A 144,179-nucleotide genomic window follows, 5' to 3' on the forward strand; every position below is an offset into this window, starting at 1 on the left:
TTCATAATCCCTACCTCTATGCCTCTGAATTAAGATTCACACATTTAGTTACTACCCAAGGTTGACATTTATTCTGTCTTCTTTAATGTATCTAGTTTATCTTATCTAGCTTTTGTTCTTTTTTTTTTGGTGAGGAAGATTGGCCCTGAGCTAACATCTGTTGTCAGTCTTCCTCTTTTTGTTGAGGAAGATTGGCTCTGAGCTAACATCTGTGCCCATCTTCCTCTATTTTGTATGTGGGACGCCGTCACAGCATGGCTTGATGAGCGGTGTGTCTGTCTGCGCCAGGGATTCAAACCTGTGAAGCTTGGGCCGCCAAACCGGAGCACGTGAACTTAACCACTATGCCACCGGGCCGACCCCTCATCTAGCTTTTGATTTTTCAAATCTGTTATTCCTAAAAAAAAGTTTGATATGTATGGATTGTTATATTTAGTTAATGGTTACTTTAGCCAACTGATCTTGTCCCCCTATGGTAAGGGTAATAGCATATAAAAATGAATTATCAGCTATGCTGTGCTTGTGTTGTCTTGCTTGTCTTTTTTTTTTTTTCCCCGATTGGGGTATAAATGGCCAGTAAGGCTTTTTGGCTTCAGTTGCTCGCCCTACTCTCCTTCTTTTATGAGAGAAAGGATGAACAGTGACTGGGAAGGAAGATGTAGTTTTTCCTATGGACTAAAATGAAAATAAATAATTCCTAAGTAATTTGCCTGTTAAGATTAAGCTCTCCAAGGGAATGGCTGTCTCCAGTACCTAAATGATTGATTTCCTTGATTGGTTCACACTATATTGGAGACAGGAGTGATTCCTTTTTAGTTCAAAGATGATAACGTCTCAGTGAAAAATATCTTTATTTTCTTTTAGCTTTTCTGTTAACAGAACTATTTTCAGTTGGATTTTCTTGTGCTCTCTCTGTTGAGATGTCTAAAGAATATTTAAAATTACCTTTTCTTCTCTAATTCCATATTTTTCCTATTATTTTTTCCCCAAATAGGAAATATTGTGCAGAGTTCAGACTTTGTTGTTGTTGTGCATCACTGAGTAAAATAAACTCGAATTTCAAATACTTACATGCTTAAATTGTCCGGTATTATTTAACTGTTTGGGGATATGGTTTGTTATGGCAACGTGAAATTTTGTACTTGAGGTACTCAAAGTACTTTTGTGACAAATATTTAACTTCTTTCGAAGTAACTTCCTAAGATCAGGAATTAATGTAAAAAATAAACACAAACGGAGAAGGGGAAAAGTGAACCAAGGCGAAATTTTTTACTCTTAACTGCAAATATTTTGTTTAATAAGCAATCAGAATTGACAGGACAGGAACATCTCATAGAAGGGAAGTTGAAGAGCTATCTCTTCCCAGATTGTTTTTTATTCTTTTTCTCTTATTACCATCTCTCTTCACCTTCTTTCTTGCCACTAAGCTCTTGCTCTGACTAGCTGGTAATATAAAACAGTGTTTTATTCAGATAATTGATTATTCTTTGACATATATGTTAATCTTATCCCTCAGGCTAATATTGAAGTTATCTAGTTTATATGTTATCTGTTATAAATCTTAAGCAGTCTCAAAAAAAGTGACACTTGTATTTAACAGGCATAGCTTGAGAACTACTATTCTGTACAGGAAAATGTAGGTTTAATAGAGGTGAACTGGCTTTCTTACTATAGAACCTTTTAATATGCTACTATGCATTGTAAATTGCCCAAGAGTGAAATTCTAACATGCTGCTTTCCTTTTCCTTTTTCTTTTCTTTTCTTTTCTTTCCCTTTCTCTTCCCCTTCCTTTCCCCCTTTCTTTTCTTTTGTAGTATATTAAATAGCAACTCTCTAAACAGTGTTCCATGGAGCACAATTTGGGAAATGTTGAAAATGAAAAAAGAGGCATATAATAATATTTTCCCCTACTCTGAATCAGTAGGAAATAATTGAGTTCCTCCTTTTTTATTGGAAAGATTTTAGATGTGGGAAGATTCCCATTATTATAAGGAAATGTTTGTAGTTCAGTCTTCTGATATGTGGTGATTTTTTTTTTTTGAAGACTACCTATTGTTTTATATACTATTAGCTTTTTTTACCCATATATAAGCAGCTGTATTACTGATTCAAGAGTCCGTCTCCTTCCTTCTGTGCTGTTTTATACATTTTCTTCCTGAAGAAACTTTTTGAATATTCTTCTCTTAATTATATATCGATCTCTCAATCAACCTTAGTTGTATGTTGATTTTCAATAAAAAAGGAAGTGTTTGTCATCCCAACATTATCATTATTGGCTATTCAGTTAAAAAGAATTGAAGAGAGATTATTTAGAGGAAAGCTTCAAAATAATTTAAGAGGAAAGAATATCAATTCCATTCTTCCTTTACAACAACTTTTGACTTCTTCCCTCATTGCTTCTCTGTTTCCTGTTTTTTTTTTTATCTTGAGGTAAAAATCATGTAACATAAAATTAATCATTTTGAAGTGTACAGTTGTGACATTTAGTACCTTCACAATGTTTTGCAACCACCCCCTCTATCAAGTTCCAAAACATTTTTATCACCCCAACAGAAAACCCTGTATCTATTGGCTGCCTCCCACTTCTTTTGTTATTCTTATTTCCTTACAAATAGCAGAGCCTCGATGGATTTGACAGTGTTTAGATTATCCGCACCAATCCAATTTTTGATATTTTAATAATAACATTTATTGTACATTTATTTACATACATATATAACTTGTATAAGCAGTTTACATGTGTTGTCTTATTAAATTTCTACAGTAAACTTATTCCCATTTCCTAGATGGTTTAAAAGAAGTTAGCTTTCCCAAGTGCTACAGCTGGTAAGTAGTGAAGATGAGGATTGAGTCCAGGTCTGTCAGATTCCAAAGCTGATTTCCTTAATAAAATATAATCCTGTATATCATAGGGCAAAAACTGGAAACTCTGGAGCTAATCTAGCTTATTTCTGTCCTTTATTTGGCGTAATGCAATGTTGGTCTATACACAGTGTAGGAAATCATCAAGGAAGGTCTTTTTTGATATTATACCAGAAAATTTCTTTAGGATTTGAGTCTCCAGATTGAAAAGACCTATATAGTGCCAAACACAATAAATGAAAACAGGCCACTGCTAGGCAGATTATTATGAAATTTCTTTAAGAACACCAGAAATAATGAGAATATCTCAAAAGCTTTCAGATCATTGTAGAAGTATTAGAGATATATGAATGGCATCCAACTTCTCAGCAGTAGAATTAAAGATAGAAAATGGAGGAACAGCGCTTCAAAAGTTCTGCTTTCAGCCTAGAATTCTATATCCAGGCCAACCATCAATCAAGTACAAAAGTAGAAAAAAAAGACACTCAAGGATTCAAAAAAATGTATGTCCGTGCAATATTTCTTAGGAGATTGCTAGAAGATGTGCCCCAGCAAAACAAGAGAATAAACCATGAAAGAAAAGGGCTTCAATAAACAGAGTATCCAACTTAGAATCAAGAAGGGAAAGTCCCAGAATGACAACTGTGACACAAGCTGAAGAACAACCAGTTCTGATTGGAGCAATAGGCCAGAAGGCTTCAGGGAAAAAAAAAATTGAACTGATAGGTGGATATTGAAATATTTGGGGGGAAAATGCAATAGATCCTTAGAAAACTAGGTGATTTAGAAACAGGAAGCAGTTATTAACATGGGTTGGTTGGTTTAACTCCAAATTGTGATATTTCCCTTTAAGAGGGATTAAGAGAAGTGAAAACAAGGGGGTACTACTGGTTTTGTAAGTCTCCTCTAGCATGGCAGAAAATATGTAGGTAATTGATAAATCTACAAGAAGTAGTATTGTGTATGTTATGTAGAAATGCTGAATTAAAACTAGGAAAAAGAATCCGAGTAGTTGAGGGGTGGTTGCTTGGCGGGGGTTGTGGGGTGGTGAGCAGAAATAAGGGTTTGAGGATGAATAAAGCTGGAGATGAGCAATTTTTTTTTATTGTGGTAAAATGTACATAAGATAAATTTTACTTTATTAACCATTTTTAAGTGTACATTTCATTGGCATTAAGTGCATTCACATTGTTGTGTAACCATCACCACTCTCCATCTCTAAAACTTTTATCATTCCATACCCATTAAACAGTAACTCCCCATTCCCCGTACTCCCAGCCTTGGCAACCACTATTCTATTTTCTGTCTCTATGTATTCTGCCTATTCTAGGTACTTTATATAAATGGAATCATACAATATTTGTCTTTTTGTGACTGATATAATGTCTTTGGAGTTCATCCATGTTGTGGCATGTGTCAGAATTTCCTTCCATTGTATGCATATATCATTCTGTTTATCTGTTCATCCGTTGATGCACACTGGGATTGCTTCCACCTGCTGACTATTGTAAATAATGGTAGTATGAACATGGGTGTACAGTATCTGAGTCCTTGCTTTATTAGTTTGCATGTACATTCAGAAGTGGAATTTCTGGATCAAATAGTAATACTGTGTTTAATTTTTTGAGGAACTACCATACTGTTTTCTACACTGGCTATACCATTTTACATTCCCATAAGCAATGCACATGTGTTTCAGTTTCTCTACATTCCTGCCAACATGTTATTTTCTGGGCTTTTTTTTTTTTTTTTTTTTTTGGTAATAGCCATCCAAATGAGTGTGAAGTGGGTCATTGTGGTTTTGATTTGCATTTCCCTAATGTTAAGTGATGCTGATCATCTTTTCATGTGTTTGTTGACCATTTGTATATCTTCTTTGGAGAAATGTTTAATTCAGTCTTTTGCCCATTTATGAATTGGATGGTTTGTTTTTTTTGTTGTTGTTTTAGGAGTTCTTGATATATCCTGGATATTAATCCCTTATCAGATATGTGATTTGCAAATATTTTCTTCTATTCTGTGGGTTGCCTTTTTAGTTTGTTAATACTGTCCTTTGATGCAGAAAAGTTTTAAATTTTGATGTAGTTCAATTTATCTGTTTTTTGTTGCCTCTACCTTTGGTGTCACATCCAAGAAATCATCTCTAAATTCAATGTCATGAAGCTTTTCCCCTATGTTTTCTTTTAACAGTTTTATAGTTTAAGGTCTTTGATCCATTTTGAGTCAATTTTTTCATATGGTATATGATAAGGGTCCAACTTAATGCTTTTGCATGTGGATATCCATTTTTCCTAGCACCGTTTGTTGAAAAGACTATTTTGGGGCCGGCCCGGTGGTGTAGTGGTTAAGTTTGCACACTCCGCTTTGGCTGCCCGGAATTTGTGGGTTCGAATCCCAGGCGCAGACCTATACACCGCTTATCAAGCCATGCTGTGATGGCGTCCCATAAACAAAATAGAGGAAGATTGGCACAGATGTTAGCTCAGGGCCAATCTTCCTCACCAAAAAAAAAAAAAAAAAAAGACTATCTTTACCCCATTGAATGATTCTGGCACACTTGTCAAAACTTATTTGACAATGTATACAAGGGTTTATATCTGGGCTCTCTGTTCTATTCCATTGGTATGTGTCTGTCTTTATGCCAGTACCACACTTTGTAGCTTTGTAGTAAATTTTGAAATCAGGAATTTTGAGTCCTACACCTTTATTCTTCATTTCAAGATTGTTTTGGTCATTCGGGGTCCTCTGAGAGACCATATGAATTTTAGGGTGGAATTTTTTATTTCTGCAAAAAAGTCATTGGGATTTTGATAGGAATTGCATTAATCTGTTGATTGCATTGGGTGATATTGAAATCTTAACAATATCAAGTCTTCCAGTTCGTGAAGGTGGGGTGTCTTTCCATTTAGGTCTTCTTTAATTTCTTTGAACAGTGTTTTGTAGTTTTCTGTGTGCAGTTTTCTGTATTTCACCTCCTTGGTTAAGTTAATTCCCAGATATTTTATTCTTTTTGATACTATTATAAATAGAATTTTCTTTTTTTTTTTTGGATTGTTTGTTCTTAGTGTATAGAAATGCAACTGATTTTTGCATGTTAATTTTGTATGCTGCTACTTGGCTCAATATGTTTATTAGTACTAACAATTATTTTGTGGAATTTTTAGGCTTTTCTGCATGTAAGATTGTCATCTGCAAACAGATAATTTTACTTTTTCCTTTCCAATTTGGATGCCTTTTTTTCTTTCCTCTTGCCTAATTGCTCTGGCTTGAGCATTCGATACTATGTTGAATAGAAGTGGCAAAAGAAGGCCTCCTCTCTTGCTCTTGACCTTAGAGGAAAAACTTTGCCTTTTACCATTGCCTATCCTATTAGGTCTGGAGTTTTTTTTTTTTTTTTTTAAAGACTTTATTTTTTAGAGCCATTTTAGGTTTACAGCTATATTGAGCAGAAGGTACAGAGATTTCCCGTATACCCCCTGCTCCCACACATACACAGCCTCCCTCATCAGTGTCCTCCACCAGAGTGGTATATTGGTTATAATTGATGAACCGACATTGACACATCATTATCATCCAAAGTCCATAGTTGACAGAGTTCACTCTTGGTGTGGTACATTCTGTGGGTTTGGACAAATTTATTGTGACATGTATCTACCGTTATACAATCATGCATCACATAATGATGGGGTTACATTCTGAGAAATGCGTCGTTAGGCGATTTCGCCATTGTGCGAACATCATAGAGTGTACTTACACAAACTTAGATGGTATATATAGCCTACTACACACCTAGGCTATATGGTACTAATCTTACGGGACCACTGTTGTATATGCAGTCCGTCGTTGAATGTAACATTGTTATGGAGCTCATGACTATAGTATCATACAGAGTAGTTTCACCACTCTAAAAGTGGTCTGTGCTCTACCTATTCATCCCTCCCTCTCTCCAGCCTTTGGCAACCACTGATGTTTTTACTGTCTCCATAGTTGTGACTTTTCCAGAATGTTATATAGGTGGAGTCATGTATGTAGCATACAAAAACTCTGCTCCTATACGTTATGGCAGTATGTGAAAAGCCCGTAGCATGCAAAATGGTTCAGTCACTTTGGAAGACAGTGGTTTTTTATAAAACTAAACATACTCTATCTATACAATCAAGCAGTCGCACTTCTTTGGACATTTACCCGAAAGAGTTGAAAACTAATGTTCACACAAACACCTGTATATGGATGGCATACTTCTTAAATGTCTGGCTCTCAAAAAAGGAAAAGGGAAAAAATTGAAGGAAAAAAATAGGCTCTGAATCTTTAAATCCCCTGGAAGCTGTTTCAGTCATGGGGATTGTAACAATGGCGACCTGCTTTAGTGTCTGCACATCTGTAATCAGAAGCAGCGGTCAGCGATCAGAGCACAGATCTCTGATATTTGGAGGACAAGGTACCACAAGCTGATACAGGCTGCTCTGGGAATAAGTGCATCACTGCCTGCTGGGGGAGTGAGGGGTGGGTAGCCACTACCACATTAAGAGTTGAAATTGACTGAAATTAACTTTGATTTATTGTGCAAGCCTTCCTCTGGATGCTGCAAGCTTTTGAATAGACTCCAGAGTTCCAAAATAGTTACATCAGACAGATTATGCCAGTACAGTTTTTGTCTAGGTAGGGAGATGGACTCCTGGTGCTGCCTACTCTGCCATCTTCCCTTGACTAAGGTTTTGTTGCAAACTTTTTATATCTTTTGAAATATATATGTTTAATGTATTATTTTGACAAATAATTTTTTTTTCTTTTTTGGTGAGGAAGATTAGCCCTGAGCTAACATCCATTGCCAATCCTCCTCCTTTTGCTGAGGAAGACTGGCCCTGGCCTAACATCTTTGCCCGTCTTCCTCTACTTTATATGTGGGACGCCTGCCACAGCATGGCTTCATAAGCGGTGTATTGGTCCGCACCCAGGATCCCAACCCATGAACCCTGGGCCGCTGAAGCGGAGTGCACGAACTTAACCACTGCGCCACTGGGCTGGCCTGCACTTTGCACTTTGGCAGCTTATTTAGAACTATTTCATAGGAATTCTTTGAGGAAAGTAAAGACTTTTTAAAAATAAAGACTTCATGTTCACAGCTGTCTTTAATCAATTCATATTTTTATATACTGAAATTATTTGAAGTAATGTATAATTGTATTAGAAAGATTTGTATTCTAGGTTTTTTAAGTTTTGAAAGTATTAACTCTCTGCTCTTGTCTAAGTTTTTAGTCTCTACTTTCCAAGTATCTACAGTTAAATTTTCCCATTTCCTTTTGGAAAGTACTGTTTTCTTGCTTTTTTCTGCCTTTCCATTGTATCAAACTTATAAGGCAATGAGCCAGTTGTGGGCATGAAATCCTTGGGAGGAGAGAGGAGGAAGTGGGAGGGGCAGCCATGGTGAATGTTTCCCTAAGTAATATTCAAGTTCTTTGAGAGAATTTACCTTCCCCCCTTTTTAAAATGCTGTGATATTTTCTTTTAAATAGATTGTTTATTCTCTTGCCAGTTTAACTGTTGCCCAAAGTGCTAGATAAGAAATCATGAAGTTCAAATATTAAAGGGAGCACACAAAAAAGTATGATTTCACCAACCCTCACTCAAAAAAAAAAAAAAAAGCTATAGGAAAATACTGTAAAAGAAAGTCAGGATTCTTCATTGCACATGACAGAAAGTAACTCTAATTAACTTAATCAGAAAAGAATGTTTTGAAAAATATTAGATAACTTATAGCTTATAACTAGAGGACCAGGCTTGGAAGACTTGCAGAAGCTAAGGGAAGCAAGGCTTGGTTAAGAGGTTGCAATAAGACCAGTGTGTTTAGTACACTGCTTCCTCGACACTTGATGTCCCAAGTACTGCTGCCATGACTAGATATTGGTGACTATGCTCATAAACTTTCAGCTCCTTTAGAGATCTCTCTGAATAATCTGACTTTTCTGCACCCTGCTCTCACTACCTTGGAATCAGTGTCTAGAGTAGGAGGACCTAATTGGTCTTAGGCATGCACAGTGGTGAGAGAAAGATGGGGAAGGAAGTATTTGCTTCTCACGTCTTGAAATTCTCTCCAAATTGGAACGGTTTTGGATGCTTAGCAGCCTAGAGATGACAAATATCCACTACAAGTTTCTACTTTAACTTCCTATCCTTAGATCCTCTTCCCAAAGATATCTATAATAAAAAGTTTCATATAGTCTTTAAAAAATTGTTTCATCTTATACCCACTTTTTAAGAAAAACAAATGGGAACATACTGCATACTCTTCTGCATCTTGCTTTTTTTCATTTAACATGCTTAGGCATTTTCCATATTGACATGGAGATAAAACTGATTCTTTTATTGGCTGTTTTTTATTTCATTTTATGATCATACCATAATAAACAGTCCTCTCTGATACACATTTAAGTTGTTTCCAGTTTATTGCTATTGAAAACTGCTCTAATAAACATTTGCATGCATGTATCTTGGTGTCCCTTTGCAAGTATGTCCTTAAGGTAAATTCTTAGCAATGGAGTTGCTGGGACCAGTGGTCCATGGTTTAAACTTTTACCCTCAAAAATGATACCATTTTATATTCTCACCAACACGTGTGAGAGTGTCTTCCCCCCCTCACAACCTTGGCAAACTGAATATTATCAAACTTAAACTTTTTGCGGTTTGTTGTAATTTGATTTTTGCATTTCCTTAATTACGAGGTTAAGCAACTTTGTGATATTTATTGGCCTTACATATTTTTTCTTTAATTTGTATGTGTGTGTTGACCCTATCTTCAACTTGTTTTTCTTTTAGGTTTTTTTCCTTCAACTTATTTTTCTTTTAGTTTTCTTTTTTTTAAGTGATTTTTATGAATTCTTTGAAATGTGAGGAAACTAGCAATACTCTTTCTTCAGACAATTTTATGATTCCCTGCCTCTCTTGCCATTTGAATTTTATGACTACAAGATTCAGATGAAGCAGTGATAAAGAGTTTGGTGGATTATCTCTGTTTTGAATTATTGATTGCTAACTCTCTGCTTTACTAGTATGTATAATCACAGAATATTATCAAAGATTTTTTTGTTGATGGCTGTTGGTTAAGAAATATTCTTTAAGAGAGAGCCTTGCTTAAATAGCAAATAGAAAATGCTTTTAATCCAGAGAAATGTCATGTACCCACCACTCTTGAATTATTGAATCAGAGCAACATGCTCTTGGGCAGAGAAGATGAAAGTAAAAAGGGAATTTAGGAGTTTCTGCTTTTTTTCTGCCTCTAGCATTATACAGCTGTCTAACTTGTGGAATTCTACCTTATTTATTGTTCTCTTTCATCTAAACATTTCCCCCACTCCAAGCCTTTTCTTTTTTTTACCGTTTTTATGCTCCTTTATGTATATGCTACTCTTTTGTATTCATCTGTGATCATTTCCCCTTTTTTTCCTGATTGTTATATATATACCTTTTAAATCTGAACTTTGTGGGTAAATTCTCTGCAGGTTATGTTGATTGGTCTTCTTAGATAATTCCTGTTTTTCCTCTTTTGTCTTTTTTAAACTAGATCATTTGTAAATGTTTATACAGATTTTTCATTTTTAAAGGCTCTGTATAGTCTTTCCTTTTAGATTTTGAGTTATGAATTCATAGCCTGTTATTTAAATGAAGCTTTTGAAATCTGTTTTACTGATCTGTATCATATCTAACTATGCCAGTATTTCCTTCCTTGTCTGACGTGAACTCTAAAATTATATGAACACTTTCTCCCTGTTTCCTGGCATTTCCACTCAAACTTGTTCCTCATTCTTGGTTAGAAATACGTCCAGAGTTGTAGTTTCCTTCTTTATTTTATTAATATACTGATAAAAGAAAATTAATCAGACATGTTAAGAATTTGTTAGAAAACTGCATCTAGTTGAAAATATTTTTTCAGTAGATATTTTGACAGTTTTGAAGTCCCCAGTTTTTACTGTATCTTTCCTCTGTTTTAATTTTATGCTCTATTCCAAGAATATACTCATTTCTACCACCTTACTAAGAGGCATGTATATTGTGTTCCAGTGGGTTTTTTAATAAATATATATCTTTTAGACTTGTGCTATCCAATATGGTAGCCACTAGCCACATGTGGCTATTTAGGTTTAAATTTAAATTAATTAATTGAAATAAATTTACTCATTTTCATTTGTACTAGTCACATTTCAAGTGCTCAATAGCTACATGTGGCTAATGGCTACTGTGTTGGATAGCACAAGATATAGAACATTTTCATCATTTTGGAAAGTTCTGTTGGACAGTGCTATTCCAGACAGTGCTGTTTTGCTTTTCATTCTAAAAAGTTCTAATTCCTGAAGATGATGTACACCTTCTATTGCTATCTCTGGTATTAATCAAAATAAATTTGAAATTTTTTGAGGTGAGTTGCATTTTTATAAATTGGTAGTTATAATCATATTACTCTTAAAGATCAACTTTACTGAGGTATAATTTATATGCAATAAAATGTACCCATTTTAAGTGTATAGTTCAGTGAGTTTTGACATATGTATACACTCATATAAACATCACTGCAATCAAGATTTAGAACATTTCTATTACAGTAAAAAATTTCCTCTTGCCCCTTTGCAATCAGTCTCTAACTCTGGTTCCAGGAAATCTTTAAATCTGCTTTCTCTCACTGTAGATAAGTTACTAGAATTTCATATAAATGCAGTCATATAGTATGTACTCTTTTGTGTCTGGCTTCTTTCTCTTACAATATTTTTGAAATTCATCCTGGTTGTTGCTTGTATCAGTGATTTATTTCTTTTTATTGCTGAATAGTACTCCATTTATGGATATGATATAATTTATTTATTCATTCACTTGTGATGGACATTTGGGTTATTTTCAGTTTGGGTCTGTTATGAATAAAACTGCTGTGAGCACTCATGTGCAGGACTTTTGTGGATATATATTTTCATTTCTATTGGTTAAATACCTAAGAGTAGAATTGCTGGGTCATATAATATGGATCAATGGAACAGGCTAGAGATTCCAGAAAAACTCACATATACATTTTTTGACAAAGGTGCCAAGATAATTCACTGGGGAAAAGGACACTCTTATTAATAAACGATGCTGGAACAACTGGATGTCAGTATGGAAATGAAATGAACCTTAACTTATGCTTCACATAATAGACAAGAATTAACTTAAAATGGATTATAGATAGAAACATAAAAGTAAAATGTATAGCTATAAAACTTGTAGATAAAAACACAGAAGGAAATCTCAGTCATCTTTGGCTTAGTCAAAGATTTCTTAGACAGTACATACAAAATTAACCATATAAGAAAAAATTGACAAGTTGGACTTCATCAACATTGAAAACTTATGTTCTTTGAAAGACACTATTAATAAAATGAAAACGCAGCCATAGTCTGGGGGAAATATTTGCAACGTGTATATCAGGCAAAGGACTTGAATCCACAGTATGAAGATGCTCTTACAAATTCATAAGATGACAACCCCAAAAACAAAAAGGACAGAAGATGTGAACAGAAACTTTTTAAAAGAAAATATGTAAATGTTAGTAAGAATATGAAAAGATATTCAAAATCAGTTATCAGGGAAAATGAAAATTAAAACACGATGAGATACTGTTTCATATTTACTAAGATGGCTAAAACTTAAAGGGCTAATCAGTTGGCAAGGATGTAGATCAACTGGAACTCTCATCCATGTTGGTAAAAGCACAAAACAATACAACAACTTTGGAGAAATGTTTGGCAGTTTCTTATATTATTTTTAATAGCCTTCTAAATTTTTTCATTGGGTTATAGGTCACTTCCTCCACTGTTTAGTTCTTTTCCCTCTAGTTTTATACCTCTTTAGAGAGAGTAGATCTTCCTGAGTACTCGGGATGACTATCTTTGAGCAGAATTAAAATAAAGCTCTTATTTTTGCTTTTCCATTTGACTTAAAGTAATGTAGGAGAAAGCAGTACTGTGCAGGGAAGAGTTGAAAGTACATTTTCAACAAGATACTTACTTTCCTTGTACTGGATATATAACTGATTTTAATTCTGACAACCTGAAGATGACTAGGACAAAATAGTTAAGGACTAGAATGTTTGGAGCTTGCCTGTGTTAAGGCAGAGATGATTTATGTGTTAAAAAGAAAAACAACCTAATTTTATGTAGTAGCAGTAGCAACTGTAGGTATATTAGGGTTCTAAGAGCAAATGTTGATTTAACGTGAATACAGCAGAGGAAATAAATATGGTTACCAAATAGTGAGTTAGCTATAGAAAAATGTTGCAAATAAATAATTTTGCTTTTTTCTTTTCAAATGCTAATTTTAAACCTATTTTTAGATTAATAGGAGCTGTCCAGTGTTCTTAGGCTGTTTTCTGAATGGGATACCTTAAAAGAAAGTTTGCTACTGTATTTCTGTCAAGCTGCTAGGAACATTTGTTATTATGATTGTGATTGTCAGTTTTGTTACCACTATATCTACAATAGTGCTTGTCACAGCCTGTGCCCAATAAATATTTGTTATATGAATTTTTATCAATTCCTCAAGCACTTGAAGATGGTATAGTGCTCCAATGAAATAAACTTAAATATCAATACTTGCTGGCGCCAAGCAGAGATAATGCCAGTTCACCTTTAAGAAACAGAATACTGGGGCCAGCCCGGTGGTGTAGTGGTTAAGTGCGCGTGCTCCACGTTGGCGACCCGGAGTTCATGGCTTTGGATCCTGGGTGCAGACCGATGCACGGCTTGTCAAGCCATGCTGTGGTGGTGTCCCATATAAAGTAGAAGAAGACGGGCACAGATGTTAGTCCAGGGCCAATCTTCCTCAGCAAAAAGAGGAGGATTGGCATTGGATGTTAGCTTAGGGCTAATCTTCCTCCCACACACATGCAAAAACACAATGCCTCTCTGGCCTAACAGTAAGACTTGAATTTAATCTGGTGGAATATCTTTAGTTTGCCTATGCCTTTCAGTGGAAAGAAGGATTGGTTAGCTGTTGAAACATGGAAAAAGCATAGCCAAGGCAAGGGAAGCCTTAGTGAATGAACTTTAGATATTTTTGGCAAGATCATTCCTATTCTGGAGATGGAAACATCAGAATGTCTTAGTCTCTTAAAAATTACTTCATTTAACTAATTTCTCTTGTTTGATTCCACATTTACTTGGCAGCATTCTGATTTCACGTCTCATAGTTCTGCTTATGGTGAGATATTGAACTGGTCATTAAAATAATAATTTAGTTCTTGTGGCAGTTGGATTTTTTAAATAAATTAATATATTTCCATTATGGTCATTATGATATTTATACCTCAGTCATATGATATGAGTTCTTTTAAGAGTCAGTATAAAGCTCAGCTTGCAACCCAGACTCTTTCCCTTCTACTGGAATGCATTTAGTAGCATAGTATTAATGTACAGAGCAGCTGGATTGAGTTTTGCATTTGATTTATGTAATCTTCCTTCTTGAGCATTGAATATTGCATAGTATATTGATTTGCCTGTAGAGTGCTCCAACTTGTATAGCAAGTCTATGTAAACATATTTATATATACTATATTTCATAAAGAAATTTTATGAAGAAGGTCAATTTTGAAGTGCTTTATAATCACTAACTTTCTTAATTGGAGTTTTTATTCCATTTATATTTAATATAATTATTGTTATGTTTTGTTTAAGTCTACCATCTTTCTATTTGTGTTTAGTTGTTCGTTATTCATTCAGTCATTCTCATTCACTCATTCCTCTTTTCCTGTTCTCTTTGGGGTTAATAGAATATTTTAGGTATTCCATTTTAATTCTTCTCTTAACTTTTTAGCTGTACCTCAAATATATATATATATATATATATATATATATATATATATATATATATATATTTGGAGATTGCTCTAGGCGTTAGAAAATGCATTCTTAGCTTACTGCAGTCTTCTTAGAGTTAACATTTTGAGCATTAAAATATAAGAACCTTATAACAGTAAAATTCTATTTCCCTCCATTTCTTTTGTATGATTTTTATCATGTATTTTATATCTACATATGTAATAAACCCCAGAATGCAACATTATTTTATTTGCTTTAAACAGTCGATTGTCTTTCAGAGAAATCAAGAGAAGAAAAAGATATCCTTTTATATTTACTCCTATATTTACCACTTCTGATGCTCTTCATTTCTTTCTCTAGACCCAAGTTTTCTTCTGGAATTAGCTCCCTTCAGCCTGAGGGCAGATCTGCTGACAATGAATTCTCTCAGCTTTTGTTGATCATTTTTGAAGGGCATTTTGCTGGATGTAGAATTCTAGGTTGACTTTTTTTTTTTTTTCCTTTCAGCACTTTAAAGATGTCATTTCATTAGATCTGGTAGTCTCCTATGTATAATGTGACTTTTTCTCTGTTTTTGTTTTTTTCCCTGTTATCTTTGGTTTTCAGTGGTTTTGACTATGGTATGCATAGTGTGGTTCTCTTTATATTCTTTATGTTCTCGGTTGGGGTTTATTGAGCTTCTGGTATCTATAAGTTGATGTTTTACACCATGGTTGTGAAATTTCCAGCTGTGATTTCTTAAAAAAATTTTTTTCTGCTCCATTCTCTTTCAACTGTCCTGTGACTACAATAACGTTATGATAAACTGCTTTGTATTCTTCCACAAGTTACTGATGAGCTGTTCATTTTTTTTATTTCTTTCTTCTGTTCTTCAGATTAGATAATTACTAATTTGTTGCCAAGTTCATTATCTTTATGTTTCAGTTAATATTTATGCATAACAAACCACCCCTAAACATAAATATGACATAGAACATTTATTTTTTTATACTCACAGATTCAGTGAATCAGGTATTCAGATAAGGCATGGTGGAGATGGCTTGTCTCTGCTCCACAATATCTGTGGCCTTAGTTGGGAAGACTCAGTAACTGGAGATGAGTTGGCAAGTTGGGGGCTGAATCATCTGAAAGTGTTTTCACTCACATGTCTGGTAAATGCTGGCTCTTTGGAGCTTGAGTTGGGCTATTGGGCAGAAACCCTATACTTGGCCTTTCCAAGTGGTCTCTCCACAGAGGCTAGTTTGAGTTTCCTCATAGCATGGCAACTTGGTGCCAAGAGTAAAGATCCTGAATCCAAGGTGGAAGTACATGGCATTTTTACATTTGAGCCTTAGAAATCACTTAATGTCACTTCTGCCATACTCTGTTGGTTGAGGTAATCACAAAAGTGTACCCAAGTTCAAGGAGGAGGGACCGCAGACTCCACCAACTTGATGGGTGAGGTGTTAAGGTTGTGTTGTATGAAAAGCATGTGAGGTGGGAGATACAGTCATTTTTGGAAAATATAATCTGTCTTATCTTTCTTCTGCAGTCTCCAATCTTCTGTTAAGACCATGCAGTAGATTTTTCTTTTCAGATACTTTTGAGGCCTAGAATTTCTGTCTTTTATAGTTTCTATATCTTTTCTGAGACTTCATCTTTTTGCTTACTGTAATCATTTTCCTTTACATTCTTGTATGTATTTATAATGGCTGCTTTAAAGTCCATGTCTGCTAATTACAACATCCGATTCACCTTGGAGTCGGTTTCTACTGACTGCTTTTTTTTCTTGGTCATGGGTCATGTTTTTCTGCTTTGCATGTCTAGTAAATTTTAGTTGTGTGTTGAATGTTGTGGAAGATAAGTTGTAGGGAGTCTGGATTGTTATTTAAGTGTGCTGAGTTTCATTTTGGCAGGCATTTAAATTAACAGTTAATTTTCTTGTATTGTCAGGCTTGGTTTTTCTTTGTCAAGGCAGGTCTATTTTAGTCTTGTCTTTTGTCTTAGATGTGGCCTTTCTGGGGTCTCAGCTGAATACTTGGGGTGCTCAATGAGGTCTCTCTATTCTGGCTGGGTTAGAACTCCTTCTCCCAGTACTGTGCTACCTCTGGGATCATCTCCATTATGCTTTCAGATCCTGCACATATGCAGCCCAGCTCTTGGCCAAGGACCTGAGGTGAATTTCCATACAGACTTCTAAGGCCCTCTTTCTATTCATCCCCTTTTCTCTGCTGCCCTGTTCCACAAATCCCAGCTACCTTAGCACCCCAGAACTCCAATCTCTGCCTGTTTACCTCAGTGAAACCTTTGTTCCATTTGTTCCATTCTGCTGTGTCAGAAAAGAGCCTCTAAGCTGAAAGCAAGGCATTCGTGGGGGTTGTTACCTCATGTTTCTCTTTTCTTAAGGATCATAAGCCTGTGCTGCCTTTTTGTTCAGTGCCTAAAAATGGTTGCCTCATACATTTTGTCTAGTTTTATAGTTGTTTACAACAAGAGGAAAATTCCTATACCAAATACTCTATAGTGGTCAAAAGTGTATAAATGCTACTATCAGCAGATTTTTAAGAGATGGCCCCTTTTTATGGAATACCAATATAAAAAAAGAGTTTTAGAATAGAATTACTTAAGACCTATTAGAAACAGTACTTTAATCTGGTTACAATAACTTTGCTACTATATAACAGTCTATAATGTTCAGATTTTACTTTTTATTGAGTTTTACTCTTAATTTATATTGATTTTCTCTAGAAATGACAAATAGAGTGAAAATTTTTAGATTATTCTTCTCTCTCACTACTAGCAGACATTGCTATCAGTCATGATATTCTTTCCCAGGCTCCAACCTAGATGTTGTCTTAATAGCCTTAATATTGCACCCCAACAAGCCACCATCAATTTGACACCTATTTGCCATTTCTAGTGTATTTCCATTTTACTAGCTAAATCAGTATTATTTTGTGAGATATTTAATTTTATGAAAAGTTACCCCAATAGATAATTTTCTTTTCTAGAATTGAAGTGATTAAAAAAAAAATGCATGTTATAAGGAATCAAATGAAGCTATTTAGTAAGTCCTTAGTACTTCTCGAATGGAACATAGAAAAATAAAAGATTGAGAAGCAGAAATTCTAAGCAGTTGTACTTATAATAAATAATACTTGCGGGGGCCGGCCCAGTGGCACAAGTGGTTAAGTGCGCGCGCTCCGCTGCGGCGGCCTGGGGTTCACCAGTTCAGATCCCAGGCATGCACCGACGCACTGCTTGTCAGGCCATGCTGTGGTGGCATCCCATATAAAGTGGAGGAAGATGAGCATGGATGTTGGCCCAGGGCCAATCTTCCTCAGCAAAAAGAGGACGGTTGGCAGATGTTAGCTCAGGGCCAATCTTCCTTACACACACACACAAAAAATACTTGAAATTTAAAAGAGAATAAAAAGTTGACTTTGAATATACGTTAAAAACATGTAGCTAAAGTAACATAAAAGTGTCTTGATCAAATTAAAGAATAGGCTTTCTATGACTGGAGCCTCTAGGAGAGATTTAAAGAGATAACACATTACCAGCATTTTAACAAATTGTTTCTGTTCTGTTGGGTAATCATCATTTCCTACTGAGGTCAGATTTTTGATTTTGTGATAGTGTGTGCCAATTATTTTTTAAAAATGTCATCAGGACAGGCTCAGTATGAATGAAGATATAATTAAGAAAAATCTCATGAGTCATTATAAACAGAAGTTGCATGATTCTCATTAAATCTAATTATTTCTCAAAGAAGACTGTTGGTACATAAAAAAAAACTCTGGTTCTTATTTTTTTCTAATTCAAAAATAGTAGATGAAAACATGAATTTTATGTAAAATCGAAAAATATTGTTCAAAAGAAGTCGGACTTCTGTTTTAAGCTCATCAAGCCCACTTTTTATAGATAAAATAGTGTGATATAGCTTGAATTCTATACGTTTTTGGAAACGACAGTAGGGCAGAAAACTTGTTTTTTCTTTTGAAAGTAGTATAAGCTTATGTTTTAACAACACAATTGCAGAAGTGTTGAAAGTGAATAGTAAAAACCTCCATCTCTTGTTGAACACTCGTGATAACTGCTATGACCACTTTGGTATGTATCCTGTCAATCCTTTAGACTCCAGTTTAGGATGTATGCAGGATTGCCACGTGTGAATAGTGTCCCCTGGAGATGGGCACTGGGATGTGTGTATTCCTGTTAATATAGTGTTGGTTTATATATTTGGATTCAAAACTTAAAATTACCAGACTCAAAATGAACTTAAAATGAACTATTAATCCTCCAAAATACTTTTTTTGCTCACATTTACATTATAGGCTTTCTGTGAGAAAATAGTATCTTGCAGATCATTTCTTGCTTATTCTTTTTCTGTCAAAAGAAACCCATGGAGGAAGATATGGCAGGTAGCAATGAGTTGTTGTTTTCTAAATTTTATAATCACTGTCCTTCAAATCATTTGTCCTTGTTTTGGTTATTCTAATTACCCTTAACATTTATCTAAATTTCCAACCAAATTAAAATACAAACTAAGGAAAGGCTAAAAGTATAAAACTTCTAGAAGAAAACATAGAGAATATCTTTATGAACTCTAGGAGTATGGAAAGATTTCTCAAGAGAGGATGCAAAGTTCTAAACAAAAGAAAAATTTGATATATTGGATTTTATCAAAAATTTAAATTGTTGATTGTCAAAAGGAAATGAAAAGGCAAGTCACAGACAAGGAGCAGATATTTACAATACATATATCTGACAAAGGACTTGTACCCAGAATATGTAAAAGACTTCCTATAAATCAATAATAAAAGACAAATAATCCAATTTAAAAAAATGAGCCAATGGCTTGAACAGACATTTCACAACAGAAGGTATAAAAATGTCTAATAAGCAAATGAAAATATGCCTATCATCATTAGTCATCAGGAAAATGAAAATTAAAACCACAATAAGATACCATTTCATCTCCATTAGAAGGGCTAACATTCAAAAAACTGACAGCAGCAAATGTTGATGAGGCTGTGGAGCAATTGGAACTCTTTTAAAATGATAGTAGGATGGTGAAATGGTACAACTGCTTTGGAAAACTGTTCAGTAGTTTCTTATAAAGTTAAATATACACCTACCCTATCTACCCTATGATGCAGCACTTCTACCCCTAGCTATTATTTACTCAAGGGAAATGAAAGCATATGTCCCCAAAAAAACTTGCACAAGGATGTTTATGCACTTTATTCATAATATCCCCGAGCTATAAACATCCCAAATATCCATAAAAGGAGAATGGATAAAGAGATGGTGTTAAATATTTGTGCAGTGGAATAATACTCAGAATAAAAAGAAGAAACCATTGATACATGTAACAACGTAGATAAATCTGAAAAACATTAGATTAAGTGAAAGAAATCAGTTACAAAAGAATACATATTATATGATATATTTATATGAAATTCAAGAACAAGACCAAACTAATCTATGGTAATAGTAGTAGCTACCTGGGAGCTTGGTGGGGTTTGACTACAAATGGGCATGAGGGAATTTTCTGGGGTGGTCGAAGCGTTCTGTATCTTGATTGAGATACTTATAAAACTCATAGAATTGTACACATAAGATCTGTGTATTTCACTGTGTGTAGATTTAACCCCAGTTTAAAGAAAAATCCAAAAGTACAAATTGAAAAAGGTACAGGGATGTGGAAGGTAAAGAAGGGTAAAAGAGACAGAAGTGAAAGGGTGTGTAACATAACCACGTTTCCCTGTAGTATATTCGTAGTTCAGTAGAAGTCTTGTTAGCAGAATCAATGCTTCCGTTGGGTGAAGTAATGGGTTAAAACAAAGAATCATAAAAAGTGACACATACCTTAAATATTTACTTTAAAAAAAAGGAATGTGTACACATGAAATATTAGAATCAAGTAGTTCTATAGGGTTTATTAACAACCACCCCCACAACAAAAAAAAAGGAGTTACTTTATTTCCCTCTGCCCTTTGGCAGGAGTTCTTAATCTTTTTTTATGCCATGTACCTTTTTGGCAGTCTGATGAAGTTTATGAATCCCTTCTTAGAGCAATTTTAAATCCATAAAATAAAATTCATAGGATTATAAATATACCTATTAGTTTTGATTATAACAGTTATGAAAATACTAAAAAACCAAATATCTGATATAATAATATAGTTATTAATATTAAATAACAAACTTTTGACAGGTCTAATGACTATGATAATTGTAAACAATATTTCCATATCTGCAACAACTGTAGTTTGACATAAAAATATGTCATTTCAATTAGTGACAAAGTTACAAGTACTGCTGTATTACTGTGTAACATAATTTTTCACATCCAAGTTTATGGACTCTTTTTCTTTTTTCCTCACCCCAATCACACATATTTTTATACTTCCTACCCATTCTCCCTCCTTTCAGTAGTTCTATTAATTTTGGTGATATTAATATTGGATTTTTAAGTGATTATGACTAGATAAATGCCATTAGGAGTTAAGCAGTGTAGTATATGATGACTGATTTTTCCTGCATATTTTGTTTTCCTTGGAGCTACAATTGTCTCTCTCTCTCTTTCTCTCTCTTTTTTAACTTATTTAGTTTCTGTTCTTAACTTTAATTAATCCCTAAACTTGAACTTTAATTAATCCCTAAACTTGCCCCCAGTTGTATAAATCTCTTGACATGTTTGAGCACATTTGGTATTACATGAATTTTATCTTCTCCAGGAGCCTTCTGGTCTGCCCTAATCTGGATTAGTTCTTCTCTAGGCTTGCTGTATGGCTGTCTACTTGAGATGTCCCTTCGCCATCATTCTGGGGATTCTCTTTTCCCTTCTCTTGAGTTGGATTCTTCAGTTCCAGGAACTTGTCATTTTCTTTCATCGTTTTCCACCCTTGTTTGGTGGAGCACATCTTCTAGTAACTTCCTGAGAGAGAATAGATGGGAAGCAAAATTATTTGAGACTTTATTTAAAATGCCTTTATTATACACTCACACTTGATTTATAGTCTCTCTTGGTATGGAATTCTAGGCTGGGAATAATTTTCCTTCCAAGTCAGAAGGTTTTGCCCGACAGATTTCTAACTGCTAATGTTGCCATTAAAAAGGGCAATGTCATTCTGATTCTAGATTCTTTTTATGAAAACTGTTTCCTCTCAGGCAGCTTCCTAGGGTCTTATGTTTGTCTTCTTCATTCTTCAGAAATTTCACTGAGATATATATGCCTTTAACTTGTGTCTATTTTCATCATTTTTGCTGGACACTGATTGTGCTCTTTCAGTTTAGAAACTGTGCTCTTTCAGTTTAGAAACTCACATCCTTCAGTTTTGGATATTTTTCTTGAGTTATATCTTGGATTTCTTCTCCTGCATTTTCTGTTCTTTTTCTGAAACTCCTACTTATATGTTGAACCTCTTAGATTCTAGTTTTTACAGATCTTCTCTTCTGTTTTTCATTTGTCTTTTTATTCTATTTATTCTGTTTCCTTGCCCTATACTTTTCTAACCCTTCTATTACCTACCTCATAGGATTAAACAAATTTATATACATAAAGTACTTAAAATAGTGCCTGGCATGTAGTAAGTGCTTGTGTTAGCTGTAATTGATGTTGTTGTCTAGTTTCTTAACTAATTGTTTTGAAGGAGAGAGATTTGGTCTTGATTCTTTGATTTATTAGCTGTATGACATTGGGCAATTCCTGTAATTTCTTTGATACCTACTTCCCTCCTTTGTAAAATGTGATTAAGCTCTACCTCTCAGATGTGTATATATATGTGAAAATGCTTAATAAACTTTATACAGAGTTAGTAGTTACTACTTGCATCTTTTAAATATCAAAAGTTTTTAGTGTGAAAGAAAATGATGGCTGAATTTTCAGGGTTATTTTTAAGATTAAGTACACATGACTGTTTCTCACAAATCTCTATGAGCTAGGTGAACTTGAGCTAAATGCTAATGCTACCTTTTAAAGAAGTTCTTTCTTAATACTCAATCTCGCTATGTTAGGCCAAAGAGAGAAGATTATGAAAATATTCATTCTATGAAAAGCTCTGGCTTTACTTCAGATTGTATAAATCTGTGTAATGTAATAATTATTTAAGAATGACCTGATTACTAGTTTAAACCCATGGAAGGAATATTTATTGGAGTTTATTTATTTATTTTTCTTAAATGGTATTTGAGATTAGGAAAAATAGAATCTGTCTTTTGGTTTTTCTCAATAGTATTAATGTAATTTCAAATGTTAGCTCATTTTTGTTAATGGTGGCTTTTTGTTTGTTTGTTTTGTTTTAAGGTTTTTGGATTCAAAGCATAAAAACCATTACAAGATATACAATCTGTAAGTATGTTTTCTTATTTGTATGCTTGCAAATATCTTCTAAAATAACTATTGAGTGAAAGTTATTTCCTTGTTAGAATGAGGTAGAGCTAAAGATATATTTTAACAGAATTGTATTCCTAAAACAATTAGTTCAAGAAGTCTGGTTGAGAGCATTGTTAGGACATTTAGAAAGTGTAATGATGAGGTAAAACAATATTGGCACAGATTCATGTTGCTTGATCTGCTTAAATGACTTGGCATCTAGCCCATCTTTGAGCCCATAACCATATGGTAACTTGAAGTGTAATTTATAGCAGAGCTTTTGTTAAAGCATTAATGACATCTTCCATGGAGATATGCTGCAGAGTGAATATAATTTTGTTTATTCTGTGTCTCTAGATCAGTTGGTTGAAACAGCTATTAGGGTGTTCTCTAACTATGTATAACATAAATAAGTTACCTAAAATTGTTGAATTGGGTGGTTTCTCTTGTCTGGGGTGGGGCATGGTTGTAAGGATTGCCCACTTGATACAGCCAGCTGACCTTATCTTTAACCTTTTGTTTTTTCTTTTGACTTTGTGAGTAGAGATGTGAAAAGGAAAAAAAGAACCAAAGAAAAAATGGGAAGAAAATATTTTACCATTTTTGTCATTGAAGACTAGTTTTCCTTCCCAAAATATTGACCATTTTCTAATTTTTAAAAAATGGCATATAAAATGTGTTATTTTTCTACCTGGACTTTATGTTTCCTGTTAATATCTATAAATTATGCAGTAGGAAAATTTTTGATCTAAAGTTATGTGTACTAATTCACTGTTATAATTTCTGTAGAGTTTATTTATCAAATATAAGAACAAGATTTTTTTTTTTGCCCTCAGTGGGCATTTAAATCTTCACTAAAAAGTATGAAAGATTAAAGGTTCTCTGTGCTTTGTTGGCTTGTGGGATGTTGCTTTTTTATCTTTAATTTAGTGATCTTTCTATTCTGATAAGACCTCAGAATGAAGTAGACACCAATATTGTTTCTCTTAGTGGGTTTTCACTAATTTCCTCAGATTCACAAATGAACAAACATTTATTGAGTGCTCGCCACATGTTAGACATTATAAAACGTATTGGCAGTACAGAGGTGAATAAGATGCAGTTCCAGTCCTCAGGTAACTTACAATCTAACATGAAAGGTAGATCAAGTATTATAGAAAATAGCTGTGTAGAAAACAGTAGAAATAGTAACTGTACCGCATAGGGAAGGTTTCATAAAGAAAGACACGTTTGAGTTGAGGTGAAAAGAATCAACAGAGGTTAACCTGGAGGCCTAGGAGGAGGGGAAATGGCATCGCAGGCAGAAAGAATGTCACGTAAGAAGCTTGTTGGTGTTTAGAATAATAGTGTTTAGAATATGGCAGATAAGCCATTATGGTCAGATTATGGTGTGTGGTGTGTGGAGGCTTTGGTGGTAATGGGTAAAAAAATAAAAGAAAGTAAAAGGTGCTATAGTTGTTTAAAACAAGTTTAGGTGGGCCCCAGCTTACAAATGACCTATGCATATATCTTCCTCTTTTCCTGATTAACCTCTCTTACAACACCTCTTATTGCTGATGCCATAGTGTTTCTGTAGAGGAAAATAAAAACCACAAAGCTTTGTACTTTTCGAACAACTGGATTCAGAAGTTAGTAAAAACAACAACAGGATAAGAACTGCCAAAGCTGGAATCCATTAAATGAGTCACTCAGGCTTAGACTCTCAGGTTTGGGCATTTGGAGAGTCTCGAAAGGAGGTTAGAAAGATACTAAAGACAAATTCTGTCTTTTTCCAAATTTTATATGAGTTTAATAATATATCCAAAGAAAGGAAAGGAAATTCTTTTCATTCTTGTGTGCAGTGGCTTCCTGCTTCCAGAATGTAGAATTTAGGCTTGTACTATCAGTATTGTGGATCACTTACATTATTATGGTTAAAGTTGGCTTTGGGAGTTAGCCTGGGAACTTGACTGCCTGTTTGTTTTTGTATTTCCAAACACTGGACTCCCGAGTTAATAACTATCTCGTTATTAGTTGAGAGGAGTTTTGGTGCGTATATTTTAACTCCCCTTCCCCACTCCATTTAATGGAATCATAGACTTTCAGAACTGGAAAGTACCTGAAAGAGATCATTTAGTCCAACCTTCTCATTTTACAGATGGGGAATCTGAGGCCTAGAGAAGTTAAGTGAGTTGAACAAGGTCACACAGGTACATACGGTAGCAGACCATCCACTGTTTATGCCAATATTCCCCTTCTGGTTTTGTTTGTTTGTTTGTTTGTTTGTTTTAACCTCCCCAAATTTTACTTACTTCAGAAGTTTCTAGAACTACCAAGTTGTAGCATGTTTTGATTTCTGATGTCACTTTTCAATCTTCTTCACCTTCTTTCTACCCCTGCTTATGTTTCTGGCTCTGGGTAAGTGAGTCTGACCAGCAGCAGATGTTTCTATTTTATTTCTTTTATTTTTAGGTTATTAATTACATGTGATGTATGTCTTTGCAAACATATATAAATTGAAAAATCTTAAAATATTTGCACTAGACATACTGTATTTAATAATATATTAAACTTTTTCTGGCATTTATGACATACGTGGATGAAGAAGAGTTCTTAATGTGGACTTTCTAATAATTGACTGTATCTATTTATATATGTGTTTTATCAGGCATCCAATAAGTTATTTAAAGAAAGGGCAAAATTAGCCTTATATCATTAACCAAATTCAAGTATACTGATACTCAGTAAATTAGTCAAGTTTTGTTTTGTGCAAGTATGTGTATTTTATTTTTGTATGTTCCTGTGTGTAATCTGTACTATGGTGGGGGTAAGGGAAGGAGGGGTGTTATAGGGAATAAAGGCGTAATAATAGTTCTTGCCTTTGAGGAACTTAAATGTTCACTGGATGTTAATTTTTAAAGAGTTTACTGTATTTCATTTTATCTTCTATTTGACATACAACTCTCCATCATTTTGTGGTAAACCTTTAGCTATTGTGAATTTTTATCTATTAAGTTTTCTTTTGTAAGATAGGGATAGCTTCATTGAAGAGAGTAAAGAAGAGACCTACATGTCTAGCTGATTCTATGGCAAGTCTCACTTCTCTGGAAGCTTTTCCTATTAATCTTACCCTTTCTTCACTTTCTGTCTACTGCTTCATAAAAACTCTCTCTTCCAATGTCTCTTCATAGCCAATATGAGGTAACGATAAAAAAATAGTATCTGTTAAGTTGAGTTTTACTTCTAAGGAGGTATAAATGGTTAGATCTACCTAACACTTGTTTTAGATCAATTTTGGTTTCTTGAGAGACTTGTTTTATCACTAAAATACTGTAAAAAAATTTACAGGAAACTGTGTGTGCGTGCACACATGCACACACTCAGATATCAGAGAAGGTTTTAAGAAGAGAGTCTTCATTCCTACCCTATCAACTCCTCCCCAGATCCTCCATCACTACTAGTCTCAGTGTATGTTCTCACATACTCCCTATATGTAACTGTAGAGATTTTTATAACTTTTTCATGTTTTTCATTATTACTGTTGGTTCTATCTTCTGTGGCAAATATTGTTCTTGTAGGAAGGCTGACTGTGACTAAATTTGTTATTGCTTTTGGTTTTAAAACTGTTTTCTATTTTTTATTGTAAGTGGAAGTATGGAGCAGTAGTGGAAAAAGTTTGACTTGTAGTCAGAGGTACTGGGCTTGAGTCCTAGTTCTTTCATTTACGTATTGTGGTTTGGGCCAAGTTTTTTAACACTCTCTTAAATCTTAACTTTCTCATATACAAAAGGGAGATATAGTAACTATTATCATATGGTTGTGAGGATGAATCAAAAAAACATGGAAACTTCTTTGTAAGGTGTGCACATCTGGTAGACATTTCGTAGCTCATTATTTCCACTTTCCCTTCATTTCTTCCTCTTAACAGTAGTATTTGAGAATCAGTTTATGAAGGTAGTCTTAAGGAGTGTTTGTCAAACCAAACATTTTGAGCTCCTGAGAAAGCGTGGGAATTTTAGAGAACTGAAGCTGCATGAAACTCAAAATGTTTATTTTTTGTTGTGCTGTGTCATGAGACCAGCTTCTTAGAATTGTTTCCTACCCTATACCTCCCCCTCACCTCCTAAGCCCTATCTATACATGATTCTTTATAAAATATTCCATTATGGATTCGTCACTGTTGACCATGTCTCTTTTTTAATCTGTACCACAGAACGTGTAAAATGTACTATTTTCTTGGTCAGTCCTCTTGTTCCTACCTGTCATGTTTTTTTATATGAGTAAGTATGAAATTATTTAGCAAGGTTGCATGTACGTCCATAGGTCATTACTAAATAAATTTTCTTTCTAGCAAAACACGGTATACTAAATTATAATATACTAAAGCTTAGAAAAGCTTTGTTTTGAGTGATAATATGCGAGTTGATTTATTTCAGGTTTGACCAATTAGAAACTAGTGGATTGCAGTTTGTTTATAATTAGTTCAACTTTCATGTGGATTTGGGTTTGAAAACTGTTTAAGGTAGAGGAACTATACAGATAATTTCAGGATTTCTAGATGTAAAATACAAGTTCACAGTCGATTATTTGAAACTCTTGGGGTCAGTTGTGTTTCAGTATTCAGAATTTTTCAGTGTTCAGAAAGGTAACACGGAAGCATATAGTTTGCATTACATAACACCCCAGTGAGGTTTGGAACAGTACCTAAAATGAAATGTTTGACTCTTCACTCTAAGGACTACATACAATCTCATAAACTCAGATCAGGTTCTGCTGCAATTGAGTTTGCCATAAATTTAAGAGATAATTTTAGATGTTTCAAACTTTTGGGATTTTGGAATTATGGATTAAGGGATAGTGGACCTTTACTTGTTTTAAAATGCTAAGTTTTTAATTTAAATAATGTTTTAAAAATCTGGGTTGTTTAGTGGTTGGAGTTACCGGGATGCTGCTGACCACAAACTAATGTATAGGATCCCTTTTTGAGCCTATTAATGTTTATAAATATGGCCTGTTAATCATGAGTAAGCCAGTGCATGATAATAAACATGTCACTACTATTGGGAAATTTTAGCATGCTCTAAGTAATGCTAAGTCAACATTTTACTATTCTGTATTAATGTTACTTACTACTCTTTCGTTACTCTTCAACTTTAATTAAAACTTGTAATCTGAGAGAGTATCAAAAAAGGTGACCTTTGACTTATCTAAAGAGAGAAAGGTCTGGTTTAAAAAATTTATGTGTTGTCTTAGTAGATTAGCATCATTCAGTTTCTTTCTTTACTTTTCCTCTGCCCTTATTAATGTTACTATTTTTAACATACATCTTTTTAAATAATAGTTTTGAGAACTGTGTATGCTTAATTGTGAGGTAAAGATAATATTGAAACTAGTCAGTTGTTTATACATACTTGTGAAATCAAAAATAAATTCCATTACCATGCAAAATTTCCATAAAGGAAATTTGAAGGTATATATGCAGCTGAATTTGCAATGTTGTATATTAGTGGCATCACAAGTTTTGTAAGCAAATGTATAAGCTCTAATTGCATACGCTTAACATTTTTAAGCCTCAATTTCCTTAATTGTAAAGTGGAGATAATAATAGTACCTACTCCATAGGATTATTAGGATTAAAAGCAATAGTTAATATAAAACACTTAGCATAGTGCCTGGTACATTATAAAGGTTCAGAAAATGTTTGTTAGTATTATACTTTTTTTCTCAAGTGCAAAAGATAACTTGATTTCACATTTAAACTTTTCTTTTAGATGTGCTGAAAGACATTATGATACCGCCAAATTTAACTGCAGAGGTAGGTATAAATATACTGTATTATGTTATATAACTGAAAACCAGTAGACTAAATCTCAGTGTTACAGCAATAATGAATATCTTAAGTGAGGTAAATATTTATATTAAAGATAATTTAGAAAATTTGAAAAATAAATTTAATTTTGCTGTTGTGTTTTAGAAAACAAGGATCATGTAAACCTGCCAGTAGTATTAGGAAGATTAAGTTGCAGAATAGGCTAAGAATTAGGAGAAATTCCTAAACTAACAATAGAATAAGGAGGACGTTATATCTACTATTTGAGGCATTTGGTGTAATAGTAAGAGATTGCAGGGAGAAAGCATAACAACTTAACTCTATCGAGGAGCGTGACCTAAAAGGTGAAAAAGGGTATAACAAATGTGGATACAAGGAGCCTAATAGATGAGAGCAGGGAACTGCTTTAAATGCATTCTTTTCCAGGTATAGTAAATTCTGTCTCAGAGCCCACAAAACTTTCATTTGTGTTTGTGGAACCCCTTGAGCAATGAGAGAACTGGAGAGTTGTAGGGAGCTTGGCAGATGCTGCCATTATAGAGAAAAAGAGCAAGTGAGTGCCACGAGCTCCAGATTGATGTATGTGCCGTTGATCCCTCCTGAAAATCTAGAAGCGGGTTTCAAACAGTTGGTTTGAGAATTCAGAAGCACTAATAGCTGAGAGCTACTGTAGATTCACTAAGAATGTTTCTTTTTTGGTGAATTTAGGCTTCTGCTTACTAGGCAAAGCATGTTTTAGTTGAGGTTTGTCTAGCTTTAAGTAGATGTTTAACAGGTTTTCCTGGATGTTTTTTCGTGCCACTGGGGAAATGAAGATGGGGTATAGTACAGTCGGGTATATGACTAAGTGAAAGCTGTCCGTATGACTCCCTGTAATGATAGTCATTGTCTACCAGAAGAGCTTTCCTGTCATAAGTAGTTTTTTTCAGTTTCTTTTGTAAATGGCTTTAAAGTCACCTTTGCAAGACCATTTTTAAATAACACACTTAGCATTTTTATTATATGAAGTGTTAAATGCAGTCCTTTCCATTGTTGATTTATTAGTAATCTATACTTTCTTTGGAATATATGTTTTGTTATGATGCAATATTATAAGTATTATTACTCCTTTTGTTAGAAGATGCATTGAGATCCATGACAAGAGGCCCGTGTGACATTTCATTTTGAGTTCACCTCCTTCATAAAGTGGGGAAAATAATACTTGGCCTCCCTGTCTAATGGATGAGTTTGAGAATTAACGAGACTATTTTCTATTCAAAAATTAGAAAATTATCAGAAAATAAATTATCTTTCTCTGGAATTCAGTTTTTCTTTTTAAATACCTGTTAATATATGCAACATTCCTAAAGTTAACCTACTTTTAATAAACAATTCAGGAGAGATTTTTTTCTTATTCTGAGGTTATCTTTTTACCACAGTTGCACAGTATCCTTTTGAAGATCATAATCCACCACAGCTAGAACTTATCAAACCCTTTTGTGAAGATCTTGACCAATGGCTAAGTGAAGATGACAATCATGTTGCAGCAATTCACTGTAAAGCTGGAAAGGGACGAACTGGTGTAATGATTTGTGCATATTTGTTACATCGGGGCAAATTTTTAAAGGCACAAGAGGCCCTAGATTTCTATGGGGAAGTAAGGACCAGAGATAAAAAGGTAAGTTATATTTGATATTATTTATTGGAAAACAGATTTTTTAAAAAGATAGTTGGTAACCCTTATTTCTTTCTTCTAAACATTTAAATCAGTTACTACCTTAACTTTCATATGAGCACATGACTGATTCACTCAATTTTTATGTTCATGCTAGCATTTTCATATCATGCTAGCAAATCTTACTTATTAATTGTATTGCATATTTGGTCTCATAAAATCCTTACAAAACATTTTAAAAAAACAACACTATGATCAAAAGTAAGCTTATTATTTCTGAGGCTTGCTTGAGAATAAAGTGTCTTTGGATAATAACGTGGATGCCATGACCTAGTAAAGTGTGATCTTTACTTGTCTAATACATAAAGATTATTCTTTGATATGAATATTCTTACATGTAGTTATAATTAAGAGTAGTCGGAGGTTCTTCCCTTATTCAGAAAACTAAGGACAATGTTGAAAATCAGTGACAAATTTAATTTGTGTAGTACATTCGAAAACAAAAAGTGGATGTTTGGGAGAACTTTTACGTGATTTTTAAAGGATTCATTTCTTTGGATGGTAAGTATGACAAAACATGTTTATATTTCTTTTTAATTTTTTTTATTTTTTATTTTTTTGTGTGAGGAAGATCGGCCCTGAGCTAATGTCTTCCAATCCTCCTCTTTTTTGCTGAGGAAGACTGGCCCTGGGCTAACATCCATGCCCAACTTCCTCCACTTTATATGGGACCCCACCACAGCATGGCTTGACAAGCGGTGCGTCAGTGCGAGCCCGGGATCTGAACCTGTGAACCCCGGGCCACCGCAGCGGAGCATGCACACTGTATTAATTATAAAGAGATTCTGTGCATTTTTCTGTCTCCAAGAAGTAAAAACCTCATTTAGAGAGCTCTACTGAGGGAGACATCACAACTTTATGTGAAAAATTTATTCTAGTTTTAATAATTTTTACAATCAGGCAGGTTCTCTTCCAGTTTAAGCTAATTTCTTTTTAATTTAACTTCAAAACAGAAACGTAACTGATCACATCCATCATTTTGAACTAGGTAGTTGCAGTGATTCCTGGTTCCTTTACTCCTTCCTTATTTCTTGTTTTATTTGTCTTTTTACTTTTGAGTTATATCTAAGGATGCCAAAGTACTGTTCATTGGTGATAGTTCACAAAATGGAATCTTATATTATTGCGTGATTTTGGTGAATGTTGATTATGATAGATTGCCTTACATTTCTGTATACTGTTTGCACCCTGGGATGATTCACTGGAGTGATTCCAGAGTGGAGGACATGAGATGTTTACTTTGGTTCATCCTTTCATCATCTAGAGGGAAACAATTGCTTTTACTTATTAAAAATATAGAAAGTAAATTTTTTTAAGTGAATAAATGCAGGACAGCACAGGGTAAAGAGACTGAGTGGAGAAATAGGTCAAATTAAAATACAGTCACAGAAACAGTGGTAGAAATTTAAAACAGGGGTTGATGAGCAGCAGACATTTTGTAGTGGAGAAGAAATCAGGTAAAAAGCATTTAAAATAAAAATGAAAAGTTGTATAATGTGGAGCCAGAACACTAGATTTAAGCTAGGGGCTCTTAAATTGTTTATGATATATACCTTTTTTTTTTTTCTTTTCCTGAAGACGATCAGCCCTGAGCTAACATCCCTGCCAATCCTCCTCTTTTTGCTGAGGAAGACTGGCCGTGGGCTAACATCCGTGCCCATCTTCCTCCACTTTATGTGGGACGCCGCCACAGCATGGCCTGTCAAGCAGTGCACTGGTGCACGCCCGGGATCCGAACCCAAGCCGCCAGCAGCGGAGCGTGCGCACTTAACCACTACACCATGGGGCCGGCCCCTGATGATATATACCTTTTAAAAATATGATGAAAGCTATAAATATTCTCCCACAAAAAATGTGCATGGTATAGATGAACATAAAATTTTGCTTATAGTTTTTAATTGCACTGAAAATTATTTTTTTTAACATAGAGGGTAAAGGAAACCTTCATAAGAATTATGTCTGATTTTTTTTCATGCAAAAATCAGTGGCCACTACTTGAGAGTGATGAATAAATCTAAGTGGTACAAATTAACCAAAATTAAGCTTTCGTTCTGTTCAATAGTAAATTGAGGCTGCTGTTATTTAGCTTTTAAATGACGCGTTGTAACTATGCCATTGCCTTTGACTTGGCAACTTTTATGTCATCTTTGATATCCAGTCAATTTTGACTTTGTTTTTGGTGGAAACAAGTGCTAAAAACCCTATCTCACAAAAGAATGAAAGTGAATGGAATCTGTAGATTGTTTTGCCAGATGAAAGTAGGCTTGTGTCAAGAAATAAGAATTCTCTAAAACTCTTCAGATAAATTCATGTTGCATCATTTTCTTTGCCTTCTAGTTAGTGAGATCGTTGTTGGCGACATCCTGACATAATGCTATTGTTAACGAAGGAAAGGATTATGACTCCACATTTTAGTTTAAAGGTTGAAGAGTTAAACTGTATAAATGAGTTTGCATTTTATCCATTTAACAGCCATTAAAATTCTGGCTGTAGAATTTGTCTTCTGAAAGCCAGTGAACTTATATGTAGCAAAGAATTTCATAGTTGCTCCTACTTCTTGACAAAACCTCTTGAGAAGCCCTTGATTGAAAGTCTTGGCTTTCATGAATTTGGCAACTTTCACAACAGTAGATTTTTCATGACAAATCCTCTTGCACAGGCTATGATTCAAGGCTTGGCACTCATGAAGCAGTAGAATACTTGCACAACAATAGATAAGATTTCTCTCAGGATTGATGGTAGAGTCTTGCACCCCACTGCATACTGATGAACAAACCAGTGAGTCACAATGACATGTAGAGCTTCTGTCTTTACCAAAGCAGCAAAACCAGATGTTTTGCCAGGCATTAAGGTGTACTATCTGTCTACAGAATACTGAGATTTCTTCAGGAGAAGTTTCTTTTGGCAAAGAAACCTCACCATTTTGAAAATGTTAATGTCCCCAGAAGTTTCCAAAAAGGACTCCAAAATAGGAATTATTCTTTGGTTGTGTCACCATGCATGTATTTGATGAAAACTAGTAGCTGGCTAAACTGAGAAGTCATATGCTGAAGGGAAGTGGTATTTCCAGTCCTTTCATGATCTGCTTCATAGTTTTAGAAAAAAATGTCAGTTTTTTTGGAATGGATAAAATTGTTTGATAGACTGTTTAACAGTCTTACTTTTCTGTTGCAAAGTACAAATATGTTTGACCATTTCTAAAATATTTGCCTTCACCATGTTCAACTGTGTGACTTTTTTGTTTGTTTGGCATTAGAGCCATCAGCTTCGTAGGGTGCTTTAATTAAGGGTTTTCAGGTGGGAGCAAGTAAAGGTTTTTATAATGGTCTAGCTTTTCTAACTAAGGTTCGCTCTCACATGTTCTCTTTTTCCCCTCTCATTCCCCCTTCTTATGCACACTCACCCACACATGTATGCATGCATACTCTGTCTGTTGTAGATGCTTTTCAGAATAGTTGGCTACGTGCTTCTGATAGTGAGAACTAGCCATACAAGAAGCACTTGGGATATTACATCCCATCGTGTTCAGAGAAAAAAGTAAAACTCGAGGATACTTAAACTTTATTGTTCTTTATTTTCTCTATTTCCAGTTTAAATTAGATCCAAGAGAAGTCTCCATAATCAAAAAGTGAGGATATATTTCAGTTTATCAGTGGGAGGATATATTAGTCATCCCGATCTGTAATATTGTCAATTCTGTTTCTCTGTAGAGGTGAGGTGAGGAGAGGCGATTTGATGAAATGGCAAGCCCCATGAGATATTGTTGTCAAATAGAGGCCAGAGTGAAAAGTTAGCAAGAGAACTATTTATGAAAATAAAATGTAAAGACTCTAATGTCATGTGGTAGAATAAAGTAGTACCTACATCATCAGCAGAACTACTCTAGACACAGTTCAACCTCTTAAGAGGTTGGAATCTCCCCTGGGTGAAAGGTGATAGACTAATAGAAAATGGAGCTCTGTACATAAGGTTAAGCATGTACTCAGTAAAATTATGTTTCGCTGTTATGTGATATCAAGACTCAGAGTTAAGTAATGTAGCCAAAATTGATCACTTTTAGCTTCGTGGAGTCAAAATAAATCATTGAGATCTGCTGTGCTTTGCTTATGATTGATTAATACACCTAGACCATTTTTTGGATGAATTATTCACATGGTCTAGAGGAGTATCCTAATGTGCTCCTAACTTTATCCCAGTGTATATATTAAAAATGTTGATGAAGCTGCATTTTAGTAAATGTTGCCCTGTGCATTTTAGGTTGAAACAGCATTAGAAATCTAGGTATAGTGGATAAAAGTCGTAAGATTATAAAGTTTTCTTTGCAGGAGTTTTTCTTATTTTGTAGATGATAAAACTGAGGCCCAGAAAGATGAAGTGCTTTGATCAAGATTATTCAAACAGTTTATGACAGCATTCAGAGTAAAATTTGAGTCCCTTGACACACTGTTGAACTTCTTTCTACACTATCAAGTCCACAAATCCTGAAACTGCAAAAGAATTTTGAGACCGTTCAGAATTAATCTCTGTACAGCGTCAAGCTCTCCTGAAAGGTCATACACTGCTGATGAAATTGGCCTATTTTGACAAGACTCCTCAGTTTCTACCCTTCTTTACAGATGCTAGGGCATTTAATGACCTCTGACTTAAGTAGAATAAGGACAGATTGAGGTTGTTGGTCTTATAAATATAATGCCTCAGGCTCCCTTTAAATCCTTGAAATTTAATTGTCTTAAAACTTTCAAATATATCACGTTCACCTAATGGTTACAGTGCTAGTGAAATAATATATTTTTAACGTTTAATGACTGTAACTAATTTCATCATAAGAAAACTTAGCTGTGCATGGTAAAGCTGTTGTTATGCAACTGTGGAATTCTTCCAAAGAAGTAAGTATCTTATAATAAATATAATTGATTATCCAAAGTAGTTTTATTGTGGAAACATCTGCTAATAGATTTATCCTCTTGCTAATATTTCCTTTTAGGTTGAGTCTATAGATTTGCATTTGTGTAATTGTGAACCACTAATACAAGAGATACATACATTTTATCAATTTTTCAATTTGTATGGGATTAATTTTATTAGAGGTCTTTAATGTTGTCTTGCTTGTATCTTTAATTTTACTTGTAGAGAAATATTAAAAAGCTAAAGGAAATTGTGTTCTGATGACATTGATGTAGGAACAGAATGTTTCGTCGTCTTCTTCCTCCTCCTTTTCTCCCCCTCCTCCCCCTTCCCCTCCCCTGTTTTGAAGAAAGAGGATCCAGTTGTCATGTTTTGGTGAAGAATTTGTGGACTTTGCAGAGACTCTCCTCAAAATAATCTGGCGCAGAGTCTTGACATTTCCTCAGCAGGCTTAGTGCAGAGTAGAAAGCAGAGTGGTGGGTGCCAGCTGATCATAAAATGTGCCATTGTGTTAGTAATACCCAAATAATACTTCAGATTTTGAATGTTGTGGAGAAGTCAAAGTAAACTGATACACCTCCTATGAAGAAATTTTTTTTTCTTAGAGTAGGGTAACTGCTTGAGGGAAGGAAAACTCCTTTTATCTTTTATTCAGTAATTTATAAGAAGAGAACTACGTTACACTTCCCTAAGGGTCATTCCTTTGAATATTTGATCCTTTTGCTTTATGAGCATGTGGCAAACTCTTTTAAAGCAAGCAATCAGGGGCCGGCCCCATGGCTCAGTGGTTAAGTGCGCATGCTCTGCTACTGGCGGCCCGGGTTCGGATCCCGGGCGCGCACCGATGCACTGCTTCTCCGGCCATGTTGAGGCGGCGTCCCACATTACAGCAGCTAGAAGGATGTGCAGCTATAACATACAACTATCTACTGGGGCTTTGGGGGAAAAAAAGGAGGAGGATTGGCAATAGATGTTAGCTCAGAGCCAGTCTTCCTCAGCAAAAAGAGGAGGATTAGCATGGATGTTAGCTCAGGGCTGATCTACCTCACAAAAAAAAATAAAATAAATAAAACAAGCAATCAATGGTTTCTCCTTCTCCAAGAAAGCATGGTGCAGGGCAGCTCCTAGGGTTGGTTCCCATCAAGTCCTATACCTCACTCTGTCTGCATTTGCGCTTAGGTTTCAGAATTATAATTGATAACACAATATTTATTGTAAACTATGAATAAAGAGTTAAAACATCCTATGAATGCTGGTAAGTATGTATTGTGGAAAGAGTCCCAAAATTTCTGGATTTAAGAAGGCAAACTTCTATTATATGACAAGCTTACCCAGAATCTGCTACCCCTCTCTCTTTTCCTTGTCTCAGCGTCCTTCTAGAATGGTGGTAGGTAAAGTAAGCATTATTTTTTTTTGATTAAACTTTAGGGAAAAACTTTGAGCTTTTGATTTTCTTTTTTTGTTATTTTTAAAGCAATTATTAGAGATAAAAATCCTATATATTATGATCTCTGTACATGAGTTCATTAGATTTTTTTTTTTTTTGCTGAGGAAGATTTGCTCTGAGCTAACATCTGCTGCCAGTTTTCCTCTATCTTGTATGTGGGTTGCTGCCTCACCATGGCTGGCGAGTGCTGTAGGTCCGTGCCTGGAATCCAAACTTGCGAAGCCAAGCACACCAAACTTAACCATTACACGACAGGCCAGCCCATTAGCTTATTTTTCATGAAGACTTAAATATTCTAGAAATAATAAATATTAACTTTATTCTAAGTGATTCCAAGAAGAGGAAATTTTCTAGTTTTTCTGAGGAATGAATTTTTATGCCCTAATCATATAATCAGGTAATTTTTTTTTTCTAGTCTATTTACTAAATTTCCCCATATGGTAACCTAATGAAATTTTCTTATTTTCTCTTCATTTAAAACCAAATAAGTTAGAATTATCCTCTTTTTCAGCTTTGAAAATATAACTTCCTCATTTTTTCTAACACATTAATTCTCCTGGGCTAAACTGTGTCCTTCTAATACGTGGTGTTTAAGCCTGTTATCCAATCTATATATTCATAAAATGGTAAGATTTTTATACCTAAAAGAACCTTAGCAATTATTTAATTCAGACCTATTCTAATATGAATGATAAAACAGATTTGTAAAGATCAATCTGTCCTAGGTCATTTGATCTCTTTATGTAATAACTCAAAACCATATCTCCTAACCTCAAATCCATTATTCTTTCTACTGTACTATGTTCTCCTGTCCATATTATTTTGATCCCCAAAGTAGAAATAGAAACTTAAAAAAAGCACCTGTACTATAATGTATTAGAACTCTTTCAGTTTGAAGTCACAGAAACCCAACTCAAAATAGCTTAAACATAAGGAGATATTTATTGGCCTATATAACGCTAAAAGCTCTGGCCTGGATTTAGATGCTTAGCAAATGTGAGGAATCTCTTTCTCTCAACTCTCTCCTTTCCTCTGTATATTCTTTATTTTCAGGCAGGCTCTCTGTGATGGCAAAGTGTGACTCCTGGTAGCTCCAGGTTTACATTTTGTCTGCTTTAGCCACTGCAGTGGGAAGAGAGCTACAATTTGAGCAAAAATTCCTAGATTAAGTTCTGATTTACCTGGATTAGGGCATGTACCCATCACTACACCAAACATTCTGACCAGAGGCTTGGAGCAAATATCTGAAGCTGAAGAATAACATCCCCCCAACCCCCAAACCACGGGAGAATGATAGCTTTCCAGAGGGGAGAGGGTGCTGCACAGAGAGAAAAATACTAGTTGTCTGCTTCATATTATTCTCAAGGATTCTGTGATTCTTGCACTACTATTTAATACATTACTTAAAATTAGTTTCATAGAACTGAAGCACTATAGTACTCTAAACTTTGGAGATTTTTCATAGATTGGAAAAATGAAGTCAAAGAGGTTGTGACTTCTTTTAGATCATGTAGTTGGTATGTGTGCTATTAGTAAAACCCAGGACAGAGGAGTAAAAAGTTTTAGAATTAGACTCACATTTAGGTTCAGATCCTGGTTTTGGACAGGATGATTATGTGCACTGGGACTGTTTTCTTATTCTTGAAATAGAGGTATTAGTATCTATCTTGTAAAGTTGTTTTAGTGTTAGGGATATATGTAAAATATCTGGCACATAGCTTAATATACTGACTACTGTTATATATTGTCATTTAGTAATAGCTATTTCTAAGAGCCATATTTCTGACTTTGTTGAATTACTTTCCTGTAATAATCTTATTGTCATCATTCTGAAATGTACATTTCCAAGCTTCAAGCAAACATTATTATGTTAAAACATCCACATTATTTCTGAGTTTAAAAATGCCAGTGAAAAGTTTACTGAAGTAGAAAATTACTGTTTTAACTGAGGAATCTAGATTGTGAATTCATCTTAGAGAAGATGATCTAAGAGTACTGATGCACAGAATATAACAAAACATTGCGTATCTTGTGTTGTGGTATCTAGGTGGTATTCTGGCCTGGTAGTATGGCAGTATTCTGGGTTTGAAAGATGCGTACAACTTGTACTTTTAAGTCTCTTTTTGAAGAGATTAATCATATACAAAGAGTTACATAAAACAACTCACATTAAAAAAAAGGGTTCATGAAAGATACATCAGGCAAATGTACATTTGAAAAGCAGATGACAGGATATCAGTAGCAAAGTACATTTATAGCAAAATACATAAAACCGGATCGAGAATGTTATACATTAACACAGGGTACACTCTACAATGAAGACTTAGCAGTTATGAACTCTTATTTGCTAACATAACATCAAAATATATTAAGCAAAGTTGGAAGAAATGAAAAAATTGATAGAAAAGCAATGATAGTAGGAATATTTAATATGCTTTAAGATTAAGAAGGTACAAAATAAGAAGATATTTAGATGGCTTGAATAATATAATAAAAAATAGCTCATAAGATGTATTTCCTTTTTTTGTTGTTATTTTCATTTTTTTTGGTCATTCACAAAGCAGTTACCAAGATTAATAATTTGTTAGGCCAACCACAAAGAAAATCTCACCTCCAAGTAGAAATATATAAACCCCATTCCTTGCTTATAATTCAATAGACCTAGAGATTAAAAAAAACAAAAAAGTTTAGTCAAACAAAAGCAACCATTTGGAAATTTAAAATCACTTACATAAATAATTTTGGGTCAATGAGGAAGTACAGATTCATATTAGAGATTATTAAGATAATAACAATTAGGAGAGAGGGATTAATAAAGGTGAAAATATAAATTTGTGAATTAGCAAACAGTAAACCATATGAACTAATAAATCCAAACATTGATTGTATTAAAATGCCAATAAAATCAATACATCTCTTTTAAAGCCAATCAAAGGAAAAAGAAGAGAGAGAAAACAAAAATTAGATGTTAAGTTTGAGAAAGGAGATAAAACTACAGTATGGAAGGGACATTAAAAATTATATTCAGGCTTATGCTAATGAATTTGAAAATTTCAATGGGAAACAGGCAATTTTTAATGAACATGTTATCATAAATGCTTCAAGATGAAATACAAAATCTGAATAGACCATCCAAGAATAAAAATGTGAAGGAGCCCTCAAGAAGTACCTGGTCTGAATTGCATTTCAGGTAACTGCCATTCAAACCTTAAAGCATCAAAGAATTATGTTATCTAAATTGGTCCAGGTGTTAGAAAATCTATAAAACTTCCCAGATGACTGCTTGCATAGTCCTTTTACCTTAATCTGGTAAAGATAGCATATTTTAAAAACCAATAAGTGTAATATAGGGGAAATTAAATACTTCAGTTTGGCCCGGAGTAAGAGTACATGCAAGGGAGTTGTGAGAGGTAAGAGTGGGGAAGAGATTGGGCTGTATTTTTATGTTGTTATGCAATTATAGTGTGTGATAAATTTGTTTTTATTTGGATAGACACTGGGAAACCATTTAACATTTTGAATTAATTGGTAATGTGATTAATCTTATACTTTTGTAAAATTAGTCCAAAAGTGGTATAAAAAATAGATTGGAGGGGGCCGGCCCCATGGCATAGTGGTTAAGTTCACGCACTCCGCTTTGGTGGCCCAGGGTTCACAGGTTCGGATCTTGGGTGCAGACCTACACACCGCTTATCAAGCCATGCTGTGGTAGGCATCCCACATATAAAATAGAGGAAGATGGGCACACATGTTAGCTCAGGGCCAATCTTCCTCAGGAAAAAGAGGAGGATTGGCAATGGAGGTTAGCTCAGGGCTCATCTTCCTCACAAAGAAAATAATAATAATAGATTGGAGAACAGATAAATCAAAGGCTGATAATCAGTTGGCTGTTGCAGAATTGCAAGAGGTGACTGAACTGGAATGGCCACAGAAAACCAGAACTGGTATTTTGAAAGGTATTTCAGAGTCAAAATCTGGATTTTTGGCATCTGAATAGATATGTAGGAATCAAATATGAGTATTCTAAATGAATTTAACCTCTGGTTTGTCTTCCATTTTGTGTGTAATGTGTGTGTACTGTGTGTGTGTGCGAGCACACATGTGTTTATGTATGTATATGCCAGATAGTTGATATGCTGACTGATATACCGATCTCCACCTCCACTCTGCTGCCTGGACCTTTGCTGTAATGCTAGGATTCCCACATGTCTCTTTTTTATAACCCTATGTATATCATTGCTGTCTCTCAGATTGTTTCCTTTACTATAGCAGGAAGAAGGTGGCAGGATAGGATAGTGGTTGAGTATAAACTCTGTAGTTGGAGTGCTAGGGTGAAGTCCAGTTTCACTACTTATAAGATGTATGACCTTACCTCATCGATAAAATGATATTACTAATAATACCCACTTTATGAGTATTAAATTATATATTTATGAAAGCATTTAGAACAATGCAAAAAAGGTGGTAAGGGCTCAATAGCAGCAGTAGTAGTAGTATTAGAAGAGGTTTTGGGCTCAGGTGCTAGAGAAAATAGTGAATATCATTGACAGAAATAATAGAGGTTGGTCTATGCAAGAATATGAAAGCTTCAATTTTTGGATATGTTGTGTTTTAAGTGCTTCTGAGATTTCCAGCTAGAACTATCCGGCCAAATGTTGGAAATTCTGGACTGGGAGTTGGGAATAAAGTCATATTGAGAGAGACAGGTTTTGGAGTTGATATATAAGATTGATAATTAAAATACTGCAATAGATAAGATTGACATAAAGAGGGGATAGCTAAGATCAAATTTTTCAGATGTGCCTACATTTAGTTACAAGAAGAGAAGAGACAGCCAGTAAGGATAGGAGAAAATCCTAGAGAGTATGTCCTATGACAGAAGCAGGGAATTTTCAAAATGGCAGCAAAAAAGTGAGCCAGGATGGGACTAGGAAAATAGTAGAAAATGACCATGAATGACCATTAAGAACTAATGATCATTAAGAAATCAACCTCATAATAACAGATTTTTATGGGTTAAGGAGTAGAGGGTTCTCTTTGAGAGTTTATATAGAGAGGGAGGATGATAGCTTGAGAGAGATACAAGATCTGGGGATAGTGTGGGTTTTTGGTCTTTGAATTGTTTGCTTGTTTTGGAAAAAGGATAAGCACTACCTGAGCTAATTATTAGGAGGAGACAGATGGAGAGACAAACGGCAAATGCCAGAGAGGAGACAATTAATATAATACTTGCGAAAATGGAACCTCGGTGAACATGAAGAGACACTTTTATAAAATATCACGAGTGAAAAGATTTTAAGATGGGAGAAGGGAGTTTTGAGAGTTGCTCACATTGGATGACCTCAGGGTTCCCAGTAAAGTAGGAACTGAATTCATTGAGGATGATGTCTGAGACAGGATAGAAAGAGGTGGGGTGAACAAAGCACTGAAATCTTTGTGGTCAAGAGTTTAATAAGTGCACATCAGAAGAAAGACTGACTGAATGATAGGGATTTGGAATAGGTGAGACTAAATAAAGGCAGTGGAAAAGTGAGCTGGAAGGAATAGTGGGAGGAACACCAAATACTCCCCTGAGTCCCTCCTCCTGTTCTGTGAACATAGGGAATTGAAGAAGCAATGGCTGCCTTTTGAGATGATGGCCAGGAATGTGGTGCTAAGTGGACCTGAAGAATGCTAAGTTTGGCTAAAATTAGAATGTTTTGAAAGTTATATTAGAGAAAAAGTGGTTAAGAGTATAAATAATTAGAGTGGAAACAGGAGAGTCATTTGTGGTAGAACTTTACTTTGGGGGTATAATTATAGACCAGTTTAGCGTAAAAGTTCTTGGTTAAAGAATAAAACTGATTTTTATTAGTCTTAATTTAAATGAAAAATGGAAGTTTTGAAAACATGTAGTATTTTTTAATCTCCAAGAGCTTTAAAGGTCAGCCCTCTTTTCATATGTATAAAATAAATTTTTAAAGATCAGTAAAGTGTTCATTTCTTAGATTTTTAAAAAGATACATATTTTAAATTAAACCTTCATATTGAAGATGCTAGAGGTAAAACATGCACATAAATTATTGTTTTCAGTGTATACATACAGGAAATATGATATTTGAAGTATTACAAATTGCGCTGTCAATTTAGTGTGGAAATTTTAGTCATTTTATTTCAAATCCTAAATTATAGCATGATTCATTTATTGTTAATTAAATTTTAGTAAGAGTGTATCATTGGCTATGAGACATGAGAATAGAGTGAGGAGGACACATTAAAGCCTATGGTGCATACACATTTGGGTCTTCCAACTTTTTTATTTCTGTTAATCTGGACACACTAATTTGAGGTGCTGGCAAGCTAACAGGTAGATAAGAATTGCAAAGTTAAGATTTGTTGTTGCCATCTGGTTGATTCTGACTCATATCGACCCCCTGTATAGCAGAATGGAACCCTGTCCAGCCTTTTTTGCACCATCCTCATCTTCAGCGCTGTATCAGACAATGCTTTGCTGCTATTCGTAGAGTTTTCATGGCCAGTTTTTTTGGAAGTGTGTGGCCAGGTCCTCCTTCCTAGTCTGTCTTAGTCTGGAAGCTACACTGAAACCTGTGCACTATGGGTGATCCTGGTGGTATTGAAATACCAGTGGCATAGCTTTTAACATCGCAGCAATATGCAGCTGCCACAGTATGACAACCAACAGATGGGTGGTGTGGTTCCTTGACTGGGAAATGAACCTGGGCTGCAGTGGTGAGAGCGTCGAATTTTAACTGGTAGACCAATAGGGCTGGCTAAAAAAAAGTTAAGATACAGAAAGCTAATTATGCATAATTTGATAGTAAAATAATAAATTAATTAAATTTACAATTGTGCTTTTCAGTGTTTTCTTTGAATTGTGTCAGTAATTTTGGTTCAGCTTGTATTTACACATAAATTATTCATCCAGTGTTGACAACTAGTAGATTCATCATTCTTTCTCTACACATTTGCCTAATCCTTTTTGCTAAGGATTAACTGAGTGTATAAACACCTATATTATAGATATGCTACCAATCACTTGCTATGTGAGAAAATCTAAAGCTTTGAAAACCTTTTAATTATTGCATACAAACTTATACCATGAGTGGAGATAAAGAGAAAAATATCATCTATCATTCCACTAAACCCCAATAAATAACTTGATAACTGGTCTTACAAACTTCCGTTAATTTAAGTTATTTAATTTTTAGACTAGATAATAAATTCAGTTGGTTCAAAACAGATTCCCTGCCACCCATCCATCTTCTATTTCCCTAAACCTGCTTTGCAATTCTGAATTTTATCTTGATAAATATGAATAATAAGTTGTTTGCTGAAGTGGCATTAAATGATGTGGTGTAATAAACCATTTTAAGTTAAGTTTAAACAGTTTTTAAAAATTTATTGATAACTTTTAACATTAATTTTTGTAGCGGCTCTTCAAAGTACTACCACTTTACTATTATTTCTCTAAGAAAATACATAGAACTAAAATTCCAGCAATTCCAAAACTATACTTCAAATATAGGTAGAATTTCCAAAACCGTTAATTAGGATTTGTGTAGCATTTTGTAGTTTTAGTGTGCTTTTGTGTAACTGCATTTAGTGTTTAATCCTCATGAGAATCCTGTGAAGAAGGCAGAGGGTACGTATTACTGTCCTCATTTTCCTGAAGAAACAAATCAGACTTTCTATTTTGACTGTCAGCATTCAAATCCAGGTCTTCTGATTGTATGGTCTTTGCACTATAGCCAAAATCTTAAATCATTTTTCCTGATTTGAAATGGCTTTTATCCATTTTTTGACATTTTATATATTTTTTAATTGTCTGTAATAAAATCATACTAACTTCTAAAAAAATACTGAGAATACTACAGTGAATACCTACGTACCTGCTATTCAACATACCTGTCTTTAAACTCACATAAATATACTTTATACTTTTCATTAGAAGGAAGAAAAGTATTTGTGTTCAGAGTTTTTAACACATTGGAAGATTTAGATTCTAATAAATTAAAAAGAGAAATACAGCAGATTCTTTTTTCTCTTGAGTTTTAAGTTTTCTGCAAGTCACTTTTAACTGTCAGACTTCTTAATGTGATTATTTGCCTTGTATTTCTAAGTTAAATGGTTGAATTTTTCTGAAGTCACATTGTGTAATAGGAAAAGAAACCATAGATAAGTGCTCTAATTCCTCATTTATTCAGCATTGTTAGTGAATGTATTGCTGCACACATTAGATTTTTTTCTTTGGATAAGTCAGGGTTCCCTTTTAAATACCACATGAATTAAATATACTTTTAGTATTTGTAATACTTAAATTTTCTAAAACATTATATATTTTCGTGGTTTCTTAAATGAAGAGTTGTATGTAGCTCAGGGACATCTCATAAGTATCTCTGTTATTGGACTGTTGCATACATTTATGTCAGCCACATACTCCTGTTTTTGTTGGGCTCTAAGGCTAGCATCACTTTTTGCTGCTGCTTTTTCTGTCTCTTAAAGGCAGTATGCCTTTATCTAGTTTGCTGGTTCTGATATGCTTTTGCTTGGAAAATAGGTAACCATATTTGTGAGGAATTGTGTGTTTAATAAAAGTCCATGAATGTGGGGAGCCCTACGTGTGAAGAGCACAGCTGTGGTGCAGAGGCCTTTTGACAGTTATTTTGGATATGTAGTGGCCTTTGCTTATTGGGCTCATGGGTCAGAGCATTGTTGTGACCATTGAATAAATGGGGATGTTATGATAATTGTATTTTAAGAGAGAAGAGTTATTCTGATATTTTCCTTTGTATTGATGTTGCTCTGATTTACTCTATTATTGAACTGGTTTTAAATATTAATCATTTAAGGTCAAATTTCTAATGTATTTATGTTCTTCAATGGGTACAACCCAGTTACCATAACAATTTAGTAAAATAACTATAATGGAACTTTTCTTTTGAATTTGGCTTTTCTTTTTTTTCTGTCCACCAGGGAGTAACTATTCCCAGTCAGAGGCGCTATGTGTATTATTATAGCTACCTGTTAAAGAATCATCTGGATTATAGACCAGTGGCACTGTTGTTTCACAAGATGATGTTTGAAACTATTCCAATGTTCAGTGGCGGAACTTGCAGTAAGTGCTCTAAATTCTCATCCTTCCATGTGTTGGAACATGTTTCTTAACATATCTAGAAGTTTGTATAAAAATCTAGAGAGAAATTTACCACACTTAAAATTTATGCAGGAGTGTATATTTCTGAAGTATCCAAACTAATTAATTAGCTTAGTTGTTCAGCACATTGGGCTAAGGAAGCCGAGAGCAATGGGTTTTAATGTCTTAGAAGCCAAATTATATTTTGAAAAAAATGTTCTGTACTGCAGGTACAGCCTAAATTCTGACCAGATGACTAAAAAACCTGTCCCATCAGCGATCCAGCATGAGAGTAGCAGTGGGATTCATTAGTTTACTGGTGTCAGGGCAGGGACCAATTCCTTCATATCTTAGGAAGACTAGATGTTGATAGTAATTAAGTGACAGGGACATAAAAAGGAAAGGAAAAAATGATAAGACATGGCCACGAGCTGAAGTATATTGAGTGGATAGGGTTGAGTCCAAGTGTGTGGAGTATTAGAGAAAACCCGGATTTAGATCTGTGTTCCAGTCCTAGATCTGTCATTAACGTACTGTGTAACTCTGGGCACACCATCTACCTATCTTTGTGTTTGCTCATCCATAAGATGAAGATATTTTGAAACCTGAAACTTCCTAGATAAGTACTGAATAGAGATTATGTCATTGGTATCTGCCTCTAATTTATTTCTCTTTTACCCTTACCTTATCCTATTCTGTTTCTCTGCTAGTCTTGGCCAAAAGTTCTTAGCTAGACTGATAGGAGCCTTAGTTAGTTAATACCTAGACCCAAAGCAATTAGTCAAGGGAGAATGCACAGAAGGAAGTATTATCCAGCCCTGTAAAAAACTAGGCTGTTGCTGCTTTTTTCTGCAACAGAGTTTTATATTAGTTTCTACCTTGGCAGTGATCAGTCAAGTTTTCATGTTTAAGAAATGTTTTTTTAGAGTGCAGAACTGCAATTTTGTAGTTTTCATATAAGATACCACTACATTATTTCTTTTACTACCTCTAATAATATTTCAGTGATATTTTGCAATTTGTTAGTGATTTTAGTTTTTAACTTTGAGTTTTGCTTCTTGAAAATATTTATGTAATTAAAAAAATTTCTATTCCTAAATTAATTTATACCTAGGAAATTAGTTTATTGATGTTGTTATCTTTGTCAGACAGGTGTAATCACCTTCATCAGATCTTTCCTGTATTCATAGAGCAAGGCAACATTATCTAAGACCACAGATTTATTAATATAGCATGTTAAAGGCTTCTAAGAGACTTCATTGATCCTTTTGTCCTCTCAGTACAATTGTAAAACTGCTGAGTGCAAGGCACTGGGCTGTCAGAGGTGATTGACATAGAAACTTAGCAGATTCATAGAAGAGAAGGAAAAAGGAAGAAGAAAATCCTGCTCTTCCTATAGGCTAGATATCAGTATAGGAGCCAAAAGAAAGGTATAAAGTATTAGAGAGAGAATAAGGGAGAGAGAACATTCAGTTCAATAATCTTATCTAGTATAATTTTTTTCACATTGGCCTCTCTAATAAAAATCTATCAGCTCTGCTCTGCCTGCCTACGTTTAAACATTGGGGTTTTTTTTTGGTCTCTCAGTATTACATTTAGACTTCTAAAATTACTGACTACTGAAATCTTTTTAATCTTTGCTAATTTTCTAGTTCTCTGTTTATGCACTGTGATTTAATACTATGTAATTAAGCTGTATAATAATACAAGTAATGTATAATTAATTGGGAGGTTGTATGTATAAATTATAAATGGCATATTCAGAAAAGTAAAAAGTTTTGGGGGGGTTGTTGAATAGTTTCGTGAAAGAAGTCCAGCTCTTTATTGGACATTGGAGAAAGCATGCAGTTTAGATTGGCATTAAAACTGAAGGAAGTATTATAGGCAATAGGAAATAGCTTGAATTGAAGCACAGCAGAAGGAAATGAGCTGGAGAAGAAACGTAGATACAGAATAGAAAAGGAATAGAATGTGTGCCTGTTAGAAGACCTTGAATGGCGATATCAGACTTGATTTGATAAATACTACAGTGTCAATGATAATACTAGAGGCTTAGGCTATATTTTAAGTACAGTTGTGTAGAAAGTGGTGACTGCAAGAAGGAAAAAAATGGTGGAAAGGAAACCAGTTATGTGATTTGCTTTATGCCAGATGTGCTTTGTTTAGGGCAGTCAAATGGGATTTGATTAGTTTTTCTTTTACCATTTATAGCTAAAGATTTTGTCAAAGTTTTGATCCTGGTCAGGATTAGTCAGGTGACTAATTCACAGAAAAGGGAAGAAAGAAAAGTGAATCTGAGACTTGGAGACATGAATGTTGATATTTTGCTTTTAAACATATTTTAAATCAGGTGAAGGTAACCTGTTTACATGAAGATAGTCAGTGGGTACTTGAAAATATGGTTTTGAATCCTAGGTGAGAGAAATGAAATGTTTGATATTGGGAAGCATCAGGAAGGAGATATAGTAGTTAAGCCTTTCTGTGCATATGATGTGTGGCTAGAGAATGGCAAGGCTCAGAGGGAAACAGAGGGTGAGGACTGAGACAAGGAGAATTACAACAGTTTGGGTTCAGGAGGAGAAAGACGAAATTAGTGAAGAAAACAAAACTTGTGAAAATAAAGTATCTTCTGCAGAAGATACTTGTTGGGTTATCAACCTTTGTCCTACTTGATTATTGTCTTAATATTTCTAAATAAAGGAAAGGTTACTGTATTTTATACATCTAAAAGGGTTAAAAAATGTTAAAAGATGATCAGTGATTTTCTCTCAATACTACATCAATATGCAAGAAAATTTAATTCTGATTTTTGTTTACTAGATACCGATCTTGTCATTTCTTTGTAACACAGTCAATCATATCAAAGGATATATATGAGAATTGTGTTTTAGAAGTCAACAAAACCATACTAATGTTGGACTTCTGATAAGTTAGCTCTTATCTATCTAAAATGTGAAATTCATATTGTAAAGAAAATTATTTTCTTTAGTGATTTAAGGAAATCTTTTCCACTTACTTTTATTAAAACGCTTGAGCTTAGTTTTGGGGGGAAATTCTAAGTAACACTGATTTGTAAGTAGTATATGAATTGTTTATACAATTCTAAGATTCTTGAAGATATACATTTTAGATGTAGTTTAATTGAAATCTGGGTTATATAGTTAATTTGATTTTTCAAGTCCTAAAATCAGGATTATCAGATTCTGAATTAGTGGAATTTGAATTAGTAAGATTACAAAGCATTTTCATCTGGTTGATTATCACAGCTTTGAAAACATACCTTGTTTGCTTCTTCAAGCTAGACTTCCCAGTAAAATTTTCAGTATCACGTAAAGTCTTGTAAAATGGCTCATTGTACTTTGAATCTTTAGTCAAGGAAGTGAAAATTATTGACAGATTGTTAGTGTAATGTTTCCCTTTTTTGGAGTGCCTTTTTCTAATGATAAATGTCTCACAAATCCATATTAGAATAATCACACATGCTTTTATCAAATGTGCTATTTATTATGTGATTACTGATACCGCACAGATGAGCCAGGAAGAGTATATTAAACTGGAAAATTCATTTAGCTTGGATAAGCTTTTTGCCTTGTTCTCAGTTGTTGGTCATATTGATAAAGAATATGATGCTTTTTTCCATCTTTAAGGATGATGCCTTTTGGTGCTGAGAATTTTTATGTCTGTATGTCTATATCTATCTATATATCTAATATCTATATGTCTAATATATATCATGCACTTTATGCAAGCTTATGTTTTAATTTCTCTCTTTTTTTTTTTCCCTGTGAGGAAGACTGGCCCTGAGCTCACATCTGTTGCCAATCTTCCTCTTTTTGCTTGAGGAAGATTGTCCCTGAGCTAACATCCGTGCCAGTCTTCCTCTATTTTGTATATGGGATGCCACCACAGCATGGCTTGATGAGCGGTGTGTAGGTCCGCTCCCAGGATCCGAACCTGTGAAACCCAGACCCCTGAAGTGGAGTGTGCAAACTTAACCGCTACGCCACTGGGCCAGCCCTATGTTTTAATTTCTTAATTGTCTTGGCATGTTTCCTTCAATACCCAGTTTTGACCTCTTAAGGTTAATCACTTTCTTTTTAATGAACTCTTGAGTTTTTTAATTCAGTGTACTACAAATGAATTACACTTTGTCAAGTTATTTAGATAACTTAAAGTTTTTAAATTCCTAGGATCTTAACATTCATGTCTTTAATTTCTATCATAATGTCATTAGGTATAAGTGTATTTATGCAGAGATTTAAAAAATAAAACATATAATCCTTCCCTTTCCACACTTAACTACCTTTTAGTTACATTGCTAATATATAAGCATAATACATTTTGAGAGGTCATATTTTACCAGTTACTTTAAAACAGACATGGGCCAAAGCCAAAATACTGGGTAATGAAAATGGAGTGTGTTTTGGAGGGAAGTGGGAGTTATGCTACAATTTGTACTTGATGTCTGTTACATTTCTTTGCCAACATTTCAAATCTCTTTCTTCTTGTTTTTCATGATGAAGGCTTTATATACCTGTAAAAAATGAAATGTGAGCTATAGGTAAAATGAGTGATGGCTGATATTTTTATAAATATTGAGGCTTGTGTTTATGAAATTTATTATAACTTTGTTGTAGATTATGTTCTCTTTTGTCCTGTGAACATATAATGATTTGTATTTTGTGGGTTTTGTTACATGGTAGAAACTTTAAAATACTGCAGTAAAAACTTATCTTTTCTTCAGTTCATAAATGTGCCAGAAAATTGTTGAAGCATTTTAATGCTTAAAATAATTTATATTAGATTTTTGATATCATTTCAATGTTAAAGTTTTGATGTTACTATAGTTCTAGAAGTCTAATTTTGGGACTTACTATTTATGAAATAGAGAACCTTATGTTGAAGGTTCAAATTAGGGAAAATTTTGTATTGATTATATTTTTTGATCCAATTTATTTCCATTGATTTGTTTTTAGATCAAGGTTATAGATGCAGAATTACTATTTTGTGTATATTACTAATATTAATCATTAAAATAGTTTTTGACAGTTTGACATTTAAAGGCATTTCCTGTGAAATGATACTAGTATGTATTTAACCATGCAGATCCTCAGTTTGTGGTCTGCCAGCTAAAGGTGAAGATATATTCCTCCAATTCAGGACCCACACGACGGGAAGACAAGTTCATGTACTTTGAGTTCCCTCAGCCGTTGCCTGTGTGTGGTGACATCAAAGTAGAGTTCTTCCACAAACAGAACAAGATGCTAAAAAAGGTTTGCACTTTACTTTTATTGGGAAAAATATCCAAAATAGTCATACCTTGGATAGTAACTTCAGATCTTTTGCTTAAAGCATTTTGTTAGGCAGAAATAATTGTGTAAGGAGAGATTAAAAGATATGTTTTATTTTATGACTGACACCTAATGCATTATAATTGGTTTTCTATTAGATCTACACATGCTTTGCTTACTATGGCATTGATGAGCCATTATAATGGTAAATAATCCTATTAGGAAGAAAAGGCCACATGGCATTGTAATTCGAGATGAATTTTCCTTAACTTGGGTTATGCAAAGAAATTTTGTGAAACTATTGAGGATTGCATACATACCCCATTAAATCAGTTATAATCCTCTTAGAAAGGATGATTAATTAACTGAGAAGAAGTTAGCATGGGACCATGAGTTTGAAAAAAATTTGGTCAGTGTAATAAGATCTGTTCCACGGTCTTGTGTAATTACACAAACCATTTTTCCCCTATTTTGGTTTATGTTTCTTGAGACTGGGTCATTTAATATTTAGCTTCCTCAAATTTACTGAGTATTTCGATTTTTAGCTAGGAGAGAAATAGGTATGAAGAGGAAGTAATCAAGAATGAAAAAATGTGGTATTATTTAAATAATGCAGGTTTAGAAAGTTCGTGAGGTTTGCATCTTACTGAGCTATATTTAAAGAATGCAAGAGCTCATTTTAAAACAAACTATCTTGGTTTAAAGTACTAAATGTGAACATTTAAGGTGAGCCGAAGGTGCAAAATTTTTAGGTAGTAATGAATGAAGACACTGGCTTTTGTATATTGTTATTGCCTCGTTAAACATACTAGATGGTGTATTGCCAATCTTTAGACATTTTCGGTAATAGGATTGATTTAGTTTTCCTATTCTTAGCTTTTTTTCATTTTTGAAAGAAAATAAGGAAGTTTCATTTACTACAAAAATTTTAAACTCTACTTTGACTTATCAGAAGAAATATAATTTCCTTTATCCAGAATCCAAGTAGCTGGAAAATCACAAAATGTTAAACTTACTTTTTCACCAGAAACCTGTTTCCTACCTGTTATGTGTAAATAAAAGTAAAATATATCTCCATAACTTTGAAAAAAATTTTTTCAGTAATCCAAGAAGTGTTAGCAAATGTTTTAAAATCAAGCTAATTTTTTTCTTCTATTCATTGTAAGACTGGTACACACAAAATTTTATACTTTGCTTTTAAAAATGGCACCTGCATCACTGTTTCCCTGTACCCTTAGGAAATGTGCTAATTTTTTTTTTTTTTTTTTTTTTTTGGTGAGGAAGATTAGCCCTGAGCTAACATCTGTTGCCAATCCTCCTCTTTTTGCTGAGGAAGATTGGCCCTGGGCTAACATCTGTGCCCATCTTCCTCTACTTTATATGTGGGATGCCTGCCACAGCATGGTTTGACAAGTGGGGATTGGGGATGTAGATCCGCGCCCGGGATCTGAACCTGCGATCCCTGGGCCGCCGAAGTGGAGCACGTGAACTTAACCACTACACCTCTGGGCTGGCCCCTGCTAATTCTTATTTCAGTTCTTTATCATTTATACATTACATTAACACATGTAAAATTGAAGATTAGATTAAATATTTATCGTACATTTTTGTATCTTGGATTACTTTACATATATTTTCATTTTATGTGATTTTTCCTGCTTATTATAAATGTTTGCTGTGATTTAAACAAAAACAGTTTTAGTATATTCAATACATACATGGAATCCACACTTTTGGAAATTTAAATATTACTAGCTTATTTTCTTCTGGCTCTTAGTAAAATATGTGTATAGTTACTAATTCAATGACTTTGCTAAAATAATTGAAATTAACAAATATTTTTAAGAAGACTTAACGTATAAGATTGCTTTGCTAGGTGCTGTTAAAAGATACAAAGACATTTAAGATGTAAGATACTTAAGGGTCTTACCATCTTCCTGGGGAATAAAAACAAAACTTGAAGATAAATTAGAATAAAAGATTTAAATGGCAATTTAAGGCACCAGATAAGATGTTATAAGGCTGTACATCATTAATTGTCAAATGACCGTAGAGGCCAAATTCTAGTAATTAAGAGAAGAGAGAGAACATTTTCTATGTTGATCAAGAAGGGTTTGAAGTGAAAGTTTTTGATTAACAAGACCTCATATTATTAGTAATAAGTGATTTTTTTTTACAAATAGACATTTTATAACAAAAAAAGTCAGTACTTACCCGCCTCCCATATTTCATTATGAAAGTTTTCAACCATACATTGTCATGTAAGAAACTGGCATTGTATTGCTATAGAAGTAAAATGTGTCTGCTTTACTTTATGGGGAAGTTGTATGACGTTTTAAGAACTTTTGTTAAAGTAAGTTTTGTAATAGCTTGTTGAAACATAGGGAAAATTAAATCTATTTCTGAATTTTTTTAATACATACATACATATAAACTCAAAACATTTTTTAAAGCTAGTATTAGACTGGAAAGGAGATATTTTACGTAAAGTTTTAAAACAAAAGTAAGTTATCTTAGAAGTTGTGGAATTACATTTTTGGTCTAAAATTTGAATAAAAGAAAAATCATTTGTGAATTAAATGTGACAGGTAACCCACAGACTGCCAAGTATTAGTTTTTGTGTTTACCTTTATTCAAAATAGCAAATAACTTCTGGCTTATTTTGTTGACTTCTTGGGGCAAATGTTGAATATAGGTGACATATATACATATTTTCTTAATTTAAAATGTCTTTTTTTTTTTTTAGGACAAAATGTTTCACTTTTGGGTAAATACATTCTTCATACCAGGACCAGAGGAAACCTCAGAAAAAGTAGAAAATGGAAGTCTATGTGATCAAGAAATTGATAGTATTTGCAGTATAGAGCGTGCAGATAATGACAAGGAATATCTAGTACTCACTTTAACAAAAAATGATCTCGACAAAGCAAATAAAGACAAGGCCAACCGATACTTTTCTCCAAATTTTAAGGTCAGTTAAAAACATTTTGAGGAGTTGGTGAGTGGCTCTGTGTGTGTGTTTATTTTATTCTAGTTGTATAGCTGGTGAAGGACTTGCTTGACTAATTCCTAAATTAAATCCAGTATTATTTGGAATGTTTATGTATCAGTAACCTGAAAGTGTCTGACGAAACTGAGGATGCACACAGAATCAAAAAAGCTGCATTTTCCTTACCCTTTTCTTTCTTATTGTTTGGTGAAATCTAGGGCAGAGGTTGGAGAGGGGAGTTAAGTAAGTGAGATATGAAGTAGGATTGGGGGAAGTGTAAAGGAACTCACTTATTTGAGAATGATTCATATGGAATATTCTTACTACTTCCACTCATGTCCTTCTCCAATTTATTCTCAACTCCTCAGAGTGATCTTAAAAATAGACTTGACTGTGTCACTCCTGCTTACACTTCTTAAAGACCTTATGGTTTTTTGATATGACCTACAAGGACCTGCATAATTTAGCACAAGCCTACCTCCTACATCAACTCTAACCACATTCTCTCCCAGTTCCCTGCAATTCACCCATACTGGTCTCTCTTCACTTCTTCAAAATGTTAAGCTCTCCACCAGTCTTTTCAGTTCTTTTCCTTCTCCCTGTAACTGCACCCTCAGCCTTTCCTCTACCCTTCCCATGGCTATCCTTCTCAAATTCAAGACTCAGCTTCAATTTCGTGTGTTCTGAAAGGCCTTCTCTCATCATCCTCCCCTGCTCTTTCCTTTTTAAAACTGTCTACTTCCTCATATTATAGAATTATTTGATTTGTTTTACTTTTATCTATATGTAATATGTGTGTGTGTGTGTATTTCTATTTCTAATTATAGATAAGAATTCTCCAGGTTAAAATATCTGACTTGTAAACATTCCCAAATGGTGGTTTGACATTTTTTCACCCTTGTCTATTCCTTATTCTACTTGATTTGCCCCCCTTCCTTTCACCATACCCTACTCCTTTCTTTTTTTTTGCTTCATTTCATTTTTATATCATGTAACAAACCTAACCATAGCTTATAAGAATATTGTTAGTAATAATAAAAATATGGGGGGGGCTTCATGTTTTAAGTGAAAATAGATCCAGTATTAAGTGCCTTTAGATCTGATATTTCTTTTAAGTGTTTAGAAGTGTCTTTTGGAATCCACAGGTTTCCATTTACTTTCTTTTCTCTAAGTCTGCATTTTCCTCAATCATTAGCTTTTAAAGTGTGACCTCCTCTAGTTTTATTGTTTTCTGTTTTAATATTACAAGAGGTTTTATATTTGTGATTACAAATAAAAACTATTTCAATTATCAATAAACATATAATATTATATAATGGTAAGTGCTATGAAAAAATAAACAGAGATAGGATAGAGAATGATGTTAGTGTATTTTTTAGCTGGATGATTAGAGAAGGCCTCTCCAAGCAGGTGACGTGTAATCAGAGACCTAAATGAAATGAGGGAGCTATACAAATATTTGGGAAAAGAGGAAAAAGCAGATGCAAAAGCCCTGAGACAAAAATGAGCTCGATATATTTGAAGAGCAATAGATAAGAAGTCGTTTTAACTAAAGCACGCCAGTCTGAGTGTGAAGACATTAGAGTGTTTTCAGCACGAGAAAAATGTAATCCAAGGGCCAGCCTGGTGGTACAAGGGGTTGGGTGCGCGTGCTTTGCTGCTGCGGCCTGGGGTTCGCCGGTTCGGATCCCTGGTGTGCACCGACGCACCGCTTGTCAGGCCATGCTGTGGTGGCGTCCCATATAAAGTATAGGAGGATGGGCATGGACGTTAGTCCAGGGCCAGTCTTCATCAGCAAAAGAGGAGGACTGGCAGATGTTAGCTCAGGGCCGATCTTCCTCGCCAAAAAAAAAAAAAAAAAAGTAATCTGAATTTTGTCTTTAAAAGTTCACTCTGTCCAATCCTTTAAAATATAGACTGGAGAGGAAAGTAGGGAGAGGGGGCAATAATGGAAGCTGAGAGATTAGTTAAGAGGCTGTTGCAGTGGTTTAGTTCAGATGAGAGGTGATGGTTGCTTAGACTAGATTGAGGCAGTGAGAGGTAATGAGAAGCTGTCAGATTAGGTATATATGGTATTTTGAAAATAGAACTAAAAGGATGTACTGATGGAGTTGATGTTGGATGTAAGAAAAGAAGAATTGATAATGACTCTTGGGTTATGGGGGAGGAGCTGTAGATAGAATAGAATGAGCAAGGGATTTGAAGTCAGGTCTGATTTAAATCCCACACCCACCACCTAATAGATATGTAGCCTTTAGCAAGTGTCTTAACCTTTCTGGGCCTTAGCTTCCTCTTCTTTAAAATGAAAATACCTGCCTTGTAGAGTTGTTTTGACAATTATTTCAGCTCTGCCTGTAAAGGCCCTTGGTCTCCTGTTTACACCACTGTATGATAGCTTTCTTCTTCTTCCTCCCATTAGGTGAAGTTTTTAGGGCTAATGGGATCCTAAACATGATTGTTGATAAGTATTTTATATAGTATAATATTTTTATTTGTTTAGTATTGTTTGTATCAGAGAGCACATTGAGTTTCAGACAAGAAGTAAGTAAAACATTCTTTTGGAACTCAGCTATGTGTAAATTGAATTTTGTGATTGAAAATATATTCTGTGAACTCTTGATGAACTTCAGTCTCAGTACATTTCTTTTATAGAATTATTTAGTTAATGCTTGCAGTTTGTGCTTATTTAAAAAATAGTATGTTAACATCCCAGTTTATCTTTTCTCAGTATATAACGAGAAAGAAAATGTAGGAAATCTTAAGAGGGTCATTTAAAAGGCAGTTGCCTTTAAAAGATCATGTTTGTCGTAGTACTTAAAAATGAATCTGCTAAAAGTATATATCTTTACTAACTAATTTAAGATTAGTCAGATTTATGGATTTTCCATTTAAACTTTCTCTTCTTTCTCTAGGTGAAGCTGTACTTCACAAAAACAGTAGAGGAACCGTCAAATCCAGAGGCTAGCAGTTCAACTTCTGTAACACCAGATGTTAGTGACAATGAACCTGATCATTATAGATATTCTGACACCACTGACTCTGATCCAGAGAATGAACCTTTTGATGAAGATCAGCATACACAAATTACAAAAGTCTGAATTTTTTTTTTATCAAGAGGGATTAAACTCCATGAAAACAAACTTGAATAAACTGAAAATGGACCTTTTTTTTTTAATGGCAATAGGACATTGTGTCGGATTACCAGTTATAGGAACAATTCTCTTTTCCTGACCAATCTTGTTTTACCCTATACATCCACAGGGTTTTGACACTTGTTGTCCAGTTGAAAAAAGGTTGTGTAGCTGTGTTATTGTATATATCTTTTTGTGTCAAAAGGACATTTAAAATTCAATTAGGATAAATAAAGATGGCACTTTCCCATTTTATTCCAGTTTTATAAAAAGTGGAGACAGACTGATGTGTATACGTAGGAATTTTTCATCTTGTGTTCTGTCACCAACTGAAGTGGCTAAAGAGCTTTGTGATATACAGGTTCACATCCTACCCCTTTGCACTTGTGGCAACAGATAAGTTTGCAGTTGGCTAAGAGAAGTTTCTAAAAGATTTTGCGACCTTCTAATGCATGTATTTGGGTGAGGGGAATGGAGGGAATGCTCAGAAAGGAATATATTCTGTGCTGGACTCTGGACCATATACCATCTCCAGCTATTTACACGCACCTTTCTTTAGCATGCTACGGTTATTAATCTGGACATTTGAGGAATTGGCCGCTGTCACTGCTTGTTGTTTGTGCATTTTATTTTTTTTTAAGCATATTGGTGCTAGAAAAGGCAGCTAGAGGGAGTGAATCTGTATTGGGGTACAGGAATGAACCTTCTACAACATCTTGAGAATCCACAAATGAAGGGATATAAAAATAATGTGGTCATAGATAAGAAACACAGCAACAATGACTTAACCATATAAATGTGGAGGCTATCAACAAAGAATGGGCTTGAAACATTATAAAAATTGACAATGATTTATTAAATATGTTTTCTCAATTGTAATGACTGCTCCATCTCCTGTGTAATCAAGGCCAGTGCTAAAAGTCAGATGCTATTAGTACCTACATCAGTCAACAACTTACACTTATTAGTTTTCAATCATATACCTGCTGTGGATGCTTCATGTGCTGCCTGCAAGCTTCTTTTTTCTCATTAAATATAAAATATTTTGTAATGCTGCACAGGAAATTTCAATTTGAGATTCTACAGTAAGCAGTTTTTTTTTTCTTTCAAGATTTATGATGCACTTATTCAATCCAATAGCTGTCAGCCGTTCCACCCTTTTGACCTTACACATTCTATTACAATGAGTTTTGCAGTTTTGCACATTTTTTAAATGTCATTAACTGTTAGGGAATTTTACTTGAATACTGAATACATATAATGTTTATATTTAAAAAGACATTATTTGTGTTAAAAAGGAAATTAGAGTTGCAGTAAATTTTCAACACTGCACAAATAATAAGGCATTTACTTTTTCAGTAGAAATTGTCCCGCATATGCTTTTATTGATTTGCTATTGAAAGGATAGATTTTTTTTTTTTAATGTGCAGTGTTGAATCATTTCTTCATAGTGCTAGAGTTAGGACTAGGGCTTAAATTTCACTTCTTAAATATCATATATTTGATATGCCCAGACTGCATACGATTTTAAGCAGAGTACAACTACTATTGTAAGGCTAATGTGAAGATATTAAAAAGATTTTTCCCACAGAAATTTGGTATCTTTCAAATTATACCTTGACACATTTGAATATCCAGCCAATTTATTTCTAATGGTGTGAAATCTCATTTTCAATAACTTATTGGTGCTGAAATTGTTCATTAGCTGTGGTCTGACCTAGTTAATTTACAAATACAGATTGCATAGGACTTGCTCACTAGAGCAGCATATATAGAGTTTGATGGTAAATAGATTAGGCAGAACTTCATCTAAAATATTCTTAGTAAATAATGTTGACACGTTTTCCATACCTCGTCAGTTTCATTCAACAAATAAAATTTTTAAATTTTTTAACAAAACTCTTAGGATTTACACATTTATATTTAAACATTGATATATAGAAAATTAATTGACTGCTCATAAGTTAAATTGGTAAGGTTAGAGAGACAACTATTCCTAAGATCTCACCATTGAAATTTATATGCCACCTTGTGTTTCATAAAAGCTGAAAATGAAAATCAACATTCATGTTTTGAAGATAGTTATTAATACCATTATTTGTTACAGTTTTGGGCACAGTGTATTAAAACATAACTTGTATTGTTCCAATATGTAACATGGAGGGCCAGGTCATAAATAATGACATTATAATGGGCTTTTGCACTGTTATTTTTCCTTTGGAATGTGAAGGTCTGAATGAGGGTTTTGATTTTGAATGTTTCAATGTTTTTGAGAAGCCTTGCTTACATTTTATGGTGTAGTCATTGGAAATGGAAAAATGGCATTATATATATATTATATATATATAAATATATATTATACATACTACTCTCCTTTATTTCAGTTACCATCCCCATAGAATTTGACAAGAATTGCTATGACTGAAAGGTTTTTGAGTCCTAATTAAAATTTTATTTATGACAGTATTCATAATTAGCCTGAAATGCATTCTGTAGGTAATCTCTTTGAGTTTCTGGAATGTTTTCTTACTTAGACTTTTTGGATGTGCAGCCGCTTACATGTCTGAAGTTACTTGAAGGCATCACTTTTAAGAAAGCTTACAATTGGGCCCTGTACCATCCCAAGTCCTATGTAGCTCCTCTTGAACATTTTTTGCCATAATTATTAAAGGGTAGTTGAATAAATAGCATCACCATTCTTTGCTGTGGCACAGGTTATAAACTTAAGTGGAGTTTACCAGCAGCATCAAATGTTTCAGCTTTAAAAAATAAAAGTAGGGTACAAGTTACATGTTTAGTTCTAGAAAATTTGTGCAATATGTTCATAACGATGGCTGTGGTTGCCACAAAGTGCCTCGTTTACCTTTAAATACTGTTAATGTGTCATGCATGCAGATAGAAGGGGTGGAACTGTGCACTAAATTGGGGGCTTTAACTGCAGTGTTTGGCAGAGTTTGGCCTTCTACCCTGCCAGTTCAAAAGTTCAATCTGTTTTCATATAGAATATATATACTAAAAAATTTCAGTCTGTTAAACAGCCTTACTCTGATTCAGCCTCTTCAGATACTCTTGTGCTGTGCAGCAGTGGCTCTGTGTGTAAATGCTATGCACTGAGGATACACAAAAAAATATGATGTGTACAGGATAATGCCTCATACCAATCAGATGTCCATTTGTTATTGTGTTTGTTAACAACCCTCTATCTCTTAGTGTTATAAACTCCACTTAAAACTGATTAAAGTCTCATTCTTGTCATTGTGTGGGTGTTTTATTAAATGAGAATATTTATAATTTAAATTGCTTAAATTCATTGAAATTCTAAATAATGGGCAGCCAAATGCGATTAACTTTTTCTGTAAATTTTTTTTCTGCTGTCCTTCAAAGCCTACAATTATAAAACAGGGCCTTTGTCAACTTAGGAGTGGAGTATCAGTCTACTCATGTTTAAGAGAGGCAGTAATTTTTTAGGGCCTTAGTCAACACTTAAATTGTTTTAAGCACATTAAATAACATTCTAATCCTGAAAAAGTTCAAGATTCTTGAAAAATTGTGCATATATATGTATATATATATATATTTTTTTTACTAAGCCAGATATCTGAAGATAACTCCTCAGAATGGATTTGATACTTCAGATTTCAATTTTGTGGCTTTTCCATCTTTTATGATTCTGTAGTCTGCCATCAACATATGGGAAGCTTCATCTACTCATTGTGACTTGTGCCATTTAAAAATTGATATTCCAGAATAGTCTAAAGGACTTTGTGTACTTGAATTTAATCTTATTATTTCTAATATTCTTAAAAGCTTAAAGACTAAGGCATATCCTTTCAACAAAGCATAATGATAATAAATGAAATTGTAGCTTGTACAGATGTTTTGAAAATGAAGCAAACCATTTATGTACCAGTGGAATTTAATACTATTTCAAGTGTACGGTTTCCCCATGTCACTTTTTAAGAGTAAATGTGAATGTATAATAACAAAGTATGAAAAGTGTGTGTGTGTGTATACACACACATTTTATTTTTTCTCTTCAGGTATCTTAAATATGGTTGAAAACTACATTGGAGTCTAAAATTATTCTGTTTTATAAGAAGATCTTGGTGATGTCTGAAAAATAAGAATTTACTGGCAATTTTGTTTTTATCACGTGCTCACTACACTGTAATTTGAGCTAGTTTGGTTAAATGAATGCCATCACCATTTCCATTGAGAATTAAAAAATCACCAGTGTTTAACATGCAGGCTTCCAAAGGCTTACAAAAAATCAAGACCCTTAAATCTAGTTAATTTGCTGCTAATGTAAAAACCTTTTTGTTCTTTTATTCTTGCCAGATAATTAGCCACACATCTAAAACTTAGTCTTAAATGGCTTAAGTGTAAGTTTTGATTAGCAGTGCTGTCACTAGTGCAGAGAGAAATGTTTGTGAATGGAAATAATAAATATTCAAACTGGTGTAAGGACAGCACCTAAAAAAATAGCAAAAAAGATAATAGAGAAAAATATTTTAAAACTTTTAAAGATGAGATGTTAGAGACTGATTTTCCTATAGGATCATATAGCTATAGGAAGCCTAATGATGAAGTTGCTTATCAGTTGTTTTAAATTTTAGAGAAAATCTATTCTTGTATGACCATGATCTTGCTATTTTTCCATCTTTCAAGAGATCTTCCTTCTTACAAGTATATCAGAATGTAGATAGCCACTCTGACAAATTCGTATTGGTTGGTAGCTTTAAAAGTTTGTGAAGACAGGAAAGGACAAAATAGTTTCATTGGTGGTAATACCCTTTGGTTCTTAAGTTAGCTATTTTGAGAATACTTTCCCATAACAACAACAACAACAAAGTAATCACTTATAATCCCACCACCTGTAGACACAGCCTTTATTAATACTTTAGTGACTATACAATCATTTTTTCTGTATATTCATGTACATATTTTCTTTAAAAAATGAATTTGTACTGTGCATACTCTCAAACACTTTAAGCTTATTATTTCCATCATGGATTTGTAAAATGTTCAGAAAATGGGCAGTGATTTGATTCTTTCTAATGCTACAGATGCAGTTCATGTGCAGTTATTGAGAGCCCTTTCCAGTTCAGTGGGTTGGTTAATCATGAATGTTTAAATATTTCTGGCATCAAGATGGTATATGTCTAAGTAAATAAAACAGTTACATTTATTTAGCATAATAGACAAGCTTAACATTGTAGATATTTCTCTTCAAAAACCATTTTAAACATTTGCATTTTGAAATTGTGTTAAATAGTTAAACAGAATGTGTGAAACACTACATTAGTAGTTAACTTCATCATCACTTTTCTATTTCCCTTATAGTTTGGAAAAGAAGGATGAGCTTTTCAGTTTTTGTAGTTCCCAAACAGTTGCTCAATTTAGAGTGAATTAGTTCAACACCTGCAAAAAAAGAAGAAAAGCTACTACTGGTTTATCACTTAGTTGTCTTCGAATCTGTGTGCTCATGTGACTTCCATCACATCAAAAAAAATATTTCATGAATGGTTCACATTTTGCTCTGGAACTTAACATGTTTAGTATAATGGTGGGCTTATAACAGTACATGTAACTTTTTTGACAGTTATTTGAGAATTTTGGTGAAAAAAAATTTAGCTGGAGGGCAGTACATAGCTTATAAACCAATGTATTGATATTTTAAGAACATTTTTACATATATGAGTGAAGTCAACTGCCATCTTTGAGCATTACCACATTTTAAAATAAAGCTGCATATTTTTAAATGAAGTGTTTAACAAGGATTTATATTTTTCATTTTTCTAAATTAAAAATAATTTATATCTCCTTTGTTGCATGTGGATTCTCATCTGTCCTTGAAATGGTTAGAGATTTTGTTTGTGTGGAATGGAGCAAGGCTTCTAGTCATGGCTCTAGTGTTTTAGTTTGTCAAATCTGTTTACTGTAGTGAAATTCTTAAAATGTTTAGGTGTGGCTTTCTGTAGCCTATCATTTATTGGCCTTTATGTGCACTCCTTTAGGATTTTCTGCCTACTCTATACAGTTGTCCAAGTGATATCCCACATTTACAAATGTCCTTTCAGTTTCTATTTTCTTTTTCCATTAAGTTGTCCCAGTGCCCTAATGGGTAGTATGTGAGTGTGTGTGTGCATGCGTGCGTGCAGGCGTTAGTGTGTGAGTGTGTGTGTGTGAATTAGATTTTGGAGAATGCTAGACTCCAACTTTAGAGATTAAATAGTTTGATTCAGGCAAACAGTTTACGCTGGAATTTCATAATTCGTTGTAATGAAAATGATGTTAACCCTGGATGACCTTTGACATACAGTAATGAATCTTAGATATTAATGAATTTGTTAGCATCTTGATGTGTGCATTAATAAGTTATTTTCAAAGTTGTGCATTTAGCCAAAGTTGGTGTGTTGGAAATGTTTATATCAAGTTCCATTTGGCTACTGATGGACATAAACAGAAATGCTTTCCTATGGAGAGTATTTTTTCTTTAAAAAATTAAAAAAGTTATTTTGACTATTTCGTTTAAAATTTTTTATTCAACAAATATTTGTGAAGTCCCTGCTATATATAACAAATGTTTGGAATACGTTAGTAATCAAAACAGACATACCCTTTCTTGCCCTTGAGGAGCTTCCACTCTAGTAGAAGAAATAGACTTTATTAAAATAATTATAAACCGTGATAGATGCTGTGAAATATAAGGTGCATGTAATGATCACCAGTAATGATCACCAAACATTCCACATGCTTCCTTAAATTTCCACTCCCTTAAGGTTAGATGGGGCCATCGTAACTAGTTAATTCCAATGAAAGGGCAGTGCAAGTGATGTGACACTTCCAAGGAAAGGCATTAAAAATAAAATCCCTTGTACAATCCCTCAACTTCTCTCTTCCCCTACTGCAGTGACCAAGGATTTGAGATGTTCCAGATGGTGCAGCTCTGTCAGCCTGGGTCTTGAGCGACTATATAGAGCAGAACTCCCTCAAATTCTCCCTTCCCCCACATTGAATGTGTTAGACATTAGCATGAGCAAAAACCAAGCTATTAATTTACACTGAGATTCTGGGACAATTCATTACCATAGCATAATTAATTACATTCTAACATGCTTTGGAAAGATAAGAGGAGGGTTACTTTAGCAATGAAGAAGGAGTTAAGAATGAAGCAAAACGAAAGGTGACATCTTTAAACAAACAACATGATGCAATAAGGAAACTTGCAAGTCACTCAATAGTCATTGAGCACCTGGTATATGTCAGGCACTGTTCTAGATGCTTGGGATATAAGTGGGTGAACAGCAGATCCCTGACCTCATGGAGCTTATAGTCTATCAAGAAATACCAGATGATAAACAATAAACATACCATTTATAAGGTTATAAGTGCTGTAGGGGGAAAATATGGAAGAGGGTAAGGAAGATCAGGTTTGCAGAGGTGGAAAGGTTACAGTGTTGTATAGAGTAGTCTGGAATAGGCCTCACAAAGAAGGTGAGAATTGAACAGACCACTGAAACAGTGGCGTTAGGATTTTCTTTCATCCTTTCTATCAGCAAGACACACTCGTTATCCTCTATAAAATTTTATTCTCACCGTTTACAACTCTGTATATTAATTCTTGAGTTTTTAATATTATTACTGGTATATCTAGGAAGAATTTTTAAGAATACCACCCAAAATAGTCACAATGTTCTAAATCATTTTGTTTTCTAAATTGATCTGGCAAAATCTGTATAAACAATCTGTTCCTCTTGATTCTCTGAGTTGAGTTCATTTTCAAATTTTTCTTACAGTCTTACTAAATGTGTTTGTGCTTTGAATATACTTGATATCGCTGTTCAGTAGAAGTGAAAGTTCTGCTATGGCCTTAAACATTTCTGTAAAGCTGAAAGGAAATGTCATTTATGATTTATTGATAGGAAACAAGTTATAAATTTTGAGTTACTCAAGAAACAAAAGGGGTAAAATTTATGGCCTATGCTATATGTTTTAATTCTTAACTCACAAGCAAAAACCTCTGGAAAAGTACCAATATCTAAATAGTAAAAGAAATATTTTTTCACAAAGAGGGACCCTCCTCCCCCTTCTCCTACCCTATTTCAAGACAAGAAGTTTAACTTTGTGATCAAGGGAAAATAGTATAATTGAGTTAATTTGATACAGTAGAAATTTGCAACTATTTATCAAGATATTATTAACTGTTATTTGCCAGTGATCGGTTTCTTTCTCCCATCAGGGCAGATACCTACAACTGGGCATGAAATTTTGAAAGCAAATGTTAACTATTAGTTTTTCCTTTTTTCATCCTTAATTTTAAAGTAGGATTTTAAGTGATTTTAAAGACATTTTCTTTGGATATTTTGCATTTTGGTTTATTCTGAGTCTAATGAGCCTTTTTCTTTTTTACATTTTATTTTGCTTTAGAAAGAATTTAAGGTAGCTGAATGGGTTTCCCCAATGTGAGGAAAATTGTCATGTAAATTTAGGAAAAACTATTGCATATATCCTTTTTTCTTGGCCTATGAGTTAAACTTTACTTACTGGAAATGTCTCCTGAATCAACCTCATTGGAATTTCAAAGTACATTCCAATAGTATTGTGAGTTGCTCCTTTAAACATTGATAAATAAACCTCAAACTTTATTTTCAAGGAAATAAGCCATGTTTTTACAATAGTGTTTACTCTTCTTGAAGCACCTGAGACTTGGAAAAAATTTAGTTAATATCTTTCTATTTAATAATGTTTACAGTTAAATGTGACCTATAGATACTGTGAAACTTACCAAAAATATAATTTGTAAAAATACTCTCTAAGTATGACAATACTATGTAATAAAACTTAGCTAAAGTAGTCCAATTAACTGACATTAGAACACAATATGACATGTAAATTAGGAAGAACTATTAGCAAAGTAGAGACATGTTCATGCTTCTCTTTTCAATTATAACCATGTTTTTGAAATTAGAGGTCTCCTAATTTTCCAATTCTTAGTATCTATAAGAGAGAGAAATATATTTAAATTTCACAGAGGGGTGTAAAAATTAGCAAATTTCTTAGTTTTATTCAATATTTCCATGAACATGTCATTGGCAGGACAGCCCGACATTTTACATGGTTATCCTCAACAAAGAAACTACAAGTATTCTTTAAGTAATTAATCAGCTAATAGTTTGTGTACTGTGTACAGCCGTCACAATTCATATGAATAATGTACGGACTTCTTAGGATTATTAGTATTGTATATTAAATGAATGTTTGAAAAGGAAAATAACTTTTAGTCTTTGGTAAAAGAGTAGGCATAAGGTAAAATTTCTCTTTTGCTAGACTCAGCAAACACCATTTAATGTGTTTAGCTGTCCTTGGAGAAGACTGAAGCCATTGTTTCTATAAAAAAATCCAATAAAGTTAAAACAAAAATATCACTATAAACATGATTTACTGAGGTAAAATCTTGGCTAGGAGGTACTTGAAAACCTCAAGCAATGTGAATCTTCCTCAAGAAAGTTAAACACAGTTCTACCTCAGAAAACCTGAAGACACAGGGATTTAAAATTCATAGGAATTCTGTGATAAGTCAGCTACCCAGAGACCAAAGTAAAGGAGTATAGGGAGAGAGGAAGCTGAGTTAAGAAAAGAAGGGAAAGCAGGAAGAAAAGAAGCATGAGAAGAGCTCAAACTAATTCTTAGTACTGCAGGGCTGGTAGAAGGATAGGCAAATATTATTTTGAGCCTGCAGTACGTGCCAGACACTGTAGTAGACATTTCACATGCTTTACCCACCCTTCAAGGTAGCTGGTTTTATCTCATTTTATGTACAAAAACTGAAAGAGTATTTAAATTACCCAAGCCTCACAACTAGTGAGTAGGGAACTGAATTTGAACGCAGGGTGGTCTGTTATTTTTACCATACTATGGTACCTCTTAAACAGAATCAAACTTAAAAAGAAAACAAAAAACAAAACCCTAAACAACTAACGAGTAATGGAGTCATGCCAATGTTCTTTATTACTGACAGAAGAAAAGCAAACTTTAGTACAAGATATAAGTCCTGCAAAATGAGTAGCAAAGAGAAATACCTAACGATTGTTCAAGCCATGAAAGAGAAAACGAACTCTATGTATCTTGCAAAGTTCTTGACAGGTAAGATGGTAAAGTGTTTGCACATATTTTTATATCAAGACTCAGAATGAGAGGTCTTTTATTTGCTAGTTTAGTGTTAAGTCTATTGAATAAATGTATACTTTATTTTTGCTAGAACTGGAATACTCAGTTTAAAGGAATTGGTTCTCAGTTAAGCAGGCCAACCAGCCATCCAACAAGTATGTGTGGCATACCAACTGTGTCCAGCTGGAATTATGGTACTACAGAAGTCAGAAAAGGTCATACAGTTTACATTTTAGAGTGGAAAAACAGATTTTACACAGAGGGAAGAGCAAGTGCAATGGCTTGTTGTAGGAACAAACTTGGCCATTTAGGAAACCATAAGAAGAGAAAAGCTAGAGCAGGGTAAGTGACAGGGGAGAGAGGTGGAAGATAAGATTTGAAGTAGGCAGGGGAGCTTATGGTTTCAGCCAAAGTGGAATAAAACCACTCAAGCCCATCTCTCCTGCTGATGACAACTAAAAATCTCTGGACCAAATGCAAGTACCTAAGAACTCTGAAAAGTAAACAGAAGCAGGCAGATTGTGAAAGAGAGTCAAAACTTGGAAAAGCAACCTTTATGAGAATGTTTCCCATATTTTTTTCTTTTCTTTTACAGCTTTGCCCCAAGGTGGGCCCCGCTTGTGGAGCTGCCCAGCAGTGGAGACGTGAGAAGCTAAAACTCTGAGAGAAATCTAGACTTTTGGACAGAGGAACCAGGAAAAGAGTCTCCTTTTGGCCAGAGAGCATGGGGTGAGGGAAGTGGAAAACTTCTAAAGAGGAGAGAGCTGGAAAAGGGAATCCTATAATTCTGTGTATGAACTTCCACAAGTCCTGGGCTTACTCCTGAGCTGACATGCACAGGAAGGATGCAAGGAACCATAGCAAAGTCTTCAAAAATGAAAATGAGATTGGAACTACCACTCAAAGAACTTGAGACAGAATTTGCAACCTAAGCCTAACTGGGTTGATTGCCTGCTTAAACAAACAAACAAACAAACAAACAAAATATTTCTCAGAAAATTCTAACAAAACCCAGAGTTGATACAATGTAGTATCCAAAATTACTTAACTAAGACGAACCTGGAAAATGTGACCAACTCCAAAGGAAAAAGATAATCAAGAGGTACTAGCCTCGAGATAACCCAGATGTTGGAATTATCAGACATAAAAGCAGCTATTATAATCATGCCCCATGAGATAAAGATAAACGCACTTGAACTGAATGGAAAATTAGAAGTTCTCAGCAGAGAAACAGAAATTATTTTTAAAAAACTACATGGAAATTTTACAGCAGAAAGTACATATCTGAAATTAAAAATAAAAACCACTAGATGGGCAATAGAAAAATGGAAATGACAGGAAAAGTCAGAAAACTTGAAGATAAATTAACAAATGTCCAATTTTAATAATGACTTTAAAGTCTTAAAGGTGGATGAAGCTTTGAAAAGCAAAATATATCTGATTATAATTAGCTATAGGGAGTCTTACTATTAATCCAAGTACATGCATGTGGCTCCGTCAGATACATATGAAGACCTTCCTGCTATTTGTCAATTACATTGAGCAAGGAATTAACATTATCAGAGGTTCAACCATGATGATTATGCGAATTTTCTGTTAGTGTTTTATATGGGCTTAATATGTAAAAACATGTTACAAATGCTCTATCTGTGGCTTATAATGTCCAAGGTGATGTATGCATTGACAAAGAAAAGTTTTCTAATTGGGTCCATTAAGTTGTGTACCTGCAGTAAAAGCAATTTTGAAACAGAAGAGTCATCACTAGATAATTGCCAAGCTCATCATCAGAGTCAGTGCCTGGTAATTGCTTTGCTCGCCTGCTCATGTTAACTCTTTGATTCAGCTTTGCAGGAGGGACTTTTCCCAAATATGATGTTATTATAGAGAAGTCATATGAAAATTGACCCATCATGTAGGCACAATACACGCTTGTCAATTTTATAACAGAAAAAAATGCAATGTTTAATGCTCCTAGTACTTAGAAATCTGTTATGAGAAAGTGAGTTTGGAGAAAAGCTAAACTGGTATTATGTTTGGAGAAATGACTTCCTGATGAAGGAAGAGAATTTCAAGGCTTTAGAATATCTCCCATTGTTATATTAGCACCATATTACTCTTAAAAGGTAGTATAAATTCTTGAAATGGTGATATAATTCTGGATTTAAGAGTTTAACAAGTGGTACCATTTAATTCTTATAAGGTAGAAAGTACAATTACACCCATCTTATACATGAGGAATTGAGGTACAGAAAGGATCAATAGCTTGTTCAACATAGCAAAACTAGTAGGTAGCAGAGCCAGGACTTAAATCTAGGTCTATCTGATTGCCAAGCCTAGGCCAATAACCACTGTATTATATATGTTACTTCTAATAACAACTTAATGAGACCTTTTGTTTTCTTTAAAGAGCATAGTCTTCAAACTGGAATGGGCAGAACGGTGGTGTAAGCAACAGTTGTGAAGCTTTTTGGTCTCAGGATCCCTTTACACTCTTAAAATTTATTGAGGACCTCAAAGAGCTTTTGATGGTGTGAGTTATGCTTATTGATATTTATCTTAGAAATTAAAACTGAGATGTTCTTTATAACCTGAGAAATATTTATTAATTTTAAAAATAACAATAATAGACTCATGTTAACATGATAACATTTTTAAGAAAAATAACTATGCTTTCCAAAGCAAAAATTTAGTGATAATGATGGCTTTTTTTAAACATTTTTAAACATCTCTTTAATATTTGGCTTAATAGAAAACAGTTGGATTTTTATACATTTTCTGCATTTAAACTGTTGTGATATGTTGTTTAGGTTGAGTACAGGAAGAAACTATCACCTCACACAGATATGTAGTTAGAAAAGGGAGAAGTATTTTAAAAGCCTTTTCAGATAGTTGCAGATATTCTTATTTGATACTACCAAACTCATCAAGTTGTGATTTCTTAAAGGTTAGTTGCAATGTGGAATTGGAAACCCTCAATGAACTTTTTGTACTCTGTTTAATTCAAACCCATGGTTTATCTCGTTCTTTGGATGGATCTTTTACCCATGCATAATTTTGTAACATCATGCATGGGTTATTTGGAAAATACTGGTTCACCGAGTTGTGTAGATCTTCCAAATGTTGAGACATTTCGTTACACAATGTAAAAATAAAAAAACACATTTGCTAATATCACCCTGAGCTCATCAGGAAAGTCTTTATTGGGATGCTGTCAAATTCATGGTGGCAGATACAAGTTTTTAAAAATATTAATTTTTACTTAAAAGTTTGAATTCTAGTTCGACAACAATTACAGTTAGTTGTTTTCCTGAGTGTCTCAATATCCCACAGGGGCTGCAGGCCACGCTTTGAGGATCACTGCTGTAAGAGCTTTGATTGAGAAGAAGCAAGTAAGAGAACATTTACCTAAAAGGCCCAAACAAATTAATTTTCAGGGTGCTGAAAGAACTTGAAAGTGAGGTCTCAGAATCATTAGCAGTAATCTATGATAAATTAGGGGAAATGGGAGAGAGTTCAGACACACAGAAATGAGAAAAGATTGCCTTAACTCTCCAGAGGAATGTATTCTGAGTAATAAAGGGCAATATGTTTAACACTGATTCCCAGAAAAAGACTATACTATATTCTGTAGTAGGAAGTTTAAGAACATTAGAAAATAATTCAGTGGTTACCAGATGTCATGAAGCCTAGGTCATCTAAAATTTCATTTTCCTTTATGATCATCTGATACAATGCTTTACATGGTATACATAATAAAATATTTGAATAACTACATAAAAACAGTTGAATAATAATTTGTATGAGTACTGCTTGTACAAACTGCACAAATTTCATTTGATTAAAAACCTTTTATAGAGTACCTGCCATAAGCAAAATGTCGTTTTAGGCAAAGGGCAGGACTGAGAGGTACATATGAGGACAACTAAAAAAATTTTCCCTAAGAACAGAAGCCCAAGGATATTTTCAAATGTAAAATATTTGAAGTCTACTATGTGAGAGAAAGTAGTGTGGCATTATGGGAAGAGCATAGCACCAGGAGTTAGAACATCCGAGTGCTCATCTTGGCTTTACCATCAACTCAATGGATGACCTTGGGCAAGTTACTCCAATTCTAGACCTATGTTCCATATCTGTAATATTAAAGAGGCGAAGGCCCCTGAAAGGGATGGACTTGTACTCTCCCATTCTGTGGAGCATAACCAGAGTTTATGAATGGAATTTTGGAGAGACCAAGTTTGCATCACAATGAGTAACTTTCTAAATCTGTGCTGTCCAATACCGTAGCCACTAGCCACGTGTGACTACTGAGAACTTGAAATGTGACTAGTCCGAATTGAGATTTGCTGTAAGTGTAAATTACACATCAGATTTTGAAGACTTAGTATGAAAAATGGAATGTAAAATATCTCATCAATAATTTTTATATTGATTACATGTGAAAATGATAATTTTTGGATACATTGGATTAAATTAATACTGGTTTAAATTAATACTGTATTAATTTAATCTCATCTCTTTCTTTGTACTTTTTGCAACATATGGCTACTGGAGAATTTAAAATTATATATATGGCTTGCATTATGTTCCTATTGGAAAGTGCCGTTCTAGCTAACAGAGTTTCCAACAAAAGAATGGTAACTTGGAGAAGAACCTAATTTTACTTAACTTTACCTTTTGAGGTATATATGCAGAGGCTGGGTCACAGTTTTGACAAGAGAGCCTCACAGAAGACTCTATTTGCTATGCATTTGGTCTACATTGTGTTCTCAGATGAATGCTAGGGCTCCATGAGCCCTGCTGCCAGGATTTGTCAGTGGTGGATGAGTGAGAGGACCAAGAGGAATGCCTGATCTGGGGCCTGGGAGACTCTCTCCTCCTTTCCTCTATTCAGGCAGAGAACTATTCACTATATATTAATTGAGTAAATGAATAAGTGTACAAAATTGTTTATATTTCAGATAAAATGATGATGGTTTAGGGTTCAGGCTTTGGACTAGGTCAAGTCACCAGTTTGATTCTCAACGCCACTGCTTACTAGCTCTCTGACCTTGCCCATTCTATGCCTCACTTTCTTCATCTGTAAAATGCAGGGTTTGCATATACAGTTTTGAGTAGAGTACAGTAGATTTCCCTGGAAACATGGCATGCTACTAAACATATTTGGCAATGCTATTGCATAAATCATGTCTCGCAAGAGAAAATGACACACAACAACAAAAGACCCTTTATAAAATATCTTGCCTGTAAACAAGTTGTTAAACATGTTCTCACATCCTTGCTCTGTCACCACCTGTGCAGCATGTATTTGAAGCAATTTCACAGTGCTTGTGATTAAAGCAGATTTGTACACTGCCTGGACACCCTTAGCAACTTGATCTTATGATGGGAGAGCCATTTGTGGGGCGGTGGAAACTTGATATTCAGTAAAGACCTGTTAGGTGCAAAGAGATGCAAGGTGCTCTCTCTCTACTTCTGCCTTTCCCATCCAAAGCAGACCCGGGCCATCCTGGCAGCATGGAAAGGGGAAATAAAGTGTTTATCTCATACACCCGCTATCTGACTCTTAGGATTCTAAAATTTAGGGCTAGATTGTGAGTAGCAATTATTTTTGTAATGTAGAACTACTTGGCAATCCTCTGATACTCCTCCGCCCAGCTCTCTCCCATTCCTCAGACATTCACTGCCCTGCTCAGTCTATCCCTCCTATCTCTTCTGTTCTCTCTTTCAGCCTATGCTTGCCTTCTACCGAGTAGAGAAAATTAAGGCTATCATACCATAGGGATGGTCTCAACTTCCTGTCTTTCTTATCTCCATCATCAACCAACACTCCACCTCCCTCAATCTGTTTCTCTCTAATTTTGGAGGAAAAAATACCTCCCCTCTTTTTTAAGGCTAACTTTTCAACTGTGCTCTTATTCCTCTCTTTCCCAGGACAAAGACCATGTTTTATTGGATTATCTTTTTCTCTTCTTATTTTCAACATTTTAATCTCTTTTTGGATAATTCCTTGGAGTCTATAAGTATTCTTAAATCCCTCCATCTTTTTTTTTTTTTTTAAGTGAAGGGAGGAAAAAAGAAGGCCTTCTCTATATTGCATTCTATTCAGTTATTACTCTCCTTTTTTTAAAATCAAGCTCAAAAAGAAAATCTACCCTTGTCTCTACTTCCTTACATCTCATTCACTCATTTTTCTATTTATAATATTTAATATATTAATTTAGTTACAAATGCACATTCAAAAATCATATATGTAAAATAATATATCAATTTAGAATTATTCTAGACCTCATTAAATTATCAGTCAAGTATACAGGTAGAATATACAAATTTTCAGATATTTAGGGATTCAGAAACTTTATCTCCCATGCAACCTTTCTTAGGAAGGTATGGGAGAATATGTTCCACCAAAATGCAGAAGTAAACTAAGAAAGAGGAAGGCATGGGATCTGGGAAAGGGGAGGGAGAGCAGCAAAGGGAAGTTCTAAAAATAAAAGCTGTGTAGCATGCTTAGAGAAAAACCAGCCCGGATTGAGGCAGAAACGTGGAGTCCTCAGGGAGAAAAGTCTCCAGGGGAAAAAAATGGAACTGATGTATTTGAATGTATGCAAAAAGTTGATAGGTACGTGACAGAGATGTTAGAGCATTTAGAAATAAAAGTCTTAGAATTAGAGGTACTTTGAAAATCAAACAATTGAAAAGATGGGGTGCTTATCAACTCTGGGAAAAATGAAATGTTGAACAAGACAGGATGTATGGTTACAAAGGTTCCTTAGAAGCTATTATTTGGTTCCTCAGAAGCATTGCTCTACATTATTTTGATGTCAACACTGATTAATGATTCTACAAAAAGTTGCTGAGATGTTGTTTGGGGTGAGGTGGTGGGATGGGGAGAAGGATGATGTTGTAGAAGAGCTAAGTCCTCGTCTACCGTAATGGGAAGTCAATAGCTAATACCTAAAATCTACACTCGATGAATCAAGAGATAGAAGCATAATGTTTAGTTAAATATATGGAGGCAAATACCAGGGAAAACAAGAATAGTTGAGAATGGATTTGGGACAGTGCCTCTGGAGAGTAGGGCTGGAGCATGGACAGTGGTAGAGGTAGGAATGTGTTCTTTTTCATTATAACCCTTTCAGTATTATTTGAAGTTTAAAATTATGTACATGTGTTATTTTGATACAAAATAATTAAAAGTTAGGCATAAGATTTTGATGTCAATGTTCTCCAGGATTCTAACCTTCTCCTTCTTCTCTTCTTTGACACCAGCTGCCTGCTTGGGTGATTTCACCTATTTCATGATATTAACTGTCATTAGTAATCTATAACTGATAACTGGCTGCCCTCAAAGGCACTGCTTCCCCTGTGTCCCGCTCAAGTGGAAGCTGATTTTACCTTTACATTTCCAACAACTCAAGACTTGGTAGGGTTGGGGTGATGGGATAGGCACGGACCTTGCTCCTCATTGTTACCTCTTTAGTCTGAAAAAAACCCAAAACAAAAATCACATCACTTCTGAAATTTATGCCATGAGATGTTACAATCCAATACTCTTCCATGTTGCAATTTCCTGGTCATCTGCTCTTCTTCACTGATGACTTTAGTATCCAGCTTACTGTTTTCCTACCCACCCCTTGCTGTGTTTTTTGGTAGATTATCTATCCAACCTTGGACTCACAGTTGCTCCCAGTGTCATAGACTTGATCCTGTCATTTCCAATTATCAAATTTCTCCCAAATCTCTGGTTTTGAGCATCCTACTCTCTATTGCTCGGATATTTTCACTCGCTTATTCTTGTACCACTTCTACTCCAGCATATTTTCAACCTTATAAGACCTCCAGGCCATTGACCCTACCACTTTTTTATTATTTATTTCCCCCCTTACATCCTTATGTAGAGTCATACCTATTTTATGGTTCATCATTATAATTACCCTTTTGTAGCACATTCTTAAGTTCTTTGACACTCTCTTTCTCAGTCATTTGCCTGGCAAACCCCGAATTATTTACGTACTATGTGCCTGCACCTCAGCAGCTAGACACTGAAGGGTAAAACAAACAACCATGCTTACTGGTTTCACCTTGCATTAATTCCCACAAATCAAAAATAGACATTACAACAACCCAGCATTGCTGGTAAATTTACTTTCTCATTCTCCAATAGTCCAAAGACTATTTCATACCTTCTCACTCTTCAAACCTCTGAAACCTTGATCAGTGACCTAAACTAATATTTTATGGAAAGCATTTAAATAATCACAAGCTAACACTCACATCTCCTACCACAGAATCTAATAACCTCTCAGAATCAGTACCTATGCTCTGTGACTTTCTTCTTGTTGCAATAAAAGGGAAAATTTTGCTCATTTCAAAGACCAAGCTCTTCATATTGGCCTGAATCTATCTCTTCTAGTGATTTTAAACCTTTTTTCTGCAATTATTTCATTTCTTTCATCAATGATTCTTCCTTTTGTACTTGATCATTCCCATTACTATATAAACAAGCTTGAGTATTTCTTTCAAGTAAACTCCCAAATCCTTAGCATAACATACAAAAACTTCCGTGGTCTGGCTGTTGTTTATCTCTCCATTTTCATCGTTCTGTATCCTACTTTCCAGTCACCTTGGACAACTTGCTATTTGCCAAATAGCTCTTCTATTATATGTGTCCAGGTCTTTGATTACATTCAGCGCACAAAAAACAGGAAAATATGACCCATAGCCAGGAGAAAAATCAACCAATAACCCAATCATGATAAAAATCCTCAGCAAACTAAGAATAGAGGAGAACTTCCTCAACTAGATAAAGAATATCTACAAAAAATCTCTAACACTATCCTTATTAGTGAGAAACTAGAAGCTTTCCCACTAAAATCAGAGACAAAGCAAGGATGAACCCTTTCACCCCTCCTTTTCGACATCATACTGGAAGTCCTAGCTACTGCAATAAGGCAACAAAAGTAAATAAAAGTATATGAATTGGAAAGGAAGAAATAAAACTGTCTTTGTTGGCAGATGACATGATTGTCTATGTAGAAAATCCAAAAGAATCAACAAAAAACTCCTGGAACCAATAACTGATTATAGCAAGGCTGCAGGATACAAGGTTAATACACAAAAGTCAACTGCTTTCCTATATACCACCAATGAACAAGTGGAATTGAAGTTAAAAACACAATACCATTTGCATTAGAGTTTACTTTATGTCTCTATAGATTTGTCTAGTCTGGACACTTTGCATAAATGGACTCATACAGTATACAGCCTTTTGTATCTGGCTTCTTTTCCTTAGCATTATATTTTCAACTTTAATCCATATTGTACTTCATTCATTTTTGTGGTTGACTAATATTCCATTGTGTGGATATACCACTTTTTGTTTGCATTAGAATTTTAAACATCCCTGTTAACAATGTATATTGAATCAATAAAAGACCAGGTGATGTGATATAGTATACATTAAAACATAAGTCCTTTTTAGGTTGCGAATTTGAAAAGGCCTATTTTTAATACATTTTACAAGAATATTTAGATATGAGTTAAACACATTTAGGAGAATCAAGAAAACTTGCCAGTTACCACAGACTTCTGGGAAAGATGGTAGCTTATGTATAAGTTTTTGAAGCTTTTCTCAGAATTGGAAATGGCCAAGGAACATTAAAGAAACAAAAGCAAAATACCCCCAACTAATTTGTTTTGAAACTAGGGAATGGTGCCAACCACATTCCACAAAATTCAAAGAATTTCTATTAGGTATGGTGCAATGGGACCAGACTGAAGTGACAGAGAAGAAAGGAAATCCTGGAAACCCTATTGGCACCCCTTAATTTAAAGTGATCAAGGTCAAGAGTGAGGGTGGGAGATGTGGCTATAACAAGAATATGACACACAGCTTATTGCACTGAAAAGCAAGTTGGGAATTTTCTTTGATCCATCTGCTCAGCAACTTAGGTCTTCACATCAGGGCAGATATGGACTTTCCCAAACAGGGGTGGTATCAATGCCTACTTTCTCATCAAGAGGATTGGAGACTGTTCCAAATGAGTGGATGTACCAAGAGGGGCTACCAGGCCAAACAATAAACTAGACGTGGAAAATTACTTTCCTATGAGAGAGAATGAAGTATGGAAGTCAAACGACAAAGACAAATTCCCCCATGCCAATCTGATCCTAGGCAGGCTCTGGCCTCAGTTCTCTCTGGCCTTCTGTAGAATTCTTTTGGAGTGGTCATGAGAACATACATCATCAGCCTTCTAATTGGGTCTAAGAGGAGGGGTAAGGGGTGCTCAGGATTAGCGAGGAGATTCAAGGAGAATCCATGCACACATTTTGGGGCAAATATCTGGTCTGGTATTTACCTCCATGTTTCTAAATAATATGTCAATACTCAATCTCTTTATTTTTTAATTTTAGAGGTTATATTGACTTCCCATTTTGGTAGATTCCATTTAGTGCACACATCCCCAACCCCCAATTCTTATCCCTTTCCAATCCTCCCAGTATAGTTACATCACTATTAAGTATCTGCAACTGGACTAAGTAAATATTGCTCTCTGCTTTGTCAAGCAGTGTCCTGATTGTTTCTTATATGCATTTTGTTTCTCTTGATTTATTTTTCCTTGTCTATTTCCTTGTACGTTGTACCCTGTGCTGTTTTTTCTCCTTCCTTTCAATATAATGTTGCACGTGGTCAAATCTGGCTGTAATCTACCCATTCCATTTATTTTCCTGGAGATGTTCTTTGATCTTCTCTAGTGGCCCTCTTGGCCTGCTGTACTGCTGTGATCCTGGGACTTTCCTCTTCTTTTTTCTTGTGTTACATTCCCTATTTCCCTCTATCTTCCAATTCTTTCCTGGCTACTGCATCTTCCTCTTTCTTGGTTTAATCCCTGTTTTAGTGGTGCTCATAATTCTGGAGCTTCTCAAGAAAAGAGAGAAAAAATTTTTCTTCTCAAGAAAGGAGAGAAAAAAAAGAGAAAGTAAATTTTTTTTGAGATTTTGCATGTCTGAAAAGACATTTTTTCTATTTTCATACCTGTTTAAGAGTTTTATTTAGGTATTGACTTCTAGGTGGTGACTCATTTACCTTTAGGCTTTTGAAGTCTTGTTCAATTTGTCTTCTTTAAATTTATTTAGAAAATACCTAAATTGCAAATATTAGGTGCCAGACACTAATCTGAGCCCTTTATGAATATTAATTCATCTAATCCTCGTAACAGCCCTATGAGGTAAGTACCGTCATTAATGCCATTTTTCAAATGAGGAAACTGAGGCACAGAACGATTAATTAACTGTGCAATGTCACATTGCTAGTAGGGAGTAGAGTCAGGATTCAAACCCAGGCAGCCTACTTTTACACTTTGCTGCCACCTCTGATGTAACTGTTGTAAAGTCCAACAGCATTTGGATTTCTATTCTTTATAGGACCTGTTTTTTCTCTCTGGGAGCTTTTAGGATCTTTTTATTTCTGATGTTCTAAAATTTTATGATCATGTTCCCTAGGGATCTTTTTTATTCATTTTGTATAATAGTAAGACCTTTCAATTTATAGTTTCATGTCCTTTAATCCTAGGAATTAAGCACGCGCGCGTGTATTTGGTAATTTCTCTCTCACTATTTTCTCTGTTCTCCCTGTCTGGAACTGCTCTTAGTCATATGTGAACTTCTGGATTGATAGTTAATTTAAAAAAATCTTTTCTTGTTCTACTTTCTGGGAAATTTTTTTTGACTTTATCTTCCAATCCTTCTATTGATTTTTAAAAATTATTTTAGTTATATTTTTACTTCCAGGATCTCTCTCTTGTTCTCTGAACTTTTCTTTTGTGTGGCTTTCTGTTATTGATTTATAGACACAACATATTCTTGTGATACTGAGGGGAATAATTACAGGTTTTACAATTTCAAAGTTTCTTCTGCTCTTTGCATTGTATTTTTTCTCTTCTTGTTCCTTTTTACAGTGTGTTTGGATATCTTATTTCACATTGGTGGAGATGTCTTTGCAGATATTGCTCGGTTGTCCATTCATATTGAAGAACAAGACATCCCAAATCCCAAAGCTCCCTTTTCAGTATTATGCCTCCTCCCCTCCCCCACCTTCTACAACACCAGACAACTCTGCTTCCTGCGTATTTTCAGGGTTTGGCAGAATAAGTTGACTTTCTTCTCATCAGTGTCTGTCACTGCAAACATTTAAGTTTCACTTTCTACTGTTCTGATAGGTGGTTAACATTCTTCCATATCTTTTCCACTCTGCATATTTTTGTGGTTTACGAATGTCTCCAGGATTCATTCAAGTTAGAATTTGTGTTTCTCTTCTCATTCTCCTTGTTGTTTGGAGGAGATTTCTGAGAGGAAGAGTGTGCAGAAGTATCTTTACTTTGCCATTTTAAATGGAAGTCAACCACTCCTTCTTGAAACACCTTCCTTTCTTGGCTTCAGTGACTCCACAGTCTTCAGGTTCTTCTCTTGCCTCCCTTTTCCCTATAACATGTCTGAATTTTGGAGTCCCTCAGGCTGCGCTGTTTGACTACCTACTCACCTCTCTCTAGACTTTGACCCAAAGTGCTCTACTCCATTCACGTGATGTTAAATACCTTCTGTATCCAGTTGACTCCCAAATTTATATTTCCATCCCAGATTTCTCCTTAGTCTCAATCTTGACTATTTTTCAAATGCATCACAAACTGAACATGCCCAAAACTGAACTCTTGATGTTCAGCCATAAACCTATTCTTCTGCTAGTCTATCACATCTCAGTAAATAGGAACACTATCCACCCAGTTGCTCAAGTCTAAAGCCTAGTAATTTCATCCTCTTGTTTAACAAACCCCTCCTCACCACATTTAACCCAGTCCATTTAATCCAAGATTCTAATTCCAAAATATATCTTGAATCCTTTTGCCATAATTTAAACTACTATAATTTCTCACTTGGATTACTGACATAGCCTCCTGACTGGCCCCCTGCTTCTACTCTTGTCCTTTCATCCCATGCTTCAGGCAGCAGCCATAGGAAATTTAAAGAGTCAATCAGATTAGGCACCTTTTTCCGTAAAGTTCCTGGTAACTTCTCGTAGCATTTCCAAGAAGATCCAAGTACAAGACTGGGAATAACCTGGTTTATGCCAGCCTCTTTAATTTTGTCTCCTGCAGAGTGATCAGAGTAGAGAGGAGCAAGAGTGTTTCCAGCCTCAGGGCTTTTGTATGTGCTGTTATTTTTACCTAGTTCACTTTTACACACTTTCTTCAGTTGGATCGCTCATTTTCCTCCTTCAAATCCTGTCTTAAATGTCACTTCTCAGGAGGTCTTGTAGATCACCCAGTCTAAAGCAGATTCCCCTGGTTATTCTCTTTCATAGGACTCCCTCCTTTTTCTTCAATAGCTTGGCTCAATTAATATTGGATACTTATTTTCTTACTTGTTTAAAGTCTGCCTTTCACACTAGAAGATGAAACTGTAAGTTACTGCTAGGATGTTTTCTTTTTACCATTATCCTTCCAGTGCCTGCCTTGTGGAGATCCTCAATTAATGTATTTTTCAGTTAAATGAATGATTTCAAAAATAAGTAAAAAGCAATGAAACAACAAAAATGGAATATATGAAAAAATTCTGCCACATAAAATTAGAGGATTACCATTGCATTTCAAAACCAAAGGATAAGCATACTTTAGGAAGGACAATTAAATTTTAGGGAGCATTTGCTTCACATTTTCAGGGTACTTAAAGACATTGTGAATTCTTTGAATAACAGAAAAAAGAAGTTATGGTGAGACAACATAATGAGAATAAAAGGGAAATGTAAGACTGAAATGTAAAATGTAAGGAAACAAGTAAGACCGTAACAGAAATTATGATGGCATTAGAAGAGATAAAGAGCAGAATCAACACTGCAGAGAATAAAATCAGTTAAGTGAAAAACAAGTATAAGAAGCTCTTTAAGAACCCAGAGGAAAAGGACAAAGAGATTAGAGAATTAGAAGGAATGTAACAGACATGAGAGACAAATAATAAAGATATAACCCGTGGCGCCTGGCCCCTTGGCCGAGTGGTTAAAGTTTGGTGTGCTCTGCTTTTGACGGCCTTGGTTTGCTGGTTTGGATCCCAGGCATGAACCTACTCCACTCACCAGCCATACTGTGGTGGTGTCCCATGTACAAAATGGAGAAGATTGGCACAGATGTTGGCTCAGGGCTAATCTTCCTCAAGCCAAAAAAAAAAAATAAAAGAGGAGGATTGGCAACGGATGTTAGCTCAGGGCGAACCTTCTTCAGCAAAAAAAAAAAAGATATAACGTGGATAAATAGTGATCTTGAAAGGGAGAGAACAAATGGAGCAAAAATGCTTCTGAGCAAAAGAAAGATCCAGATATGCCTGTGCATGAGGTAAAATTAATGACAACATTAACTACACCTGGAAATATCCTGGTGACTTTCTCAAATTTCAAGTTTATGAAATTAATTATTTATACTTTGTCTACCTAGCAAACTCTGACTCATCTCTAGAATGTAAGCTTCTTGAGGGCTAAGGCTATGTCTCTATTGTTCCCCATTATGTCCTTTGTGCCTGGTACATAGTAGGTACTCAATACATATACACCAAATTGATCATTCAAAATCCAGCTTAATTACTCTCAGAAGCTTTTTCTAGCTGCCTCAAGATTCACTTCTGCCTAATTCTACACACGTACACACACACACACACACACAAACACTTTTTTGGGATGATTGTTATATCGGGTTGACTTAATACTTCTACTCTGCAAACTTGGATTGCAGAAAGTCAGGGGGAAACATCTACAAATATTTGTGACCCAATAGTTTTATACCCAACCAATTTGTCATTCACAAAGCAACAGAATGTTGTTTTCAGCTATTCAAAGATTCAAAATGTATACTATACCATACACTCATATGAAAAAAGTAACTCCAGCCTATGTATATACATAGGCTCCATATGCTACATGTATACACACACACACACACACAATGTTAACATGAACAATAACATATAATGTACTGGGACAGAGATTCCAAATCTTACCACCCCCAAACTGGCAGTGCCAGGCACTGTTCTAAATGCTGGATTAAAAATGTAAGAACTGGCAAAAATACGCCATGCAAATACAAACAAAAATAAAGCAGTACTCCCAATTTTAACACAGGAAGTTTTTATATTCTTATAAAAACCAACAAATAGAACAAAGAAGATGACTGTTTTATTGTTGACATATGCAAACTTAAATAAATGCTTACTGTAGTGAAATTATATACCCTGAACAACATAACAACAAAATACATAATGCAAAATCTGTTTGTAATATGTGAAGAAAAGGATCAAAACAATAGTGGAAGGAAACCTTGTCATAATTCCTTTGAGTCTTTACCTAACCAAAGAGGCAAAAGTATATATGATTATAGAAGAATTGAACAAAATAACTTATGATTTATTTAAATATATAACAAATTTTATTCTTTGCAAAAAATCCTCTTCTTTTTAATGTCTATGGAACACTAAATGACAAATTTTTAATGAAAAATAACTCATGGGTATACTACAATTTTATTTTACAATATCTACAAATATATTCCTATAGATAAAAATAAAGCAAGATGGAGACTGTAGTAGTAACAGTGTTTTCTCTGGGTGATGGAGTTTCTAATTATTAATATTTTCTTTTTAGTTATATGTATCTTCTAATACTTCTACAATGAAGATGTATTGCTTGATAATTAAGTGGATGGGGAGAGCTGACCACTTTATGCCAAAATGAAATATTATTAGAAGAGAGATGGACCATGATAAGAGAGAGGTGATCAGTAGGACGTAGGAAGTGTGCACAGGGACAAAAAACACTTCAGTGTGTTTTGAGAAGATTTATTAAACTATAAGAATTGAGAGAAATCCAAGAAAAATAATTAGTCCATACATGGAAAAGGAAGCCAAGTCAGTGCAAAACTGGAATGAAAGCTCCCATCATAGGCAGAAGGTGTTCCCAAGCAGAAGATGCAACGAAGTAAAGAACAGAAAGAGAAATAGATCTCAAAGGAATATAAAGATATGAAAATTGATACTAACCCTGGAAGAATTATATTACTATGCTGTTGGCTTTGAAAAGTGAAGAAAATTTCAAGCCTGTTAAAACGGTAGGAGATGCTGTGGTGTAGTAAAAAGAATTGTGTGGAATTAGGCATACTTGAATTGGAATTCACTCAACCCAGCTTGTAACCTTGTTATTTAAATGTCAGAGACCCTCAGTTTTCTCATCTATAAAATGGGGATAATAATATTTTCTTTGGATGATTGTCATATTGAATTATCGGAATAAAGTATATATACATATATGTATACATCTATCCATATATCCATATGTATGTATGTATGAATATATGTATACATACACACATGTATGTGTAGCATCAGGATTAAGTGAATTCAGAGTTGGTTAGGAAAACCTTTAGAAAGAAACTGAACTGGATCTTGGAGGATTAATTTGGTATATGTGTATTGAGTATTGACTACACACCAGGCATAGAGACATAGAAACAATACAGACCTCGTCTCTGTCCTTATGAAGGTAATATTCTAGCAATGTGTAAGAGTTTTCTATGCAAAGAAGGTGAATCCCTTAGCTAAAGAACATTGAAATTTGGATTACATTATATATGTCAAATACTGTATAAATAATTGTAAAAAACTTGTCCCAAATTTGTCTTAGTTATTTCACTAAAACCTTTAAAGCAACAATCTACCTAGGACAGCAATTTATATCCAGGAGAAATGCATTCATTCAACAAACACTTAATGAGGGTCTTCCATAAGCCTAATACTCTGATAGGTCCTGTAAGATGGCGTAGTAAGAGCAAGTGTATTTTTTTCTTAAGGACCTTGTAGCTCAGTAGGAGATTTAAGACATACACAGCAACGTCTATAAATGCAGTATAAGATATTATAGAAGGAACTACATTGAGGACGGAAAGATTATGTTGGGCAGGATAGCATCATGGAAATTTCATAGAGGAGATGTTGGCGTTTGAACTGGGCCTTAAAGGAAAGCTAGAATCTGGACCTACTAATCCATGGGCAGGAGGAAGTGTGATAATGTACGCTCCTGTGATATGAAAAAGGATGAAAAAAGGCCAGAGAAGAAAAGTAACAAATTCTCAACAGAGGGTAATCTGATTTGGTTAGATCAACAATAATCATAGCATCATTTTTTTTTCCCACTTAATTTCAAAGATTATTGCTTGAGATGACAACACAGGCATATAGAATTGAGTAGGTGATTAGGGAAAGTTGGTAAAAATCAAATTCTCAAGTGTTATTTCTGCCTGTCTGCCTGTGACCAGTATTTCTCAAAATGAGTGAGAAATAAGTACCCACATGCTTAGTAAGATGTTCAGGAGAATGTCAGGGAGCTTGCTTGTCAACCTTAATTGACAACTAATGTTTAAAAGACAATAGCGTAATTCTCATAATTTAATGGGAACATATTGCTATTTACTGCCAGAGTAGGAAGAACTAATATATGCAAAAGCCTGTAGAAATGAGAAATGTGGACAAAATAATCCCCTTTTTGTTTCAGGAAAATGTAAAGTAGTGCCCCAGGGCTTGTTGGCAAATATTATCATCTTTGAAAGCTACTACTTAACACAAAATCCGGGAAACCAGAGACTTCTGGGTAATGTGAATCACAAAGAAAGAATGCCCCATTTTGTGGCTGAAACTTTTTAATGGGATACTGGTTGATCTCAGTGAAGAAGGCCAGAGGCCAGGGTCAGTTTGGAGAAATTTTCTGCCTACATATGACCCTTCTTTCTTGGCCTGTCTGACTGGAGTGTTTCATGGGATCACCTGCCTGTGGCAGCCACTCACATCTCTAGGGATGTGGTTCTTGCTTCTTCTCTAACATATAGAGTTATATGTGTAGGAATGTTGCTTAACTTAAGACAGAGCTTAATAGGGCTCTACTCATTCTTTAAGTGAACGTTTATTAAGGACTGGTTGCATACGTGGTTCCTGCCTTTGAGGATCTTGATTTAGTGGTGGTATATATGAGTCAGGATCTACTCAGTAAACAGAATCACTCTACATTTTAAACCAGAGGGTATTTAATACAGGGAATTGGTTACAAGATGAGGGAAAAACTGAGATGGCAAAGGGGATGATGAGGCAACCCAAGGATTAGTAAGAGCAGGAAACTGCTACTCCCCTAGGGCAGAGGCACAGCAGGGGGAGATAGTATTGCCAGAGCCCAGGAGTCCAGGCCTGACTGGTGGGAGTTGGTCTTGGTGGGGAGCAGCAAGGGACAATGCCAGGAACATCACAGGAAGCTGAGAGGGAGGGGAGAGAAATATCTTGACTCCTCCCGGCTTCCAGCTTTCTGATCTTTCACCAGTGTCTTCCATTGGCCAAACCTATCCAGAACTAGAGAAAAGGGAACCTGGGAAAGGTAGTTCTCTGCAATACAGAGTAGAGCAGGGGGCGATTGAGGCCACTGATGGGCACTGGGAGAGAGATGCGTAAACAATGATTGTAACGTGGTCAGTGCTGAATTAGCTTTCTACAGTAAATCCTATGCGAGCAGGTTGCATGAACCTTTGAGTGCTGGGGATGGCTTCAGAAAAAGATATTATTTGAGCCACTTCATGATGAAAAGGTTTATGGTAGGTAAAGGCAGGGTGGGGGGTAGGAGAGGAAGGGCACTTTGAAAGAGAGGGTAAAATTCTTGGAGGGCGAAAAGCTAAAATTAGTGCTGTGGCGTCAGGACATCAATGGATGGCAATAGTGTAGGCGTTGAGGCTGGAAAGAGTTTGGACCTGTCCAGGAACTCCTAGTGCTTAGACAAGGAGTCAGCATGGCTAAAATTTCCTGCCCAGATCAGTGCCAGCGTGAAAATGTGGTGTTGAGGAGAGACTGAAGAGAGTGAGGTCAGCTAGGGGGAAGAGAGAGCGGGGAGAAGGGCCAAATTTGCCAAGGTGGAGCACACAGAGAGGAGGGGAACCTAATGATATCAAGGATGTAGAACGTATAGTATTTGGTGATTTAAATGTAACTGAAGAGGGGAGAGAAGGTAATCCCCACTGGACTGCATGTACATACAATATAAACTGGGAGGTAATTGTGGTGATGATGGTGGTGTCATTTACCCAACAGAAGGAGGAAACTTTATATTTACCTTTCTGATGTTTTCTCTTTATGTTGATTGTTAATTTTGGCTGCAGTTCTACAAGTTTGGAATTTGAAATAGAGAAAGTTAAAACTACCCAAATGGTTGCTGCCCCATTACTGATAGGGAGAGAATAGATGGCATACCTACTGCTTTCCCTATTAGCCAGCGCATTTCCTAGAGGAGAGACAGTTTATGCAAGCACAGAGTAACAAGGTAACGTGATAATTGCTGAATAGAGGTCAGTGCAAGGTGCTAAAGAGCTGAAGGTAGAGCTAGCCTCTAAATCTAGCTGGGGTGGAAGTGGAGGTTGGGTATCGGTGAAGGCTTCCAAGAGTAAGTGGCCCTTGAACTGAGGTTTGAGGGATGAGTGGGAGTTTTGTGAGGGGAAAAGTGAGAAGAAAAGTGTGTAAAAGCATAACATATGAGAGAACACGGCTTATTTGGGCAATGACGTGGTCCAATCTGGTTGAATACTAGTGTCTGAGGGAGAGAATGACATGAAATGAGGCTAGGACAGAACAGGGGCAGAACAGTGAGGCCCTTGATGCAATGATAAGAAGTTACCATTGTTTAATTGATGGGGAGCTGCTGGAAAATTTTGAGGTGAATCTTTATAGCTGCCACTCACTCACTCGCTCACTCACTCAACAGATATTATCTAAGTTCTGTGTTGGACCACTCTAGTAGCAATGTGAAGGATGAATAAATAAAAGATATTTGGCAAAGAACACCAGCTGCTTTCCAAAATGTACTTCTTCTGCCTGGATATACAGCTGGACCACATTCCATAGTCTATCTTGCAGTTAGATGTGGCTGTGTGCCCTTATTTCAGTCTACGGCGTGTGTGCAAAAGTAAATTGTGCTACATCTTGGTCAGGTCCATTAAAACCTTACATGTGCTGGGTTTTATGTGTTTGCTCCTACTGGCTGACTGGGTTGAGACTTTGGAAGTCAAGTCATGAACATACTAATGCTGCCATCAATATAGGCCTTCCTACTGTCTTGAAACACACCCTGGACTGTTATGTGAGCCAGAAATAAACATTTATGATGTTGAGGCATAGTCATTGGATCTATGACTCTAGTTTGGCCTACCCTAATAATACAGAGTGAGATATGAGTTTGGTGTGAGAAAATGAAGTCTCAGCTAGGGACGGTGGAAATGGGGATGGAGAAGGGGGGAGGGAGAGATAATAAATAGCTATTTAGGACACGGAACAAACAGGACCTGGAAAGTGGTTGGCTTAGTGGATAAGAGTGGAGGCCAGGTCCAGCCTGACTCCCAGGTTTCTGACTTGGGTAACTAGTCAGACAATGGTAACATTCACGAAGATAAGAACATATTGTAAGAGGATCAGGTTTGGAAGAAGAGATATTGGTTTTCAATAAAAGAGATATTTGGGGGCCGGCCCGGTGTGCAGCGGTTAAGTGTGTGTGCTCCTCTTCGGCAGCCTGGGGTTCCTGGGTTCGGATCCCAATGACGCACCGCTTGTCAAGCCATGCTGTGGTGGTGTCCCATATAAAGAAGAGGAAGATGGGTACAGATGTTAGCCCAGGGCCAATCTTCCTTAGCAAAAAGAGGAGGATTGGCATCAGATATTAGCTCAGGGCCGATCTTCCTCACAAAAAAAAAAAAGAGATGTTTGATTTGTCAGAAGTGTTAGATGTATGAATCTGGCTTAGGGCAGAAGTCTGGGATTTAGATAAATATGTGGGAGACAATAAGGTATTAAATAATTCATTTTAATATAAAACTAGAGCATAGAGAAGAGGATAGATAATGGACTTCTGTGAAACACCAATATTTTGTTTTTCAATATTGGCCTTAAAATATTTTTATTTTGGAATTTCAAATGTGTATAAAATTGTGAGGATGGTATAATGAACTCCTTGTGCCCCTATCACCATGCTTCAAAAATTTCATTTTTACTAGTTGTCTTTTGCACATAACAAATTACCCCAAAACTTAGTGACTTAACACAACAAACATTTATTATTGCATATCATTTTAGTAGGTTATAAATCTAGGAATGGCTATACTATGTGGGTCTGGCTCAGACTGGAACTGTGGTCATCTGAAAGCTTGACTGGGGCTTGAAGATCTGCTTGCTCCAAGGTGGTTTACTCACATGCCTGGCAAATTGGTGCTGATTGTTGGCAGGAGGACTCGGTTTCTCTCCATGTGGATCTCTCCATAGAGTTGCTCAAGTGTCCTCATGACATGTTAGCTGGCTTCTCCCAAAGTAAGTGATCTTAGAGATAGCAAGGCAAAAGCTATTGTGATTTATTCTTGGAAGTCAGACACCTTCATTTCCACAATATCTTGTGGATACAAAGCGCAACACTGTTTAGTGTGGGAGGAGATTACCAAGAACATGAATACCAAGGAGTGGGGGTCACTGGGGCTACCTTGGAGGCTGGCTACCACAGCACTCATAGACCCCACCCCATTCCCCACTGCCTAGATTGTTTTGAAACAAATCCTTAACATTGTATCATTTTATTAATAAATATTTCAGTAGATAGCTCTAACAAATAAGACATACCATTTTCACATCTAAAAAGTTAACAATACTTTCTTAGAATCCACTATCTAGTCAGCATTCAAATTTCCTTGACTTGCTTTGTATATACATATGTAAATATACATATACATATGTTTACTTTTCAATTTGTTTATTTGAATAGCGATCCCACTAAGGTCTATATATTGCAATTAGTTGATATAACTATTAGATCTGTAGGTTCACTCTTTTTTTTTAAGGATGACGTTTATTTGTTGAGGAAAACGGGTTATTAGTTTTGTCAGAATCTTTTTTTTTTTTTTTTTGTGAGGATGATCTGCCCTGAGCTAACATCTGCCAATCCTCCTCTTTTTGCTGAGGAAGACTGGCCCTGGGCTAATATCCATGCCCATCTTCCTGCACTTTATATGGGATGCCACCGCAGCGTGGCTTGACAAGCAGTGCGTTGGTGCGCGCCCAGGATCCGAACCAGCAAACCCTGGGCCGCCGCAGCGAGTGCGCACACTTAACCACTTGTGCCACCGGGCCGGCCCCTTGTTCGAGTCTTTTTGATGATTGAAGTGTTATTTAACATGTCTCTTTCCTGCCTGCATTTCTCATAGAGACATCAATATTTAAGAAGTCGTCAGAGAAAGAGGGCTTATAAATGGACACTTTTGTGGAATGGCCTAGTGTTAAGATCAGTATGGGCCAAAACTAATAACACTATCACAGAATGAAATCTTGGCATATTGAATAAAGTTGAATTCTTATTTTATTTTATTTTTTTTTGGTGAGGAAGATTGACCCTGAACTAACATCCGTTGCCAGTCTTCCTCTTTTTACTGGGGAAGATTATCCCTAAGCTAACATCTGTGTCCGTCTTCCTCCATTTTGTGTATGGGAGGCCGCCACAGCTTGGCTTGATGAGTGGTGTGTATGTCCTGCCCCACATCCGAACCAGTGAACCCTGGGCCGCTGAAGCAGAGCACATGAACTTAACCACTACACCACCAGGCTGGCCCCGAATTCTTATTTTAAAATGTAATTATTATTACTATCTTTTAATTTAAAAATTGAGTAGTCAAATTTGAAAACTTTGATATCATAGCGTAGAAACCATCTTTCCTTAGTGTTGTTTCTTCCTGGACTTTTCTTGTGGTCAAGCATCTGCCCATTTATAATAATGAACTGCTGTTCGCTTTCAGTTGAGGTCAGTGAAGGAGCAAGATATTTTGGGGTACCCTATTGTTCTCTAAGACTTTCTTCTTTTATTTCCTTTGTATTCTTTCTTGTGTTTGCACCAAAGATAACCAATTGTTGTTGTGTCCAGATTTTGGAAAGCCTCCTACTTGTGAAACCCAGAGGCGGCAAAGGTGACATTTTCCTTTTAATTTATCCTTATAAGGCATGAAAGTATTCCCAATAGGACTTTTTCTTGAAAGACTCATGGCCTAATGCAATTAAATAACTGAATGTTAAATGTAGTTCTTAAAAGTGATTTTATTTGTTTTCATGAATGCTAATTACCAAGAAATCCCACAAAGACTAAAATCATGATATCTTATCTTTACTATTTTGACCTATTATTTAAAATTTTATAAACATTTTTGATTCAAAGGATGTCATATTCTTGCTAAAGATACTTAGCAAACATACTGTCCACTAATATTTATAATAACTGATATATTTCCTTATTTAACTATTTGAAGTTCTTTAATAACTGTTTTTGTACACGAAATAGACAGCTTTCATAATTATTGTTAATTATTTCAGAGTTTTACTCTTGTAGTGATACATATTTTTCAACTAACTGGTAGAGTTTATGCATATACAGCACTCAAGATTTTCACTCCAAGTTACATCTAGAATGTTTATTTATATTTGAAAGTGAATATTTTGATATTGACAATATTCTGAATGACATGCTTTTTCTGTATTGCTGTGGTGTGATCAGATACAAAGGAAACCTGTGCTATCGCATGATTATCAGTATGCACAAGTTCGGGGTGTCAGAAATAACAATGAATTTGGCATTCAGTTATTTGGCCTTTCAAAGATGAAGCTATCAGCTGGATATTGAGGTAGAAGGACACTGAGAGACAACATCCAGATAAGCAAGAGAACAAGGAAAGAATAGTTAATTTAACAAATATTTATTTAGAGCCTTTTGTAGGCCAAGCACTGTTGTAGGCACTTAGGGTACATTAGTGAAAACAGACAGATCTCTGTTTTTATGGAGCATATACAGTCCCATGTGATGGAATCAAGGAAATAGGAGAGAGTTTCAAGGATCAACAGTTTGCCTAGGCCAAGTAAAATAAGGACTGAAAAATGGCCATTAGGCTTGGCAATTAAAGAGTTAAGCTGGCAGCCTTAGTGAGAATAGATCTAGAGGAATTGTTGAGTTGGAGGCCAGATTACCATGGGCTGAGTAATGAATGGGAGGTGAAGAAGTAGAGACTATTGTATAGCATTCTTAGCTGTCAAGGGAAGGAAAAAGGGCAGTAGCTAGAGGAGGGGATGAGTGGAAGAAAGGATTTTTCTTTTAAGCTAGGCTTGAGTGTGTTATGCTGATGGTACAAACGAGTGTCAACATCTGGAAGAATAAGGAGAGTTAGTGAGAGGTCAGTGGTCAGGGATGAGGTGAAGTAGAGATAGAGAGGTCTTTGAACATGCCAAAGCTGACAGAAAGGAGAGCTGCCTGGAGTCTCCTTAGACTCTACCAAAATAACCTTAGCAATGTGCTCTCCCTTCTCACTAATGGGCAACAGTGACACACACAGCACTTACTTTCAGGAGCCATGGCAGAAGATGCCCTCCAACTCCTGGGTCCTTATTAGTATCCAACCTGCGAAAGCACAGGGCTTCCTTCCAAACCACAGAAAAGACAACCAGAAGTACTGGGGCCGCCCTCAAACCTGCAGCCACCAAGCAAGAAGCTTAGGCCATACAAATGAGGAAATAGCAGGATTCCTCCTGCTTTGTTCTGGTTTTCAGAAAATCAGGAGTTCCGCATAGGAACTCGGAGTGACTGACGCAGGGAAGTAGGATAAGGTCAAGCAGAGTGTTCACTGTTCACAGGCATCTGTGCTGGGGAGCAAATGGAAACCAAAACTCTCCGTTCATCAAGCCTCATGCCTGGGGCATGGGACTGCAGCCCCAGGAAGAGACATCTTTTGTTCTAATTCCCACAGACTCCATGTGGGCTAGCAGCAGCCCTGGAATAACTCAAAAAGATATCTCTATAGAAGCTCTATCGATGGCTCAGATGAGAAATTCCTTATCTTTTAGATGCTTAATTCCACACTTTCATACACTTGAAACACACCTGGAACACGATTCTGTTTCCACAGTCTAGTAGAAACTTCTGGAGGGAGAATTTTTTTAAGTGATATCTCTGATAACCAAGAAACCATCCATAGATGAGTCACAAAAGAGGCAATGTGAATATTAAAGAAACATATGGGAAAAATTTGTGACCTCATTAGAAAACAAAGTAAGCAGAGTAGAGGAGCCTCGAGGGAACATTTTAAACACATAATAATGGAATGATTATGCCCTGTGTGGGGAAGTTGGTGATGAAACGCATATTCACAGGAAAGCTGGCATCATTTGAGGACAAACTCATTTGGAAAGCAGTATGGCAACATGCACCAAGAACTGTAATGATGTTCCTATTCTCTTTTCCCACACAGTTATTCCATGCCTGGAAATTTTCCCATGAAATTAATTCAAGAAAAAAAGCTATATGCGTAAAGTTGTTCAATGCAACATTATCTATAGTGTCAGCCAAATCATAGGAGCTCAAGAAATAATCATGTACTGATCTAGCAGTAAATGAATATACGTTTATGCTCCAGGAACATTCTATATAGGATAACTCTATAATAAGAGGAAGTTTCCAGAAGTCATATGTGCAAAGCGTGTCCCACCGTTTTATAAACAAATAGTGTATACACATTATTCAGTGGATTCTTTTGTATTCACAAGTGATCTTAAGCAAAATTTTTACAAAGAAAGTAATCCAGGTATGGCTTAGTGCTTAATATAGGGTGGTAATTGATGGTTCTTAAATTTAAGTGTACATCGGGATCATCTGGAGAACCCCACTCCCAGAGATTCTGATTCAGTAGGTTTGAAGTGGGGCCTGAGAATCTGCATTTCTAACAAGTTTCTAGGAGATGCTGATGCTGCTGGTCCCAGGCCCTCACTTTGAAAACCACTACTTTAGAGTAACTAGCTTTTGCCCAGGGAATCACGATTATAACTGTGTCTGGATTAGAAAACAAAAACAAAGACGTAAATTCCTAGAGGTCACGAACTATTTCTTACTTATCCATGTGTCCCCTGCACCTAACCCCATGTAGTTTCTAGGTAAATGCTTATTAAATTGGGTTGCATCCATAGCCAGAAATTTCAATAAACAGTGCAAATCTTCACTTCACTTTCTAATTTCTTGCCGTCCACTGGAAGTAGGATTGACATGACCACCCAGTCATAGTAGTGTTTATGTTGAGGCCTTCTGGTTGCCACAGGCTTTCTGATCTGACACTTGGAATATTTAAACTGCTGCTGAGACTGAGCAATGGGGTGGGTGGTGAGCTCTGCTCTTATTGTTTTTTTTTGCCTCTTAGATCCTGGACTCTCAGCAATGGAAGCTGAAAAATTGACCCCCTGGCCTAGGGTGAACTCCATCCATTTTCTGTGGTAAAGAAAGGAAAGAGCAGTGCCTATGTAGTTAGTGGACTTGAGTTTTTGAATGGATGTACTACAATTTAAAAAAATTCACTTCCATTAATGTCTTTATTCAAGCTTCTTTGTGTTTTCACAAATTGTGGAAATGCTAGTCACACATTTCCAAATTGCTCTGCAAAAGGGATTTGTCATGGTTTTAAAAATTTGCTTCCAGTTATAAGGTTTTTTTTTTTACAGCTTTGCTGATATTGGATGCTATTAATCTTTTAAATTCTTTTTATCTTAAGAAAAAATTATACTTTTATTGTTTTAAATTGCATCTTCTTGACACCTAGTGAGGTTGAGCAAATCTCATATGCTTATTTTCCATTTGTATTTTTTCTTATATGGCTTGCTTGTTCTAATTTTTTGCTTATTTTCAATTGAGTTGTCTGTCTTTTCCTTGCTTATTTGTAATTGCTTTTTTTGAATTATGAATTCATTGTTGGTTGTATGTTCTCTCAGTCTGTTGAATACCTTTTAACATTTTTATACTATCTATTAGTATACACGTTTAAAATTTTTATACATTCAAATGCCATTGTTTTTGTTTTTGGCTTCCCACACTGAACTTTCATAAGATTATAAAAAGATACTTTCTGTTTTTTAAACTTAAATTTTATTATTAAATATTTTGTTCTTTAATCTATCTGGAATTTATTTTTAGTATGGCATGAGGTAGCAATCTAATGAATATCCATTTTTGCACAATATCATGACTGTCCTTTCCCCACTGATCTGAAACGCCTCCTTTACAATATTTTAAATTCCCATGTACACATACAATTTTTGAACATTTTGTTTTGGTGAGCCATCTCTCTATTCACTAGCTAATAGTAATATATTTTACCTTAGGTTTTTAGCATTCATCAAGTTACCCCTTACTGTTATTTAAAAAAATGTCTTGGGGCTGGCCCGGTGGCATAGTGGTTAAGTTCGTGCATTCTGCTTTGGTGGCCCAGGGTTCATGCGTTTGGATCCCTGGTGTGGACCTACACACCACTCATCAAGCCATGCTGTGGTGGCATCCCACACACAAAATAGAGGAAGATTGGCACAGATGATAGCTCAGTGCCAATCTTCCTCACACAGAAAAATAAATAAATAAAATAAAAATAAAAATAAAAAATAAAAAACTGTGTTGACTTCTCTCATTCATTTTCTTTCATATAAAATTTAAAATCAGTTTGTCAAGTTCCAAACATTTTTTGTTGGAATTTTGATTAGCTTTTAAAATATATATTTCCATTTAAGCAATGATATACCTCCATTTATCTAAATTTTCTTTTATCTTATTCATATAGTTCTTAAATATTTCTTGTTGGATATTTCAGCGTTTGTTGCTGTTATGAATAGTGTATTTTTTCTTTTTAACTTTATGATTATTACAGATGATTAGAGATTCTATTAAATTTTGTGTTTTGATTCTGTACTAGCCATATCTACTCTCATATGAGTTCTGGAAATTTCTTAGTTTATTCCCCTAGGTTTTGTGTAGACAATCATATTATCTGCAAATAATGATTATATGTCTTTTCCTTTTCCACATGTATGTTTCTTTTTAAAATTTTTCCTATCATATTTAACTTAGTACTGCTGTTAAAATATTTAATAATTGCAGTGATAGCATGTTTTCTGGTCTTTTTTGATTTTATTGGAAATGATTTCAATGATTCTGCATTAATATGGTGCTTTCTATAGGCTTCTGCTATATACCCTATAACCTTTGTTCAGTTAAAGAAATTTCCTTTTATCTCCTTTCTAAGGTTTTTTTCCTTTTTAAATTGGAATATGTATGAGATTTACCAAATGCTTTTTAAAGTCTTTTAAAACTCATATATTTTTTTCCTTTGATCTGTTATTGTAGTGAATTTCATGAATATATTCTACATGGAATATAGAATAAATTCTGCTTGGTCATAACATATTATTCTCTTAATATGTTTTTGGATTCAATTTTCAAATACTGTCTTTGTATCAGTTCATAAGTGAAATTTTCCTATGAACTATTAATCATATATTGATTGATCCAAGGCCCCCTCCGCAATTTGTGTGTATTCAATCGAACTGAGGTTCTTGTGTTCTTTTCTACTCTTTACAGTACTTTTCTCTTGTGTATGTTTTTATTTTCAAAGAATTACTCATGATTTTTAGTCACTAATGAGACTTTCCCCTATTTTCCAGTGCTCATTGGGCTTATCCTTGATACATTAAAAACATTTGGGTGGGAGCTTTGATAGTCATCTGCGTTCAGTCTATCATCTTGATCTAATTCCAATATAGCTGTTGCTGTATTTAGGAAAAAATTTTATGCCTATTTTGTAACTTTCTGCCCTATTAAATTCTCTTTTTCAGACTGAGAGTTTTTTTTTTTAGAATTTTGATTTTTTTAGATAAACAATGATAGTATATGCAAACAACAATTTTATTTCCTTACCAAAAGCTACATCTTACTTTTCTTTTTGTTGTCTTATTTCATTGACTAGAAATTCCAGACCATGTCAAATGTTTATGGTGAGAAAGAGCATCTTTTTCTTATTTCTGTTGTTAGTAGGATTCAGTCTTTCACCATGCATATAATATTTGCTGTTGGTTTTATATAGACATTCTCTTGTTTGGGTCATATCTCTTTGTTCCCTCTATTTCTAGATTACTAAGTAATTTTTTAAAAATTAGGTATCAATGTTGAATTTTTATCAAATTCCTTTTGACTTTTATTTAGAACGTCAATTTTTTCCCATTTGACTTAATGAAATAAATGCATTTTCTAATTGAGGGAGGTGACTGTCATCCTTTTCTCCTTGGTTTTCTTTTATTGTTCTCCTATTGTCATTGCAGAACAGAATGAAGAGCAAGACCCTGACAAGTGATAGGTTGTCTCCTGCCAGTGACTATGGCAAGATGGATGGCCTAAAGTGTGCTTTTCTAGTTGTTTTTTTTCAGTCATGGCAATAAATTTTCATCACTCTCCAAAAACGTAACCCCTCCTTAAAGAGAACAAGAGCCTGCAGAGTCAGCTTCCTGGCCAGGGTGCAGGGTACATGCTGTAGCCATTGAACAAGATGAAGCCAACTGGGGAACAGGATAGAAACTATGACCGTGGCTCTTTACCAACTATATAACCAGGTGCAGACGTCACAGTCTTTCTCCTTGCCAGTTCAACATGCCGAAATGGGATGCAGAGGCCGAGATCATTAAGATTCTCTCCAATGTAGCTTTTGTTTCCCCTCCCCATTTTGTTTGTTTTTTGAATAGGGGATTTGATTCTGAAATACTTCATATTTGGCAATTTTCCATAATGTTAAACTCTTAGAACTAAGTCTCATGATTTCCAACAGCTATGAGCAAATGCTTTTCTTGTGAACGCTATTTGGCAAATGTGCCCAAATATCTCCTATGCTCACAGTTATTTCCACAAGGTACATTCTGGACCTTCCTAACTAAATACAAGGCTAATGAATTATGTGTGGGGGAGATTTTTTTAAGTATTCGGCAGAGTCATGGAAGCTGAGCCACCCTTCTATAAGTATATGATTGTAAAGGTATTCGTTGGTATTTAACTACAGGGTAAGACAACAGCCAAAAACATTTTAAGGCTCTGGTGATGAGCCTAGTAGTCTAGGTTACCAAATTGTGAGAGTAGTCAGGTGTTCTCATTACCCAAAAATATGCTCAGTGAAGGGAGATCTAGGAAACTCTGATATGACCCCTAGGCTGCCACGCTCAAGACCTCCAGACCCTTGGCCAATTGCACCAGTGAAGGGTCTCGTTGCCTGCTCTAACCACAACCCCCCTCTAAGAGGAGAAGCTTCTCACAGCAAGTGGTCACAGCTATTATGTTATTTGTCCCCATTACCACTGACCCATTACACATATACATAACAGCCTGGGTGAGTACCTAACTTAGGCTTGTCAGTGACCTTCCTTGAAGTATTTTTGGATGAATCACATTGATCTCTCAGTAAGGTAGAATTGGGGCACAGAGAGACTGAGCCCATTAGGGAATGAACATGAAGATCACAGGTCAAGTTGGGGCAAGAGAGGTCTGAAGAAGCCAAGTACAAGTTAAGATGATGAGGGAGGAGAGACTATAAGGAAACAGAAGACAATGGATAGCAAAAAGAGAAGATAGGAACAAATGTGCTGAGAAAAGCAGGTAAGTCCTAAGAAGTAAAGTGATCTTGGTTCCTGGTGGTTCCCCAATTCTGGTTCTCATGAGGCACTGGGATGTGTTAGTTTCCTGTCCACGAGTTTCTGTGAGATGCCTATGTATTCTCATAATACCCACTCTTTATCTACTTGAGCTTGAGTGTTTTTGCAATCAAAAGGCCTGGCCCTGAACACTGACAGGAGGAGAAATCCACCTTTAGGCACACAGCAGAACCTTTAAATTCTATCTTTATCCTTACCAGTTGTTCCTAATTTGCCTACTTCATAGGAAACCTGTAGGATTAGAGCATGAATTTCTTGGTGCAGGCTGGGAATGTCCAGAGTTTGAGGATTTAAGGTTTTCTGTCAGGGCTGAGATCTCTTTACACTCCTACCCACAAGGCCTGGCAATCTTCTATCATCTCAAGGAGGTTTTCTCTACGGCTTTCAGGTCATGAGTGATTATTTACAAATGATCCTGGGTAAACTAACTCCTACATGTCTACTTATACCTCCAGCACTGTTCACGGTGCTAGATCGAGCACAATGCCACTCGATTCTTTGGTAAACAAGAGAACAAAAAGTGAGAATTAATTGTTGGGAGTGGGTATATTAGGAAAATATTTATAATTTCAGTTTAGTGGAGAAAGAGAAGGCTTGAATGTGATAAAAGTCAGTGCCAAGAATTTTCTGAACACTCTAGGATTCCTGTGGAACCTGCAGTCATTCTCAGGCCCAATTCATGGAGCAGCTTTTCTCGAATTGGGACTTAAAGGGTGGATAGGATTTGGACGTGCAGATATGAGAGGAATGGCATTCTTTGTGGAGAAAACAGCATGATCGAAGATGTGGAGAGGGTCAAGTATGATACGTATATAGAAAACTGAGGGCAACTCGATTCGACTGGGGTACTAAGGGGTACATGAAAGTGTACATGAAGATGCATGTTGCACAGAAAGGCAAATGGAGACTAAATCCTGCAATGTCCCCTAGGCAGGCGAAGTGAGCATCAGAGTTTTATGAACAAGAGAGTGATTCATCAGCTGCCTTTAGGAAGGATTGTGTTGTGAGGTTTGGAGGGAGGAAGGAGTGGAAATCGCGAGACCTGGTGAAAGGTAATAAAAGAATAGTGTAGTTTTTTTTTTTTTTTTTTTTTTTGTGAGGAGATCAGCCCTGAGCTAACATCCGCCAATCCTCCTCTTTTTTTGCTGAGGAAGACGGCCCTGGGCTAACATCTGTGCCTATCTTCCTCCACTTTATATGGGACGCCGCCACAGCATGGCTTGCCAAGCAGTGCGTCGGTGCGCGCCCGGGATCCGAACCAGCGAACCCTGGGCCGCCGCAGCGGAGCGCGCGCACTTAACCGCTTGCGCCACCAGGCTGGCCCAAGAATAGTGTAGTTTTAATAAAGGGAGAACAAGAAGGGAGCAGATGAGAAAGAAATTACAGACGAATCCCTAAAGTGGGTCATGAGAAGAAGCAGTCTGAGTCACTCTTGGAAGTTGCTTGCTTGTGTTGTTGGAAGGATGATGGTGCCATGTAGGAAAGTAGGGAAGGCTAGAGGAAGGGGAGGGAATGGGGAAAAGGAGGAAGTAATGGGGAAGGGGAAGCCATCCTTGAATCACTTTAAGAAGCTTCAAAGACTCAACTGATGAGTTAACATCAGATTTAAACATACCCTGTCTCAGTTAGGGAGAGACTCAGAAAGATGCACTTATGTCATGGCTATATTAGACTGAATGTTTCATGTCTGCACTGGAGGAAGTGTGTCAGTCTATGTCTGTAACATATATGTCACTAAATTCTTCAATGTGTTTGTAATTTGTATAAAAATGTCAAAAAACCCTCAATCTTTCTTTTCCCTCAAGAGAGTTAAGCTATCCTATGATCTATAACCTTGGATTTTCATTTCATTGTGATAATTTTCAAATCACTTAGAAGTTTCCTGCATATTACCAATTTATGACGCCAAATTAGAAAAATCTAAGGCCTTCTGTCTTAGCACATTACATCTCTGATAAGACATTCTTTCCACAATGACATTTGAAGGATCTCTGGAGGTGACCGATGGGACAGTCATTTTGAGTGAATTTAGAGTTTTAATTACTGTTTTATTTAATTGCAAGTAGGTACTGTGAAAAAAAAGCCATCAATAAAGGAAATAATTGTTCCAAAGAATTACATCTGCGCTGCAATTCTCTGTCAAAAATGTCTCATTAAAAACGTGTTTCTTTAAAAGTAACTCAAAGCAGCTGATTAAATACAAGAGCATGGAAAGTTTCAAATCCCAGTGCAAATTTGGATTCATCAAAGATCATTTGCCAGGGACTTGCCTCAGTGGCAAAAGAGCTTCTCACCATTTCTCACATCCCTTAACTGAGTTTCATACTTAAGTTCAGATGCCTGCAGTTTTATTTCCAAAGCTGAGTATTTTCCACTTAAACATTTCCTTTTCATAATACTTCTGGTGTCTCTGGAGTATTATTACTGTTTGATTTTTCCCTTTAATAATGACTCTGACTGTTGTGTTTCATTATTTTAAGAGGTGGATTAAAGAAAGACTAAGCCATAGACAGCACTTCTAAAGAGGAGACAATCCTGAAAACTACCCCGAGATGTCTGAGCCACCATCAAAGACTGGTGTGTGAGAAATGGCGGTAATCAAGATTATTCCCAAACATCCTTTAGCTTTTTTTGAAACCACAAAGATCAGGCCTGCCTGAGAGGCCACTGGGGCAAATCTTACAAAAGACGAAGACCGTAGGAAAGTGTGATCGTCTCCTTGAGGCTGGCGCTGCTGACAGGGAAAGCAGTAGATGGGCAAAAGAGGAGGAATAAAGACAGGTCAAAACTCAGATTCAAGCTGATAGTCTAGAAGAGGACAAGGCTCATCGATGAATATAACAAGCATCTATTACGCACGGGGACATTGCCAAATGCTGCCAGAATCCTGTCTCGAGGGCATTTACAGTCTATTGAGACAAAGCCCATATATACCCAAGTGATTTAGTTATCCTCTCCTCAGGCAGATTTTCCTGGATGATCTCTCTAAATGTAGTCCCTCTTGTTCTTCACCCTTAAGAACATCATGATTTTCTTTTTTCTTCTTTTCACTTTCAGAGCACTTTTTCTACATATGTAATTATACATTTATTTGTTTACCTGTTTCTTATCTGTCTCCCCCTGAGCTGTAAGAACAGTAAAAGCAGGGGCTGTACTTATTACTGCATATCCAGTGGCTAACACAGTGCTGGCACAGAGTAGGTACTCAGTAAATGTTTCTTGAATGAATGAATGAATGAATGAATAAACAGATGACAAGACTGCCTGGGGAAAGTCTCAAATGCCAATAGAATGCGTTGAGCATACAGCTAGAAATAAAGCTTGTTAAAGCAACAAGGAGGAGCCACTTTACTTACCAGAATTGATTCCAAACTGTGGGTGGGGGTGTGTCCCCCGGTGTGTCCCCATAGAAGTGCCCAGAGGGTTTATAGCTGAGGACTTCATGGAAACAATAAAGGAATCAAATGAAGATGACTGAAACACGCTATCAAGAAAGAACGACATATATTTTATTCTGTATTAACTTAAGCATTCTGTACTCGGGGGGTAGAATTTTGATGACGACAACTACTTCCTCCTCCCTGAGGAACCACCAAGAACCATCGCTCAGTGTAGCTCAGGGGAGTGGTTTCTGTTCTGGCTTGATTCAGATTCCTCTTCTCCCAGCATCTGCTGACCTCCTTCTGAATCTGACACTGGTCCTTAACCTCCTCTGCCTGCTCGGGAACCAGTGACTTCCTAGTTTCGGGGTCTTTATTGCTATTTGCAGATTATTCTCAGTCTCTGAAAATTTGATTGCTCAAATTTCACTTTAAATACAGTCTGTGGCAGTTGATATTTATAGAAGTTTTACTTCCCTCTATTATATGCTGCAAAAAACCTCCTGCCTGTTAGAATTCTATATCTGTGTTCTTTGCCTCAGCAATGACAATGACAATATCACAATAATAATAACATAGCCACTATTTACTTAGTACCTACTGTGTGGCAAACATTGTGCTAACTCTTTTAAGTAACTACTGTAATCTTTGCCATGGATGAGGATGCTGAGGCATACAGAATGTGTTAAATAGAGTGGGATCCCTACTGTAACAGGCAGAGCCTTAATTTTTTGCTCATGTTACTGTCTATGTAGTTTGGTGGTCAAACTACATGGTGTCTACTCCACACAGTCATTCAGGGATTCAGGCTCCTTCATACGGAGGTGCCACCATCCCCTAGGGTGTCAGAATCCTCGCTTAGGTCCTCTGAATCTGGTGGCAGTTGACAAGAGAAAGGAGAGAGGATGTGGAGGATCAAACAGAAGGGTTTAGACTTCAGGCCTAGAAGTGGTATATCCTTTCTGCTCAGATGTCATTGGCCAGAAATCAGTTGCATGACCCCATTTAAATGCAAGGGGGCTGGGATATATGTCTTGTTATATACCCAGGAAGAAGAAGAAATGGTTTTAGCCAGTATCTGTCTAGTTTCTGTCAAACGGAGGTTAAGTTATTTACGATACAATAAATAAGTGCAGATCTGGGACTCAAATCCATGTCAGTTGGACTCTAAGGCCAAACTGTTAAACACATGTCTGTCCTCCCTTTTACTCCCTTTACCCATCGGGTTTTGTTGTTTGTTTGTTTTGTTTCTTCGTATATTGCACTACAGCTGTACCATGAAGGGAAGGTTATAACGTGCTCTTTGTTAGGAAGACTCACTGCCTGATTAAGGGCCAGGCTGAAAATGGATTATCTGAAAGGCAGAAAAATGGATGCTGTGACACTTCCTCTGTGAAACCATAAAACGTCCCTCTTCATGTCAGCAGCTCCAGGGTGCTGTTCCTGCTTCACCAATTCCTGCCAGATATCATGAGGCCACATTAGACTAAGGACTTTGGACCTTACCCTGTGGCCAGCCTGCTTGTGTACTTTTAGCTGGATGCCTTTAAACTGCAAGTGTAGTCTCCCACTCCTGTATGGGGAGGGCCTTACCTGTGTATTAAGCATGACTTTATTTTACAAGCTCAGGTGTGCAAGATATGTACTTTCTTAGTTGAAGTATAATTGACATACAATATCCTGTTGGTTTCAGGTGTATATCACAGTGATTTGATATTTATATACATTATGAAATGATCACCATGATAAGTCTAGTTACCATCTGTCACCATATGAAGTTATTATAATATTATTGACTATATTCCCTTTTAAATATTTCTTTAACTCAAATTATCATACTTCATTAATTCTGATACACATCTTTTCATATGTTAACATCTCTGAAATCAGGATCTTATAATTGATGGCATCTTTGAATCACTATTGGCTAGAGGACAGCACTGATGTAATTGGTGTTGTCTGTGCATGTTCGAACCTGGTCATAGGTATTTATATCATTGTCCCTTCAGATGAACTATATCTCTTGTTGGTATTACCCACATTGAGTTTAGTTGCTCTTTGAAATGTTTTCACAAAAGATCATCCTGAGTTTCAGTATTGAAATGAAAAGGTATAGTTAACAGAAAGGTTTGGAAACAGAGCAATGGGATGTAAATATGATATTAGTAAAGCAAATATTTCTTTTTTTGAGAAATCACTGCAAAGCAACTACCTCATACTAGTAATAGAGATGGATTACTACAAGTATATGAAACTCTGATACATTTTGTTACTGTGTTATATAAGAAGACATTGCCTGTTTGTACATGCAACGCAAGAATGCACCCACATTAAACATTTTAGAATGGGTGGCAGCATCTTGGAAGAAAACCTGGAGCCAATAGTGGAGCCACTTGTAAGAAATGTTTCATCATCATCATGGAGGCCAATACTGTGCAGAGAAATAAGAACACTGATTCAGAAGAGTTAGATTCTGAATGTGAAGATAATTTCAGGAATTTTTTAACCAGTTTATTTTCCTTTTAATATACACACAAGAGTGTTATATAGTAAAAGTCCATGTCCTGACAAATCTAGAAGAGATTTTTCAGCAAGTATAAAATAAAAATTCTAAATGATGAGGAAGCATTATTTCATACATTAATTGGTGTCTTTCTTTCCTAGTGGTACTCAAATTACTGATGCATTTTACAATTGATGGCTTCTTAGTATCAATGAAATAACTACTTTCTCATTTGATCTCCCATTCCTTTGGGTATTAGAAATTAAATTTCAGTCAGTTCAGCAACTCCCCTCTCCACGATTACATTGCATTTCCTGGGGCTTACGTATGGCTACCATTTAGACTGGGGGCAGTGCATTTGCTAAGCATGATTTTCTGTCTGTGTTGGCAGCCATGGAGATGCCCATTCTGTCTGATCCTGGTCATCGGGTCACACAGACCATTGGTGGGTCCTTTTTGCTCTCATCTCAGAGCCCATTCAGAGCTGGATGGCTCTTTCTGCTAGTTCAAGAGGGCTTAAGGTACACCTCCCTGGACACAGAAACTCTTTGAGGTTGATAAGGTCCTGAACCACTCAGTGGGCTCTCTGGACCATGAAGGGTGTTCTGCCCCTACACTCAGGCTGGGTGCCTGGGTATGGGGTAGAATCACTCCTTCTGAGCTACTCTTAGACATGCAGGTATCCAACTTCTCTTCTGTATAACTTTGGATTGGGGAAACTCAGCAGCTGTGTGGGGCTGCTTACATCTGCCATGCCATCTTTTCTACTCTGGCGTCATGCAACCTCCCTGCTCTACTGGGGAAAGGGGCAGAAATACCTTCAAGCTTCTGTGGGATTTGTGGCCTTTCCTCTCCCATTCCTGCATAATCAGGGGAGGTGGTCAGGCTGCAGAACCCACTATTGGGGACCGACCAGTGCCGGAGCTCTCCTAGCTTCCTCTCCAACTCTCCCCTTCATCCTAGTCTGGGCAACACTTTCAAATCTTGAGGGCCAGCAAGCATCTCTCTTACTTCATGCCCCAAATTCTTCCAGCTTCTCAGAAGCTTTGGGCTCTAAAACCCAAGTCAAGAACAGACTTGTGGTTTTCCCTACTTTCTGAATAAGTGTCTCAGAACACACAACTGACTGAATGGAAGAAAGGTCTGGTGAAAAGAAGCACAAGAAAATCACTTTGGTGAACATTTCAAAATACCATCCTAATACCAGTTCTCACTGTGGTTACCCTTTCACCTTTATTTTAATGTGTTCTTTTAGGTCCATTTCTTACATTGCTGATTTTCTGCCCTCCGTCTTAGCAGCCTGGTGCCTGATTTAAATGATGCCTCAGATTTATTTTCTCTAATCACCTCAGAAACCAGGGTGAAGGGGTAGCCACTGTCTTCCCCTTCCCCCTCCTTTTATTGTTATAAAGTTGATAATTTTTGTTCTATTATGGAGTCAGTAACATGCAGACAAGTTAGAAAGAAGGAAAAAAAGTCACATATAACCTCACTATTCTAAGACATCCACTGGTTGGTGACATTTTGTTGTTTCTCCTTCAAGCCAGTTTTTACTGGTTACTTACCTTGTGTATATTTTTGCATAGTTAACATTACATCAGACACAAACATTACATCAGACACAATACCCTGCTTTGTTCATTCAACACCATGACTGACTATTTTTGCTTATTACTAGAGTCTTCAGAAACATTAGTTAAATGTAGCAGTTTACTCAAAAATTTCCCTAGTGTTGAGCATTTAGCTTATTGCCATTGTTATTGTAAATAAATAATAGCATTGTGTTGACATCTTGGCGCATGAAGATTTTCCTATATTTCTGATTATTTTCTTGAGATAGACTCCCAGAATTGGGATCATGAGAAAGCCTACCATTTTAAAAACACGCTATTTCCCTAGACTCCACATAGTGTCTTCTCCCTAAATATGAAAAGTCTTTTGCCTGGATACCCTGTATTATATCAGGCTGTACTTGACATTTCTGGCGGAAAAAAAAATCTGATTGCTACTGACACAAGGACATTGTACATCTTCATGATAGTAAAATTGATGATACAGAAAATGTAAAGCCGAAAGCTTTGCCTGTTCTTTCCCCATTTATCAGTTGCTATAGCAACGCTTCCCTGAGGATAGTACATACTGTTTGGCGGGGAATATTCTATAAGCTGCTTTCTTTCATCTGCAGCTTCTACAAATTTTGACGGCTTTTCCTGGCCTCATTACAACAATTAGGCATTTATAGGAGGAGATGTACTGTACCTACAAGTACAAAGTCTGACTCAGTTACTTCTAAAGTTTTATTACTACTTTTTAACCTAAGCTGTTGATAGACAACCTGTGGCATTAGAACTAGAGGATTACATTGAACATAAAGATGACTCTAAAAGTTATGTGGTGGATTTTGTTTTAAACAAACACCCAAAGCTAATTCATTCAAAGCATTGTCCTCTCCAAGGAGCTACTCTAGACGGCTAAGCACTCATCCCAGCAATGTATCACCATCACTCAAGATGTTCTAGGCCTCCTCTTTTGAAACTGCTGTTGGAGTCTCTGGCATGTTCTTTTGAATATCCTCAATGAAGAAAAAAAATCTTAATCCTTTGAGAAAGTATTGGATCTTTTGAGCCTTTCAGTAATATTTAGAATCAAATCTGAGTGGACGGTGGGGTGAGTGGGCAGAAGGACAAGATTAATAAAAATAAAACACCAATGTACTGATCTAAAGCAATGAGGCTGATTTTTGTGTGACTAGTAAGTAGCATAGTATATGAAGACAATTCTCCAAGAGAAAAGAGCTGCATTTTAGGCCACAGCCGCATCCTTGGGATGTATGGATCAACCACGTTGATGGCTGGGGGTGAGGCACTATCTACTCTGAAGTCTGTAACCAAGGCTCATTACTTACTAGAGGTATCATGTAAATTAAGTTACGTACAGATTTGTAAATAAAAGTCAATTCTGAGATAAAGAACAAAAATGAAATCTATGTAGTGAAATTCAGGGGCTTAATTAATTTCAGCACTAGTCTAGGGAGAACTCTGCCTCTTTTAAAACAATGCCATTTTATTCATTTAAAATAAGTAATACAGACTCATTATAGAGAATTTGGAAAATCCAGGAATGTCGTCACTCAGAGATATTCCCTCATAATATTTTGATGTAAAAATATCTTGGATTGGGTTCCCTGGAAACAGACTCGGAGACAAAAGCTGCATGCTGAATGTTTATTGGGTGAGTGCTCTTGGGGACACCCTGTAAGAAAGTGAGGGAGAACTGTGCAGAGGGAGAATCTACTCCAAATGCAGTTGCCACCGAGACTCAGCTGATTATGTGGGGGTGTTGGAGCTGGAATAACCTTTTCAGAATAGTTCCAAATTAAGGTAGGTGGGCAGGCCTTTGTATCCCTACATCAGCAAGTCATTGGCCCCCTGGAAGGGGCTAATTTTGGACGAGCCTATTTCCTAGGCCAAGAACAATTCCCAGTGAGGGATGCAGCTGTGAGCTATCAGCAGTGGTATTTGCCGCAGCTGGGGAGGGAGATGTGTGCCAAAGAACAGACTTGGGCGAAGATGCATTATCCACTACAACGTTATGTCAAAATTGGGATCATAGTGTACCTACATCTTCACAGCCTCCTTTTTCACTTAACATTATTTGCTAAATTTTTCCTATTTCATTAACTTCTCTTTGAGGACATTTTAAATAGCTGCCTATTTTAACATAGGAAAATATTTATTTAACCATTCTCTTGTTGTTGAACATTTAATTTTTGACAAATTTTCACTATAATAAATAACATTACAATGAACATCTTTGTGTCTTTTTCACGTACATGGTAATAATTAAAAGAGCCTGCATTTAATTGAGTGCTTATTACTGACCAGGTCAGGCCAATATTTTTCTTGCCTTCCTTATGGAGTTTTTATGAGGAATAAATGAGAAAATGTATGTAAAGAATGTTACATTTAATAACTCATTTAATCATCTTAACAACTCCACGATGCAGAGACTATTATCATCTCCATTTTGCCAATGAGGAACCCAAGGCACAGAGAGATTAAGTAACTCATCTAAAGTTCCACAATTGGTGAACATTAAAATACAGGCACTGTAAGTCCAGAGATTAGGCAATATACTATACTACTTCTCTCAGCCTGCTTTTCTGGGGATTTTCCTAAATTTATATCCAGAGAAGGAGAATTCTGAGGTCAAAGGGCTTGACTTATTTTAAAGCTCGTGATAAGAATTACCAGATTATTTCCCAGAAGCTGTGAGCACTTCCACCAGCAGAGTATGAGGGATTTTTTTCATCATAGTTAACAATAAAGAACCCAAATCCTGAATTAGAACCGTGATAAAGAATAAGTAATCTATTTCCTTGTCTTCCATCAGGCATTATGAAAATCAATTGTTCTTAAGCAGAAGACTTATCTTTTTGCTTTTTAGCACGCTCAATTATTTCAAGACCATCTTCTAAGTGTTGACTAAAATGTACCACCTACATTTCAGGGAAGGATTTTTTGTTTGTGGAATGAATGCGTGAATGAGGGCAGGGAGGGGGCTTGGACCAGCAACCTTGCACTGCATTGGGAGCTGTGTAAAGCCAGCGAGGGAAAATCCTGCAGAATAAAGTTCTCCAAAAACAGGACAGTGATTTTTGACAATTGGAAGTTTTTTCCAAAAATTCTTTACTAGGGTCTTTCTTAGTCTCAGTTGAATTGCTTATTTAATAAACATTTAGTAAACACCCTTTGCCTGCCAGACTCTATCATGTGCTTGGAAACATCGACTTTTACTGCTGGAAGGAACTTTAAGGCCTCTGGCCCCACCCCTTATTTCAAAGAGGAAGAGCTTGAAGCCACTGCAGCCCCGTCAGGGGATTTCCCTCTTCTGAGGGTGGGCCTGCAGGAGCTGAGGGTTCTGTTATCCTTTATTCATGGTCAGAGGAGCCCTTCAGAAATGTCTTAGAAGGCACCCGGAGTTATTCTGCATTATTTTAACATTGACTTAGCCTGCTCTTACCTTCAAATAGCTCAATATATAATTTATTTCTGAATTCTGAAGGATTTCTTTGGAAAACCAAGAAGTTTTTCACTCAGTTTTGACCCTTGGCACTGTATCGAACGTCTCTACATTCATTTCCTTACCAGCCCTTCTTCCACATAGGTTGTTGTGAGGCTCAAATGAACCAAAGTACGTAAAATTCTTACTCCACAGAGTAAGCGCTCAGTAAACATTGGCTTCAGTCCCCTTCCCTCTCCTGTTCCCCCAGCTCTTGCTTTTTACTGGAATGCTGTATAGTTGCGTGACCTTTCTGAGCCTCAATATCCTCATCTGAATAAAATACAGATTATACTTCACTATATATTCACTACATAGAGTTCAGTGGAGATCAAATGAGGTCATCCATGCGAAGTAACTAGCACAGCTCCTGGCACAGAGCAGGTAGTCAACAATCTGTGGCTGTGATTACCTTAATGCCTGTTAGTATGCAGGAAGTCAGTTGTTTAACTGGCTGGGCTGTCTAAAGGAATGGATCTTATGCACTTGATTAATTTTCAGTCCTGTTGAATTTAGGTAAGGGATAGAATCTATATAGAAAGAATATAACATTTAGTTTTTATGGATGAAGTGTTAATTTCAGCCCAGTTATCTTCAATTTCTGTGTTTTTCTCATTTCTTTTCTCAATTTCTTCTTCCCTTTCTCACACTCTTCATTTTTTTTCTCTTGACAATAACCAAATTTTGCCCTTCCTTATAATTTGGTTCCAAGGATAATTCGTGTGAGTGATGAGCAGTTGAAATTACTGTCATCAGGCCATGTGGTCTCTTAGCTGCTAAATCTGATGGATTGGTCCTCCTGGCCTTTGGCAGCTTTCAATACTGCTGAACTCTCCCTTCCTGGGGCCTTGTGGACATGACTCCCTCCTTTCTTCCTGGTTCGCCTCTACGCAAATCCTTCAGGGTCTCTTCCTCTTCCTTGCCTACCACTTAAGTTCTGAAGTTCCCCAGAATTTTATGTGCAATCATCTTCTTTCCTTATTTCTCATTCTCCTTCTGAGCCATCTTCTCTCCTTCTACGACATATGATACATCTTTATTATCTTGGGTCCCAAATCTGTGTTTCTAACATAGACTGCTCAGCAGTATTCATGGTTGGACACCTCCTCTTGGATATGCCACTGAAAAGTCAAGCTCAATGTGTAGAGAACAGAACCCATTATCATTTTCCCCCAAACCAGCTTCAACTCCAACCCTTAACCTCTATGCAACTACTAGTACAAAAACGATCAGTTCAGGCAGCACATTCAAGTGAATAAATTAAGTATTTTGCCTTTTCTGAGTAAAATCTCTCTCACTTTTCCAATGTCATCTTCTCTATGAAGACTTTGATTCACCTCATCATTCCCTTTTCTGTACTATCTGTGCATTATGATAGCACTTATTTTATTCTATTGCTATTCTTCATTTATATTTCTTTTCTTCTAGACCAGGGGCCAGTAAACATTTTTGGTAAAGGGACAGACAGTAAATATTTTAGACTTTGTGGGCCATATGGTCTCTGTTACAGCTACTCAACTCTGCAGTTATAGTGTGAAATTGGTCATAGACAAAACATCAACCAACGAGTGTGCTGTGTTCCAATAAAACTTTATTTACCAAAACAGGTGGCGGGCTGGATTCATCCCATGAGCTGAGGTTTGCTGTCCCTGTTCTAGACTCTGGATTCTTAAAGGGTTACTTAAATAGAATTTAAAATTTAGAGACCCTTTTTTTTTTGTGTGTGTGTGTGTGTGTATGTGTGTGAGGAAGATCAGCCCTGAGCTAACATCTATTGCCAATCCTCCTCCTTTTGTCTTTTTCTCCTTTTTTCTCTCCAAAGCCCCAGTAGATAGTTGTATGTCATAGTTGCACATCCTTCTAGTTGCTATATGTGGGATGCTGCCTCAGCATGGCCAGACAAGTGATGCATTTGTGTGCGCCCGGGATCCGAACCGGGCTGCCAGTAGCGGAGCGCGCGCATTACCGCTAAGCCACGGGGCTGGCCCCTAGAGACCCTTTTACCTGCCAGATGCTGCAAGAGGCCTGAGGATCCAAAATCAAATAAGACTCAGTCCCTGACCTCAAGGAGCTCACATGAAAACCAAGCACACATGCCATGATGGAGATGGGTTAGTGTCTTAGGGGTGCCATAACAAAGTACCATACAATGGGCAATTTATTGTTTCACAGTTTTGGAGGCTAGACATCCAAAGGCAAGGTGTTGGCAGGGTTGGCTCCTTCTGAGAGCTGTAAGGGAAAATCTGTTCCATGCCTCTCGCCTAGCTTCTGGGGATTTGCCGGCAATCTTTGGCATTCCTTGGCGTGTGGATGTATCACTCCAATCTTCTGCCTTCACGTGGCATTCTCCCTGTGTCTCTTCACATAGTCTTCCTTCTGTGCGAGTCTGTCTCTGTGTCCAAATTTCTACTTTTTATAAGGACACTAGTCATATTGGATTAGGGTCCACCCTAATGATCTCATTTTAGCTTAATCACCTCTTTAAAGACACTATTTCCGAATAAAGTCACACATTCTGAGGTACAGAGGGTTAGAACTTCAACATATTACCTTTGGGGGACACAATTCAACCCACAACAAGATATATGTATTTACTGTGTGTGTGCCAAGGGTACTGAGGTGAGGGAGACTCATTTTGCTAAACAGTGGGAAAGAAAGGGAGAGAGGGCACACAAAACCCCACAACAATTGGCTTGGAAGGATAACTAATATCTTGCTAGATTGAAGAAAAAGGAAAGAGAAATCCAGGCTGAGAAAATAGCTTGAGCAAACACACAGGGGCGGGATTGTATGCAATATATATTGAATGACTAGCCTGGTGCCGCTATGAAATGGTGAGGTTGGTGGAAAGGGCTCATGTTGATGCTAGAAAGATAAGCTGGGGCAAGACTAAATGTGTGCAGGCTGAAAAAGTTGCTTGGACAATGTTTGTGGAGTGAATGAACTAATGAAGTTGAAGAGAATGGTTGTGACTAATTGGCAGCTATGAATCCCTTCTCTTTCAATGTCAGGGGCTCGCTCGTTGTTCCACATACTCGTTGGCCTCTGGGCTGTTATCCCACTGCTCATCCTTTCACCAATGCTTGCTTGGGCTCACAGCTCCCTCATAATTTTTGTGCTTCTGTGTGTCCTAGAAGAATTCAAGGACTATAGAACTGGAGGTCTAACTCATAAGCAAATGTTCTCTGGTGGAAATATGCAACATGTTTATCTTTCAGTAGTAAAAATGGCCAACATTTGTTGAGTGTTTACTCAGCACCAGGCACTGTTGTAAGCATCTCATATATTGACTCCTTTAATCTGCACACTCTTCCATGAGATGCTTTTATCTCCATTTAATACACCAGGTAATTGAGCCTCAGAGTGATGAACTGGCCCAATGTAACCCAACTGGTAAATAACTGACCTTTAACCACTAGGCTATACTGCCTCACTCTCCCTCTCCCTTTCCCATCCTCTCTCTCTTGCCGTGCTTGTCTCTCCATAGCCATATTGGATCAATCAACCTGCTTCTTTTTGCCTCCACCTGCCGTCAGTTAATATCTGACATTCTGATTCTTCTCTATCTCCCACGTCCTCTTTTCCTCTCTTATTCTCATGCTTTCCCCCATTTCCTGGCCTCTCCTTCACCGTCTCTTCGTGGCCTTACTGGTCTTTCCTTCTTTTGGTGTCAGCAATAGATTGTTATTTTAAAGGACTCTTCATTTTTCTCAACAGTAACCAAATGCTTATCAGCCGCATATAAAAACATAGCCCTTGCAGATCTTATAGCTAACCTACTCCTTGTTTGGGAGGGCCCAGAGGATGTACAATGGGTTGCATGTTCAAATACAAAAATATGAAATGTTGTTGCAGTCATGTAAGTTCCATTAAAGAGGATTGTAGAAATGCTGAGAATAACAAACTTTTAGAACAGAGTGTACAAAACACTCCCATATCTTGAGCTGGTAGCATAATTTTCTGGATTACTGTTATTCTGACATTTTATCCAAGTCTGATTTTGCCAGTACATATTGTTCAGTATTGAAGCTTGAGAATATTTTCCTAAATTTGCCATTTCTGATTCTATCATAGGAATAACTTTAGAGAGAGCTCGCGGCTAATCATCCAACAGTGGCTCGCTAGAATAAAGGCTGTGAACTTTGTACTGAGGGAAGCTTTGGAATTTTAGACGAGTAAGTCTTGAGAGGAATTCTGGGATGATGGTGGGTGGAAGGCGGGGTGGACAATGGGGCCATTTTCAAAATCATTACACTAGATTAAGTTAGATTTTTCCTATAAAGCGTCCTTGAGATGCCCTAACGCTCTTTTCTGGTAACTTTCTTGGATAGAAAATAAACAGAGGACTTTTGGCTCCCGACCACCACTGTACCTACAGAAAGCAGCTTTTTAGAACTTGCAAGCGGCTTATGTGTGTCTGAGTGTGCGTGTTTGGCAGGAATTTTCTGGAGAGGCATGAAGCACTACTTTAATTCCCATGGATGCTGCTTGTTCCTCAGAATGGAAAATATTCTATTTTTGGCCACAAGAATATTTCTGAGAAAAAAAAATTAAACAAAGCATGGTAACAAGTTCATGTGTGTAGTTTTCCGAGTTTGACGAAGTTTTAAGTTTAATGCATTAGGGGAAAGAAAAACAGCTTTTTGGATGCACTGGTCTCCACGTGATAACAGGAACTATTCAATTTGGATTGCTGGGTTAGAGCTTGAGGGCTCTGGGCAGAGAGGCTGCAGGATGGGTGGGTCCTGGTTGTGAAGGCTGCAGCCTGGCCTTTGATGACAGGCAGATTGGCTGGTGTGGAGAAAAATGCCTTTTGCACCTGAAAAAGGAAAACACTCAAAGACAGGCAATCTCTGCCCGTCATAAACCTATCTTGGATCGTAAGGTAACATTCTCCTTCAAAGCAAGACAGCCCTGTTGGCACCCCTGCCTTAGTGTTACAGTTGGCCACGAGCCTTTTAGGGGAAGGACTTCCAGAGGCAGATTTCCAGCAGAGTCTGATCTCAAGGCTAATCTGTGGGGGCCAGCTACATGGTGGATGAAATCTTCTTTGGCCTTTCCCCCACCAGACACCTTTCCAGGAAACAGCTGCTTGCTGCCATGACCTCTTTTGCTGCTGTTTGATACCCTTGATATGAAAAATGCAAAAGCAGACAAGCATGCCACTAACCAGCATCTTTTAAGGAGCATCTCCTATTGAAGGTACCTTTTCACAGGAGGCATGGAGCCCAACCAGCACAGACCAGGAGCCTATGAGAGAATCTTGAAGGTGACGGGGCCATTTTACAGAAGGGGTTGCAGTGCCTGGGAAGAGTGATCACAGAATTTGTAAAACCCTAAGCTCCTGGAAATAGAGCTGTGCCCTTGCGCTTTGATTAAGAAACACAGGCTGTTTAGAGTGAGCCAAGTAATCTGATACCCTGAAGCAAACCAGGGTGGAGTTCTATGAGGCAGCCTGGGATTTTCTCTCCCCATCATGCTGTTGAAATATTCTTGAATTCCAGTTGGTTGTTTCTTTCATCTGCTTCAAACCTAGCCCTTGGGTACAGATGCAGTCGTGTTTCTGGGTAACATTTAATTCTTGGTGAGAAGGGCTGTTCTCTTCTCATGAAGAGATTTGGTATCTTTGGAGTTATGAAATTAAGTGCTGGTGAGGAAACTTGTTATTACTCATTTCTGAAGCAAAGCATTTCTGAGGAACACTGTTCTTGAAAGTGGCTCTGAGTCGATGCCTTGTGAGCTTGGGAATTTTTCTTCTTGGCTACAGTCTTTTGAAACACATGCTCAAGATTGAGGAACTTGCATTGCATTGGTTCAGAAATGTATACAGACGGTGCAGGGCATCTTTACTTAGAGCCAGCTAGATTTATCGTGCCTTTATGCTCATTTATTCAACATCTATATACCAAGATCCTAGCATGTGCTGGCACCAGGGTGAATACAAGAGACACAATCAGCCTCTGCTGAAGTATTGCTTACAGTCTGGTAGGGGAGATAGACAGTACATACATATATTCACATCCTGGGGCATGCTGGGTGGGAAAAGAACAGGGTACTGAGAGAAACAATAACGATAGATATACTTTAGAAAGGGTGGGGAGGGAGGACCTCTCTGGGAGGGTGAAATTTAAGTTAACATCAAAAGAAGAAGCCAGTAATGGGAAGAAAGGGGTACGGAGATGAGATTTTCAGGCAGAAGAAACAGCAAGTGCAAAGGCTCTGAGGTGAGAAAGCTAAGCATGTCTGAGGAAGCTAATAACACCTGGGATGAGCTGGAGCAAAGTGAGTTAGGATGAGAAAGGCCTGAGATGAGTTTGGCGAGTTAGCCATTGGCCTGGATCACGTAGCACCTTGTAGGCCAAAAAAACAAGCTTAAATTTTATCCAAAGAATGTTGGAAAGCCACTGGAGAGCTTAAAGCATGAGTGTGACATGATCTGTCTTATAGTTTTGGAAGAACACCAGCTGCTCTGCGGAGAATGGATGGGAGCAGAGGCAGGAGTGGAAGCTTTAGAAGGCTCTACCTTATGTCCATGCAAGAGGTGACAGTGGCTGTCCTGGGGGGTGGCAGCAGCTCCTTCCCATCTGTGTTCATTCTGGTCTCCTTCCATGTCTTGCCCTCCCCACTACTATTTCCTAGGGGAAAAGTGCCTTTATTATAAGTGCTTCATGGGGGGACTGGTACTTTAGACTCTCGCCAAGTTCTTTAAGTTAATTATCCCATTTGATTATCTCAATAACCTGTGAGGGAGACAGGGAGCTTAGGACACTGTCCCCATTTGAGAGATAAGGAGGTTCTAGAGGTTTTAGGATGTTCCTAGCAGAGCCACGTTCTTGTACTCCCAGCCCAGGGCTCTCTGCTGCTCCGTGCAACCCATCCTGTTGACCTTTTCCTTCTACACTGTCAATCTGGTTTACAACCTTGTGTTAAAAAATAATTTTCAAAAAGGTAAAAATCTTGACTCTCAGAGAAATGTAAAAGAAACACAAGTCAAAGATTTTATTTAACTCATTAATTAATGAGGGAATCAGTAAGACGTTATGGCCCGCTCAAAAACTAAGAACTGAGGATATTTACAGGCAATTTAATAAAGAAATGTTAGGATAGGATTACTGGGTTAGATATGAACTAGTTAATGTCCAACAGGCCATATATCTTAGGGGTTATCTGTTCCACCAGACAGAAATTATTTGCATCTCTACCAGATACAAATCTATAAGATAACAGGTAATTTCACTAAGTCAGGGACCTTTAGTCAACAGTAAACAATGAGATGAACTAACTACACTCTCCTAGAAAAGGGACCTTGGCGGCCTGGAAAAGATGAGCTGCCCACTTTTTTTTTTCCCCTGATTTCTAGGTTTTGGCTATTTCTCTGACACTGTTTCTTAGAGCAGTGATCACCAGGTTTAATGCCTTTACTATGATGTTTATAGAAAGCCTAGGGAGAGGGGTCAAAATCAGAAAGAAATGGTGAGTAATAGAACCCTACCTCCTCCAGAAAGAGTTGGGATTCACTCATTTATTACACATACATTGAGCCCTGACCGAGGATACGCAGAATCCTGCGTGAGGCTGTGGGAGCACAAAGATCCATACAAAACAGTTCCTACCCTGTAGACCTCACAGTCTAGACAGGGAGACAGACACATAAATGGATACATTTCAATTCATCATGATTAGGGCCAAGTAGAGATGTGGGGATTTTGTGGGCACCAGAGAAGGGAGCAGCACCTGCATAGTGGAAGAGTCAAGGGGGCTTCCCAGAGAAGGTGCGTTTGAGCTGTGTCTTGGAGGATGGGAAAGGGTTGCCAGGTTGAGAAGGGCTGGGACAGGGAAAGCCACTCAGGCAAGACGTCAACTACTGACCTGAGAAATAGGAGGATTCATGTAAAGAGATTCACCTTTTTCGTTACGACAGATTTTAAATTTTCTCCTCAATTCTCAGTGTTAGTTGCAGAATTCTAAGACTCTGTGGGGTAGGGAGGGAAGGGGAGTGGGAAAGGGAAGGAGAAGTTGGAGTCTCTTGGGCAAGGTTGCAAAATTTTCCTTTAAATATTAGGTCAAATTCTCTATAAAAAACCCTATTTAAAACTTTTTGAAAGACTTTGAAGTCCCAGCAAAGCAGGAAGTTAATTAGAGTAGCTTTGATATCTTAGGGTATGTTTTAACAGCTGCTTAAGACAGTTTAAACAATAAGAACTTATGTGGTTTGGGATGCCTCTGTGATAGTTAGCTCTGGCCAGAGTGAAATATCATGGCATCTGAGAGCAACAGTACTTGGCTTTAATTTTAGAAAGAGTTCAAGCCGAAAAGTTCTCTAAAACCCAAGAGAGGAACTTCTAAAGAGGAAGATTGCTCCTAGAGAATGTGTTTGGGGTAAAAGATGAATTGAGTAGGGACAAATGATCTTAACTTGGTTCTTGGAGGAGCACAGGGCATGTCCATTTCTGAATAATTCTCTTAAGGTGGATTTAACCAAGGATATTTGTTGGCAGCTGCCGTTTGTAAAGGGGTCACAATGAGATGGATTAGCATCTGTAAGGAACATTTGAATAACACAAAGGGTGTCCAACCAATTTAAATCTTCTGGAGATTGTCATTGTACTTGAATTAACACCTAATTTGTTTCCCAGTCAACACCTTCAGCCTTCTTAATTATTTCCTCAACACCCTGCCCCTGATTGGATCTTCTCCATGCTGGAGAACAGCACGTTGAGGAATCCTATGATGACCAATAAGGAGCTGCCTGTGGAGCGGATTTCAAGAGATTCTGGGAAGGCCTGCTCTGGAGGCCCTTCGTGGGTAGCACGTGATGCTGCTGCTGTGGCTGCTGGTGATGAAGATGATGGTGGTGCTGGCAGTAGTGGCTGTGATGATGATGATGATATTAGCTAACATTTGGAGAGCTAAGGTTTATATAATAGGCACCCTGCTGAGCATTTTACACTGATTCTCATGTAGTGGGTATTTTACTCTCATTTTATAGATGAGGAAACTGAGGCTCAGAGAGCTTCAGTGGCTTGTCCATTCATCCATCCATCCACTATGTCTTTGGCTTCCATCCAGCTCCCTACCTCCTAGCAATTTATACAATAGTGTATTGCACCCTCTTTCCTCATAAGCAAAAATTAACTAAAAATATAAAAGTGGTTTGTAGAGAGGTACTTTTGATAATGCGCCAATGGCTGCCTGACAGATGACTGTATCATCGCATTCAAGAGACAAATTTATCTTCCAAAAATATTGCCTTGGGAATGTTATGCCAATCTTCCAAGGACTTTCCATTTTCCACAGAATAATGACCAAATTCTTCTGCTTGCACCACACATGCCAGGCCACTCTGCATGTCACCAGGTGGGAAGGGTTTGAGACCTAATTAATTCCTTGCTTGCTACTGCAGCTGGGCATTGGCTTGTGAAGCCTGTTGTTTGTTCCTTAAAAAACTGCCACCACTACATCTTTTCTGGAGAAAGCCTTAGATTTATAAAATAAAATAAAAGACTGCACAAGACCACGTTATGGCAGTACAGACACTCATACTGAATGGATTGAGAAAAGATTGGCATGGTTCCGTGCACAAAGATAACATTTTTTGAAAGTTCCGTTTTTGGTGTAGTAGCTGCCTGAAGAAGAACTTAAAGACAGTTAGCTCTGGGCCGGCCCTGTGGCTTGGTGGTTAAGTGCGCGTGCTGCGATGCTGGCGGCCCGGGTTTGGATCCCGGGTGCGCATCGAGGCACCACTTCTCCGTTCATCCTGAGGCCGAGTCCCACATGCAGCAACTAGAAGGATGTGCAGCTACGACACACAACTATCCACTGGGGCTTTGGGGGGAAAAAATAAAATAAATAAAATCTTTAAAAAAAAAAAAAAAAAAGACAGTTAGCTCTGTGAGTGGGGTGCATTTGAAAATGAGGAAACTTGATACAATGTCCATGCACAGACAAAAGCCTCTACAATAGTCAACTTTTCTTGATAAACTATTGTCCCCAAACTACTTAAAATTTTTTGTAATTTATACGTATTTTTATATATGTATTTACTTCTATATATAGGTACATGAGTGGGTGGGTGGGCTGCCTAAGCCCGGTGCGGGAGGGGTACAAAAGATGCGTAAGGAAAGTTCGGAGAGAAAACATGAAGGGAATAATCTCCTTTCTTAGAGAAGAGGCACTTTCCATACAGAGGACAGGCCTATGACAAGGTGTTCTAGAGCTCTGTGTCTGCCACAAATAGGTGGGAAGTACAAAAAAAGGGAGAAGAGGAGGCATGTCACCTTCTCCTTTGTCCTGCCCTCACTGGCGTCTTGCCTGGTTCTCAGGGAGCCTGTAGTGCTCACTGTCCTGGGTTGTTCTTTGCGGTCTTTGTCTCCTCCGTTTTTACAGCTTGTGGTAGGTTCTGACTCCTCCTTTGTCTAGTCAACGGGGATGGTTTTTTCTCCAGATCTTTGCTGTACAAACTTGGGTGGAAAATTTTGTCCAAGGTCCACATGTTGTCTCTGGAAAATAGAGCTTGTTCTTTCCTTTGTATTTAGGTTTGTCTTTTTTTTTTTTTTTTTTTTTTAAAGATTTATTTATTTATTTCGCCCCAAAGCCCCAGTAGATAGTTGTATGTCATAGTTGCACAGCTTTCTAGTTGCCGTATGTGGGACACGACCTCAGCGTGGCCGGAGAAGCGGTGCGTCGGTGTGCGCCCGGGATCCGAAACCGGGCCGCCAGCATCAGAGAGCACGCACTTAACCGCTAAGCCACAGGGCCGGCCCTAGGTTTGTCTTTATCTTGTTTTTAGTCGTCCTTGTAGTCCCACCAATAAACTGCAGGTGGGTGATATCGACAGTGTGAATCGCTTTATCAAAAACACTCTGAATTCTGTGCTCTGCAGGGAGCACTCTGGAGTTCATAGCTGATCCCAAGTCTCTTGCCTGAGAGCTCACGCCAGCAGTGACATGTTAGCAATCAGCTAGTGAGATGACTTGGGTAGGAGGCTGCCGCTCTTGCTTACAAAAGCTAAAAAGAATAGGCTATTGAGCCTGCAAGAGGATGCTCCACCTTCTTCACTCCAACCATCTCACTTAAGAATTCTAGTGTTTCCAAATTTCTAACAGATATTAATCTTTGGGATTCAGGGATGAGAAATCAGAACTCCCAGGAATTCTTAGGAATTCCCCAGATCCTAAGTTATTCTTAAAATACTTCAACATTCTTCATAATCGTTACTTATTACCATAGATAGCTAAGAAAATGTATTTAATAAATAAGAAACATTAAGCTTAGTATTATTTGCAAAGAGTTGTAGCCTAATGCAAATATTCAAATGCTTGAAAATGCCAGCAAATATTATTGGATGGTATTTGAATAACGTAACATTGGATCTCCAAGCAAGGTTAAAAGCACAACACAGAATCTCATGTTGAAACTGCCAATTTAAGGACTTATTTTACTTCCAAAACTTTATTTTTTGGTCTACTGCTCATAGGATTTTTTATAAAGTATATATGCATATAAATTTATTAATATAATTTTTTGTTTCAAAAATGACTCACTATTGATAGCAAACAGGACACAAACACACACTTATAACATAGCAACAGCTACAAGTAAGATTGACTGATTGGATCAGGGCAGCTTCCCTGTTCCGTGTGCCTGTCCCAGTTCCCTGAAATGTCTGCTTTAACCCTTAGCTGCACGTGTCTGCTGTCCTGCTCTTGCTTTCTTTTTTTTTTTTTTTTAAAGATTTTATTTATTTTATTTTTTCCCCCCAAAGCCCCAGCAGATAGTTGCATGTCATAGCTGCACATCCTTCTAGTTGCTGTATGTGGGACTCGGCCTCAGGATGGACGGAGAAGTGGTGCCTTGATGCGCACCCGGGATCCGAACCCGGGCCGCCAGCATTGCAGCGCGCGCACTTAACCACCAAGCCACGGGGCCGGCCCTCTTGCTTTCTACTTGATGTCAGTGACTCCTTCAAACTAGTAATGTCTCTATGTTGATTGCTAGCCTTTAGTTCTCGCAGTGTAATTATAATGTTTTCCCCCATTTTCTCAATTTCTTGACCAACTTTTCTTGGGATTTAGGATTCAGAGAAAACATATTAATTTCTAGACATATGCTGGGAAGGAATTCTCTCATGGAAACACTCAAGTGTTCTAATGTTAGTTTCTGTAGTGTGTCCACTTCCTTATTACATGTCCAGTCTTGGAAAAGATCACTCTTTCTGGGAGTAATCCAGCATGCCATCACTGTTCAAAATGGGGATCAAGAAACTATCGACTCAAAAAATCTCCAGTAGCTTATCTTGGATATCCATCACTGCCACAATTCAGTGGTGTTTGTGGGGTCTTCCTCCAGCAAAAGACTACTTTAAAAGATGTAAAAGCTGAACCACAACAGGCAGGGAAAATTCGTAACTGGAATGAGTCAGCATATAGCATTCATCTCGAGCCCTGTGAGTCTTTGATGAAAATGGCTGCACTGGGCCATGTTGAAGACCTAGATGTTGTTAGCTCATTTTTCTCATGGAGTATAGAATAAAGGTTAGTAAAGAGTAAGAGAGTCAGATCACCTGAGTTGAAATCCTGGTACTTACTAATTGTGAGACACTGAGCAAATTACTTAACTTCTCTAGACCTCAGTTTTTTTGTCTGTATTGACCTCACAGAGTGGGTGTGATGAAATAACGCATGTTACAGTGCCCTGGCACATGCTAACTATGAACTGAGAAGAACCTACTCTTACATTTTTTCTTCTAGAAAAGAGCACATGGGATTACTGAGCATGCATCTTACCAGCACTTTCATGCATTATTCAGAGGTCTAGGTGACAGGCTGTGCTGGTTGTGGTTCGGTGCCCTGCCGTCTGTCTTGGATTGTAAATTTCTAAAACAGCGTTGCTATGCTCAGGCTGAGGCCCTCAAACTAAACCCAAAAAATGGTTCCAGGAAAGGATCTTACATCTGGTGACTCTTCATCTTGACATACCATGGAGCTTCAAGGGGCAGCTTTGGACTTCAGCATTGTTATGAATGCACAGGCAAGGTGTGGGCAGCCTTGAGACCAGCTGCAGAGCAGTGCAGACTCTCCAGCCTAGGGCAGGCCTCTGAGGTGCTCTCCCCATGCTCCTCTGCACATTTTAGGCTGCGGGTGCAGGTTTTGTAAGAGAAAGGGCCACCTGGGAAGAGTTTGTCTTTCTGAATCTATCTCAAAAAAATATAGGAATTCTCAGATATGGTCACATAATCTGACGTCAGAGCCCCCTGAGTAGCTTTGCTATATATGGGACAGTCAGCAAACAGCTTGCACTGGGTTATAGTAGAAGATTCTAGGTTAAGAGTATTAGTGCAGACTTTAGCACATTTAAATTTAAAAACCACTTTGTTCTTTTACTAGATATGTGACTTTGGATGAGTTGCTTATTGTCTCTCATGTTCTGTTTCCTTGGTTATAAAATGGGGATAATAATTGTACCTACCTCATAAGGTTATCTTGTGGATTGAATAAATAATATACATAAAAAACTCAATGCAGATCCTAGAGCACAATAAACACTCAAGAAATATTAGCTATTTTTTTTAATGTTACAGTTGAGTCGAGGTACACAAATGCTCCTTGACATATTCAAATGTCGCATTCTTGAATAGATCAAAAGGAATTTTCTCATAAAAATATGATAAAGAAGGGAGTGAGATGATTTTAGTCACCTGTGGGGATATCATGTTTTATTATTTTGGCGTATATTCACACAGCATGGAGTCCTGGACGTGGACAGCAGGAGAAGTGAAGTGGGTGGAATGAGAAGGCAGGAGCTGCTACGGAGGAGGGGAAGGACCCTCTGTGTCAGATGTGGAAGAGGGAGCTGTGAGTGGTGGGGACTCCTTTCCAGCCCCACCAGAGGTTGACAGCTGGGCAATCTCCTTCAGGCCTTTTTTGTCAGTTGTTTAACTTATTCCAATCTTGGCCTAGTTAAATCACAAGATTTTTAAAAGGGACTCTTGAGTAGTCTTTCATGAATAAGGCTTTTAAACAGCACCCTAATCTACAACCTGCAATGCCTTGCCAGCAAGAAAAGTCTTTGCAAAGACCGGGTTTATCAACAGTTGATCAAATAAATACTGGTGATGAGATTTCAGGGAATAAAAACATCACCTTTCATATGGGCTAGGTGGAAAATTATTCCTCAAGGATGTTCTGACCAGAGACTGGCAGAGGTGGAGACACCTGAAAGACCTCATTTTCTGATCTATTCTTACATTTCTGATCCATTAGCTTTTACAATGAAATCAAAAGAAATGTGAAACTGGAAGCTTCCAGGGCCTTTTTCTCAGACTACGTCATGAATACTGCTGAGCTGTTCCCACCACTCGTGACGAATGTGCAATCATCAGTCTCTGATTGTAGACAGCTCTTAGAGTGTCTTCCCAGGTCACGATGGACGCCCCATGCCCAGAGGGAGGGATGGATTCTCAGTACCCATGCATACCGTGTGACCTCCCCCTTCCTGGAATGATTTCTGATTTGGTGCTTGCATGATAATAGCCAACATCACAATAATAACTATCTATTTTGAGTGCTTCTATGTCAGGCACATCACTAGATACTTAACTTACATTATTTCCTTTAATCCTCAAAACTATTTAAGCAGCACTATCTCTAGTTTACAGATGAGGATACTGCAGGTTGGAGAAGAACATTCATTTGCTGCTAAAGTGGAGGGAATTGAGATTTAAACCTAGGTCTGTTTGACTCCAAGGCCTTTGCCTTTAACTGCTAAACAGTGTCTTAAACGGATGTGGCCATAGCATCAACTCCCCATTTTGGAGAATTAGAGCTACATGTAGATGCTAGGTGACCCTCTCTTCTTGACACCAGCTGTGCCCTGACAATTTATGCTGATTACAAATCTCTCTTGGTTCTCTTTCTAAGATAGATGTTATGCCCTTGTTTTGGCCCCCTTGTATGCAGCACTGGCAGCTCTTCACTTGAGTATATGATATATGCTTGTTGGTTGGCATTACAGTCTTGTGGTTATTGGTTAGGAACTTGACCCTGGAGTCAGATTCAAACCTCAACCCTACTACTTACTAGGTCTGTGAGCCTGAGAAACTTGCTTAATTTCTCTCAGTTTTTGTATCTATAAAGTGAGGACAGTAACAGCACCTAACTCATAGGACTATTGTGAAATTAAACGAGGTAAAGTGCTTAGAAGAGCAGATGGTTTATGTCAGCTGCTTAATAGAATTATTCAAACTTGGGGGAGTTCACTGAATGTTAATTATAACCAACAACATACTACAGATTTACACACTGTCCATTACAATCTCTAATTTACTGACTTCAGTTCAATTCTTTTTTTTGTTGTTGTTTTTTTAAATTTTATTAATTTTATTTTTTTCCCCCAAAACCCCAGTAGATAGTTGTATGTCATAGCTGCACATCCTTCTAGTTGCTGTATGTGGGACGTGGCCTCAGCATGGCCAGAGAAGCGGTGCGTCCCTGCGCGCCTGGGATCCGAACCTGGTCCGCGAGCAGCGGAGCGCGTGCACCTAACCGCTAAGCCACGGGGCCGGCCCCAATTCTTTAACAAATATTTATTGAGTGCATACTATAAGTCACACACTGTACTAAGAGTCATGTGTTGAGAAAGGAATAAAACACCACTGCTTCTGCCCTCAAAAAATGTAGATGTGGTGGGGTAGACAAACATTTTAACAGATTCCTTCAACTTAATGTGCTAAGAATGCAGGGTTCATTAGGAGCCTGGCAGAGAGGTACATGGATTAACTTGGCTATGCAAAGAAGAAAGAGCAAGAGTTAATTACACGCAGAAAGATGAGAAAGAATTTCTATGAGGAGAGAATATGTAAAAAGACGCAGAGGTAGGAAACAACAATGTGAGTGAGGGGACCTATGAGCGATTTGTTGACATTAGAATGTATATTTTAAGCCAGGAAATGAGGCTGGAGCCAAATGTGAAGGTATGGACTTTATTCTGTAGGTCATGGGGGAGCCACCTTAGTGGGGAAATTGCAGCGTGGAGGGTGGGTTTAAGAGGACTAGGGGAGCGATCAGGATTGGAGCAGGGAGACTAGGTGGGAGGCTATTGGGAGACAAAATGGCCCAGCTAGAGCTGTCAAGGCAGGATGGAGAGGAAGAGATGAATTCAGGAGGTGAGACTGCAGGACCTGTAATTGAATTGGGATGGGCAGGGGGAAGGGAAGGAGTCTTGGAGGATTACCCTTTCCTGCTGTAAGCCCTGAGTTAATGCACCTCCTCCCCTGGGAGTTCTCATTTTAGAGGATAACTCTTTTTCCGTGTTTTCAGAAGGATCAATTAGCCAATTAATTGTATAGGTTCCTAATGTCCAGTAGAGAAACTATCTGAGAAGTTGAAGCCAGTTCTAAGCAGAGGGATTATAGCACTTAGTGTCTCTGCATCTCAGTTTCCCAATACGTAAAAGTAGTTCTTGCACTGTTGGGTTGACACAAGGATTAAATGAGCAAAAGCTTTTATAACAGTATCTACCATCCAGCGAGCACTCAAAATAGGCGAGCTGCAGTTAGTATTGTTGTTGTGACTGTTGTTTATTTTATAGCACAGCCTCATGCATCTGACTACCAGGGTTCAGATCCAAGCTCTGTGCGAAATTGAAAAAAAAATTACTTACCCTTATTAAGCTTCAGTTTCTCATCTGTGAAATGGGGACAACAATAGATAATAATAAAAATGTGCCTATTTCATAAGCTTGTGTGCAGACTGAATGATGAAATTTATACCAAATATGAGCGCAGATCCTGGCACATAGGAAGAAGTCAGGAAATGTAATCTACTGCTATATTCCTTGCTGTGTGCCAGGCATTTTTGTGTGTTTGACATAATTTCATTTTTCTTGCATCCGGTACAGTAGGTGATATGATCCCCATCTTATAGATGACGAGATTGAAGCATGGGGAGGTTAAATGCTTTGTCCAAAGTCATATACAGCTGTAGCTGAGCTGATATAAGCTATTCTATTTGGGACACCTTGATAGTTTTAGAATCTTTAGAAAGTTCCTCTCGGACCATAGAAAAAGGAGTTTTCAGTTTCACCTAGATCGTGATTATATTGACTTCTACCAGAAGGGAATTAGAATCATTATCAAAAGTTAGAGTTGGAAGTAACTTTATTAAGTATCTAGAAAAATGAATTGCTATCCTGTGTTAGTCTCCTCATCTGTTGTTAAGAATAAAACAAAATAAAACAACAACAAAAAAATCCAATACAAAACTTATGCCATGGGCCGGCCCGGTGGCTTAGCTGTTAAGAGGGCGCGCTCTGCTACTGGCGGCCCGGATTTGGATCCCAGGCGTGCACCCACGCACTGCTTGTCCAGCCATGCTGAGGCCATGTCCCACATACAGCAACTAGAAGGATGTGCAACTATGGCATACAACTACCTACTGGGGCTTTGGGGAGAAAAAGAGGAAAAAAAAAAGGAGGAGGATTGGCAATAGATGTTGGCTCAGGGCCGGTCTTCCTCAGCAAAAAGAGGAGGATTGGCATGGATGTTAGCTCAGGGCTGATCTTCCTCACAAAACAAAACAAAAAAAACTTATGCCAAAATCCAATATGAGAAACAGGTAATTGTTGATCTGCTGCCTGGAGGAGAGGTGGGAGAGTTCAAACCTTTGTCCCCATCTTTTCTAAAGGGCTCCACAAAGCCCCGAGGAACACACTTTGAAAACTACTGGTCAGAAAATCCCTTCTTTGACTGATGAGGATACCAAGGGTAAAGGGAGAAAGCGACTTTCCAATGTCCATCAGAGACTCATTGGAGCCAAAGTTAGCAATTCCTCCTGTGGCTGTCCCAGCTGCTGAGTCACTGCTGTTGCCCTCGCCCGCCTTATCACCACCAGTATGCTGTGCTGACTGCGATAAAGCAGGCTCCTTCGTTGGTGAAAGCCTGTATTAATGTTCACTGTACTGATACTTAATTTCTCTTTTATAATTTTCTGTACTTTCCAAATATTCTATAATAAATATTTATTACTTTTGTAATCAGAAAGAAATAATTTTAAAATATTAAGTTGATTAAGAGGGAAGAGGTGATTTGTATGCCAACCATGGAGTAATCCCAAGTTTGTGGACTTTTCTTGTCTTTTGATTTCTCTGAGTGGGTGTCGTTCCAAAGAGATATGGCACTATTCGGTGAAGGTGTGCTTACTTTCTGTTTGTTTATTTTTAATGCTGCCCAAATAAGGCCCAGCATTGGAGACCTTCCTTCATCGGTCTCCAATCCATCCCTCTAATATCATCACCCATGATTCTAGTCCAAAATGGCTAATTGCCCGGCAATCAGACCAAGCCAATTCTTGCCTCTCTGTATTTGCACATACAGTTCCCTCTAAGAAAGACTTTTTCCTCTCTCTCTACTTATCAAAGTACCGATATCGCCCTTCAAAGGCCCATATCATATCCACTTCACTTGTTCAGTGATTTATTCATCCATCAACAAATATTTATTAAGTGCCTCTATATGCCAGGAACTGACTATTCTATGCCCTGGGGTTAGAATGGTGGACAAAGTAGACAAGATCTCTGCAATTACAGAGGTAAATCTTCAATGAGAGAGACTGATATTGAACACCTAAATATATGAATTCATGTATCTATCATCTATCTAACTGTCTATCTATCTACCTATCATCTATCCATCCAACCATCCATCCAATTTCAAAATGTGAAAAGTGCTATGAAAAAGAAGACCAACACGCTCCTATTTTAGTATGAGTGGTCAGAGAAGGTCTCTTTGGAGACGCGACCTTTAAGGTGATACCCAAAGGGTATACGTGGAAGGCTGTGGGAATGGCGAGGGAAAAGCATTTTAGGCAGCCGAGACCCTCACTTAGAAAAGTTGGAATAACTGATGGGGGCCTAGTGAGGCTGGAGTACAGTGAATGATTAAGGACCATCAACATACTTCTTACTATCATCAACTATCTTACTTACATATTTTGTTTATTATCTGTTTCCCTCCAGTAGAATGTCAACTTCATGAAGGAAAGTGTTTTTGTCTGATTTGTTCACTACTTTATCCCTAGTACCTAAAACAATGATTTAAACCTAGTAGGCACTCAATAAATGTGTTTGAGTGAATGAATAGAGAGTGTAATGCAAGGAAACTAGAGAGGTAGGCAGGGGTGAAATCATGCAGGGCCTGTGGGTTATGATAGGTGCTTGGATTTTATTCTATTTGCAGTGGCAGGTAACAGGTATTTTAACACAAGAATTACATGATCTGATATATGCTTTTAAAGGATTACCATACTCTGACTTTTGGGTGGAGATTGGCAATTGGAGAATCCAGTTAACTTAAAGGGCTATTGCAGTAACTTGGTTGGAGGGATCATGGTGCTGGTGGCAGCCTTGATAGAGAGAAAGAGATGAATTTATGATATATTTTGGAGGTAGGAATAACAATTTGTTCATGGATTTTGTGGCAGACACTTCTGGGTTGATTTCCCAATATCCGTTCTCCCCTTCTTCCTTACTAACATGGTGCTATATAATATAAATTATATAACATTTATAATGTAAATTTCATTTGAGGTGACAACATACCTAACCAAAAAAAAAATAAATTTGTATTACCCAGCTTCTCTTGCAACTAAAGGTGGCCATGTGCTGGAGTTCTAGCCAACAAGATGTGAGAGGGACTTGCTAAGCAGGGAGTATGGGAAAGCTCTTTAAAAGGAAGTGTATTCAACTGCCAAATGACTTCTTCCCTTTTCTCTTCCCCTTCTTCCTGACTGGATTGCAGATGCTGGTGTGGAATAGCCATCTTGAGGACAAGGGGCAACAAGCAGGAGAACAAAGTTGCCCCCTAAGGAAACAGAAAGATAGGATCCTGATCTGTGATGACATTTGGAGCTGCCATCCCACACTGGACTGCCTACCTTTGGACTTCTTTTGTGAAAAATATAATCAAACTCCTATTAAATCACTGCAAGTTAAATTTTATTTATAGACTACCAAATGTATTTCTAATTGATTAAGATTAGATGTAGGGGAAGTAAGAAAGGAGAATCAAAGATGACTTTAGTTTTTTTGTGTCCCTGAACAACTATTTAAATGGAAAACTGGGTGAGGAACAGAATTTAAATGGGGGTGGTGTGTATCAGTATGTGTATGTGTTTGTATATGTGTGTGTGAGAGAGAGACAGAGAGAAAGAGAAAGAGAGAGAGAGAGAAAGAGAGAGACAGAAAGAGATGGAATCCAAGACTTAGGTTTTGGGTATGTTAAGCTTGAGATATCTGTAAGACATCTATGTGGGGATATTAACCAAATAGTTGATATACAACCTTGTCATTCAAAGAAGAGTCTGGAATAGAGATGAAATCTGGCAGTCGTCAGCATAGAGATAGTATTTAAAGTCATGTAAATGGCTGAGATTTCCCAGAACAGAAAAGTATAGAGATGGAAGAGAAAAAGGCCGTGGCTAAACCTAGAGCATGTCAACATTTAGAGGCAAGGAGGGGAAGAATTGTATAAAAGAAACTAAGAAGGAATAGCCAGTGGGGAGTAACAAGAGGGCAAAGTAGTGTCACAAAAGTGGGCTTCCTGGGCCCGTCTCACTTGTGCACGGCACATGAGTGTTGTGTGCCACTCATTTGGCACTTTGTATATCCGGGAATGGGAGGTTATTTCTCTTTTTGTGTGTAGGCTGCTTTCTCTCTGTGGTGAGAACTTTGTTCTCCAGGGACTGGGATGACGTCCGTCCTCCAGAATTCCCCATACCAGGGACAGTACTTAACCTTGAGGTGATGCTCCATAATGCTTGGCAATGATGATCTGTGCCTACTGGGGTCAAGGAGAAAAAAGACGGTGTTCAGAAAATGGAAGCTGCTTTGGAAAAATGAAAAATTTGAAAGGGTGCTCAATCCCAGGGTGAAAGGCTCATTGAGCAGCAGAATGAGATACATTATCTGACAGAGGGAAACCTTTTTAAGAATGATTTTAAGAGCACAAGTTATCTATAGCTCATAGGGCCTAGTAAAAGCCAGACAGATTAAAGAAAAGATGGTGTAGAATCTAAGAATTCCCTTGAGCCAGGGTTCAGGTGGAGAGGGTAGCTTTGACCGGAAACACCAACCGCTTATATCGGAAGCTGAGCAGGAAAGGACAGAGTGTTTCCAGAGCTGGTGTGAGCTCATGGTGACTGCTGGGGTGAAGTTAAGAGGAAGGAATTATGAAACCCTGGTTACATGCTGATCCACAATCATGGCATTGGCTAATTCTCAAGATATCCTCTGGTGTTCTTTGGTAAGAGGTAATGATCCACTGCCATAGAGGCCTAGTGGATGGGAGAGATGTGTAGCCCTGGGCTAGAGGGCCAAACTCCTGATCATTCATTCATACGTTCAATCATATTTGATATGCAATTACTATACGCCAAGTCCTGGGGAGACAGTGGTGCAAAAGACAAAAAACATGCCTAATTTCATGAAACTCATTTTCTAGTAGGAGTGGTTTATGTGTATGTGAGAAGAATAACTAGAAAAATTAATGAACAAGATAATTTCTTATAGTAGTGATAAGAGCTATGAAGAAAATCAGACATGATGATATGTCAGAGCCAGAGTTATCCAAAGCATGGTCCTGGGTCAGCAGCATCGTATCACCAATAAGCTTGTTAAAATGCAGAATCTCAGGAAACATCCCACACCTCTTGAATCAGAATCTGCGTTTTAACAAGATTCTCTCCTCTGCCCCATGATTCTTATGCATGTCAGTGGTTGAGAAGCACTGTGCTTGAGTGTTTGGAAAAGGGGATCCTTTAGGTTGGACAGCTAAGGAAGCTTTCTCTGTGGAGGTGACATCTGAGCTGAGACCTGAGTGAAGAGAAGCCGTCCATGTAATGATCTGGGAGCAGAGTATTCCAGGCAGAGGGAATGGAAAATTCAAGGGGCTGGCTAGTCACAAGCTTAGTGTGTTCAAAAAACAAAAAGATTTGTTTCCTCATCATAGACTCTTCTCTTCTCTCCTTACCTGGTTAGTCCTTATCCAGTAGTCATACTTCAGTCTAAACCTCACTTCCTCTTGGAGGCTTCCCTGAACCTCAGACACCCTTCCCATACAATCCCACCCCCACCCTATTCTAGTCCTGTGTGAGAGTGGCCTGTTGTCGATCTCCCCAGCATGTCTGCAATCTTGCTACTGAACAGGTGCTTTGTAATCCTGTTTAATGACTATTTGAATGAAAGTGAGAAACCCAGAAAGACGGAAGAGGCAGGCTATAAAAGTAGTCATACCACAGCTTTGTTGAGGGGCAAGGTCAGTATCTCCTGAAACCTGCTGGCCTTTGCTTGGGGAGATGTACCCCTACCCTGCTCTCTGTGCCACCAGGCCTCATGCTATTCCTTCCTCTTGAACTTCATTGCTTTTTGATTTGTGGTCAGACTCTTCCTAAATATTTCCTTTCAGTCAGGGCTTCAGGGTCCAGCAGAGGATATGAGCTACTAGGAAGTACGTGCGATTGAATAAAGTACAATGCAATGTGCTAGATGCAATTACATAGTTGAGAACAAATGACTGCTGGAGCTTGGAGGGGGCTTGGCACCAAATTCTGGAGGGATTTAGGAAGTTCCATTTGAGCTGGCTCTTAAGAGAGAAAGAAGAATTTTTTCCAAGTTTGCAGGGGTAGTGGTGAGGTGGTGGTAATTAGATGGTAATGGTGGTGGAGGGGCAGTGATGGTGGTGGTGATGTTGGTTTTGAATGGAATTGACGGTGGTGATGGTGGTGAAATAATGATGGCAGTAGTGGTGAGGTGGCTGTGGTGCTGGTAGTGGTCATGGGAATCACAGTAACAGTGAAGTATATTCCAGACAGAGGCCACAGCATATCCATGAGCATGAAGTCACAAAATATCTCACTAAGTCCAAAAACCAAGAGAAGTTCACTTGGTAGGTAGGCTGCAGATAAGATAGACAGGTAGCTTGGAGCCAGATGTAAGGGCCTCATGGGCCGAGATTGACCCATTTTCATTAAAAGTAGGTGATGGGCTTGGTAAGCTTTGGTTTGTAAGAAGAGAACAGGCAGCACTGTAGGGGGTGATTTGTCCTGTCATAATTGCTGTTCTCATTTTTATAATTGTTCAGTTAGACATCAAAAGGGAAGGGTCAAAAGAGCATATGAAATATGAACAAATCCACCTCTCTGTAAACCCAGCATCTAGAAAAAGAAAGAATTTCCCCTTTCAGGCGGGATAATATTGAAATCATTCAAGAAAGATAATCATGTACAGATCTTCCTCAACTTATGATGGGAGTATGTCCTGATAAACCCATTGTAAGTTGAAAATATTGTTAAATCGAAATGCATTTAATATACCTAACCTACCAAACATCATAGCTTAGCCTACCCTACCTTAAACATGCTCAGAACACTTACATTAGCCTACAGTTGGGCAAAACTATATAACACAAAGCCTGTTCAACTGAACTGTTGAATATATCATGTAATTTATTGAATATTGTGCTGAAAGTGACAAACAGAATGGTTGTCTGGGTACAGAATGGTTGTAAGTGTATCGGTTATTCACACTCGTGATCGAGTGGCTGACTGGGAGCTGTGGCTCCTTGCTGCTGCTCAGCATCTTGAGTGAGTATTGTACTGCATAATACTAGCCTGGGAAAAGATCAAAATTCAAAGTACGGTTTCCACAGAATGCATATCACTTTTGCACCATTGGGAAGTTGAAAAATTGTTAAGTCCAAATATTGTAAATTGGGGGCCGTCTATAATTGTTTTCAGCTACTCAATTATTCATTAATTCCTTTACTCATTCAAAATATTTTTATTGAATGCTTGCAAAGTTCAATGACTAGGGTGGGATGGTCAAAAAGAACTGTAAGTTACTTCCTTAGCCCTCAAGGAGCTTACAATCTAGTGGATGCCCAGGAGGCAGGACTGTGAGGAGCACACAGCACTGGGAATCAGGGTTCCCATGTGCTGGTCTTGACCTTGCAGACTAGGACAGCTCTTTAACTTGTTCATTCCACACTTTCTTCCTGAGTCCTTACTGTGTTCAAGGTACTATATTGGAGAATACAAGGATAAATAAAATGGTTCTTGCCCTAAGGAGCAAGACGTTTCAATCTAGGGAGAAAATTTCTCTATACTCTTCAACTACATTATTTATGTGTCTGAGTATAGGAGGGTGCAGAGGAGTTGACCAAATGATTTTTAAGGTCTTTTACAAATTTAATATTTTGTGACAAAAAGATGCACGATGTATAGAGAGCACTTGGGTTATAAATAAACTGAAAGTTTATGCTAACTTTGCTGGATGCTCTAAAATTAATTACAGAAATTCCCCCCCTCCCCTGTCCACATACACAGAATAAGTTATCTACGATCCTTGTAAAAGGCTTCTGGTGGATTTGGGAGGGGTTGTCAGTCAGTTTTCAAACCTGAGTGTGGGACACGGGACCATCCAAGAGAATTTCAGGACCCTGAAGGGTGTGGCTGGGGATGCAGTCATATAATGAAAGACCCAGTTAGTCTGTATTCATGCTGGAGAATGTGGTTTGAGTGGCTGTGGGAACTTAAACTTTCTGACTTTCCGTGTAACTGAAATCTCAACCCCCAAGTGTGTCGAAGTGACTTCTCTGACACAGCACATGTAACTTGGCTCCCTCTTGATGTCTGTTTTTCTTGCTCTCAGAAGAAGAAATGGCCTAAACAATCCTCATGGGTCAACAGTTGAAAAAATATTTGTTTTGGTTTTGTTGAGCATTTTCCCTATTAAAATGTGAACATTTTGAGGGGAAGGGAGATCCCCATTGTGTACATTTAATTCATTTATGCTTAACAAATCAATTGTTTTAAGGAGAGACTTATGTCCAAGAAGGCTATAGAAAGCTTTACTGACCCTTTCCTTTCAGACAGGAAGTTGCATTTTGCCAAAAGTAAACAAATGTGAACCCGGGAAGGTTTGTTTAGTTTCTAACGCTGACTTCAGGACCTGAGAATGGAGTCTGTGCTTGGCAAAAATGCCTTCTCCGGGATCTATCTGGGCCAAAATGTTCTCTGCTCAGGACCTGGCCTTTGCGCTCTGGTAAACATCCTCCTCTCACCAGCCCCCAGAAATTCACTGCCAAAGTCCCTCCGCAGCTTCGCTTACTTATCAGGAACATTCTAAAGCTGATGGCAACTTGGAACCATACTTTCAATGGGATATATCTTTCAGAAGAGTGGCCACATTATGGAAATGGCCTGAAGTTTGGAAATCTCAGGGGACGTGAATGCAATTTGACATTCTAGCTGCTTAGGGATGGGCTAGCCTCTCTGGGTGAAGAAGCTTCTAGGAGAGTGACTGTTACTACTCAGCTAACATGATAGTACTAAGCACTTTATAGGCCTGATCTTATATAATCCTCACACAAGCCCTAGGAGGAAGGCATTATTATTATCTGCAATTTACAGATGAGGGAAACTAAGGCTTAGAAAAGGTAAGAAATGACTCAAGTTCACACAACTAGTCGAGTAATGGAGCCCTCTGGTGTCTCTGCCTTCTGGTTTGGAGATTTTAACTCATTCAAGATCAATATCTGAACTCCAGGAAGTTACAAAATATTTAGGAGAGACCCACATGATTCAGGTAAAGAGAAATGTGAGACAATTTACTATTACAGGCCAAAGAATTGAGCAAGTAACATTTAAAATTTTTAATGAATAAGTTTAACATTGAATCTAACTTGTTCCAGGAAGGATTTAAGGCAGCTGATAAAAACCGGGGGAGTATCTGAATAGACAGAGATGGTGAGATCTAGAGGAATTTGTGATGATTCTCAGAGGAAGGGCTCTGGTTCACCCTCAAAGAATGAGTGGGAATTAGGTAAGTAAGGAATGTTGCAGATTTGGGGAATCAGAATCAACTCTCCCTTTAGGAGGCTTGCATTAGAAGCTATTTCATGCAAACATTCTTATATACACGGTGCCCTTCCTTGGGCTTTGATATTGCACTCTCTGAACTCTTATATGATTGACAATATTTTACCCACCTAAACATGCAAAGAAACATTTGACCTGTGAAGTAATCCATCACTGAGAGGCAGTGGCAAAACTAGTTGATACTGGACCAGAAATTCCCCTCCCTTCACCTACCCCATTCCATCATGAGCCAATTCTCCTGTGTCCTAAGGGCACCAGTCTTGTCACGGCTCTGAAAACATGTTACTGCTTAAGTGCATGTCTCTACTGTACTTTACAGACATTCTCATTAATCCTCACAATGGCTCTCATTTGGTAAGTGAGATTAGGCCCATTTTGCAGGTGAGCAAACTGAGACAGAGAGATGAAGAACTTTACTCAAGGTCATACAATTTAACTTGATGGTGGAACCAACTAATTGATGGAAGAAACAGCTCTGATGCCAAAGCCCATGTTCTTTCCATTCTACCACGTAGTCTCCTTAGAACAGAATGAAGACTCCCCAGACAGTTTTTAGCTAGTATTCTGGATTTGCTTAAAGTCCTTATGAGATGTTAACAGCTTTAAGTCTTGTGGTGGTGTGGGAGACCTGAATACCTTGGTGCATTTTCTTTTACTCAATCTAACGGGGACGCAGACCTCTGGCTTCCCTCATAGAACCCCCCTTTTGAAGTGTCTCTGTTTTCTTCATTCAGAAGAACAGATCAGCATCTCTCATGCAAGGCCTGGCTCTGTGCCCATCTCACTTTTGCAATGAGTTTAGCAACATCTGCTTTGCCCATTAAAGTGATTTTTCTCTTCCTGGCCCTGAGCCTGTGTTCTTGCTGCAATTGATTACCAGCAATTTCCTTCCCAAACCAGAAGGTTCAGTGAACTCTAAATTGAATTGTTGCTCACTGGTCTTCTTCGGACCAATGCGTACGGCTTACGTGCAAAATGGTCAAGCCACTTAGTTCCTGAATCTATAGGCTGACGATTCTGGTTAAACACAGGGGAGGACCTGGCGAGTGATATTTCCCATTTTTGCACACAGTGGCCTAGGGCTATGTTCATCTCTTGGTTTCTCAATTTCAAACCTAAGGTGGAGAAAGGGGTGAAGTCACCTTGCTCACAGCAAGGATGTTACTGTGTTCACACTGTCCTTTCTTTTAGTCCAATTGTAGGACCAGTGGTCTCAGATGAAGCTGACTGGAAGGCTTACCCAAGAGACATCTGAGGAAAATTATCTCTAGCGTTAGAAGCAAAAGTAAGGGCCTCAGGACGAGGTGCATCAATGTACTGTTTTGAGGGCAACTGCAGGTGCCCCTATGTGGTTCAGGCAGCTTTTCTTAATAAAGCAAAGCCCCAAATGAAGTGGAGCCTGTGCATGCGGACTGCTGCCCCATCGTTTCTCGGATTGGTCGATTCCTAGTCATCCTTTAAGATGCAGTCTGAATGTTAGCTTCCGGGAAGCAGGCCCTGACTTCCCCAGCCTCACCACTTTTCACATGTTTTGGTTACCACACTTATCATATTTTATTGTATTTGTCTGCTTACAGAGAAGCTTCCTACATAGGTCCTCCACCGGTCTGTGAGCTCCTCAGGGCTGGGGCCCCATTCTTCACTCACACTTGTTTTCCTAATACCCAGCACAAGGAGTAACACATAGCAGACCCTTAGTAAAAGAATGAAGGAGGGAAGGATGCTGCTTGCCTTGGGAGAAGATTTGAAATTGGTACTTTGCTCTGAGCTGTTCCTGAAACGTCTCTCCACCCCCACAGCTGTGGCGGCTTTACAGAAGGACGGTGAAGAATAGTTGGTTATTTAGAGAAGTGGAACTCTGGAGAGTTCTCCACCACATAGTCCTAAAAAAAAATCAAAAGAACCCATTACCCATTACTAGCCAAATTACTGCTGTTTATTAGAGCAGTTAATTTAAAGCCAGGTCTCTAAAATAAGAAAAAGGTGATATAAAGGACTAAATCCAGTCATAGTGACAATTACTTGAAATCATTTGAGACATTGCATTTTCTGTTGCCTTGAGAAGACATTCCCCGTTTCCCCGTGATTACTGATAGAAAACCCACCACCTGTGTCAGCAAGCACTTCTGAAATGATTATTGCAAACAAAGCAGCTAACATCCTATTTTTGCAGATCTCTTTCACAAACATCTTTGGCATCAAGCTCAAGGCTCTTTGCTTTTATTTCTGGAGGAGACCTCATTTATATTATTATCATAGTGAGAAGTATTAGAAAGAACACAATGTTCCAAAGAGTATGGCGCAGCTTGAAGCTGTGAGACCCATTCTTCTTAACCCAATAGATTCCGAGCTGAATCGCCAAAGCTTTGAGGGAATCCTAGGGTTTTTAGCTTCTTGAAAGGCCTTAGGTCTTTATTTAACCCCTGCACATTGGCAGGTAACCCTGTAGACCTACTGAGGAAATGGGTAGTGAACTTCAAGGGAAACTTAGCTGGGCCTCTCATGAAGATAGGTAGCTAGGGACAGGACATTTAGCCTTTTATTTATTTTTTTTAGCTTTGAGAACTGAACAGGAGAAAGACTGGGCAAATGTTCTAATTGCCTGCCCTCGCTCTTTACAATCCATTTATCAGATGCAATTAAAGCTGGTGTCCTTTCCCTCTCCAGTCTCTGGCAGCAGAGAGGGAGGGACCTCAGCCCCACATAATGAAAGGAGATGGGCTGTGCTTAGTCATGCTGTTTCAGTTCTGCTGCCAGTCACCCCAGTAGCTGGGATGTAGAACACATCCTTCCCCTTTCCAGAGGTTCTGGCTCAAGTTGAACAGGGCTTTTCTAAGCGAAATGGATAACTCTGAGGTCTAACTCATCAGGCCCATGCTTAGTCCATAATTCCAGATTGAACAAACCATTAGGGATAGGGATGTGCTGTAATTTATCCAGAACTAACTAACTAATCCTCCTCCACCATCCAATCACCACCATTGCCACCAAAATGACAGTTCATTTAGATGAATGCTTATCATGTACCCGGCAATGTGTAAGCACTTAACATACTTGATTTCATGTTATCCTCACACAGCTTCATGAGATGGGCTTTATAATTCCATTTTACAAATGAGGAAATAGGCTCTGAGCGGTTCAAGTTTTAGGCAACAAGTATTTGTTGAGAGTATTGGGCACTGCGCTAAGTTCTGGGGATATAGTGGTAATAAAATAAACACAGTACTTCCTTTAGAAAGTTTACATTTAGCTAATAAGTGCAGCATAGCCAAGACTAGAGCTTCTGTTGGCCTGATTCTAAAGTTTGCCTTAAACCCTACACACAATTCCTCATAGTCTAAGACACCCCTTGGGGATCGTTTTGGAAACTCAGCATGGATATTGGGTAGGTAGAACCTGAACTGAGTTTACGTTTCTAACGTTACACCGTGAAGTGTAAACTCGCTTGAAGGACCACATCAGCCTTCTGCTGGGCACACAGTTGTCCCCGAGTAAATCTGTGTTGGATGAACGAGTACTAGCACTTGCGTTTTGCTTTTTGGTCTTCTGCCTGAGAATGGTCCCCCTAGGCTCACAGTGAAAGCACATTGAAACCCAAGCGCTGCGACAGGCTGCAGAGGAAGTCTTTGAGCCCTTCACATGCAGTGGGTTTAATTCTTCTTTTCTCTCAATTTTCACACGCCCTCGCACTTCCTGCTCTTTCCTGGGCCCGGAAGCGGAAGTGCCGAAATACTGAGACAAACTGTTCTTATGGTTTTTAGAGGCTGGCTGAAACCAGGAAGGGTGGGAAATTGGAAGGTGGCTCTCTCTGGGTTCTCTCTGTCTAGGACACAAAAGACACATCTTGGGCCCTTGACCGTGTTTCCACTCTTCCTTTGAGCTGGTTTGGCTCAACAAGTTCAGTCAAGGACGTGATCTTAGATGCAGCTTGACTGTTCAGTGGCAGATGGATTATTCTTCTTTTGAGTCCATTTTCCATCTATAACTGAAAGGGTATGTTTTTAGTGGGAGACAATGCTGATATTTATTTCCTGATTAGAGATTTGAGTACCTACTGATTTATTCATCAAACAAATATTTACCAAGTACTTACTATGTGTACTCCATGAAGAGCCCTCTAGAGCTTACATTCCAATGGAGGAAACAAAGTAAACAAAGTAAATAAGATATCTATTATGTTAGAAGGTGAAATTGCTATGGAGGAAACTAAAGTAGAAGAGGAAGACAAGGAGTTTTTGGTTGGGGGTAATAAAATTTTAAATAAGGTTATTAGGGAAGGCCTCAGAAAGAAGGTAATATTTCAGTGAAGATCTGAAGGACTGGAGGGAGAAAGCCACGTGGATATGGGGGAAGAGGATTCTAGACAGAGAACCCAGCAAGTGCAAATGTCCTGAGGCTGGAAGCTGCCTGGTGTGCCCCGGGAGCAGCAAGGCGGCCAGTAAGGCTGGAGCAAAGTCAGCAAGGGGAAGAGTAGAAAGATACGTAGTCAGAGAGGAAATGGGGTCAGATTGTGTCATGAGTGCCTTGAGAACAGGGGAAGTCTTTATGTTGTTCTGTGAGTAAGAAGGGGATCCTCTGGAAGGTTTTAAACAGAAAAGGGACATGGTCTGATAAAGCAATGTTGAATTAGCTATTTCTGGAGAAGCACTGACACTTCCTACTGACTCGCCTGTGCATGAGAAGCAAGGGATAATGGATCTGAGAGTTGATTAAGCTTCCTGACCCTCTGTGACAAGGCATCACCCCCTTTTTAGTCAAGGCTGAGGAGACTCAGGGAGTTTGAGTGACTTCCTCAGGCCATTAGCCATACAATTAGCAAGTGGAGGAAGTAGGCAAGGTAGGCAACATAGTTTTTGAGTGCCTTCTGGCTGCGTTACCTCTGGAGGCTCTAGAGGAGAACTTGCCTTTTCCAGTGTCTAGAGGCTTCCCACATTCCTCGGCTTGTGGCCCTCTTCCTCCGTCTTCAAAGCCAGCAACATCACCTCTCTATGTACCTTCTTTCATCATCAGTCTCTCCCTCTCTGACCCCAGCCGGGACAAAAAAAATTGTTCTCCACTTTTAAGGATTCATATGATTATGTTGTGCCCACCCGAGCCATCCAAGATAATCTTCCCTTCTCAAGGTCTGTAATCTTAATCACATTTACAAAGTTTGCTTAAAACATATATTAAAATACATAATTATATCAGATATATTGCTATATTTTTTAAACAAATATTTTATATACATATTTATCATATATGTGCATACACGTATGCTGAAGTTGTAGGCCAAGGCAAACACTTTTTTTTTTTTTTGTGAGGAAGATCAGCCCTGAGCTAACATCTGCCAATCCTCCTCTCTTTTTCTGCTGATGAAGACTGGCCCTGGGCTAACATCCACGCCCATCTTCCTCCACTTTATATGGGACGCCGCCACAGCATGGCTTGCCAAGTGGTGCGTCAGTGCCTGCTCGGGATTCGAACCGGCGAACCTCATGGCTTGCCAAGTGGTGCGTCAGTGCCTGCTCGGGATTCGAACCGGCGAACCTCGGGCGGCCACAGCAGAGCGCACGCACTTGACTGCTTGCGCCACTGGGCCAGCCCCCAAGGCAAACACTTTTAAGTGGTGTAATACAAATATAAATGCCTTAGAGGCCCACACTAGCTTCAAGAGAGGAAGGTTGTCAGGGAAAAAAGACCAGGGAAGTGAAAAGAACAGAAGACCAAGAGGATGATCCTTATTTTGGAAGAGAAAATAGGTGGCTTGCTATCTGTATATTCATACATGTAAATCTAAGCATAACAAAAAAATCAAGATGAAATATACCAAATTACAGTGGTTCATCATATGTAATATATAATATATATATTATATTATATAGTATATTTTATATATGATATATGTGTACATATGGTATGTAATATATAGTCATATAATAGTATATATAACTGGTTGTATATATAATAGTTATAGTATAATACATAGTAATATATTTTATGTATATATATATCAAAACAACAGGAGGGGTCTAGTTATCTTTGGATCTTTCCTATCCATGTTAATCAATTCGTAGGTCCTAGAGATTCTCTCTGTCAAGTCATCCTTTTGATCCCCCAAATTCACACTTTTATTACACTTCTCCTAGGCAATCATAACAGCCAGGGCTGGGGTGACAATAATCTCCACTTCCAGCCCTTTTCCAGGCTTAGTTTCCTCTAGTGCAGCTCCAATCATGTTCAAACTCCCCATTGCCCCTCACCCCATATCCACTGCATTAAATAGAATATCCTTAGTCTGCAATTCAAGGCTGGTTATACCATAATTCCACCTAATCACCCGCTTAACTTGCTTCTACATCTCAGCTAAATAGACAGAAGGGACCTCTACCCTCCTACCACTTCCCAGTCTCTGTACATTGCTCAAGTGTTTCTCCTATGGAATGTCTCCCAACCCTCCCTCCCTCCTTTTTTGGGTCATTGAAATTCTACCCATCTTTCCTGGGCTTATCTCAAATCTCCATGAAGTCTTTCTTGAACTTGCCCAGCAGGCGTGACTTATCTCTCCTTTGAGCACTTCTACAGGGACTTTGTACCCCTCTTTGGGGCTTATCCCATTTTACAGTTATTTGTGTGATCATCTTTTCTTGCTTACTAAATTATACTCTCTTTAGACCAGGGCCTAGGCCTCACTTTTCATTAAGTTCCCCACAGCATCAGCACACAGTGCCTTCTGAAGGATGGCCGAGCTGTCAGCAAGGGCGTATGCAGTCAGAGCAGTGCTATTTACGAGATAATTGCTTAATTCATCATTGTTTGGGTGCATGAGGGAGCAAACGCCCACCAAGGGGTAATTAGAACTCCTTCTCTTTTTATGGACCACATGCATTTTTATTTTCACACACACTATCTCAGTGATTTAGAAACGTCAGTTCTTTGAGTTTTTTCACGACCTTTGCTGTTTCTTTGTACAACCTCCACTATTATTTACCTAATTTTTTAAAACATTGACTCACTATTTTTACCTAGCCTTGTCTTAAGCCATAAAATCCATGAAAATACTGGGTCTGATATAATACTTATACATTAAATAATTAGAAAACAATTAAACTAAAACATCTTCACTACATAATACTAGAAGGACCGCACTTGGGAAAATCCTACCTGAGACCCGGACAGGGAAGCACTTGACCAAGGTCACTGAGCTCTTCTATCTCTTTCCACTAGGCCACATTGCCTCAAAACACATGACCTAGAAATAGAATGTACAGAGTCCGTGACACGGTGCACTCTGCCAGGACGGGAACCAAGTCTGTCTTGCTCATCATCGTGCTGTAGACATGCTACAATTACTTGTAGAATCAATGTAGAACACGAACATGAAACACACATGCCCACACACAAACTTGCACACACACATTTGAACTTCAAGTTAGTGGCTGTCAGTGTTTCAGTTCACTCTTGACTTTCTTCCTCATGTTTTCCTTACACTTTATTTCATGGGGTGAGATTACTTTTCCATCACCCCCAACCTTCGACTTCACCTGTGAACCTTCACAAGCTGCCACTGCAGCTGCTCTGCCGGGGTCAGTTGGCCCCCAGCTTGTTGCTTCCTCTGCCACCTCCTTTGGGGCAGTTCCCTTGCTGCTCTGCCCACTCATATCTGCCATGCAGCTGTGAAGAACTTCCCAATAGACAGGGCACGAGAAATGCTTCGTAATTCTACCCAGACCTTTTGATACTTTGCTACAGCCAGTCACAAGGGCATCCGTCTCTGAGAATCTCTAAAGTGTCTTCACAGAAGAAAACAATGCTCTGAAGTGATATCACAGGCAGGAAATGGGGCCATGGCACTGTCTCTCCAGGGCAACAGAGCAGCTTCAAGTTCCCTTTCTCCTCTTTTCTCTCAGTCCCTGCCTGTCCCTCAAGAGGAACCAGAACACTAAAATTATTTAATAATTTTGTGCACCATTCACTGTCATTTCACAGTAGATCCAGACTGAGACAAAAGCTGATATGAGACAAAAGCTGATACTTGTAAGTTGGAGGTAGATCATAATAGAATTTCTTCAGTAGAGCCCTCTGTCTCTGCCCTTCACTGAAGAAGTGTGTTCTTCAGGAATTTGACAGATCGTGGGAGAGGTTGCCTGGCATAAGGGCGGGAGCTGTCTATGACACTTTTTGCTTTCTCACCTCAAACACTAGTGAAGAAAGGAAAGGGGGAGGGGAGGCAAAGCGGGAGGGCACAGGCTCTGCCAGGAGCAACATTATGGGCTTCGAGGTCAGAAAGAGTGGAGTTCAAATCCCAGTCCTGCCCATGTTAGCTCGTCGGATCTTGAGCAATTTTCTTAACCTTTCTATGCTTCAATTTTTCCTCTTATAAGAGGGGAAATAATCCCTGTTTCTCGACATTGCTCCTAACATGAATATATTCAAGACAAAACTTCTTATCTCAGTGTGTGGCACACAGCAGGACTCAAAAATATTAGTTCCCTTCTGCCTTCTGCTCATATCTCTGCATCATGTGTGACTAGGTTATTCTAGCGTCATTCTCTCCTTCATTAACATTTATAATGTCTTCCAATGCTATGAGCTACTGAGACAAAAGAGGCACAGATGAAGCAACTTAAAAATCTTTATGAAACTGTGGGTCCAGTGTGCTGCTTAATAGAGTGTAAATTCTGTTGTGACGTTTAGAAGGGGATTCCTAGCACTGGATGAGATGCTGGGCTTTATTTAAGGTCTTTGAGTGCCTTTCAGCTCAGAGATTCTATAATTTGGGTCTTTGATCTCATATCCTAGACAGGTGTTCATATAATTTATTGCTCAAACTAGGAAACTTTTGAGAGTGAAAGAGGGTGCTATTAAAAATTACAACTGGACAGCAGGTGTAAATTAGGACTGTTTCAGGCAAGTGGGGTATATTTTTACCCTACTAAGCGTACACACTTTTGGCCACAAGCTCTGTTCGAGTTGTAAGTTTTCTGGCTTCCATGCATTTTGAATCACGTCAGTTCTTTCTCTCTTCAGCCAAGGACTTTTGTTATGCAAGTAAGGACT

The 144,179-nt window shown here is 37.2% G+C and overlaps 1 protein-coding gene and 1 long non-coding RNA gene across 2 annotated transcripts; both read left to right on the plus strand.

The window, feature by feature from the left end:
• The first annotated feature begins 259 nt into the window (after positions 1-259).
• On the plus strand, positions 260-25,211 carry LOC147916860 (uncharacterized). Its single transcript, XR_015552494.1, has 3 exons — positions 260-2,826; positions 22,990-23,034; positions 25,196-25,211. It is a non-coding gene; the product is annotated as an uncharacterized LOC147916860 (long non-coding RNA).
• A 5,074-nt stretch (positions 25,212-30,285) lies between these two features.
• Positions 30,286-64,000, plus strand: PTEN (phosphatase and tensin homolog). The gene is made up of 5 exons (XM_004439992.3): positions 30,286-30,524; positions 45,907-46,048; positions 51,173-51,339; positions 54,104-54,328; positions 57,259-64,000. The coding sequence occupies exons 1-5, from the start codon at positions 30,432-30,434 to the stop codon at positions 57,442-57,444; spliced, it is 813 nt and encodes a 270-aa protein (XP_004440049.2). The 5' UTR covers positions 30,286-30,431; the 3' UTR covers positions 57,445-64,000.
• The last annotated feature ends 80,179 nt before the right edge of the window (positions 64,001-144,179 follow it).

The sequence above is a fragment of the Ceratotherium simum genome, chromosome 6, assembly GCF_057802395.1.
Source record: "Ceratotherium simum simum isolate JZ-2026a chromosome 6, ASM5780239v1, whole genome shotgun sequence".
Lineage (NCBI taxonomy): Eukaryota > Metazoa > Chordata > Mammalia > Perissodactyla > Rhinocerotidae > Ceratotherium > Ceratotherium simum.

Bases quoted from the DNA above. Each gene is read 5' to 3' on its own strand.
- PTEN (XM_004439992.3), top strand. From the start codon at position 30,432: ATGATTTGTGCATATTTGTTACATCGGGGCAAATTTTTAAAGGCACAA. The intron at 30,525-45,906 runs GTAAGTTATATT...TCTGTCCACCAG, and splicing joins TAAGGACCAGAGATAAAAAG to GGAGTAACTATTCCCAGTCA. The intron at 54,329-57,258 runs GTCAGTTAAAAA...TTCTTTCTCTAG, and splicing joins ACTTTTCTCCAAATTTTAAG to GTGAAGCTGTACTTCACAAA.